The 129,410-nt window shown below is 40.6% G+C and overlaps 1 protein-coding gene across 1 annotated transcript; it reads left to right on the top strand.

The window, feature by feature from the left end:
- The first annotated feature begins 55,167 nt into the window (after positions 1-55,167).
- LOC135706581 (uncharacterized) lies at positions 55,168-121,087 on the top strand. The gene is made up of 4 exons (XM_065228234.1): positions 55,168-55,421; positions 109,371-109,471; positions 119,810-120,210; positions 120,279-121,087. Exons 2-4 carry the CDS (start codon positions 109,372-109,374, stop codon positions 120,435-120,437), a joined length of 660 nt encoding a protein of 219 aa, XP_065084306.1. The 5' UTR covers positions 55,168-55,421; position 109,371; the 3' UTR covers positions 120,438-121,087.
- Positions 121,088-129,410: the final 8,323 nt, after the last annotated feature.

Here is a 129,410-nt window from a genome sequence, read left to right on the forward strand (position 1 = left end):
CTTTCACTAACTGCATACGATGCATAGTCGGTGGCGTAATCGATTTACTCGTCATCTTTGCGTTACTTGATGATGAGTCCTGGTATATCGGAACAAATGGCGATTGGCAATTGGTTTCATAAAATTATTTTCATAGTTCAGAGTATCAATAGCTGCGTGTACAAATAATCAACCAAGGAACGGATTGAACACGTAACAGCGAAAAGCATTGCATTGTATTAGCGAGGTGCGTTTATTAACAATGTTACCATGTCACCCGTGAATGCATGCATGATGGTGTGAATAATTTTATTATGTTTGCAGTTGCAGTTATCACTTTCTGCCTTTTTTTGGTTTAAGTTTATCAAATTTTGCTGCAAGAAGTCTAGCATTCGTACCATTTCATTATTTTCAAGAAATGAAGGATAACTTTTTCGGTATAAATCGTCTATTTTGGAAATCCTAAAATGTCATTTCAAGCTGTCACATACTAATTACAGCAAACTTTTGAAAGTGACACATATGAATTTCTGTAGTCTACAATAAAAGCTGAATTTATCTACCTATGGGGAGATGTGACCCTTATTACAAAATTAAATTTTGAGCAACTTCGCTAGTGGTATCTGGAACATGTCCAGTAGACTGATTCAAAATTTGAAATTGTTGCTCCCCAGTTCTTAAACGGTTTCAAACTGTGTCCTAATTAACCTCCCAAAATTTGAAATTGTTTGGTAAGAAACTTACTGTGCAAAAACCATTTGAAGTTTGTATGGGAATTACTATGGTGAACTTGGTGAGTTCGTTCCTTTTTGTTCATTTTATCTTTTCAATGCAGTAACGCTGGTAGATCACTTTTTCATGTTGTGTTACTGGAACAAGATTTTCACCAAACTCTAGTCCTGAACAGGAGGGGAACAGAAGTTTTTAGTGAGTAGGGGAACACACTTTAGACCTTGTTATTTTTAATGTCTTGTTAATAGTAACAAGACCCGAGTATGTAGTTGTTGGTTCTGCCATGGTGATTGTATTTGGTGAGCTTGTTCCAGTTAAAAACAACCCGTTTGTTTTCTGCCGGGATAACCTCAATCGCGCGTGATCTATTTTACGAGTGCAAGAACATATTTGAGTCTGGGGGAGGATTTGGGATACATTGTTGACTGCTTTCGGGAACGTGATTAAACTTGTTTAACCAGGGCTTAAACAATCGTCACGTCGGTCATAGCTTGTGATGACAGCCTGAACAAATGATAAGACAATCTTATTCAAATGTCGTAATAATACCTCTGACCAAGGCAAAATGATTTATATGTTTTTTTTTTATAAAACTTGACTATACCAATACTAATAAGGAAAGGTATTACACATTTCCTTTTCCTCTCCTTCGCTTCCCTTCTTCTCTTTTCAGAAAGCGAGTAATGGCGCTATAACCATATGCCATATAGGGCTAGGACAACCGCTAGAAGAAAATTGAGCATCACTTAAGCTTTTTAGACTAGATGCTCCCAACGACAAATGATTTATAAATAACAATACAACGGAACGTACGGTACGAGATGTCCACGTTTCATCCATTTATTGGATGTTTCTAAATCATCTTGCCCCTCAAATGCTGCACAGTAGGCCTGGCCGTTTTGATGTATTTTGCGCATTTGAAAAAGTGATAGAGGTACACACACAGCAAAAAATTAATTTTAATATCACATCAAAGTGGATGCACTTCAATCGTGACAAAAATATGGTGTAATATTACTTGCCAAAAAGGACACAATTATCATGAATACAATGCATGAACTGACATTACGTTGCTTTTACTGCTTTTGTTTATTTGTGTGGCCATAAATATTACATTAGATTTTTGACATGATTGAAGTGCATCCTCTTGGATGTAATATTAAAATTTATTTTTTCTGTGCACTTAAAAAACATACGCAGGTCGACGAAAATTGCTTTTGATTGAATTTACTGATTCTTATGTCATTTGGGACGCTTGCATGTGTCGGTCTCAGGGCACGGAAATTTACATGACTTTTTGGTAGTGTGTATATCTATTATTTTCCGGGATTCTTTCATGAACTGGCTGTGTTGGTGATAGATTAGATTAGATTAGATTAGATTAGATTTACTTTGAATAAAAATTGCCTTTAAACATAAGGATGTTGTGAATTCGACAAATTAGCATTAATTGAAAATCAAGCTTGAATCACCCAATCCAATCCCAATGCAACAAAGGCAAAACTCCAAACTTAATATAAACATATCTCGATTAAATTTTCGAAGGGACGTATCAGCTTTTGTAAACAATGCATGAGCGTCGATTTGGCGTAACTGACCCACGCATACTAACACTACTATTAGTTAGGGGAAAATTTATTCTACCTCATAGTGGTGTTATTATGCGTGGGTGAGCTACCAGTTTCGCCATATCGACGATCAAATACATTGTTTACAAAAGCTGATACGTCCCTTCGAAAAAGTAATCGAGATATGTTATTTTATTACCCTTTCGCTCAGTTAGGTTAAAAAGGAATCGCTATGTCATCTTTATTCTCGGAACCACTTCGAAACTTTAAGTGCACAAATATCAGCTTCTACAACACGTGCAACACTCAAATTGTTACTCCACGTTTGCTGCACTGCAGCATACATGAAGTAGCCATTTCAGGTGAAATGGGACACCGATTTCCGAGATTTGAATTATAGGTCAATGTTATGTAATACGATAACGCTAAAGCATACACTGAAGATAGATTCTTTGCAGGCTGCATAAACAAAGTTCTAATAGAAACGTAGCATAGGGAACTGTACGCTTGTACTAGTTTCGCTTGAGTATAGACGCTGCGTAGGAGTCAAGTGCATCCTGGACGTAACATATCTGCATACGTAACTATTGCGGAAGATTTATGATGGTCCCAAATGCATCACATATCTTATCTTATCTCTTTAACTCTTTCGTAAACCAGTAACGCTGGTAAATCACCTATTCGTGGTGCGTTACTGGTATAAGATCTACCTTCGAACCCTAGTCCTGACAACTTCAAACTAGGGGATCAGGATTTTTCAGTAATCAAAGGAATACATTTTAGTCTAGTTCGCGTTTGACTTTCAACGTTAGCAGTTTAGCTCGTGCCGTGTTCTGTGTGTGCATTTTGCCTTCCCTTTGTTTATGCATGCTGGCGTTCCGCCTCCCGGACGAATGTTGTCATCGTCGTGTTTGTGCGTTGAGGTTGTGTATTCAGAAAAGCAATCGAAGTGTGCCGTGGCCGCTGTTAGACGCGTGGCTTTTTGGTCGCTGGAGTTTTTGGTTCTGATTTCGGCGTCGGTCGCGAGTTGATTCGGCCGGTGAGGAGCTGGCATCGCGAGTGATTGGTGATGGAAAGTTGATGCAGTCCTTTTTTTCTCTGCTGAGATCCCTCTAGGTGGAGCAGCTAGAGTGTATTCCGTGGTTGATGGGGTTTGCGCTGCTGTGTGAGAACCGAAAGGCGAGAGTGCTGTTTTTAACACCGGTTGAAGAAGTAGCGGCAGCATATCTATTGGAGCTCTTCGAAATCATCGTGATGTCATGGATTCCTTTGCAACATATCGGGTGAGATCTTTCTTTTATTTTTCTCGTAATGCCATTTTATTGTTAGTCATGTTAGTTAAACATCACACTTTACACTTTAGATTTACATCCTTACATTATTAGTAATTAGAGATAAAATATATATTTGCTTAATATAACCTTGAAATTTCAGTGTTACATCCACTTGATATTGTGAGCTGAGGAAACATAGAGCTGTTTCTTATTAAATGTAAAATAATTATTATTTTCATTGCAGAATATCAAATATTTTATCTATATAAATTTATATTCATTATTTCATATTTAATGTTTGATACATTTCATTTCTCCATTACATATTTTTTAATTTTATAAATAAATACTGGGTTGGGAGGGAGCATCAGGGTATCATTTGACCTGGAACTGGACGATGGAGTGGTATGACAACCGGAGTCTAGGAGGGAATAAACACTATCATTTTCTTTATCCTACCGATTCGATTGTGGTGGTGTGAATTCTACTTCAACAGTTTCAGTGAGATTGACGCGCCCTTCTTTACAAAGCATCCTGTAGGAAGCTTAATAAGTATTGCGAATTGGGATATTCGATTTGTCAGATCGTATCGTTGGAAGGAGATTCTTAAATTCCCGTGGATTTCGTGTAAGTGTCTCTGCTTACGGGTCCACACCTCCGTTTTTGGCCCTTCATACAGGGATATTGTGAATTCAGATCGGTAGCTCAAATTGATCTTGCTATTAAGTGGAGCTGCATACAAGACAAGATCTTTGAAGGGATGGTGGCTACCTTGCATACATAAATCAAAGGAACACATTTTAGTCCTTGTTATTTTTATGCTTTGTTAATTGTGCCAAGACTCGGAGAATCACACAAGAATTGTGAAGTTAATTGAAATTAAATTTAAAATTTGAATGGAAATTTCTTGAAAGAAGAAATACTTTTGGCTAAGCTTCACTTGGTAGATTGCTCAGCGCGGCTGAACTAGAACAAGAAATTAGTTTTTTTTACCAGAATTTTCCAAATTTTCTTCAAAAGGAGAAAGAAAACATGATTCATCGTGTTTGCAAGCATCAGAAAATTTGGCGCTATCTCAGTTGTTTGATTTTTTTCTCCTGGACCTGATATTTGTGGCATCGCGAGTGATAATTTTAATTTCAGTTTATGATGTTGGTTCGTTCGCAACTATTTAAAAAAAATAAGTGATTTCGAACAAAAGTGTTCCAAAAGTGCTTTTGAACGTGTTTCGCAGTTGGGTGTGGTGAAATTCGAGCATTCCCTGTTCATTTTCATTGGAAATTCCGTATCACAAAATTGCCCAACCGATTCCTTATTTTTTTTGCCGTTCGACGACGACGGGTGTGCTTTCGCGAGAGTGGCGTTTATTGGATCCGTTTCTTTGAACGGCTGTTTTTTTGTAATCAGCGGTTGTAAGTGTGCCTGCGAATTGCATTGCCTCCTGGTAGGCCTGTTCATCGTGTTCAGATGTCACGCTTTCATCGTGTAGTTCTATCGAGAATCTTTCAGAGACGATAGTTTTTGTTCATCTGCAGAAGGATATAAATCGTCCTCTTACGTATGACAGAATCAGGTAAATCAAGTATCGACCTGAGTGATAACGTATGAAGATTTGCAAAAGATATTTTTATGAACCTTACTTAATTTATTACGTAAATCACAACAATACACTGGTGTGAATTAACACGGAGTGAATGATAAGAAGATGCTGTGGCACCAGATAGGTTGTTCCTCCGCTGAACTATTTTGGGTGTTACTAGAGCTTTCGGTGTGTGCGTGTGTGTGTGTGTTGCGGTCCTTTTTTGGCGATTCGATGCTGGAGAGCAGTGAACATATGTATTATATGGCTTGATACGGTGCGTGGTACATCTTTACTACGGTGGAAGTGATTCGTATATTTTTTTCATTCTTTTCCGGCTTTGGATCAAATAGCTAAATCTATTGATCTAGACTGAATACTTTCAGCCCATTGATAGTGGAATAGCGTAGGATCCACATTGTTATTTTCAGATTTTCTACAGGCTGGAGTTGTTGTTTTAACCATCAATTTAATTTATCTGTATAACAATAATTCACAAGCATTCTTCCAGGTTAATTCAAGAATAGTTTGATGATGATAAATCTTCCTACGACTGAAAAACGATTTAACTATTGCCAGTAAAATACAGCTATACAAATCAATCATCTCTCCTCATCATGACTTTTGTCCTTCCATTTTATTTCTGGCCAATGCAACACAAATATCGAGATTACAGCACTTGTCAGTTATGACCCGATCCTGTCAGCCTCTCCGTGCATCAGACTGTTATTTTTCAGTAACTCCACATAGTTGTGATTTCATGTCTTCCTCCTTCAAGATGGATGTTTAAGATACACATACTTTACTAGCTGACAAAATGGGGTCATTGCTGTATAATTATTCTCTTTTTTCAGCCTTCATTCAGACTGGATCTATTGATTTAAACTATTTAAGTTTTCTTCCAGCTCTTCGATAACGGAACATCATTAGATTTATACTGTAATGATTCACTCTTACGCTTTCACCCAGGTTTGGTCTGTTGATTTGATTTGTTTGAATTGATTTTCAGCTCTTTGGTGTTGGCAGTCGCGGGCTGTCAATTTTGCTCATGCTCCTGCTCTAAGTTTATTTTAAGCTTATCGATGATGGATCGTCTTCAGATTTATATTATAATGATCCACCATTTTGTTTAGGCTTCAGGCAAATCCAAGTATAATGCATGATAACACTGATTCATTTAAAACCATGGTTGCATCACTTATAAAGGTGAATCCTGATCCAACGAACCCAACTAACTAACAAAATCTCCTTTCCTGTGTGTTTTGTTGGGGGTGCAGAGGTAAACACGGCTCACAAATAACAAAGGTCACTCTAATATTCCTTCCTTACTCCCACCTGATTGCAATGACGTGGCCGGCGCCGCTATTGATCTACAAAATATGGAGTCACTGAAACTTGTAAAATGATAATGGTTGTTTCATTGTATAATTTCACTGATTCTGAAGCTAAGCTAAGCAAAGAATTTATAAAATTTTCTTCAAAATGATGAAGAACATACAGTTTTCAAATAACTCGCAAATCCCACCCCGAACGAGATTGAATGAGTTTTAACCTCATATGAGTTCATAACAAGTTGAAATTACATTCGTTCATAGATTATCTGACCAGATCTCGTAATATTTTGTTACAGAAAAAAATTAGAGTCAACATGAACTGTTTATTTCAACTCACAGAGCGAACGACTTCAAAACGGTCTATCGCTGGAGTTCGGATTACGTTGTTTTTGCAACAGAACCAGATAAGTAAGATATTTTATGTGATTTCAAGTTTGTTTTTATCTTTTATTAACTATAATACTAAAAATTCCTTTTTGTGAATTTAAATAAAGTAATTAGAATGCTAAAACAGATGTTCCTCAAACACATGAAAATTCTGTCGATTAATTTTCTCAAATAATGTCTAACATCTGACAGTAAGACAAACAGTGGAAATTACGAAAAGATATACATTACGATCACGTCACGTGTCTCGAAGGCTCTCGCCGAGATGGAGCAAACGAAAACGGAATGCTCAAGCAGCTGAAAGGGAATCTTCCAGTGCTGGGCTCGCTTAGTTTGCAGCGTTATGTCACATTGCTTTATGCTTCAACCATGACCACTGGCAATGCAACAAGACGTGGGCATCTTGCTTGTCTGTTTTCCTCCGGAGTTTTAATTGTGCACCATTGATGGCGTGAGGATTAGCTTATCGTTTTAAATACAATTATGATGCTGGAGTTTGTCGACAAGGAAACTCTTTGTCGGCTTCAAACTGGCTCTAGTGTACGATTTTAAGCTTGATAAAACAAAAATTGCGTAATTTCTTTGAACGTTGGTTGAAAATTAGTTTGTGTAAGTGTTGTAAATCAAATGAAACCAAATATTGAATTCATGTTAGTAAGCTGATGAATGACTTCCAGAGCTAACTGATAAATTATGTAACGAACGAACAAGTATGTCCAACGATAGATCACTGACTTGGTATTAAAACTGTTTGCCACACTGCAGTTATGAGCCATCTTCATGGCAAACCAAACAGCCAGCAACAAGAAGATCACAGCGAAACTATCACTTTCTTTGCACCCTCGCATCTACTCATAATCCGCACGCGGTGGCATGACATTTAAAATCCGTTACTGCCTAAACAACATCGCACTTAACCGTGCCTCCTCCTTCTAAACAGCCTATTAGCGGAGTCGTGCTCGGCAATTCCGGCTTTAAAACTTAGGTCAATGAAATGGCCACCCGGATAATGGTTTTTATAGGTTAGCGGGATACATGGAACTGTTTTCCCATCAGCCATCGCATCGTCTGCGACCAGTTTGCAGATCTTGCCTATTCACTTGACGAAAGCGAGGGATGAGAGAAATGTAAGAGTTGCATAATCCACGGCTCGCAAAGACGACAGCCTGCAAAATGCAAGCCTGGTGTCTAATCGTTCAATATGTAAATTGCCTTATTAGCATAGCAAAACTGTTCCAAAATTTGTGTCATCCATAAATACATTCACTTTTGCTATCCGACCGATGAGGGTTGTGCTGGAGGAATAGCAAAAACATGATTGTGTCTTTTTTTGTATTTCTTTTAAATTTAAATTGTGTTTGTTTTGGATAAATAGGGGAAATGGATGCAATGTCGGCGTAAATGCTCCTTATTTGGGCCCATACATAAATTCAGCAATCGACTAAATTTTCAATAGCGACGAGAAATATCCATTAGTACCGTCCCAATGACGCGTTCATCTAGATAAAATTGACCAATAGGAGATTTTTAGCGATGGGCCCAATCTTAGATCCATGGGCCAACATTGGAGCCATTTCTCCTATATTATGAAACTGCTGCATTGTGGTATAACTGTATTACTCGGAAAAGCTAAAAACATGAGTTTTTGTCTCTACTTTTAAATTCTGTGATCCTTTTATCCGTATTTTATTTCGTTTACGTTGAGCAGACGTTATCAGTAACAAATCCATTCAACGGGTTCGATGTTGATAACAGTTGCACATCGTGGTCAAATTACACTGAACCAAAAAATTCCTTCTGTTATTGAATGAAAAATGATCTACTCGCGCTCTTTAATGTTACCTACATATGATGTTATTATAATTGGCCAATGATAGAATCGAAAATAAAAATCAACCATGATTAACATTTTTGAAAGGATTAAGTGATTAAAATATAGTCTACATATTTATACACTTGTTCATTTCGCTGTTATTTGCTTACAGACGATACGGCTGATCAAGTGACTGAATCAATTATATTCAGGTGGTAGAAAACATAGGTTACATTTAACCTAAGGCTACTAACCTTAATCTCACTAAGCTTTGATTCATACTGAGCTCTGTCATCACTCCTTAGGCAAAAAATCACACTCGCTGTTACCAAATATCTCTATTGTATAGTCACCACTGTATTCAGATGAGGCTGCAGAAAAAACGCCAAATTCGCATCACAGCAAGTGGTTAAAATAAGCGAAATTTCCTCTCGAAGTTTTCCACACTCATCTGGGAACTGGCCTTCCCTTTACGAACATGATCGTGCGAAATTACATGTACCTGCAGTTGTCACTATTACCGAGATAGCAAACGTAGCCAAGATGTGAATATTACATAAACGAACCATTGCTAAAATAATTGACACCCAAAAGATGTGTGAGGTCAATTTGGAGGTCTACTCCGCTGCGCGGTTAAGAATGCAGTCAATTGTAAGGTGCAAGCAATTCCATCCAACACTTATCGATCGGTACGTAAATACATACGAAGAAATTGCGCAACCACTTTCGCTTTCAGCCCTCAAGCGAGTTTTGAAGTACAAAAGAGTTTCGGTTCCCAGCAGGTGCAAGGTTACCCTCCGGGCGTTAGTAGGTTAATAGGATTTCCCACTGGCCGCTTTCTATGCTATGTGGGATACCACGCTTCAGTGATGTAATGCTGCGCAGAGACATGACTGATGAGCCTTTTGATTGCCGCTGTTGGGGCGTGCCCAAATGGGTACTCGATATGAATGAAGTGGGCTGTTCAATGTTTTTAGTTATGAAATTATCGGCTCCGATATTATATTGCATTGAATTGTTGATGAAATGACTCTTTGTTAATGTTTTTTCATTACTAATGAATTCACAACTTTAAGCCATTAAGCTGAAAGCCACTAGGCCGAACGCCGTTAGGCTTAAATGCTAACTAGACCGAAATCCATTACGCCGAATGGGTGGGTCATTAGGCCGAATTGTGAAAAGTGAAAGTTTAAGCTCAATATTAATAATATTGTACTTCTAAACTTGAACTTGAGCTGAGAAAAATGATGTCTGCCATTCAGACATTCTGCCTGTGACGAATTTCTACGATCATCCAAAACTTAGTCCTGATTTTATGATCACCGAATCTTTACAAGAGTCATAATTTCTGATACCTTTATAAAAACATAGAAGTAGAAAAAATAATTAAGAACTACAAAATTGATAAATCTTCTAGGCCTCGCATATAGATATATTATTATATATTATATAGAAGAGAAATTTTCAGAGCAGGTTTCTCCTTCCTTAAAAAAATGTGCAGTTCTTTCGAGTATCAAAATTTTACATCTGAAGGCATGCCAAAATATTGATTTATCTCCACCTCGCTCAATACATTATGAATCAGGTCCTGATCATTCTCCCAAAATTTGAGCTCATTTGGTTGCCAGCTCATACTGCACTGGCCCTTTGAAGTTTATATGGGACCAGGCCCGTAGATAGGATTTGATTTGGGGGGTGTTGTCTAATTTTATGACCTAAAAGCTCCGATGCTTTGTAAAATGTGCGTATTACTGAACATCGAATGATACAGACTCAGGATACATATGTTAATTTGTTGTTTTTTTTTTCACCTTCACCAAAATCGTTCAAAATCATGTGTCATCAATTTGTTTTGTTAATTCGTTTTAATTTTTGATCGGAATTTTCAATGAACTATGAGAATGTAAAATAATAATTTTTCAAACCATGTAATAAGCAATTATTAGAAAAGTTAAACAAATGTATGAATTTTTAGAAAACAATTGTAATTTTATTACAACAGCGGCTACTGTTGCCTTCATCATTTTGAATGCTTTTTATGTTTTTGTTTTGTAATCGTTATTCTGTGATATTTGGTATTGTTCCAGTTAGCTATATAAGTGCAAATATTTAATGAAATTAGATTAAGTTTGAATCCGATCAGGGTGCTGCCTGACGTGAATGTGAAATGTATTCTTTTATTTCATTTGAATCAATTGCCGATCTCCAAACTGCTGTCCAGAAATCTGAGCAACACATTGAACACAACATCCTGGACATTACAACCGTTTATTACAGAAGTAATCTTCTAGTTTTACTCTTTGCTAGTATATCAAACAAGTGGTTCGGGTCAATGGCATAATCCCAGTTAATTGATATTATAGCCAAGCCAGAAAGTCGCTGGTTTCCCGTTAGTTTTAATTCCTTTCAGTGTGGAGAAAGATCTCTCCACACTGGCTGTAGTGACCGGAAGTGTCACCAAAATCGTCACAAATGATTGATTGTTAGAAAATACGTCGAGTCACATTAATCAAGCACCCCGAATACCATTGGCGTAGCTAGACAATTTATCTGGAGGGGGCCTAGATAGTTCTGGAGGGGGCCTAGATAATTCTGGAGGGGCCTGGCCCCCTGGCACCCCCATCAGCTACGCCAATGCCGAATACCTTGGTTTGCGCGTATTGTTAGCTTGGGTGCACGTGGAGTCGTAATTGCGCTATCGAAAATAAACATATGCAGCATTGAGGCTCAGTCCACTGCGTCCTAGCAAGAAGTACGGTCGACTTAGTTCGCGCTCCGCTATTTTGGAAGTTTTCTCGCTATTCGCTTGATTTAAATTATCAGTTTTTTCTCGCATAGAGTTCCCAGCTAAATAATTAACTAAAAGTGAGTTTTTTTCTGAAAAGAAAGTGTGTTTCCGGCATCATCGGAAGGAAAATAATTTTTGCGATTGCCAATTCGCCAACCATTTTCCGCACCATCGGTGCGTGGTAACGCATACCTGCACACGGATCATCGTCATCGAGTGTCAGCATCTGCCTCCGCATTTACACCGCTCATCTATCATCGTGTGTTCAGCTGAGTGCCGACCCTCACATAAGCACACACCAACGAAGACCGCCCGCACACGCTGACCGAAGATCATCCACGCTGCGCGTCGCTCCGCTGCTGCTGTGTAAACGATCGGTAGTAGTAGTATAGGATTATCAGATAAGTTTTTGTTCTTGTTTCTCTCTTTCGCCAACAGTTAAATTTTAAGTTTGTGTTCTGTGTTTGTAGTTTTTTTTTTGTGTATTGTGTCCGAGTGATTATCGTTTCAGTGGTAGAGCGTTTTTCGCTCCCACTAGTACGGCAAAATGGACATTTTGTCGGAAGATTACACCACTTTGCCACGCGATGGCAAGAAGGGTCGAAAACATACGTCTTCTCAGAAGACAGATGATGCCTTCCCTGGTTCGTCGTCTCAGTCTGACAGAGGTCAGGCTCAGAAAAATCCCCGATCGCGAGCCTATCCAGATGACTCGACTGGCCCATGGGTTGCCTACTTTCAGCCCAAAAACAAACCCTTGAATGTTGTTCAGATATCTGATGATCTGACAAAGCGATTCTCTGCCGTGCCCGAAATAACGAAGGTTAGGCACAACAAACTTCGTGTGACCGTCACTAACCTGAAACAGGCCAATGAAATTGCTGTTTCCCAGTTTTTCACACTGGAATATAGGGTGTACAATCCAGCCTCTGATGTGGAGATCGAAGGCGTGGTCACCGAAGCGAGTCTGACCCCCGAGATCTTGGAGAAGCAGGCGGTTGGCTGTTTCAAGAACCGTTTGCTTCCCCCGGTGAAGATACTGGATGTCCAAAAACTGGGCTCAGTATCTTTTTTTTTTAATCTTTATTTTAGAGATTTTTAGCCTGAGGCTAGTTCATCTCTTCGGGCTCAGTATCTGTCAGCGAGGGTAAAAAGAGTTTTACCCCCACAGACTCGTTCCGTGTGACCTTTTCTGGTTCAGCCCTTCCTCACTACATCGAGCTGGGAAAACTTCGACTACCTGTGCGCTTGTTCGTTCCCCGGGTCATGAACTGCCAAAACTGTAAGCAGTTGGGACATACGGCGTCCCACTGTGGCAGCAAGGCACGCTGTTCCAAATGCGGGGAGAAGCACGAGGATGGTGCCTGCACAGTCACTGCACCAAAATGCGTGTACTGTAAGGGAACTCCTTATGGTCTCTCGTCATGCCCGGTGTACAAACAACGCGGGGAGAAATTACAACGCTCACTCAAGGAACGTTCCCGGCAGTCTTTTGCGGAAATGCTTAAGACGGCCACGCCATCGACCAACGACAAAAATCCATTCTCTCTTTTGTCAGATGACGAGACTGACTCTGACTTGACTGATGAGGGAACTTCTTTCCGTTTTTCTGCACGGAAACGAAAACGCATCCGTTCGCGGAAAGTTGACAATGAAGAACCCCAAATCAGCTTGCCCAAATCAAGAAGTGGTGGAAAAAAAGAGACTTCTACTCCTCCTGGGTTCCGCAGAACTGACTATACCCAGGATTTTCCACCACTCCCGGGGACATCCAAAACCCCTGATGTCCCATTTTTAAGAACAGAAGCCCCTTCTTCATCTGGGTTGTTCTCATTTGATAAAATTGTGGACGATATCCTCAAGCACCTCAAAATTTCTGATCCTCTCAAAAGCATTGTTCTGGCAATGCTTCCTTCTGTGAAGACCCTCTTGCGGCAAATGACATTGAAGAGGCCCTTCCTTGCAGCAATCATTTTCTTCGATGGATAATTTTCCAAACGAGGTCGGGGATTTGATCACTGTTCTACAGTGGAATTGCCGAAGCCTTATTCCAAAATTAGACTCTTTTAAGTTTTTAGTTCACAATAATGACTGTGATGCATTTGCTCTGTGTGCTACTTGGCTCTCTTCAGATATCGATCTTCCTGTTCATGATTTTAACATTATTCGACTGGATCGTGAGGATTCGCGTGGAGGAGGGGTACTTTTGGGTACCAAAAGTGCTCACCCGTAATATCGATTGGACAACGTTCAAGACCGCGATAGAGGAAGCCGTGTCATCGGTAGAAGGGCTTCCACCGTTGGAGGAATATAACTTCCTCTCCAATCTGATCTTGGACAGCACGCTTCGAGCTCAAACTCGGCCGGTTCCTGGAACGTCTTTCCGTAGGAAACCTCCTTCCCCTTGGTGGGATCAGCAATGCACTGAGGTTTATCGTAAAAAGTCCGACGCGTTTAAGCTTTTCCGGAAACGTGGAACACACGTGAATTTTGAAGCTTACTCTTCTCTTGAACGCGAACTCAAGAGCCTCATCAAAGCCAAGAAACGCGGATACTGGCGGCAATTCGTGGACGGATTATTGCGCGAAACATCGATGAATACGCTTTGGAACGCGGCGCGAAAGATGCGTAACCGGTACTCGAACAACGAGAGCGAGGAGTACTCAGATCGTTGGATTCTCAAGTTCGCGCGAAAAGTATGTCCTGATTCCGTGCCGGCACAGATGATTCCTCGCGAAACGACGAATTCGGTAGACGAGATCAGCCAGCCTTTTTCAATGCTGGAACTCTCACTCGCGCTCCTTTCGTGTGGCAATTCGGCTCCGGGGGCTGATAGAATCAAGTTCAACTTGTTGAAGAACCTCCCAGACGTCTCTAAGAGGCGCATGTTGAACTTGTTTTGTCAGTTCCTGGAGCTCAATATTGTTCCGGATGATTGGAGGCAAGTGAGAGTTATAGCCATTAAAACACCTGGAAAACCCGCTTCAGATCATAACTCGTATCGTCCCATCGCGATGTTATCGTGCATTCGAAAATTGTTGGAGAAAATGATCCTTTTTCGCTTGGACAAATGGGTTGAGACGAACCATCTACTCTCAGATACTCAATTTGGATTCAAGGGAACGAACGACTGTCTCGCGTTGCTTTCCACAGAAATTCAGTTGGCTTTTGCTAAGAAAGAGCAAATGGCTTCTGTATTCTTGGATATTAAGGGGGCTTTTGATTCAGTATCGGTTGAAGTCCTTTCAGACAAACTCCACGCTTGTGGCCTTTCTCCATTAATTAATAACTTTTTGTACAATGTGCTGTACGAGCTTTTCTCATGGAAACTCTACAGCTTCTCGAATTAGTTACATGGGTCTCCCCCAGGGCTCATGTTCAAGCCCCCTTTTGTATAATTTCTACGTCAGAGAAATTGACAATTGTCTAAGTGACAACTTGCAGATGACGGCGTAGTGTCTATGACAGGGGTCGACCTGCAAGGACGCTTACAGGATACCTTAGACAATTTGTCTACTTGGGCTATTCAGCTAGGTATCGAATTCTCCACGGAGAAAACTGAGTTGGTCGTTTTTTCTAGGAAGCATAGCCCAGCACAACCAAAGCTTCAACTTTTGGGTAAACCGATCTTTCATTCTATGTCTTTCAAATATCTTGGGGTCTGGTTCGATTCAAAATGCACCTGGAGATCCCACATTGAGTATCTGAGACGAAAATGCCAACAAAGGATAAATTTTCTCCGAACAATTACCGGAACGTGGTGGGGAGCTCATCCGCAAGATCTTCTAACGTTGTACCGGACAACGATTTTATCGGTTTTAGAATACGGTAGTTTTTGTTTCCAGTCGGCGGCTAAAACTCACATCATCAAACTGGAACGTATCCAGTATCGTTGTCTTCGTATCGCGTTAGGATGCATGCACTCGACTCATACGATGAGTCTAGAAGTGTTGGCGGGCATGTTGCCACTCACCCGTTGTGAAGCTATGAACCCACTGGTTCATAAAAATAATTACATTGTGGATACCAAATTGTATAAGAATAAGTTCAGGTTTTAGGAATAATGAAATATTTGTACGTAAATTATAACTCAATCCTCCTCCTCCCTCTCCCCATCCATAAAACTGTAAATCTCTACTAACCTCGAGATGACCGCGAGTAATCGGTTTAGTTCCTTTAAATCTAGATTTAAGACATCAATTATGTATAACGCAAATGATAACTTGGCTCTGTTAAGTTTATTCGATTGAGCCTGTACAAATAAATTAATTAATAAAAAAAAGCAGTGAGGCTGCATTGTAAATTTCAGCAAATTTTGCTTCAAAGTCAGCTCGTCTCTCCTTAAAAACCTGTATTATACAGCTCGCATGATTAAGAGCCGATATGAGGTCCACAGATTTAGATTGTAATCCTATTGAAAGTGGTAGTGTTTAAAGATCAAATTGAGGGCATTCAAGAAAACAATGTGTGACTCTTTATTAAACCCAATTGCAGACATGGAAAGGTAAATAAATTAGAAGCCATTTGTTGTAGAAACATTCTTTTTGTGTGGAATCATGCTTGAAAAAGAGGGGTAAAGTGCGAATTATGTTTAGTAGGCTACAAATTGGGTCTACCCCCTAGTTCCTACGGAAGTGAGGCGAGACTGATCTTTCATAAAAATTATATGGTCGCATGACCTCTAACAGAATTGCTGCAAACATAAATTGTTCATGCACATATAGACACAACCTGATTCCTATAGCCAGAGGGAAGTGGGGGTATAGGGTTAAAGCATCCTACAGAAATTATTTTAATATAATGTAAAAAAATAAAAAAAATCTTACCCAGGTAATGGATATCTATTAACAGATATCCATTATCTTGGGTCAATTTTTTTTTTCACATGATGATAATGATTTTAGGGGCTATGGGGCTGATGCTACGTGCCTGTATGAGACAAGTGAACGTATTGTTCTCATCGTACTAGCCTTCCGCCATAATGATTTACGGGTAAGCTTGCTATCCGTTCTTATGTGACATTTTATCAACTAAAGGGTGTCCACAGTTAAATTGCATTACTTAGAAGTACTTGCCAAAAATAAGTCTCTCAACCGATTGTCATGGAATTGTCAGTGAATGTAATACTATATATAAGCTTGGTTTACGTATCTATATTTCACTCTATTTCTTCACCAAATCCAAATGCTCGATCTTTCTTCTTAACTTCACCCATACGGACAGAAAATTGTTTGCATTGAACCAAAAAAAACTTTATTTGTATTTACACAAACAATTCCGGTTGAAATTATATTGCATTTTATTGTTTCGATAATATTTATTCAAATAAATTCAAAATAAGATTCTTTTTGTTTTCATAAGCCACTCTTTAACTGCAACTATTGTAAAAATAACAATATTCTTTTATCAAGCCAACAATAGTTAATTTTAATTTAACATTTATTTGTTGTGTCAATTCCCCGGGCCATGAATGCAAAAATAACTACCAACCATTCCCTCGTGAAAACCCGGACAAAAATGTAAACAATAAAAAACAATTTCTCGTTTGATTCAGCTCTAGAGGTAAGTAAGTATGCTGCTGTTGCAAAATATAAACAGTTTTTCTTTTTTTCCGTCGATCTTATTTTCAGTACTGAGTACCAATGCTCCCAACGCCAGGAAGGTCGCTCCCACACCTGGACCCTACCTATCGACCCATCAACTCATGAACCTCATGCCTCAGAAAGTTTTTTTTTATTTAATTGTAATTATGTTGGTAACAAATAGAAAACAAAACATAAAAATAATCGCAAATTATTAAAAATTTAATCAATAAACATATTTTTATTTCCACTGCGTATATTTTTAGGCTTAATAAAATAAATATGATTGAATCAACAAGAAATCTCTTTTAAAAGCAAATATATTTTTTTGTTAACCCAGCTGCCAAATTTGACAGCTTACGTCAAAACCATAAAAGCTCTGGTAAATTCGAAAAGATGTTCTTTTTGATTTAACAATCCATGGGTTTTTTTATAAACAAAGATACTGGATTGTTGAAATAATAATGATTTCATTTTGCAGCCAAAACAAAATGAAATTCTTATTAAATTTACGTCAAATATTATTACGTTTAAAATATTTTTTAAGGTTTTGTACATTGACATTTTTATCAGCTTTCAACCATGATTTCAACATTTCTCGCTTCGTAATAACAACTTTAAGATGCTTACGCAGTTCGTGCTTCATTGTAGCCGAGTGTTTTTCGATCGGCTGCAACTCCGTTGTGTTTGGGGGATTGAGATCCTTCGGCATGAAATTGACCCCATTCGTCTTGTACCACTCCAGAACGTCCTTGTCATCCTAGTGACAAGAGACTAGATCCGGTAAAAAAGTTGCAGGAAAGTTGTGTGATTTGAGCAACGGAAGCAGTCGTTTCTTCAGGCACTCATTCATGTAGACCTGGCCATTTTCGGTTGTAGTTGTTACGAAAGGCGTGCTCCATTTTCCGCACGTACAAATCGCCTGCCAAATCATGAATTTCTTGGGAAACTTCGACACGTGCTGTTTTCTGAAGGACTCTGAAACATCGATCTTGGCTTTCACAGTCACATACTGGTTTCCCGGAATTTGTTTACGTTTGATTTATCGTCCATGATACAACAGTCTGATTTGTCAACATTTGTGTCTACAGCTTACGTGGCCACGTTCTTATAGCTGTCTTATTCTGTCGTTCATTGCGGTTTTGTGCTTTCTGAACCTTGAACGAACGTAGTCCTGCTCGTTTTTGTTTTGCTTTCTGCACGAAACATTTCGCCAGGTGCAGTTTTTTTTTGTGACATCCCGAATAGAATAGTTGGGTTTGCGTTTGAAGGCAGCAGCCACTCGCTTGTGATCTTTAACGCACTACTTTTTCTTGCACTTACTTGCTTCCGATCGGCATCCGAAACGTTTTATGACACGAAAAACCATATATTGTTGGATTCCCAAACTTTTTCCGATGGCACGGTGCGAAATATGTGAATTTTTGAGGTAAGTGTTCAAAATTTTCTAGTGCACCTGTTCCTTCGACTCCATTTTCAAAACTACTACACAATGAAACTCACGCAGTGCAAACAATACACGCTGAGGATACAGATTTTTGAAAGTGATGCAATTTAACTGTAGGCACCCTTTATGCGTGGCGCACTAGTCCTTAAATAAAACAATATAAACATTTTGTACAGAAGCTGAATTGAATTTAAGTATTCGACATCGTTGTTTTGCATTGTTTTCTCAATCTTTTTCTCAGGTTTGATAAAAAATTATCATTTATTTTAATTTTTGACAAGCAAATGAATAGTTTTGCTCTTTCACCATCTATTTTCCTAAACAAATTTTAAAGTTCTCTCGCAGTTCCAAATCCTAGCCAAATTCGTCCAAATTTGGCACAGTTGTTAGTAACCTCAATACACATCGAAATAACAGTGAGGATCAGGGGGTTATGATCCACCATATAAGCTTGAACCACCCTAACTTCTAACCTATCCTGAAACCTACCTTTTCGAAGTTTTTTTTTGTACGCAATATTCAGTTCCTCTTTTTACGAAGTATCCCAAATAACGATGTTTTTTTTACCGATTCGATTGTGGTGGTGTGAATTCTACTCCAACAGTTTCAGTGAGATTGACGCACCCTTCTTACCAAACCATCCTGTTCTTCGTCTCCTTCTTCTTCTTCGCATTTCAAGCTTATTGCATATCGCATATTAGCTTATTGCGTGCTCTCAACTTAGTGTTCTAGATGCACTTCCACAGTTATTAATTGAGAGCTTTCGATGCCTGTACCATTTTTGCATTGACATGATTGTGTGGTAAGTCCAATAAAACTTCTATGTCCAGGGAAGTTGAGAAATTTTCCAACCCGAAAAATTCCTAGACCGAACCGGGAATCGAACCCAGCAACCTCCAGCATGGTCTTGCTTTGTAGCTGCGCCTTTACCGACTGAGCTAAGGGAGGCCCCTACAATTTTTATATTGTGAATTCAGATCGGTAGCTCAAATTGATCTTGCCTTTAAGTGCATACAAGGCAAGATCTTCGAACGGATGGTGGCTACACATACATACATACATACATACATACATACATACATACATACATACATACATACATACAATAAATTTTTCTGTGGTTTTGGGAAACTGAAAAATACTTTCAAAGTGTTTTTTTTTTTTTTTTTTTTTTTTTTATTTTACTTCATACGCGAAGTTAACGATTTTCAGAGTTGGTTGGAAATGCTAACATGAAGCTTTAGTGTGATGATTTATTAGCTAGAGGATGATCTTTAGAAGAGGGTAGGTGGATAGTTCCGTTAGAGTACGGCAGTATGAAAATTGAATAGAAGTTGAAAATCAGCGAAGGGCCATTAAACTGTCGCTTTAATGGCCCTTCGCTCATTTTCAACTTCTATTCAATTTTCATACTGCCGTACTCTTACGGAACTATCCACCTACCCTCTTCTAAAGATCATTCTCTAGCTAATAAATCATCACACTAAAGCTTCATGTTAGAATTTCCAACCAACTCTGAAAAATACTGCCAAATACCCCACAATATGTGTATTTTTGGAATCGGTGTGACGTGAGGAACCGGAAATCCATGTCTGACGCACTTTTGAAATCCAAGATTGTGGTTTCTGGTTCAGGAAAAACCGGGAAAAACCCACACAATAAGGGTATATTAAAAATCAGGGTAACGTGTAGGAACCGGAATTTGATGTCTGACGCCATGTTGAAATCCAATATAGTTGCTTCCGGTTACAGAAAAATTGGAAAATACTGTCAAATACCCCACAGTATGGGTATTTTTGGCCTCAGGGTGATGTGTAGGGACTGCAAATACATGTATGACGCCATTTTAAAGCTCAAGATGGCAGCTTCCGGTTCGGGATATACTATCAAATGCCTCACAATATGGGTATTTTTGGCATCGGAGTGTTATGTAGGAACCGGACTTCAATGTCAGAAGCTATTTTAAAATCCAACATGGTGGCTTCCGGTTAGAGAAAATTTGGGAAATACCCTCAAATACTCCACAATATGGGTATTTTGGAACCGTCGTGACATGTAGGCACTAGAAATCGATGTCTGACGCCATTTTGAAATCCAAGACGGTTTCTTCCAGTTAGAGAAAATTTGAAAATTTTGTCAAATACCCCACAAAACGCCCCGGTTTCAAAAATACCCATATTGTGGGGTATTTGACAGTATCTTCCAGTTTTTCTGAAGCCGCCATCTGTGATTTTCAAATGATGTCAGACATGGACTTCCTATCTCTAACCGTAAACCCTATTTAAAATAATACCCATATTGTAGAGTTTTTGACAGTATTTCCCAGTTTTCATCCAACCGGAAGTTGCCATCTTGGACTTTAAAATAGCTTCAGACATTGATTTTTGGTTCCTACACGTCACTCCGATCTAAAAAAATACCCTTATTGTGGGGTATTTGATAGTATTTCCAAGGGGTAAGTCAATCAGCACATTGTACCGACACTAGATTCGGCACAACTTGGGCACATCGATCGGCACAATCTCGTAGGCATTGGATTGTTGTAAATTAAATGGAAGCACTACTGGACAACTGACATTGAAGTTATTCGCAACATTAAGTGCTGTTTTATTGAATATACCAGAGGAACTCAGACCAGCAGTTCACTTATAGATCTAAATACGAAATATATATTCTAGTGTGGGCTCAAGAGAAAGAAGCAGTTAATCAGAACTCATTAGTACCCTTAATTCAAATAATGCTACAACTCACACCAAACAAGCTACGACAAATTCCGTGTTTTCCGCGTGTTTTTTTGACTTGTACCAAGGCAAAAAGTAATTCGTTTTCATTATTATCATGTGAATATAGATTCATCATGATTAATTTATCGGTGTTTTAATATTGTAAATTATTGTGAAAATTCCTGGGTTATAATTTGAATAGTTGTGTTGCTGTAGCGTCGTGCTAGTGTGTTTCGGTGCTACGCCTCCACTTCCGGAAGCATTGGCGTTCTGCCCCCTGGACAAAAACCGGGAAAGATGAATTTGCAGATTAGACTACGATGCTTCCACGTCGATGACACAATACATAAGCGGTGAGATCTAACTGATTACAACTAGATATAAAAATATGAAATGCATCCTACTAAATACGTGCCATCTACAAAGCAGGAATTGCTTTGATGATGGAAGTGTACACGCAGTACCAATATACATTTTATATCGGTACTACGTGTATGCGGGGCTTGTTGTAAGTGAAAGTAACCTCGGAATGGACGTGAGTGACCAGGCATTCTGAAATGGGTTACTGAATCTCAACAGAGCTGTCACCTTTCAACTTCCGGGCTAAAATTGTTCGCAATGAGATCAGTATAAGATAATAATAGATTATATTGCAAACATTTTTCTTCCATAAAAACACTGCCGGACAGTGGAAGTTGGATTGTATATACATACATACATACATACAACTCACACCAAACAAGCTACATAAGTCTATTCATCATCATCTATAGTCAGTCTCCAATAATTATTATTATTATTTAGCTTTATTAGGGAGGCTTTCAGCCTTGGGCTGGTTCGCCTCCATCTCCAATAATGCTCCACACCGGTTCCAACTCTTTTCGGCCACTGATAGACCGTTGCTTTCACATCACGAAAGGCTAGGTTTCTGGTCTACCTTTGAGGGCATTATAAAGCCCTAAAACACAGGACTTTTACTATCCTATGAACACAAAAAACCAAAATTTCTCACACACGCCACATCCCGTGTTATCCTCAATCCGATTTATCCTTGCGATTTTAAACCAAAGCATTGGTTATTTTACAAATAATCGCAGCTTGCTCTATGTCCGGCAAATCCGGCACACCTGCGGCACACCTGCGGCACACCTGCGGCACACCTGCGGCACACCTGCGGCACACTGACAATAAGATGACCCAAGATTAGTGTGTGGAGTGACCTAACTTCCCAGTTTTCATCCAACCGGAAACCGCTATCTTGGATTTCCGGTCTCAATATGTAACTCCGATTTAAAAAATATTAAATCCTGTGCAACACTTGCGTCATCTTTCTTATACACTTTCATCCACTCTTTCTTCAAATCCTTATCGTTTTTGAAGACCTTCCCTGTTCTCCAGAGCTTGCTCTTCATAATCGCCCAGAATTTTCCTATTGGGCGAAGTTCTGGCGAGTTTGGCAGATTTGCCTCTTTTGGCACAAAAACAACATCGTTGGCTTCGTACCACTCCATCACCGGTTTCGCGTAATGGCACGATCCCCGATCCGGCCAAAACAGAGTGTCACCTTCGTGGGACCGGAGGAAGGACAGCAGGCGCTTCTGGAGGCATTCTTCTTTATATATTTGGCCGTTTATTAGGCCGGTCGTTATGTATGGCTTGCTGAATTTGCCGCACTCACAGATCACCTGCCACACTAAGTACTTCTTGGCAAATTTGTCGACCATCCAGGCGGGACTTGCCGACGAAAAACTCCAGGCCGGGGATCTGCTTGGCGTCCGCTTACGATGCATTTCGGCTGCACCAACCAATCGCGATACAGCTTCCTGGCGCGGGATTTGACCACCGCATTCTGTTAATCGGATCGGTTAGGCGCCTTCCTTATCTTGAACACATGAAGTCCAGCCCGCTTCATTGTCTGCTGGACGAACCAGACGGAAGAATTGACCTACTTGGCCACGTCCCAAATCGAAAGGTTCGGATTGCGCTTGAAGTAATCCCTCACCTTCCTTACGTTCACGGGGTCGGTCGTCTTCGCTTTTCTTCCGCTGCTAGCTCGCCGCTGCGTCGTCTGGGTCTCCTTGAACGATTTTACCACACGAGACACCCCAAGTAGCAATTGGGGTTTTATGAGGGTCCTGCAGACTATGATTTAGACTAGTAGCATGATTCAAAACCTTGCTAAAACTTGCAATGTTAATTGGGACTTCTTGCTTGGAAGCTATCTCGATAACCACTGGGTAGATTGTGCCGAGATTTTGCACATGTACACACTCTAAACTAGTTTTACTCAAAAATTCATGTAACAATCTGCTATTTATCCAGTTTATCTAGATTGATGCGTCATTGGGACGGTACTAATGGATATTTCTGGTCGCTATTGAAAATTTAATCGACTGCTGAATTTGGCCCATATTAGGGACATTGAGGCCGACACTACATCCATTTCCCCTATTTTTTTAAATTTACATCACTGTTTCTTGATTCTAAACTTGGCCTACGAGTTTCAGTTTCATATAAACGCCATGAAACGTTGTTGGATTCACTTCGTCATACGGATGATGGCAAAAATGGCACGGAGTTTGTTTATAAGTTCGCAGTATAACTTGTTTTTTATGTTATGAACTCAAGTATCCAATGATTGATTGGTTGGTTTACGGGAAAATCATAGCTATATTTGATGTTTTCTGCTCGCTAGGGCAAAAATAGGCCCTTTGGTCGAACCAGCTCTCTCCCCTATTCAACCACTTAAATATTAAAAAACGGCAGCGCCGGTGGTAAGCGTGATTACCTCTCACCTAAGAAGCCCTGGTTTCAATCCCAGTCGGCGCCGGCGGGATGTTCTGGAACATAACTCTGATCACGTCTTCTCATTAGGTTAGGTGCTCATCACGGAAAACATGATCGACGAAAAATAAAACCAGGAGTAAAGAAATATATAAAAAAAATCATCACCGTTCATTGATGTCATGTTATACTTTGGGGCATCAATTTGCCTGTCCACATTACATCGCAATTGTTGATTTTGCACAACTACCTTATTTATTTATATTGAATGGCTCTCTCAACAATTGCATAAACTACTCATAAAACTGATTCAACGAATGTTCCTATGCCCCAGAGAGACATTCGTAATTGATTCAATCAGATGGCAAAAAAGTAAACCGTCTGTCTATCATACATTTGATCCGTACAGAACCCACATCGAACGATGCAGGCATGATGGAACGCCAGCTCGAATAGTCTGATACAGTCTATTGTTTGGAATGCAGTTTTCGATGATTTTTGTCTGAAATGCTGAAATGTTGGGTTCCATTGACCAAGTGCGGATTTTTCTCACGACATTGTTGCCAATTGCCGACCTTCATGGGCTGGTTATTTACTATACAACGAACCATTAGTGCAGAACTGCGACTGACTCAATTATTTGGAGATCGTACTGATAAATTTAAAGTAATTCTCTCGTATAACCGATAAAAACCGATACCAGAAGCTGCCCACAAAGTTAGTTGAAAACAAATTATCCGCCAACATCCGTTTCGCAGAGCACTCGCGTAGGATTTCCCAAACGGTTTTCCATTCTAGTCACGAAGTGCACTCAAGACTCGAACCGCGTTTGAAACGGAAAGTAGATTCAAGAGCGGGCCCCATCGAACCTACACAGGCAGGTAGGTATCTACTCCGTACCCTAGCCGCATCGAGATGACATCACGAAGATGATAAATGATGGATTCCGCATCACACCACATGTGTACGGAGTTGATTGGAGTGTTCTGCCGTCACTGTTACTGCTGCTGGGTCACATTTCAAGATGAGCTAGATGCAATTAATTTAATGAATATGAAACAATCTTCCACACTGGGAGAGTGTGCCACAGCGCATCATATTTTGCAGTTGTGCCTGCTCACTGAGAGCTTCATCTCGAAATCAAGCAGCGCACATTTGTAGCATAATTATGCATCGGTTCCATTCCTTCGACATTGCACCACACTTAACGTGTGCACAGCGCACAGTGCGCACATTCGGGATTGTTTATGTGCAGCTAAATCATTGAAATGTAATCATTTTCAATAACCAACGATGTGATGCAGGCTTCCCTTCACTCGATTAAATCCAAGAATCTTTTTTCTTCTTCTGCTATTACAAGTGCATCAGCAGCAGCAGCAGAGCTTGAAGATGGCACTGTGGGTTGCCGTTGGTCATCAGAACACACTGAGAAGTCTCGCATGCGCTTCACTGTTGCTACTAGCTCACATGGTGAAATAGTACCCGTTGATGAGCTTTAGCAAAAATCATTCACCGACTGTGGTGGCAAAACTGCATCAAACGAGGAAATTAGACTGTCCATATAACCGTCGCTGACCTTACGCGGCGAGTGACTTCTAGTCGACCTCTTATGGGAATTAGTATGCACGCTGTCAGGCACTCCGTGAGTTTGTTTAGTGTATGAAACCGATGTGGGAACGACTTTTTGATCGAGATGCTTCTAATTTGTTAACGAATGGTTTGTTGCTGGAGATATTCTCACGATTATCTGAACTGCTAATGACGATTGTATTTGATTTCGCAGTATATAAGTACTTCAATGCAGACATATTACACCAATAAGCATGCCTAAAACTTAAATTGTCAACAGCAATACTTGCTGACCGAAATAATGGCGTCAAGTTGAACAACCGAAAACAAGCGAAATCCACTATGGAACTGCAATCGCAACGCGATTTTCGACACTTAAAATCATCGCCTACACTGCGCCCCTGGCAGAAGCGTTAGTATGTGTCAAGTGTCGCGACAACAGGTGAGCGCGGTGTTGGAGCAATTTTGCCAAATCAACTGAAGTGATGTTAATCCGCGCAAGATAGTTGCTACGGGCCATAAAACAAGCAGGTTAACTTGTTGTGGGAGATTGTCCAACAGAAAAATGCGCAATAATGCATCTTAAGTGGCCCGTTAATAACTTTGAACTTTTGATTCAGCAAGCTAACTAGAAAATCCAGAGCCAATAGATTTGCACAACCATAATCGATTCTCTTGAGTTTCTCAACCAGCAGAAGCTGTTAAAATGTTCGTGATGTACGTTCACTAACTAGTTAAAATGAAGATAAAACAAGCTAAAAAATGAAGCCCTATCATAACCTTGACTGTTTAAGCGATGATTGGCAAACCTTCAGCGGTCGGATTCCATTCGGACATTTGACAAATCGTCTTCAGGAGAGGATTTTTTTGTCTCCTCCATTTATGGTGGTTGAAAATCACCTAAAAGATTTCTGCTCACTTTTTAAACCTTTCAATGTTAAGTTCAAGATCACGCGGCCACTTCAAGCTAAAGATGATCGCTCAAGCGAAAGGCACAAGTTCAACCGCACCAGATGCAATGACACATCCTACCTACTCGTCGTGTTTTACGATCACTCACTCAGCCGAAGATGATGGGTATATTTGCTCGTCGTGTTCAGTGGTATTATGATCATCATTTGGTGATAAATTTAGAAGGCTTTGCAGATGCTGTGTTCATATGTTGGCCGTATTTTAAATTAGGCATCCAGGACTAAGTTTCCCTTTTTATGATGCTAATATGCAATGATCCATTGCTATTGCTCATTTCCGGAATTACATATCAAGGCATTCTAAAATCGTGGGCCACCCGATAGCCTAGCAGTGGTAAATTTGGTGCTGGTTAATCACTGCACCTATAATTTTAATTTAGCAATTTACACACAATTTAGTTCGCTCTAATTAAAACTGGGGTACGGGTAAACTTGTGTGTGTGTGTGTGTGTGTGTGTGTTTTTTTTTTTTTTTTTGCAAGGAGGAAACCTTCAAAAAGGCCATCGTGCCACCGCTTGACGACTGGGCGCACACTCGCGGTGACACGGTGTGTGGGATTCTTACCGCACTAAAACCTCCTTAGACGCCTTGCCCTTTTCCCCCGGAACCACTTGTCGTATTACTTCGGAGGGGGCCGTGCATTACGCACCTCACTTTACCTCAGGTAATTGGCGCTTCCCGTTCGCTGATCGTCTCTCCAATTTGTGAGCCATTTAGCTCCCAGCGTCACATTCTACTCGGTTATCCCTGGTGGTGGATACAGCCTACTCTGACGGAGAGTTCTCCCGGCTTCGGCTTTCAGTTCGCACTTGTGTGAGCACATTACTACTTTCTAGTTGGTCTTCCCGCCATTTTCGCTGCAGCGCTGACATGATCTGCGTTACTGCTCTGCTGACGGCGTTAAAGGTGCCCTCCTCTCGACACATTTCTTCGACGACATTCTCCGTGCTAAGGGCGAGCATATCCTCTCGCACATCATCAAATCTAGGACATTCGAAGACCACGTGCTCTGGTGATTCTTCCACATTCCCACACTCCGGACAAAAGGGTGACGTTGTGTGTCCGAACCGATGCAGGTACTTCCTGAAGCAGCCATGAACAGACAGGAACTCCGTCAAGTGGAAGTTGACTTCTCCATGCTTCCTGTTCACCCAGGTCGAAATGTGTGTGTGTGTGTTTTTTTTTTTTTTTTTTTTTTTTTTTTTTTTTTTTTTTTTTTTTTTTTATAGTAAGGTTTAGGAAAGCTTCAAGAAGCCTGGCCTGTAGTGAAGGTGGCACGGTGTGGTATCCACTAGTTGCCTAGTGCAGCTCCACTAAAACCCATTCCTTACTCTCTCCTTTGCCTGGATCCCCCCGGGACCACTGTGAAGCGACTACTTCGGGGGGTGGCTGTGCTCATGCACTTGTCGTTCTCTCAGCGCTAGCTGGCGTTGCTAGATCGCTGCTCTTCTCTCCATTTACGCTGCAGCTCTGACATAATCTGCGTGACTGCCCTGCTGACGGCATTCCAAGAGTCCTCCTCTCGACACATTTCATCGACGACATTCTCCACGTTAAGGACGGGCATCTCCGTTCGCACTGCATCGAACCTTGGACAGTCAAAGACCACATGCTCCGGCGTTTCATCGACGTTGCCACACTCCGGACAGAGGGGTGACGCTGCGTGTCCGAACCGATGCAGGTATTTCCTGAAGCAGCCGTGGCCAGACAGGAACTGCGTTAGGTGGAAATTGACTTCTCCGTGTTTTCTGTTCACCCAGGTCGAAAGAATCGGTATTAGTCTATGTGTCCATCTACCGTTCTCCGTCGTGTTCCACTCATGTTGCCACTTAGCCAATGACTCAACTCTCACAACTTTCCGTACTCTTCCGGCTTCTCTCTGCCTGTAGCACTCGCTGTCCTCCGCCAGGGTGATGCCGATAGGGATCATACCGGCGATAACGCATACTGCTTCCGACGAGATGGTTCTGTACGCACTCACGACTCGCATGGCCATGAGCCGGAACGTACTGCTCAGTTTCCTGTGGTTCTGCTTCGTTTCCAGCGCTGGAACCCAGGCTGGACCTCCATATCTCAGTATCGATGATGACACGCTGGCCAGAAGACGCCTCTTGCTACTGCTGGGACCAGCGTTGTTCGGCATGATTCTAGCTATCGCGTTGATGGCCTTCGAAGCCTTCTCACAGGCATATTCGACGTGGCTGTTGAAGTTTAGCCGGTCATCGATCATCACTCCCAGGTATTTTAACACACGCTTCGAGGCTATGGTGTGCTCCCCGACGGTGATTTCTGCCCGCTGTACCGCTTTACAGTTACTGACCAATAACACTTCCGTTTTGTGGTGGGCTATTTGCAGCTTCGCTCCTTTCATCCAGTTACCAATCATGTCGATTGCCTCGGTTGACAACACTTCCACCTCTTCCAGCGTCTCGCCTGTTACCGTCAGGACGACGTCGTCCGCAAAGCCAACGATCTCAACTCCTTTGGGCAGTTTCAGCGTTAGCACGCCGTTGTACATCCCGTTCCAGAGCGTTGGACCAAGGATGGAGCCTTGTGGAACTCCCGCTGTGATCCTAATCGATCTCTGTCCCATGTCTGTCTCGTAGACCAGAACCCGGTTCTGGAAATAACTCCTCAGGATCCTGCACAGGTAGTCAGGGACCCTCATTCTATGCAGTGATTCGGTGATGGCCTCCCAGCTGGCGCTGTTGAACGCATTCTTGACGTCGATCGTTATCACGGCGCAATATCGATCTCCTCTCCGCTTCTGTTTGGACGCCTTTTCAGCTCTCTCGACCACTGTCCGAATTGCATCCACCGTCGATCTCCCTTTCCGGAATCCGAACTGCCTCTCCGACAATCCGTGCTCACTCTCCGTGTATTTCGTCAGCCTGTTTAGGATGATCCTCTCCAAGAGTTTTCCAAGTGTATCCAGCAGGCATATAGGCCTGTATGATGCTGGATCCCCCGGCGGTTTTCCTGGTTTCGGCAACAACACTAGCTTCTGTATCTTCCACCTGTCAGGGAAGTGACCCTCGTTCAGGCATTTCTGCAGCACCATCCTGAACATGTCCGGGGATGACTGGATCGCCGCTTTCAACGCTACGTTGGGGATTCCATCCGGACCGGGAGCTTTCTTCACCTTCAATCCTTTCGCCACTACTACGAGCTCCTCGTTGGTGATTTCGACGTTATCTCCCTCTCCTTCTCCGTACGGTGTAGGTGGCCAGGTTGTTGGGTCGTGCTTCGGGAAAAGTCCTTCCGCGATGACTTTCAGCTTCTCTGGGCACATTTCAGCGGGCATCGTTGAACCTCTGATCTTCGCCATCACGACTCGGTATGCGTCACCCCAAGGGTTGGCATCAGCGTCTCGACACAGCTCCTTAAAACAGTTCGACTTGCTCTGCTTAATCACTCGTTTAAAAGCGGCCCTGGCCGCTCGAAACACTTCTCTTCGTTCCTCTCTGTCTGCTTCCGTTCTTGCTCTCTGAACACGTCTTCTGGCTCTGAGACAACTAGCGCGGAGAGTACTAAGTGCCTCGTTCCACCAGTAGACTGGACGCCGTCTGTTATTTGGCTCCAGTTTCCTCGGCATGGTCGTGTCACATGCTCTCACTAACGTTTCTGTCAGCTCGTCCGCATTTAGATCTACGGGACTCCCGTCCACACGAAGTGCCTCAACGAACAAATCCTTGTCGAAAGCTTTCGTCTTCCACTTTCGGTCACAAGTTCTCGTCCTCCGTACTGCCACAGTATTCCGTTGACCGATGCCATATCGTATCGCCTGATGGTCGCTATGGGTATATCCTTCGCACACTCTCCAATCCATGTTTTCCATCAGCGACGGACTGCAGAAAGTAACGTCGATAATGGATTCTCGGCCATCTCTGCGAAAAGTGCTGCTGGTGCCTTTATTGGCCAGCATAACTTCCAGTTTTGCCAGAGCTTCCAACAGACTGTGCCCTCTTGCATTGGAACACCTGCTTCCCCACTCCACTGCCCAAGCATGGAAGTCTCCTCCGATGACTACCGGTCGTCGTCCGACCAGCTCTTCGGTAAGTCCATCAAGCATCTCGTGGAACTTCTCCTTCGTCCATCTGGGGGGTGCGTAACAACTACACATGAAGATTCCGTTGATTTTGGCGATGACGAAGCCTTCGTATGAGCTCGCAACCACTTCTTGAATGGGGTATCTGCCCATAACTTGTATAGCTGCCATCCCAGCTCTATCCGCAACCCAGTTACCGTTATCGGGAGGGACTCGATACGGTTCCGCAATGATTGCAACGTCGCACTTTGTTTCTGTTGTCGACTGCCACAACAGTTGCTGAGCAATGTCGCAATGATTGAGGTTTATTTGGGTTACCTCCATTACTGTTGGCCTGCCATCGCCTTTTTGTATGCTAGGCATTTGAAGCCTCCCGTCGTATGATCGTTACCGTCCTCTTTTTTGCAGAGCATACACCTCGGATGCTTCGTGCAGCCTCTTGCAATATGGCCTTCCTCTCCGCATTTCCTGCACAGATCAGATCTGTCAGGGCCATTGCAGTTCCTCGCCTGGTGACCGAATCCCATGCACTTGAAGCATCGCTCCAATTGCTTGGTAACCCGAGGAGTGGCTTTCAGCGAGCACAATGACCAGCCAACCTTGACCTTGCCCGTCTCCAACAGCTTATTCGCTGCAGCTGTCGAAAGCCGTATAACCGCCGTTTGCATGCCGCCGTACGCCTTCCTCATGCGGATTGACATCGGGACATCTCCCAGATCGCAGTACACTCTCAACGCACTTCTTAGCTCCTCTTCTGTGGTGATCTCGTCCAGGTCCCTGCACTCGACCACTGTCTCCTGGGATAGAGCTCTTACGCTCGCCCCTTCGCCAAGAGACTTTTCAACGAGCTCCTTGTAGGCTGAGCTCTTGATAGCAGGATCCTTCTTCAGCTCAAAGAGGATCTCGCCTTTCTGGGTTCGCCTGGTTTTCACCACGTTCTCTCCTAGTTGCTTCAACTCCGGATCCTCTCGTACCTTCCGGAGGAGTGCTGCATACGACGTTTTGTCCTTAGCTTCGACGATCAGAGCATCGCCCTTACTTCGCTCCCGACGAGTCCTGGGTATCTCCTTCTTCTGTTCAGCTTTCTTCTTCACGTCTTTTTCCTTCCGTTTTTTCCACTTCTCCTTTGGCTTCTCGACGGTACGCCAGCCTTCCTCCTTGTTGTCTTCTTTGTCGTTCTTGACTTTTTTCAACTCCTCTTCCTCTCCTGGAGTTTCCCTTTTCCTCTTCTCCGAGCGTGGATTTCGAGGTCCCTTTGGCGTCTCCTGTATTTCAGCTGCTGCTCTCTCCTTGGCCTCGATCAGTGCCCTTTCGGCAGTTACGGACCTCGTCCGCAGCGCATCCTGTTCACGTTCGGCAGCAATAATGGCGGATTTGATGCCCGTCACCATTTCCTTTATTGCCTTGTGGACGTTGCTCTTATCCTTGATGAAGTCATGGAGTTCATTGATCCTCCTCCTGACCTCCATCAATTTGGTCTTCCCAAGCTGCAATCCTTCTTGGGGTGTGCTACTGCTGGATTTCGGTGTGAACACCTGGCTTAGCATAAGACCTAGCTCTCCTTGGTGTCCTTGCTGCTCACCTTGGGGCTTACTGCTGCTGTTGGAACTCGCTGTTGCCTCCAGGTTCAACACTGGTGATCTCTGCAATATCCCGCTCCTTGCGAACACGTTCGCTCCTCCGTTTTCAATTTCTGGCGTCTTGCCGTCGTCCTTCATATTTTTTTGGGTTTTCTCATTTTCTTCTTTTTTGTTTTTTTCTCCGTTTTTCTCCATTCTGTTGGGTCCCCCCTCCGGGCCGCTATCTCCACTCGTTGTATGTAGTCGCCTATCGTGATCCCATGGTTATCTATACAAGCAGGGAGGCTATGCTAGGGTTGACACGGTCCTTCATGGGACCGTGTGTGTGTGTGTGTGTGTGTGTGTGTGTATGTGTGTGTGTATGTATGTGTGTGCGTGTGTGTGTGCGTGTGTGTGTGCGTGTGTGTGTGTGTGTGTGTGTGTGTGTGTGTGTGTGTGTGTGTGTGCGTGTGTGTGTGTGTGTGTGGGTGTGTGTGTGTGTGTGTGGGTGTGTGTGTGTGTGTGTGTGTGTGTGTGTGTGTGTGTGTGTGTGTGTGTGTGTGTGTGTGTGTGTGTTCCTTCTAACCCCCACTGACCGGCAGTGTTATTATGGAAGAACACTCTCTACAATGTCGCATTTATGGTCAATGTAGACAGCTTTAGTCCGGGAGTTAGAAGGTGATAGCTCTATTGCAGATCCAGCAACTAATTTCATAATGTCTGGAGAGTCACGCCCATTCCGAGGTTACTTTCACTCACAATAAGCCCCGCATGTATGCATCACCGTTATCAAATGGATATTGGTGATACATACACACTTCCAGGTTCGAAAATATTCTTTTCAACCCTGGCATGTATCTAGTTTAATTTTGATATTTAATTTGTAAACAAAAATTTGGACAGCTCTCACCATATTCTGCTCTTCCGCCGCCCTTTGACTTTTTTTCTCTAACGCTTCGTATTTCATTCCGTGCTTCACCGGCAATTTCCTTCCGTTGATCGTCCTTGGTTGGTTGGTTCTAATATGATTCCGCCTTTTTTGGTCGGTTTGATGTCCACCATATGTTATTGAATTGCCATGGTGATCTGGGACGAGGCTCACGTCCAAAGCCGCTGGTCCACCGAGCGCTCCGTGTGCGAAAAGAGAATGAATGAAATACGAAAGGGGTCAGTTTCAAGAAGTGACAGTTTCATCAGATTCCCCAACTAACCATACTGAAGCAAAGTAAGAATATACAAGCTATATTGCGAATATATGATTACTTGGGTACTCATATGGCCGACAGAATGGTTCATCGGTTGCGAAGTGAAGTATTTCTGAAAGTGATGCGTAATATTTCTCAATGTTTTGATTTTATCCTAACGTTACCTCAATGTTATATAACAGACAAGCAGACACAACACATTGAACATTTATCATTGTAAACCCTATCGCCATCTGTCGTATACACTATGATGGGAAATACACTCAACAGATGGTTGTAGTGTGTAAACTTCAAATGCTAGGGAATTGATTATGTGCACCACAAGTGGCAGTACTACCAACTAAGAAACATTTAAATTGACCGTTAAAAACGATTTAATGAACGTTTTAACAGTGTTATGTCTGCTTGTCTGTGATCATACCTTCACTATCGCAACTTCGGGTAATCTGCGAAAGTACTTGCATTTTTCTCAGTCACTTTTGATCTAACTGCAATTACTCTCTCATACTCGAAATGTGCCACGACCAAGTTGGCACAACGACGCATTATACGCTCTCTGACCGAAGCGCAAGGACTGGGGTAGGGTAAACTTGTATGCTCAAATTATTCGGATATTGGCTTCTCAGTTTAGCGGTGGATCAAAACGCTAGGATGTTTTATGTCCATCGTTTCGGTCTTTTTATTTTGCCTTCTTCAGAGTATATAAAGTTGTACTGTCTTTCGTTCAGCTAAAAAATCATTACGACATTAAACTAAAACAAGCCCTGATGAAAATCCCAACCCAAGGGTAAAACAGTAATTAAAAGTATTTCTTTTAAGTATTTAGGTGTCTGGTTCGATTTCAAATGCACATGGGGAAAACATATTGCGAAACAAAAATGCCAGCAAAGGATTAATTTTCTTCGTACAATTGCCGGAACTTGGTGGGGTGCCCACCCGGAATATCTGATCAGGTTGTACCGAGCAACCATCCTTTCGGTTTTAGAGTACGGCAGCTTCTGCACACACATCCTGAAGCTGCAACGGATTCAATACCGTTGCCTTCGTATTGCGCTAGGCTGTATGCACTCGACTCATACGATGAGCCTCGAAGTACTCGCGGGTGTCCTCCCACTGACAGATCGTTTCGCTGAGCTATCTCTCCGGTTTCTCATCCGTTGTGAAGTAATGAATCCTTTAGTAATACCTATATATAGGTAGGTATATAGGTACCTAGTCAGATTCAACCACAATGAACCTTTTAGCGTTCATGTGATTCATGTTTCTTCTTTATGCTACTTCAAAGTGCAGTGTACAGAGTAAACATAAAACGACCCTGATAGTTTTCCTTTATTTGTTTGAATCGAGGGACGGTTATCGCTGTATCAGAATTTAATGGAACTGCTCTAAAGTACTCAAAATTCACCTGACGTTCTCTGAATTTCCCTGAAACTTTTAGAATTTTTCTTAAGTTCTACGCTACTTTCCTCATATCTTTAAACTCATCTCAAATTTTTGCAGCGGAAGATCCTGAAATTCCTGTAGTTTTTCTGAATAATAGATCCACGCTTAAGCCCTTAAAAACGTCAATATTCAGGAAGTCAAAAGTTGGTAAAGTGGGCCAAAGTAGTTTTTATTTAGGGTAAATGATGGCTTCGACACCCATTGACAACACCAATTTGAACGTTAATTTCGTTGTGTTTTCTCATCAAAATACTTCACTGAATGCATAAAAATGATTCCTTAGTCTTTCAGCTTGAATCTGATTACATTTTTACGACGGAGCAAATCTGTTTTGCCAGGTTTTTCTTCAAATGAAACACATGCACTACAAAATACGGCTGATTTCGAGTTGCCAATTATAGAACAGAACAGCTGAACGTACTTCAAATGGAAACCGGAGCAAAGTCTGAGATCAAATTGAAAACTAAATTTGATTATTTTGCGATTTCGCTGATAATGATTACTCGGGCTGTTGTCGTTTTGGTCGCTTTAACGGTTAAATTATAAAAATTGAGAGCAAAAAATATTCCTTTGACATCACTTTGAAAACTATTTTTGCTATCAGTGAGAGTAAACTGAAATCTCAATTTGATGTACATTTTTCCTGTTGATAACAAAACATGTATTCATCAAATTTTTAAAACTTATCTATATTTTAAATTTATCTAAATTGATTGATGAGCGTTTTAGCAAAACAACTGTATACTTTTTACATAGATTTTTTCCTTTTAATTCTACTAGTTTTGTATCACTTTTACTTTCACTCATTCACTTTCACTTTCAAGAGAATTAATGAAAGTGAAAGTGATACAAAAGAAGTAGAATTGAAAGGAAAAATCATCGACGTAAAAAGTATATTTCAGTTTGATGTTGCTATCAAAACTTGATTTCGATTTGCTGTCATTTTGATGCTGGACTTTGCTCGGGAAGGTTGCCGAAGAAAAAGAAGCTAGTCACACTCACCTGAGGAGTTTGGAGCGTTGTAAAAACGTTATCAAACCGTTTCGGATAATTATGTCGATTGGAATGAATAGAATAGCAAACATCAGATAAATGTAAACAAACAAACACGTCATATGTGTGTGTGTGATGCTGAGCAATAGTTTATAGAAGAGCGAATGCTGCTTGGATTGACGATAATACGTTCAGTACCCCTGAGATGAACTAGCCTATGGCTAAAATCTCATAAATAAAGAAAATATAATAAACTTTCAGTACTAGTGAAGGGATTAATGAGAAAGTGGGAAAAGTCATGTTTTGATGTGGAAGAAAATAAACTATCGTCAAATGTATGCTTTGCTTGTATTTTTTTTATAGTCACTTTAACACTCTTGGGTCATTTGTGACTTGTCCGGGGGTGAGATTTGAACTCGTGACTTTAGCGTGATAGGTATGGATGTTAACCACTACGCCGGGGTCACCCCCTTGCTTGTATTGGTGTGTCTATTTATAAGTGTTTGCATTCGACATTCGCTTTCGGTAGATTGCCCTACCGGTACCGGAAATTCTGCAGCAACACTTTGAACGTTGCTAAATCAGCTGATTTTGATGATTTGTATGTTCAAAAACCAACAATTTAAAGTTCACCTGTTACACATTCACATTGACCCAAATTGATTACAACAGGTTTTGTTTGGAAGGAGTGTAAAAAATCTATTATTACCATATTAGTAAACTTGTCTAGGTTGCTCTAAACTGTAAACTCTAAACCAATCTTCTTTTTGTAAATGCAAACTGCACAACATACTGAAACAGTTAGAAAATGGCACATGCTATAAATTCTATGGAAAATGATCTCTAATTTTTGAATTTATGGGCCCTTGGTTCCTCAAGGGGCATCATGTTTTAATACTGCCTAAGCTACGGTACCTAAGCTATTCCGTCAAAAAATAAGATATTATTCCCATTAAATCATTTGTAAACCACTTTTTATAAAACCGCTTCCAGTATATCTGGAATTGATTCTTGTTTTAAATTGTGTGAGGTCAATTTTCGCTTATATAAAACATATTTTAAAATTGCTTGTATTTCTAAACAATAGTTTCAATCCCACGTAATTTTTACATAGGTCAGCAAGAAATAGGCTCAACAAAATCAACAAATATAAAAACTTGAACAAATTCCTGATCGATTGAAAAATATTTTATCTAAATTGGTCACAAACTGATGAAGTGGGAGTATAATCTATTTTTTAACAGAAAAGCTTAGCTACATAAATGACCGATATGGAGGAACATGGTGATAATTATATCAAACATAAACCGTTATTATGTTCATAGGATTGGAAGGGGTTACATTAATTTAGTAGCTAAATAGAGTAAAAGTTTTTTGGTGGATTGTTTTAAATATAGCATTTTTTTATGGAGGGTACCTTTTTGGATTTTCTTAAGGGGTTCGCCTACCTGCAAGACCGAAAAAAGCGAAAGTTTGGATTTTGTTTTTCTCGAAAACGACGCAACATATTGAAAATCGGTTTTCTGCCATTTATTGAACACACATTAAATGGTACATTTATTAGTCGATGCTGTAAAAACGAGGTCCTGGTGCCCCGCACGGCTGCTCCCAGTGGACGATTTTCTAAAAAACGCTTTTTGCGGTGCCAACTGCGGTTTGTGATGTAATCATATGAAATAAAAAAAACCATGCCAAATCGTTAAGCATGTGTTAAACTAGTCTTTGATCGCTCGGTTTTTTTTTTTTTGACAAAATGGCGGCCTTGCAAAGTTGAAGTGCCAATTTTTGATCCTTAAAATTTGTCTTTGATCGGCTGTAAAAAATCGAAATTAAATGATAGACAGACAGACTGCAACAAAATAGTACTGAACAGAAATCAAAACGAATCGGACCAATCGAATGTATACATTTCGAGAAATTTTTGGCACCGGTTTTGAAAATATGATTCCGAGATAATCGCGTTTAAAGTTTCAAGTTGGGTTTAGTCCACTATAAGTGAATATTTTTGTACGTCGCATAACAATTTTCATCGGATCAACTTGATCTTTAGAGGAAATATTCTTGACTTTATATACTTTCGATTAGGACAATAAAAAAAATCGATTTTTTGAAAGTTTGCAGGTAGGCGTAACCCCTTAAGGTGATTTAATGGAAATAATTTTAATTCAATTACCAAAAATGGTACTTTTTATATGGTGGAACACAGAATCATCATCCATTCAATATAATCATCATGAAATAATGAAATTGAGTTGTTAGTGGAATGCTTAAATAAAGCAAAAAAGGTTATCTTCCATTTAATTCCCCTTAATTAATTTTGGTATCCAGACAGATACGTATTTCAACTACAATGTGCAGTCTTCATCCGTGTCATTCCCACTAAAAAACTTATCAAAATCCAACCCCCTTAAGTACTCATCCCCTAGGTAGGTATTTTGCTGTTTTATTTAAGCATTCCGCTAACAGCCCAATTTCATTATTTCATTATGATGGCTACCAAGCCTGTGGGATTTTCCTTATTAGAGAGTTGTATAGATTTTTCTCCTTTAGTTTACTTAAATCTTTGGTTTTTATTAGTTAGGTAGGTTCCGATTCAACACATTGTAGTTTCGTTTTTATACCTATGATCTTGACTTTTTTACCTAGGGGATGAGTACTTAAGGGGGTTAGATTTTGATAAGTTCTTTAGTGGGAATGACACTGATGAAGATTGCACATTGTAGTCGAAATACGTATCTGTCATGGATACCAAAATTAATTAAGTGGAATTAAATGGAAGATAACCTTTTTTGCTGTTTTATATAATCATCATCTTCAATATACACTAAACGATCCTGAACTTTTCGAATAGGGACTGTTCACAAACTATGTTTAAATTTGTTTAAATATGCAATAAATGTTTACCCTTTTTACAGATGCATGGATAATCATCAAGTAAAGGGCCATACAAACATCAAAAGAATAGCTTTCATCTATACGGTCGACTTGTTTCGCGCTCCGTTGTTTTGGAAGTTTTCTCGGTATTCGCTTGATATAAATTATCAGTTTTTTTCTCACTAAGTGACTCCTGGCATAGTTCCCGGTAAATTGATCGAAAAGTGAGTTTTTTTTGTAGTAGAAAGTGTCATTTTCGGAACGATTAATCCGTGCTATTGGTAATTCGCAAAACAATTTGGGCATCATCGTTGCGTGGTCACGCATACGCGCTCACGCATACCCGCTTACGTATCATCATCATCGAGTGTGAGCACCCGTTTCTACATCTACATCGTTCATCAATCATCGTGCGCCTGTGTGCGCTGAGTACCGCACTTCGATCAAGTGCACCACAGCGAAGGTTATCCACGCAGCGCGTCTCTTCCAGCCATCTGTGTAAACGCCTACACATATAACGCTCGGTGGTAGTAGTATAGGATTATCAGATAAGTTTTTGTTTTTTTCTTGTTTCTTTGCCTCCCCCATTAGTTAAATTTTCATTTTGTATTTCTGTGTTTGTAGTGTTTTCTGTGTATTGTGTATGTGCGTTCAGTGGGAGAGCGTTTTGCGCTCCCACTAGTTGAACAAAATGGATGTTTTGTCAGAAGACGACATGGATGACCATTCATCTCAGAATAATGATGATGTCATCCCTGGTTCCTCGTCTCAGTCTGTCAATGGGCAGGATGAGAAAAGCACCAGATTGCGGGCCTACCCGAATGACTCGACTGGCCCATGGGTTGTCTATTTTCAGCCCAAAAACAAACCCTTGAATGTTGTTCAGATATCTGATGATCTGACAAAGCGATTCTCTGCCGTGACCGAAATAACGAAGGTTAGGCACAACAAACTTCGTGTGACCGTCGCTAACCTGAAACAGGCCAATGAAATTGCTGTTTCCCAGTTTTTCACACTGGAATATAGGGTGTACATTCCAGCCTCTGATGTGGAGATCGAAGGCGTGGTCACTGAGGCGAGCCTGAACCCCGAGATACTGGAGAAGCAAGCGGTTGGCCGATTCAAGAACCCCTTGCTTCCTCCGGTAAAGATACTGGCCGTTCATAGAATGAAGTCAGTATCGCTCAGCGAGGGTAAAAAGAGTTTTACCCCCACAGACTCGTTTCGGGTGACCTTTTCTGGATCTGCCCTTCCTCAATACATCGAGCTGGGAAAACTTCGTCTTCCTGTGCGGTTGTTTGTACCTCGGGTCATGAACTGCCAGAATTGTAAGCGGTTGGGACATACGGCCTCCCACTGCCGCAACAAGGCACGCTGCTCCACATGCGGGGAGAAGCATGAGGATGGCGCCTGCGCAGCTACTGCACCAAAATGCGTGTACTGCAATGGAACTCCTCCTCATGCTCTCTCGTCGTGCCCGGCGTACAAACAGCTCGGGGACAAAATGAAACGCTCCCTTAAGGAACGTTCCAGGCGGTCTTTTGCAGAAATGCTTAAGACAGCCAAGCCATCGACCAACGAAACAAATCCCTTCGCTCTTTTGTCAGATGACGAGTCTGGCTCTGACTTGGCTGAGGAGGGAGTTTCTTTCAGTTTTCCGGAAGGTTCTGCCCGGAAACGAAAACGCATCCGTTCGCGGAAAGTTGCAGATCAAGAACCCCAAATCAGCTTGCCCAAATCAAGGAGTGGTGGAAAAAAGGAGACTTCTACTCCTCCTGGATCCCGCAGAACTGACTATACGCAGGATTTTCCACCTCTTCCGGGGACATCCAAAACCCCTGATGCCCCAATTTTAAGAACAGAAACCCCTTCTTCATCTGGGTTGTTCTCATTTGATGACATTGTGGACGGTATTCTCAAATACCTCAACATTTCTGATACTCTGAAAAGCATTGTCCTCACATTGCTTCCCACTGTGAAATCCTTCTTGAAGCAATTGACTTCAAAATGGCCCCTTCTTGCAGCTATCATCTCCTTCGATGGATAATTTTCCAAACGAGGTCGGGGATTTGATCACTGTTCTACAGTGGAATTGTCGAAGTCTTATTCCGAAATTAGATTCGTTCAAGTATTTAGTCCATAACAATAATTGCGATGCATTTGCCCTCTGTGAAACATGGCTCTCTTCAGAAATTGATATCCCTTTTTACGATTTTAACATTATTCGATTGGATCGTGAGGATTCACGTGGAGGAGGGGTACTTTTGGGGATCAAAAAGTGCCATTCCTTCTATAGAGTGAATCTTCCCGAATTCCCCGGTATTGAAGTTGTCGCATGTCAGGCTACCATTAAAGGTAAGAGCCTTTGTATTGCTTCTGTATATATTGCTCCTAGAGTCTCTGTTAATCGCAAACAACTTTTCGACATATGTGCGGTACTTCCCGCTCCATGGTTGATCATGGGAGATTTTAACTCCCACGGTACAGGCTGGGGGGAGCTGTACGATGATAACCGTTCTACTTTGATTTATGATCTCTGCGACAACTTCAACATGACAATTCTTAACAATGGAGAAGTAACACGTTTGGCTGGTCCATCCTCGAATGGTAGCAGATTAGACCACACCTTTTGATCCAATTCACTATCGTTGGATTGCACTTGGCATGTAATCCAGGATCCGCACGGTAGTGATCATCTGCCGATCAAAATTTCGATTGCCAGTGGGTTCAACTCGTCAGAATCCGTTAACGTCGCGTATGATCTAACCCGTAACATTGATTGGACTAAGTTCCAATCCGCGATAGACGATACTGTATCGTCAGTGGAAGAGCTTCCGCCGTTGGAGGAATATAATTTCCTCTCTAATCTCATCGTCGACAGCGCACTTCAAGCTCAAACACGACCGGTGCCGCGATCGTCTATTCGTAAGAAAACACCATCGCTCTGGTGGGATCAACAATGCACGGAGGTTTACCGTAAAAAGTCCGACGCGTTTAAACTTTTTCGGAAACGCGGAACACGCGAGCATTTCGACGCATACACATCTGTTGAACGCGAACTCAAGAGCCTCATCAAGGCCAAAAAACGGGGTTACTGGCGGCAGTTTGTACACGGATTGTCGCGCGAAACGTCTATGAATACGCTTTGGAGTACGGCGCGAAGAATGCGTAACCGGTCTACTAACAACGAAAGCGAGGAATGCTCGGATCAATGGATTCTTAAATTCGCGCGAAAAGTGTGTCCGGATTCCGTGCCGTCGCAGTTGATTCCTCGCGAAAACGCGAATTCGGTAGACGAAATCGGTCAGCCTTTTTCAATGGTGGAACTTTCACTCGCTCTCCTTTCGTGTGGCATTTCTGCCCCGGGATCTGATAGAATCAAGTTCAACTTGCTGAAAAACCTCCCAGACGTCGCTAAGAGGCGCATGTTGAACTTGTACAATCAGTTCTTGGAGCTCAATATTGTTCCCGACGATTGGAGACGAGTAAGGGTGATAGCCATTAAAAAGCCTGATAAACCCGCGTCGGATCACAATTCGTATCGACCCATCGCGATGCTGTCGTGTATTCGGAAATTGATGGAGAAAATGATCCTTTTTCGCCTCGACAAATGGGTTGAGACGAACCACCTTCTTTCAGATACTCAATTTGGTTTCCGTAGGGGTAAGGGAACGAACGACTGTCTCGCGTTGCTTTCCTCGGAAATTCAGTTAGCTTTTGCTAAGAAAGAGCAAATGGCTTCTGTGTTCTTGGATATCAAGGGGGCTTTTGATTCAGTATCCGTTGAAGTTCTTTCAGAGAAACTCCGCATTTGTGGATTGTCTCCATTAATTAATAATTTTTTGTACAATTTGCTGTCAGAAAAACATATGAGCTTTTCTCATGGAAACTCTACAGCTTTTCGATTTAGCTACATGGGTCTCCCCCAAGGCTCATGTTTAAGCCCCCTTTTGTACAATTTCTACGTTAGAGAAATTGACAATTGTCTTAGTGACAATTGCACGTTGAGACAACTTGCAGATGATGGCGTAGTGTCTATCACAGGGCCAAAAGAGGTTGACCTGCAAGGACCCTTACAGGATACCTTGGACAATTTCTTGGGCTATTCAGCTAGGTATCGAATTCTCCACGTAGAAAACTGAGTTGGTCGTTTTTTCTAGGAAGCATAGCCCAGCACAACCAAAGCTTCAACTTTTGGGTAAACCGATCACTCATTCCATGTCTTTTAAATATCTCGGGGTCTGGTTCGATTCCAAATGCACCTGGAGATCCCACATTGAGTATCTGAGACGAAAATGCCAACTAAGGATCAATTTCCTTCGATCAATTACCGGAACGTGGTGGGGAGCCCATCCACAAGATCTTCTGACGTTGTACCGGACAACGATTTTATCGGTTCTAGAGTACGGTAGTTGTTGCTTCCAGTCGGCAGCTAAAACGCACATCATCAAGCTGGAACGGATCCAGTATCGTTGTCTTCGTATCGCGTTAGGATGCATGCACTCGACTCATACTATGAGTCTCGAAGTGCTGGCGGGCATGTTGCCACTATCCGTCCGTTTTTCAGAGTTATCTCTGAGGCTCCTCACCCGTTGCGAAGTAATGAACCCACTGGTGATCGAAAATTTTGAGAAGCTTCTGGAGCTAAATCCTCAAACATGTTTTATGACTTTATACTACCTATATTTAACACAGGATGTCAGCCCTTCAAGAAATATTCCCAATCGTGTAATCTTCTCCGATTTCGGCAATTCAGTGAATTTTGATTTATCTATGACACAGGAAATCCGCGGAATTCCAGAGCATCATCGTCCTATGATTGCTCCGTCATTATACGCTGCAAAGTTTGGCCATATTGATTCTGCAAGAACGTTTTTCACAGATGGATCTCTAATAGAGGAGTCCGCTGGTTTTGGTGTATTTAATGAATTTCATAGCGCCTCTCGAAAACTTGAAGCTCCTTGTTCTGTGTATGTGGCTGAACTGGCAGCAATTCACTACACTTTGGAAACTATTGCTTCACTTCTTCCAGCCCACTACTTTATTTTTACGGATAGTCTCAGTTCTGTCGAGGCTATCCGTTCCATTAGGCCGGTAAAGCACTTCTCGTATTTTCTCTTGAAAATACGAGAACTGCTTAGTACTTTATCCGTGCGCTCTTTCATCATCACCTTCGCGTGGGTCCCTTCGCATTGCTTAATTTTGGGCAATGAGAAGGCGGATTCACTTGCGAAGGTGGGCGCTATGGAAGGCGACATTTATGATCGACAGATCGCCTATAGTGAATTTTTCTCTATTTATCGTCAGCAGTCGCTCGTTAGCTGGCAACATCAATGGAGTGAAGGGAGCTTGGGACGATGGCTACATTCAATTATCCCTAAGGTGTCGAAGTTTGCATGGTTCAAAGGGTTGGACTTGAGTCGAGACTTCATACGCGTGATGTCTCGTCTCATGTCCAATCACTATTGTCTAAACGCTCACTTGTTCCGTGTGGGGTTGGGAGACAGCAATCTCTGTGAATGTGGACAAGGTTACCAGGACGCTGATCACATCCTTTGGTCTTGTGCGGAGTATCGTGGAGTCAGATCACATTTTTATGATTCCCTTCGGGCTCGAGGTAGACAACCTAATGTTCCAGTTCTTTTCTTTGTCTTTTCTTTTTAAATAAGTTCTGACTGTTTTTTTTATCAATACCTGAGTAAAACATCTCGGAAATGGTTAGTATGAGTTTTAATAAAACAAAATTGATTATTTATTATTTTTAGTAACGTTAATAATGTCATGGATAATGAATAAACAGAAAAATATTATGAATTTATATAGCTTGACAAATAATTAATCAATGGGTTTATAGGTATCAGAGATCACACTTTCAGGAGATTCTTTCACATTTTTTATGACTTCCTACGTCAAAAATGAAATCAGCATCCCAAAATTTACTAACTATGTGATTTTCAGCCAGATTCTGAAACATTTTTGGTTTTGTCCGACTTTTGTACGGAGGCCCGCCACTGTGCGTGAGTAGTCAAAAATCAAAATCCTTTGAATTCTCTAATTGAATTGCTACCAGATTTTCTTTAAAAATATTCTTACAAACCGGTTCTTTTGGAATTATCCTCAGAATAATTTCGAAACCAAGAATTTGATTTCCATGCTATCTTTCTCAGAATTCTGTGGGGAGTCTCTCAGGAATTCAAACCATCTTAAATTGAACTACAAAAACTCTTCACTATAACTAATGAAACTTATTGAAATCACCTGATGAACCAAACTCATCAAAACATATTCTCCAATTGAGGCAAAACAACAACATTTTCCAACTTGACTACACACACTTACACATACACGTGCTACAAATAAGTAGACGAAACTGACGATTCGTGTATCGGATGTGAATGCATTGCAGTATGGATATGTTTCTGAGGCTATGGCCCTTCCCAACAATCAACTTTAGCTTCAGACTGGCTTATACAGGTAAACATTAGCTGCATAAAGCCAATTTTCGCCTCTATAAGGTAATCTGCAGCTAAAATTGTTAGCTGGGTTCTCCATCCAAGCGGAGGAGGCTAGTGCTGTTGTACTGGTAGGTAGTACATCTTGGTTAGCTGCTCGTTCGTACATTAATTATTTAACATTAGAAGGAAGACCCACGCGAGGTGCCATGGTAGCAGTCTGCGTATGGGAGAAGAAGCAATCGGTTAACAAAGGTGTAAAACATTCGAAAAGAATTTTATTTTTCACACAAAGACCCTCTTGCACGAAATAGAAAAACGTAGTCATGGTCATACAAAGCATGTCCGATTAATTAATCTAAATCATGGAATAGACTTTATCGAAAACAACCTCACTGGTGAAACACAGTTTATTATTGCTTCCTGACTTGTTACGTTCCTTTAGAAACGTTAGTCTGCCCTGGACATATTCATTAATTAGAACACGTGTTCGAACTGTAATTTGAGTCCGTTAACTTTATGGTAATCAAAATTCCTGAGAGCAATTAGTTTAAATATGAAATCCACAAAATGACGCATTTAATTCAGCATAAACATTCCTAATTACCGCATGAATCATCTAATTAAGTCCACTGACAATCAACATAGCTAAGGCTTTCCATGGCTGCTGATTTTGAAATCATGATTATAAATACATTAACTGAATTATTCATTCACTGGTCCAAAAACAAAAGTCACCGATGGAATCTGACTGAGTCGGATTTGATAAGGAAGTTGTTCATATTCCATAAACAAAAATCACATCACCCACAACTAAAGTGCATCGCAGAGGCAATTATGCCATGTTTAGTCTCCAGTTGATTCGCAAAATAATCGTAGCACTTGCAAGTGGGCTTCAAAGGTAAGCACAATAAGTATGACAGTAGACCGAAGCTGCGAGCCAAAACCTTCCACTACTGCGCTTTAAATGCCAACAATAGGTAATCACATGGTTGGGTCTTCTGGGTAAGATCATTGATGTAACAGTTTTCACTCTCTTGGACGCATAAATTTATTCGAAATAGGTGAATAGGCAGATGGGTGGATGTTTCAGCGGTCAGCAAGGGGCTAAATGGTAGTAAAATGGTGCCACTTTTAGGTGATGCGAAGATTTTTCAGATTTGCTGTCCAAATTAGCCGGATGATTATGGGTTCGTGAGATGAAATGCTCAACTGCATCACCATAGATTCGATCGAAGGTAGTAGGTAGAGCTGTTGCGTTCATAGCTTGAAGCTGTTTAATTAACCACACGTTTGTTTATGGTCATGACAATTCTTAAAACATTGAGAGGTTTCTAAGATGCCTGTGCTAGTTTAAGCATACACAGCATCATTTTTGTAAATTTACATTTGGCACATTGATGTGTTTTCCCATACTAATTACCATACAAATTTCATAAGCAATGCGGAGATCCGGGCTATAACCAATCGTCCCCAATCTTTGCACAGTTGTTTGGGACCCAAATGGAACCAAAAAAAGGTTGTTCTCGCTTGATGAGGTCAAGTATGCTTTTTCAATATAACGGTGACCCACTTTAGTACTCATCCCCTAGGTAAAAATGTCAAGATCACAGGTATAAAAATGTGCTGCATTTTATTTTTTTCCAATAAGGATTTTGATCTAAATTCCGTCCTACTTAGCACAACCCGTGGTTTACCTCTCTTTTCTGAACGAGTTTAAACAAAAATGGAATATTTCTGTCAAAGATGGCTTCTAAATTTATTCACCTTTTCATGGATTTGATAAAGAGTCAAAAATTGTTGAGATGTTGTTTAAAATCTAATACTTCTTCTTGATTCTACATTTCCCAAGCAACAATTTTTTGTTTTATTTAAGTTTTATAGCAGTTGATATAACCAAATTATACAACCTTCACTGACGACCACATTGCTTTAACAATCTCCTGAGAACCGCAATACAGCCATGTCATGGCCAATTGGCCCATTTTTAATGCAGTCATTAAAACTTGATATGCGAACTATTTTAGGAGCATAGGATTTATGTCAGTTTTATCACACTCTAGACGTGATTGTTAAAAATGAAAACATAAAACCTCCTCCAGGTCAGAAAGTTTTAACAGCCTTCTAATGACTACCATAAAACTATATTACAACCGCATAAATCGCTCCTGAAGAAGTTGATAAAACATGATACGCAAAACATTTTGACAACTTTGAAGGTTTTAAGTTGGGGTTTTTGGATGATAGTTAATATTGAGAAATATTTTATTGTGATTTTATTCTTTCGATGTTTGATGTGAAATCATGATCCTTGTCAGTTGGTAATAATGGCTGATATTATTGTACATTGAAAATAAGACGACTTTATTATAATTTTAAACCAATCTGTATATGCTTCACAGCATGCCGTGCAATATTTATGGTGATTATTATACCAAATAGGAGCATCAATTTAGTGCGCCATATGAATACTAAAATATAGGGATATTTTTAATTTGTCTGCATTAGCACCATGCATTAAAGAGTCATTCAAAGATTATCTATTTAGTACAAAACTGTTACTACTGTTGAGCAATAACCAGTCACATATTATTTAATTATACATAGATGTATGAAAGTGTTTTATTGCCTATCAATTAAAGCGTAATTATTCATACTGTGTGAAATTTGTTCATACGGTGACATTTTTTTTCGTTATAACTTGCTACTCCTTAAAAATACCTCAATATAACATATTATCCTAGATTGGAATTCTATAGCATAACATAAACCTAATGGTTGTATCTTAGCATTTTGTAGTCCAAATTGAGAGCGTTAAGTTATATTTAAGCTATATAACTAGCTTGCTGGTTTTATTCGGTACAGCGAATCAAAACAAAACAAAAACCACGACCACCTGTCAAAAAGTCAACATTCCAAGCGATCCTCCTATTTTCGCTTGTAATCAAGATGTAAGAAATGCTTATTGGATCCACTAAAAGCTTTTTCAATACAAGGTTTAAAGCCGTGATGTCAATACTGGCCATCTCCAAACGGATTTAGTGAAACTGTCGGCGTTGCTTTAAGAAGGGTTTGTGGATCTTTCGAAAGTGTATCGGAAAGCCGCTTGTTCAATATTTTTAAGAGCTCCTTCACCGCACTGTGCCTTATGTAGGGATCGTAAAACTGTAGTTCCTCCAGGAGTTTCATATTGTCGATCGTCTCATCTTCATCGTGTTCAGAAGCACTGAAGGGGTTTTCATTTCATATATCTGAATAGATTTGTTTTTTATAATGACAAAAAATTTCAGAGTATTTTTTGTTGTAGCAGTATATTTCTTATCTGTGAATCTTAGGCCTCTGATAAAGATGATAGTTGTAATGAAGCTTTAATGAAGGTCTAAGACTGCTTCAAGTTTTATATCGGTCATAAAAAGTGTACCATAAAACATAATTGTATGTTTTGTTTTGGTTTTATTCTTCAGTTATAAGTAGTGATGCAGAACCACCTTACAGCTACCGTTAAAACTATGAAGTCTGAGTTTTAATTTAGTAGTCATAAAACAGTTTTATAGATGACTTGACGGCCTGATTTTATGACAAGCACACAAAACCGTAATACAACCACAGGCTGGAAGGGATGCTATGATAAAACAATGATAAAATAAGAATAAATCTTCCAAGCATTTAGATTGTTACTTGGGTTGTTCTACGAGTTTCAATTCCATCCTAACGCATTGAAACGCCATTAGATTTTCTTCGTTCTACGGATAAACGTAGAAAAGGGGATTCGCTAAAAGCGCTTCTTTTTTTTTAAACAATGAGCGTAAATATTCATACAATGCGCACTAACAGGGTTTATGTTGTAGCTATTGAACTAACGCGTTATTGATTTCAGCACGGTGAAATCATTGATATTATTGATCTTTTCTGATTGATAGAACGGAAATGGGCAATAACGCCGAAGAAGCGCTCTACTCTATGACAAATACAAAATATTTCGTTATCCAGTTATGATTGCCGTCACGACGCGTTGGCAAGGTATTCAGCCGCAATAGATCAAATCACGGTTGTTCACGATGTTGACCAGCATAGCATCCTCCATAAAATTTTCCATGTTGTTATTTGCATTCGGCAAAAGAACTTCGTAGCTTTTTCAATCGAATCCTTCTGCTCCAATTCACGTTATTTTCCTGGAGATATCATTAGCGCGTCCGGATGGTCTATAATCGTTTCCGTGGATTCAGATGCTTAACTTCGGATTCTCGTCCTGGTGTTTCAAAGAAGTTGCATCTTATAATTTTCGCTTCTTTCAGAGATGTTGCTAACAGTCTTAGTTCATCGCCAGATACGGTTTCTGTCTGGCCATCTCTGATAACTGATAGACTGAATCTTGGAAGCTCATCCGTAACAGTGAAGCTGGGTTTAGACTAGGCTTTGTTTGCTTTGTTGTTTCTCTATAGGTTTTATCAATCTAAATTAAAACAATATTTTTTAAACTTAGTAAATACGCATCAATCAAGTATTGTCCTTCTGCTTGATTGAAAGTTTTGGAGGATTTTGATTAAAAGTACCAGTGGATTATTAGCATCGCGTTGGAGATACGGTAGTGCTGTCACGGATTAAAGCTTCTTGCATCCATATGAAATGGTTGTTGGCATATTTTATCCATAATGCCACTGCCAGACAGTAGGAGTTAGAATGTAAACACACACATGCACAAACTATATAAAGACTGCTTTCCCGATTGGGACACCCCTATTTGATAACCTTTTACATTTATATTAAAACAAAATACTTTTCCAATTGCAGTAAAGTTTGTAAAAACATCCATCTGGATGTGGAGAGGGGCTGAAAATAGTGAGGAGCATTGTATTCACTAAGGCAAAAATAAATTTCACTTGGTTGGTCATATCTTTATCAGGTTTAGGAGATGACATTTTATATGAACTTATAAGTTTTCAGAAAAAAAAAATCAAATAAGGATTTTGTAAATAGATGAAATTTCATGGAATTCCGCCACATTCCGCTAACATTGAAACACCAAACTCGAAACTTACTGCTCTTAGCGAAACGAAACGAAACAAAAAACAAGAGAAACAAATTTCGTTTCAAAGCGAAATAAATGGAACAACCCGATACTGTAATGCACCAAATACTGGACAGTCTCTTAATCCGGACGTTTCTTTTTTAATTAAATATGACACCTACTTGGCCACAAAATAATTTTGTTAGATGAATCTGAACGACACTATAGGATCTAAATAAAATGTTCGTGGCATTTGAATCGTACTTGGGCTTATTAATCAACTTTTTAATGTGGCCGGATTTCGGTGCATTACGGTATCCCGCATACCCTTAATTCTGTATGTGTATACATATGACCAGAAACCGCAAACAGTTTGACATTATATCGGCTTGGAAAAGACAAAATTCCCACGGTGGGTCACTACCCATAGATTGAGAAACGTTGATCCAGGAAGTTGCTGATTTCGAGCAAATCATTATTCTGATCACAGTCTTCTGGATGGTAATCAAAGTAGTTCATTAGTAATCTCACTAGGCGGTGCTTGTATGCAAGTAAGTTTTCAGTATAAGCTACATCTTGATCACCATTTAGGAAGCTGCTGCCAATGGGACATTAATGCAGGCAACCACCCGGATGCTGGAAAATAAGATCAAAATTATATCACAAGATGACGTCAAAATACATTCAGGACCCCAAGACATATTGAGGACATTCACATGTACAACAGTGAAGCGTAGTGCTGTCTACCAACCAAAAGGCCTTGACCCACTGAACCACTTTGCCGAAGACCAGACTTCTATATGAACAGGATCCCAAGATATAGTATAATCAGGAAATTTACTTGAACACTGCCGCGTAGTGAGAACATTCTGAACTGCTGTTCACCAACCAGAAGGTCTTAATACACTGAATAACTTTGTAACGTCAGAAACGTTTTATATGGCCACTGGCCAAGATACCAAGTTATTTGGAACATTCACTTGCTGACTAGCACCCCGTTGTGTTACAATTGAATTGTATGCGTTCTCCAATGATCCACTGAATAACTTTGTCGAAGATAGAAACCATCTAAATGATAAGGGTTCCAAGGTATAGCATATTCAGGATATTCACTTGTACAGTAGCGCCACATGGTGGGAAAACAATGGTGACGTAGGACTACGTAGTATTATATAATAAATATTATTTGTTAACTGCAGCAGGAGCTTGTGTTTTGTGTAGGAATAGGAATTTGAGTGGGGCTCTCTCTGTTTATACACTTTAGTATTACCATGATTGCCCTGAAAAGAACTTTTTATATGAATTTTGGTTTTGGTGGGACATGTTCAGAAATGTATATCTTTTGTAAAATCTTGGTGGCGCTGAAAAGGTCGATGGTAGTACAGGCTTAAAGCCTTTGGAAGATGATGATGAAGTATAGGCAACTGGATCAGCAAATCAGACCGGACAATCCCATATTCTTCGGTTCAATGATTGGGCACTTGCAAGAGTCTCGGCCGGTCTGCTGCTGGACAGGGGTTGAACTGGTGTCTGCGACAGGTTGGGAGGCCACAGCGAGGGAAACCTCAACCTTGCTACGACGAATGGGTACTAAGAAGAGTCTAGACCTGGCATGGGGCATGAAGTAGTTCGCCTCCTCGTGGTGTGCCCTGGAAACGCTAACTATCGAACCCAAGGGAGGGATATTGCGGCTAAACGAACTACCGCAGAGTAGGGACGCTGGAACCCCATCCAGCTCGTCCCAGGAGGTTGAGAAGCCCTGCACAAACCCTCGTTGTGCAAAGGCAGGAGTGACACCGGGTTCTTAGAGTGCTTAGCACACGCAGCTGGTAAGCGGTCACATCTGTCCTAAGCTGCTCTGTTGGACAGTTGGCTGGCTATAACGTCTGCTCTAGAACTCAGGCGAACAACGAACAGCGAACAACAAGAGGAAGGCCCTGCACAGCTGCTCACTGTGCAGTAGCGAGTGTCACGTCGGACACAACACCTAGTGATGCGCCATAGTGCAACCGGCCCCCTCCCATGACGTAATGCTTTCGGGCGGTTCCGGGGAGGGCAAGGGCCTAGAGCACAGGGTAAGGTTTAGTGGGTCGGGAGAGCTATTTCTCCCATCCCCACACCCTGAGTTATCTTCTCAGGAGTCTGGGAGCAGATTCCCCTGTATATATAAAAAAACCCGGCTACTGCTGGACACGGATTGACCCGGTGGTTGGAAAGGCGCAGCGAAGAATACCTCAACTTTGCTACGAGGAATGAGCACTCAGAAGTAAATGTGTTTTACCTGAGAGATGAAAAGATTCAATTCAATCAATAATACGACACTGGACATCGAACTATGCTAACGACACCACCCAATGGGAGGAGCTTCGGTCAACTACTGTATGGGCGAAAGCAACAATTAAGGGTATATCAGCTGACGTTCCTCCTCTTTTTACGATTTTGTCGCTTATAAATCGGACATGAAAAAATATGAAATGCCCCATTCATTTTGGGTATTTTATCATACACTTCATCTGCTGTGCCTTCCTACAATAAATTATGTGTTGTATAGAAACAGCCGGTAGAATATCAGTGTCCACCCAGCTAAAGCTCATCCTCTTTTTAGATTTTCTCGTTAAACTCCTTCTCTCAACAAGTTGGTAAATGTTAGCCTTTAGCAGAAAGACGCTTAACACTTTTTTCGGCGAATTTATGATCCTATTTCACGTCATGGTTCGTCTCTTTACCTGTTCAGATAAATTAGTACTTTAATTTATTTTCTCTACTGATCTACTGAAAAATCTTTACGATTAAAAGTTAATCGAATATGTGAACTTTTAGGCTGCCCTAGAAAATAGTGTAATTTCATGTTTTTTCGTGGTCCTTTGAAAATGTCGAACAGCAGAATTGCGACCAGCAAGTGTAACCCAAGAACCAAACGCGGTGCGATGCTAGTTTTCATTGCTATGACGACGACTGAGCTAAGGGGCTTATAAGCAGAGGGGTGAAAGTCAATTCTCTTCATCGATTTCCTGTTTTGATGACCATGACGTCACTAACCTATTTCGCACTATTTCTGCCATGCTATTCTATCATCCAGAACAACAAACGTATCAATGAATGTGTTTACCATCAAATAATTAACGAAACAGAAAGTCAATGCAGAGAATCGATCAAAATCACATGCACCCCTGTTTCCAAATTTGGTTACAAGATTACAACTCTGGAGAGCATTTTGTGTGGTCGTTGGGGACGTGTGGTTCTGAAAATGGCGATGAATGTGCAAAATGTTACGCAATTGCATCCTCCTCATTCGCACACGCCCGAAGATCGGAGGCGAATGCCACTTCGACTTGTTTCGTCTACTAACGACTCTTTGATGACTGTGTTGGGGAAGCAGCATATACAGGTAAGTAATTGGTGGATTTGTTAGTTATTTTGATGCTTTTGGACAATGCTTGACAGTTTCCACATTTTCAATAGTGTCTTGTTAAAAATCAACAGTAAGAAGTTGCTTCCGATGCGTAGAAATATTTCTGATCGATTGGTGATAAAATTATTGAAATTGGTCCAGGGGCTGCTGACTTATTAACGTTCAAATCTTTCTTAATTTCGTTACATGTTCCATTTTCGGTTTTCACAAAGTGTACCCCAATACACACTAATCAAAAGGCCTTGATACACTGAACAACTTTGCTGAAGACAGTAGTCTTCTATGAGATAACCATCCTGGGATATTCCTGGGGGTACGAAACATCTAAATCTCAATTTTAGATTGTCGGAAAAAATCAAATTAGCGTATCAATCTACGAAAAAACTTTTTACATCTCTTGCATCTAAAACCATCTATTCACATGTCACTTAAAATTTTTGCATGAAATTTTCAAATCTTCATCAATTTTCTTCAAGCGAACGTGCATCTCACAACAGCATTTTGATTTTTTTTTTCCTGATGCTTAGATAAAGTTGTCCCCCTCGGGATATTCCTAGGATGAACGGAAAACTCATAAGTGCTTTTTTTATACAGGGGGGAATCTGCTCCCAGGCACCTGAGAAGATAACTCAGGGTGTGGGGATGGGAGATGTAGCGCTCCCGAGCCACTAAACCTTACCATGTGTTCTAGGCCCTTGCCCTCCCTGGAACCGCCCGAAGGCATTACGTCATGGGAGGGGGCCGGTTGCGCTATGGCGCATCACTAAGTGTTGTGTCAGATGTGACACTCGCTACTGCACAGTGAGCAGCTGTGCAGGGCCTTCCTCTTGTTAATCGCTGTTAGTTGTTCGCCTGAGTTCTAGAGCAGACGTGATAGCCAGCCAACTGTCCAGGGCCAAACAGGACAGATGTGACCGCTTACCAGCTGCGTGTGCTAAGCACTCTAAGAACCCGGTGTCACTCCTGCCTTTGCACAACGAGGGTTTGTGCAGGACTTATCAACCTCCTGGGACGAGCTGGATGGGGTTCCAGCGTCCTTACTCTGCGGTAGTTCGTTTAGCCGCAATATCTCTCCCTTGGGTTCGATAATTAACGTTTCCAGGGCACACCACGAGGAGGCGAACTACTTCATGCCCCAAAACAAAGCACAACGCTCGAGTGCTCAAAATTTACACAACTTGGCGCTTGTTTGTTGCGTTTGTTGTGACATTGCTGTATTTTTACACCATAGGTGGGTAGACTCGTTTTTTAATGAGGTCGCAATCACCATCGGTTTTTCACCATATGTTTCGGTCTCAAATTTTTCAACCATCAGTGTACATCGCTCAAGCTCTCGCGAAAAGCTTCCAGGTGCGGCAAATCTCTCACTCTCGCAAAAATACTCCGATCGTTTTCTCTCCATGTATACTCATTCTCTCTCCTTGCACCGATCTTCCATGCATCGACCCACACCGGGGTCTAAACCCATCATATGTACCTATGCTCCATTCACCCAACCACCCATCGCTACGACACTTCATTGTGGCATCGACCAAGTCCGGCTCGCATATTATTGTGTTGTTTGCTGTCGTCGCTCGTTTCGATCGTCGTCGTCGTTTCAAAGGGGGTCCCACAATCGCCACCGCGATCGTCGTTGTCGTCGTCGCCGTCGCGAGTCTCGTTCGGGGCCACATTTAGGCCAGCTATAAACCGATACCAGAACGTTTTTCCATTCAGTCATCTCTCCAACTGCCGAAGCGTACTGATCTCTCCTGGCCACAAACGTCAAGAGGATATCAGCGAGTGCTGAAAATTTGTGTGTGATCTATATTCGCTTGAACTTAGCTGAACGGAGTTGGTCCCGAACCTTCGTGGTTTCAAATTCAGAATATTTTGGAGATCGAGTGTTAATTTTAAGGTAAGTTCCCGGAGCTTGGCTCCGGATTTCCCGTAAGATTGGAATTGGGAGTGTGAAACCAAAAAAGATCAGTGTCACACTTCCGTGTGCTGCGTGTCATATTTCGCTGCCCTGCCGATCGCAGACTGAACTGGACTGTTGTGTTTCTTTTCGCTCAGTGGACTTGTTATTGTATCCCCGGAGACATCGAGTGACCAAGTGAAATCGAATCAAAACAAACCGTTATAATCGGGGTCCACCTGAATGGGAGATGCTGGACAGTAGTGGAACGAGAAGAGCAAAAAGTGGAACTTTTCCTTCCCTCAAGTGATGTAAAGCGAGAAAAAGGCGAGAAAAAAAAGTCAAGATTACTACGTTCACAGCTGAAGCGAGGAAGTGATGAAAACATTAAATTCCCCACACTTCAGGCGGGGGAGAAAGTGGAGGTGGGCAGCACAGAAGAAAGCTGGCGGTTTGTGCTCGTAACAGTTCTTGCATTGCACGCTCGGTTCCGAGCCAATCTGCTTCTGGCCGCGTTGCTACTGGCCGTGAATGCCATTTAATTAAAAATTCAAAACTGGTAGCGGTTTTCTTCGAAATTCCGGTCCTCCCCTTTCAGACCCACCGGGAATTGCGGGGGAATACAGGCATGAAGTTGAATGAGCGCGCGTACTTACAAGTGCTGCTGCTGGTGAGGAGTGCGCCCGCGCTCAAAAGAGAAACCCGCGCAGACGGCAAAGTGCAAAGTGGCCAATGATAAAAGGAGAAAAACAACCGAGTGGAATCGATCCGCTCGCGAAATTTTCACCAAAAGTGGGATGTGCGGTTCCTGGTGTGCCACTGATGTGTCATTTGTGAATCTTAATGGGAATAAATTGTGTGTACTGTGGTGCCAATCGTTTCTATGGATTATGCAGAAGAAACGGTTCTGCATTCGTTGTATACATTTTATGGTCTTGTGCAACTTTATGGCGGTGGATTGGTCACAAAAAGAGAAATTATTCCCAAAATGGTCCTCAGAAAGTGGTATGGACAGTTAATTGGCGTTGACATAACACCAGGCTGTGAAGCAATGCAATTTATGATTTGTTTTTTTCTTTCTATTTGAACTGACGGTTGTGAACTCTCACACAAAATCTTTTTGGCTAAGCTCGCTGCTTCACACTCAGTTTCTAGAGTCAATAAGAGATAGCTTTCTAATGAGTAGTTCTTATAGAAGGTGAGTCTTTTCAAAATTAGGCCCACTTTTCAATCCAATGGGTTAAATATCTTATATCAGGATACCACAATTTCATAATTTGACTAGATGATACTAAACTAACTAGGTTGCCGGCCAAGAATCTTTGCAGGGCAAAACCCTTTTTTTCTTGAAACATAAATGTACACCATTACAAATCTTCTTTCCTGCACCATCTTCAAAATGCATTTAATAAATTTTCCGGTATGTAACACACTATGGTGCCTCATTTTTTATTGAATATTGGCAATCTTATATGCCACAATCCAGTTTGATGCAAAAAATCGTAAATAAATATGAAGGTTTAGATGGTTTGAGGTTTATATGGAAAACATGGCAAAATGCTATGGGGAATCTTTAAATTTTCCAAACAACGCTCTAACTTGGCCCAAGTAACAATTTGGGTTTTATGAAGGTACTGTAGACCATGATTTAGACTTGTAGAGTGCTTTAAATCCTCAATAAAATTTGCAATGTTACTTGGGTGGTTCTAGTTGCCCAAACGATGAAAATTTTCCAAGACAACGATTAACAAAGATGCTGTTGTTGTGTTGAAATTGGTGTTGTTGTATCGCACATATTCAACAAACAATTTATCTCATTGTTCGGATTTTTGCTGCTAACTGACCGCAACAACAATACGTCCACGTCCAACCACGTATTAATTTTGTTCAGCATTTGAACAACGAGAACCAAAGTTATAACTATACAAGTAAAATTTAAAATGCTTCCATAGTAACTCCCACTCAAATTTCAAACTATTTGGATGAACTCTAAACCTTAATCAATCTTTACAATTTGTTGCACAGATACATATTTTGGGGTTATGAATCAAACTAGATGATGATCTATTAGATTAATAATACTGTTTTCAAAGTGAAGCTCCCTAGTAGCACAGACATACTAGTTGACACTATATTAAAAATATTGCTAGATTGCAATAAATGGCAATACTGTATGTCTTTGGGTTCCTACATCCTGACACTTAAGTTTCATCTTCCTATACGAGATTTCGCCTGCGCTCAACTATGTTATCTTTGAAGGACTTACAGTTATTACTTGAGAGCTTTATATGCCAACCGTGAATTTGTATATTGCTTATATAGGGGAAATGTCGACCTAAATGCCCCTTATTTGGGCCCGTACATAAATTCTGCAATCGAATAAATTTTCAATAGCGACCAAAAATATCCATAAGTACCGCCCAATGACGCGTTCATCTAGATAAAATTAATAAATAGCAGATTTTTAGCGATGGGCCCAATCTTAGATCCATAGACCAACATTAGAGCCATTTCCCCTACATAATTCTTACATCATCTGTATATTTTTCTTTCGAGAACTGTAATGACAGTACTCACAACGGACTTTAGTCCACATTTTTAAGGGCATTTTGTGGGCATTAAAACCAACGTTTCAGCTTACAATTTGAATATGCTTTGTTTATTTGAATATACTTATTTATAGCTGAATAAGCTATTATTCAGCATTTAATGTTTTTTGGTTATGGCCATATATGGATATTACCTGCAATATATCTATATGGAACATTTTCCATTTAAAATGCGTGTCAGACCTAATCTATCAGAAACTCAACGTAAATTAAATTTTTTTTGCATATGTGTCATTTCAAGAAAAAAAAACCTCTGAAAATGCCAGGTGTTGGGTATTTAGGCCGGAAGCCGCTTGACCAAATTCCATTAGACCCAATGCCATTAGACTGAATGGGTCATTGAGCTGAAAGCTATTAGGTTGAATGGTTCAATTTCGAAAAGAAATAAATTGGTCTCAGAATGTTCTTTTTTTTTTCCTTGCCGGGTATTTTCATCACTGCGCCCATTTTTCTGATCTATTGTGATATATTCCCCATTTTTTTTCTTTAGCTATATCAAGATGCCGTATCACTATTATGAGGAGTGATCGCCATCGTTTAAATAATAGCATTATCCCAGCACGGCATTATACTTCGAATAAAGTACACTGCCGTACTGGGAGTTGTTCTCCAAATGTCAAAGGGTCCAACAGCCCCTTGTCGAAGAACTTACGCCTTTTATAGAAAATTGCCTGACAATGACATAGCAAATGTTCCGAGTCTTCCTTTTCTATGCCACAGAAGCGACATACATCATCTTGAAGTTTTCCAATCAGCTTCAAGTGATAACGGCTCGGAAAATGACCTGTTATAAGACCTGCATATATATTAAGATCTTTCTTAGAAAGTTCCAGGATTTTGTGGATCACAGAAATGTTTGGATTCACGAATCACTTCGACTGCCTAGCAATAGAAGTGTTCTTCCAGTTTTCCTCCTGTTTTGAAGATTCCCACGCGTTTAGCTCCATTCTAAGAGATGCAGCCGATAAGCCACAAAAGGGCTCTGGCCCGATGAACTTATGAGAAGATCCGAGTCTTGCTAGTGCATCAGCTCTTTCATTTCCCTCAATCCCGCAATGACCAGGAACCCAATATAAGTTGACTTGATTATGACAAGACAATTTTTGAAGTGATTGAACACACTCCCAGACAAGTTTTGAAGTCAATGTCGCCGACTTTAAAGCATTCAGAGCAACTTGACTGTCGGACATGACGCATATATTTGAAATCTTAATCTTGGATTTCAACTTGGAACGCAGTTGGCCATCTGCCCATAGGAACCGATATTTATATCCCTGGGCCGGTTACTCCTACTCCCACTTGATTGTTCAATCTTGAACCATCTGTATAAAAAACAATCGATCCTGGACGAAGAACCGGGCCACCAAATTGCCATGAATTACGTCCAGGGTCAACTACTTGAAAAAGTCGATTGAAATTGTATCTTTTCTCCATCCAGTCTTCGTTGTTCCTTGCTAGAGAGCTGATACCAACAGTTTTTAGAATCCTAAGATGTCCTCTAAGGTCTCCTTCAAGAGTTTCACTGACCTTGTAATCCTTAGAGCACACTTTTCGGCTTCTAATTGTACAAATTGATGCAATTGTAGCATATAATGCAAAGCATACAACGCCCTCGATGGTGTACTTCTCATTGCACCTGTTTTTGAGAGAGTTGCTGTTCTTTTAAAACAATCTTCTATACTCTGGAAAATTTCTGAATTGTTAAAGATCTTTGTCTGAGATGGGACAATGAAGATATTAAATCATCTTGAAGTTTTAAACATTAATCAAGATTCTGAATTCTCATCTTTCGTTTTATTAAAAAACAATTCTTTGATTTTTTAACCTACGATTTTTCATAACTAATTTCACCTTCTTTAAAACATCAGCAGTTCTTTTGCAGTTTAAATGTTTTTATCTGACGCCATGTCTAGTTGATGATTTTTCATGTGCGATTTTTCCTTCTTTTATTCTTGGGCGTTTCTTTGGAGGAATGGTAGATGAGCAAGTTTTGGCTCTAGTTATTAAGCATATTTATGCTTCACATTTTATAAAACTAAAACCGACTGTTTTGTAGCAAATGATACCATTGACTTGAAGTTAAAAGCATTCTAGAAACGGTGTGCAATCTGTTAAACTTGTGTCACAATAATCTGATTAATCGATTTAAAACTCATATCTCATGTGCCAGTTTTGACATCAATTCCTCCTTTATGCTCCAGTTTTCAACCGTAGTCATTATTTCAACGGAGCATTCTTCAATTACTAATAGGTGCAATGAAATCACGCTGGTTTTGATACAAATCCAACATTTTACACATAAATTTACAGAATTAAAAACAAAATAGTTGCAATAATGAGCCCAGTATCTTTCAAAGTACAAGTGGTATGTATTACGGGCGACGAATAACGGGCTGAGCCACTAAGAGTGGACTGAGCAGTTAGTCTTGGTGTGGTTAGTGGTTACCACCGGTCTTCGTCAACATGTCTGAAACCGTTTCATTTGTTGGAAGGTAGTGTGGACCAGTGCTGATAAAAATCCTTTCTTCTACACTCTACTGTGCGGTAAATGAAGTCAACCTTAACAGATAGACCAACTACCTGAATGAATTTGACATAACAGCATTCTCTTGATCAAGGCAACCTCTGAGTATCGAAGTCAACATCTCGATTACTTTTCAAAGGGACGTATCAGCTTATGTAAACAATGCATTTGATCGTCTCGAGCAGTCGAGAATTTGTTTTTATTCATTCATGGCTGGATGTTCATTATTGCCTCTGTTGGCTTGGTGAGGAGGATTCTGAGGATAAAATGCAAAATGATTATTCCATTTTACACAAATATAGCGCTGAAGTGGCGTGCTGGTTTTTACCAACCCCTGAGTATCTAGACAGAAAACCTTAGTTTCACGTACCCACTTACAAATTGTAGATGTCTCCACCGTACGTAAACAATGGGGTCAGCCATCGTTGGTGGCACAACTTTTTTCACATCTTTAAAAGGACAAGTGGTATGTATTACGGTCGACAACCTCCCTTCCGGTGGTAACGTCCTCAATGCTACCAATCTTCAACGAATAACGGGCTGAGCCACTAAGAGCGGACTGAGCATTTAGTCTTGGTGTGGTCAGTGGTTACCACCGGTCTTTGTCATCATGTCTGAAACCGTTTCATTTGTTGGAAGGTAGCGTGGACCAGTGCGGATAAAAATCCTTTCTTCTAAACTCAACTCAGCGGAAAATGATGTCAACCTAAACAGATAGACCAACTACCTGCATGAATTTGAATTTTGACATAACAGCATTGTCTTGATCAAGGCAACCTCTGAGTATCGAAGTCAACATCTCGATTACTTTTCAAAGGGACGTATCAGCTTTTGTAAACAATGCATTTGATCGTCGATTTGGCGTAGCTGGTAGCTCGCACACGATTACTAACACCACTAGCAGGTAGGGAAAAAAAGCATGCGTGGGCTAGCTACCAGTTACGGCAAATCGACGATCAAATACATTGTTTACAGCAGGGTTACTTCCACTCACTTGCTATAAAAAAAATGTTATTCGGAATTTTGAAATCATGAGATGGTATAATGATAATTAGTACTTGTAAGCTACAAGAAGAGGTCGTGATGTATATGTTCGACACATAAAATCTGTCAATATTGCTTTCAGTGTGTCACAATCAGAGATTTTACGACTCGTGAGCGCTCACTCTGAGTGAACGCTCACGAACCATAAGATCGCTGATTGTGACGCTCTGAAAGCGAAATTGCCAGGTTTTATGAGTCAAACATATGCTTTACATTCTCTTCTTGTTACTTATAAGTACAACACATCATTATATCATCTAATGATTGTATAATTCCGAAAAACATTTTTTTAAAGCAAGTGAGTGGAAGCAACCCTGGTTTACAAAAGCTGATACGTCCCTTTGATTATTACATTTTACACAAATATAGCGCTGAAGAGTCGTGTTGGTTTTTACACACAGGTCGACAGCACATTATTGCGTTAGACTGAAATGTTTATAATGTCGATGATTTAGGCGTGGTCGATAATATTAAAAATAATAATTTTGCCCAAAATGAAGTTGATTTTTTTGCTTTTGAGGATCGCTTCTGATTTTGACAATTTTGGGTTTGATAATCAAGCACTGGTGAATATTAACTAACACGTATTCGTTGATGTTTAATTAACTCATTTATAGATAGAGCTGGAATTAGGGCATAACAACTTTTGTAAACAATGACTTCTCTCGATGATTTCTAGGAACTCGGGGCTTGCTAATTTAAATCAACATCACCATTGGGTAGGAGAACATCTCTCCTATCCCTTGGTCATGTTGGTTTACGTCGGCGTGCATTGAATTCCGGGAAATCATCGAGATAAGTCATTGTTTACAAAATCTGTTACGCCCTAATTCCAGCTCTATCAAGTTTTGTTCATTTCGCTCGTACGTAACAGCATAGATTTTCAATACAAACACATTTCAACTACGCTGGGTTAAAGCGCTATTCCTTGCATGTGATAGTAAATGATAAAAACAGACACTGCTGTGGACTGATGATTCCTTGCTGTTTCGGATGATCAGCATAGTGGTATTCCGTGTCAACATGTTTTGAACGTCGCTCACGGGATTTGGAGCTTTCGTTGTCCTCATTCACAGTAACTGGAACCTGGATGTGGATTCCCAGATCGTCGAATAAGCGTAATATCCAGCATAACTCTTTGCAGCTCTCCTTTATAGCAACATTTTCGGCTTCCGAACTACTCAATGTTACGCATTCTTGTTTCCTGGAACACCTTCCAATCATACCACTTGCATACCGGATCAAGTAGTCTGTAGTTGACTTGATGTCACCGGCTTAGTCAGCATCTATTTACTAACACCTCCAATTACGTTGAATCAGATCATACACCGTTTGAAAAATTCATGTAAATTTCTGCGATACATAGCGCACATAAAGTTAACGCTAGATTTGGGGTAAATTTACACGATATTTCGTTTAAATTTATGCGCAATATCGCATAAATTAGCAATATTGTATGCAAGCTTGTAAACGATTCCGTTGTTTATGTCTCGCGGTATGTTAGCTCGCGGTTGATGGTACCTTTGAGGTACTGCAGGATTCACTTCGTCTCTACCCAAGGGGTAAGTCACTCAGCACATTATGCCGAAATTATATTCGGTACAACTTGGGCACATCCATCGGCACAATCTCGTAGGCATTGGATTGTTGCAAATAAAATGGGAGCACTGCTGGACAACTGTCATTGAAGTTGTTCACAACATTACGTGCTGTTTGACTGTATGTTCAGGAACATCCTTTAGTTGAATATACCAGAGGAACTCAGACCAGCAGTTCACTGATAGATCTAAATACGAAATGTAAATTCTAGAGCGAGCTCAAGAGGACTTAAACAGACCCCATTAGTACCCTTAATTCAAATAATGCTGCAACTCACACTAAACAAACTATAGATGTCATATTCATCATCCTCTATAGTCAGTCGCCAACAATGTTCCCCACCGGTTTCGGCAACTGATAGACCGTTGTTTTTCTCATCACAAAAGGCCAGGCTTCTGGTCTACCTTTGAGGGCATTATAAAACCCTAAAACACAGGACTTTTACTATCCTATGAACACAAAACACCAAAATTACGCACACCCGCCACTTCCCGCGTCATCCTCAATCCGATTTATGCTTGCGATTTCAAACCAAAACATTCATGGTGTCAAAAATACCGGGTTGCCGGGATGGGTGTTTTACAAACAATCGCAGCTTGCTCTATGACCGGCAACATCGGCACACTTGCGGCACACATGCGGTACACTGACAAAATGATGACGAAAGATTGGTGTGCGGAGTGACCTACCCCTTGTCTCTACCCAATTTTTCCCCAGAATTTAAACAGCTGCTACAACAAAAGGTCGCGTCAAGGGGTGCCGCTGTGCTGAACGTGTCGAAGTAGGCGGAAGTCTACCAATCAAGGTGTCAGTATCCCATGAGTTTGGCAACCCTAAAGTTATAATGACTTTTGTGATTGTGTTTACATTTTCAATTTGAACGTTAGCGAAATGGACAATGGAAGATGAACTGGAAGCAATCTAACTAATACAGTATTCTTGTACTGAAACGAAGGTGTAACACGGACATGGATGTTGGACTAAATTTTCGTCACCTATCTGTGAAATGCTCCCCGAAAAAATCAAAACCAGAACTCAAATGGGTGAAAGTTCAATCCCACCCTAGAAAAAAAAAACTACGACTCAGAACTACGTGACCGAAGACAACACCCAAGCCTACGTGTCACTGATTATGATGTCTCCTGCCACCACCCCATTACACACGTTCAAGCCTACCAAGTTCACGATCTTATGTAGTTGTGGTGCCTTCCGAAATGTACTACCAATGAAAACCAATGGTCAATGTATCCCACCAAATATCGGCCCACTCCAGATCAGTCATGCTTCGTAATGGGCTCTTGCCGAATAGCAAGTTGCTTAGTGTCGTCGTGTGGGAAGGTTGACCCAACCGAAACCCATTCTACCGCCAATATAATTTTAGAGATTGAGCACTGGCCTTACAAGAACTGATCGGTAGACCACTATTCGCATCGGGGCCTCTTGGGACAAACTAGTTCAACCGAAGTGTGACTTCAGATATGCTTCTGCTAAATGACCGGATCGTTGATGATGGGTATGTGCAAGATGTGGGACTCACTAAATGGAATGTAATTGCATTGATCTGTTCCTATATATCCTATACTATTGCTTTAAGGCAATCGTACATAGGTCCAGATATGATAGAATATTTGAGGTTAAGAATCGACAGCCCTATAAAATCCTGTGGATTTCCCATTGAAGACCATAACCAATGAAGCACGCCACTATTATGAGCTTCTTTTTCTTTATTGTTTATTCTGCATAACAAACTTGTTTAAGAAATATCCTCAGCCGCCACAATGTTGTCGATTTACGTCCATACAGTTCGCCGATCGCATTCCATACCGTACCGGCGTATTGGACGACCACATCTTCTCTTAATTTGACACGACCTTCTCTATTCACCGATTAATGAGATTAATGAGATGGTGGATTCAATTAGAAGAATATGACTTTAAAGTCATGTATATACCCGGGAAAGGCAACGTTGTAGCAGACACGTTAAGCCGAATAGATTTATGTAATCTAGATACTGCAGGTCTGATAACGGAACAAATTAGAGACGATATCAAATCACATAAAAAGAAGATTTCAAAGCGCATAAATGTGATTACAAGAAATCAGGCGAAAAATGCCAATCAAGATCCAGACAATAATAATGAAAATGGAATAGCCGAGGATTATTCATGATTTCTATTGTTAAAGGATCAAGGAGAAAAAAAAACAAAAATGTTTATAATAAAATAGATGCATCTAAAAACTCTGCAAATGTTTATATTGCAAGACCAACAATTGAAATGGCCTTAACTCCATTTTGTAAACAAACCTTGTAAGGCCATTTTCTCACGAACCGAAACCTTCATTCGCAAACCTAAACCACAATCGTGAAGAGGAGAATTTCCCCTTCCTGTTCATTATGTTGGTTTCCTTTGGCGGACTTCGGTTCGCGAGAAAATGGCCCTACAATATTTAAATAAAACGGTCATTATGAGTTTGATAAATATGTATTTGATTCAAAAGATATTCAAAATCACGAATATATTTCGGATCTTAAAGAATAGAAGCTGTTCTGAAAGAAACCACGAGCTGCTGGGAGTTTCACTACGAATCGGATGAAATTTGTTGATTTTGACAAGATTCATGGTGTAGAAAATAGGGGAAATGTTGGCTTCGGCAATACCTTAACCTATTATCGTCAGGGGGGTAAACAAAGTCCTGGAAAACTCAAATTTAGCCAATAGATGCTCCCAAACACAATGTATCCACATACCAAAATTGAGCTCTCAAGGACTTGGTTTACCCCCCTGACGATAATAGGTTAAGGTATTGCCGAAGCCAACATTTCCCCTACTTACAGATTCTTCTTTGGAATTTTTTGAAAAAGTGGCAAGGTACGATGCTTGAACCTATTGTGATGTTGCGCGAGCACCAAAATAGCCATCCTCACCTACAAACAGATTGCCGAACGGGTGTAAATTCTTCCAACCAAGTGACTCTACAGGCCGACTCAGAACTGACAGCAGTAGAAGGAAAGAAGGATAAACTGAAAGGCAGCCGAACAATTTTCTCTACCGATGGAGAACCTAGGCCAGTGACAAGGCTTATACCAACAGCAGCGTTTGACAGTAGGCAGGATGTCCCGGGCTCAAAACGTTCATTTTGCTGTGCTGGGCCCGCTGTCATGGTATAACATGTTGCCTACGCGCCTGCCACTGGGCTAGGAGAACCAGATTGAATGCGTGAAATCCGAATGCTGACGATTTAAATAGCCGAGTCAGATATATTTTGGTTCACCGATCTAAATCAGTTGAATTGGCCACAGCAGTTTTACGGTATTTGTGTGACGTTTATGTTTATGTGTTACAGTTTAACAGTTTTCTCCATATTTACAGCAATTTAAATGTGTCAATACAAGATCAACAATTGAAAAGGCCTCAACTCCATTTTGTAAACAAACCTTGTAAGGCCATTTTCTCGCGAACCGAAGTCCGCCAACGCAAACCAACTAAACGAACAGGTTGGGGAAATTCTCCTCTACCCGATTGTATTTAAGGTTAGCGAATGTAGATTTCGGTTCGCGAGAAAATGGCCTTCAAGGGTTTGTTCCCAAAATGGAGTTGAGGCCTTTTCAATTGTTGAACTTGAATATATGTTTAAAGCTAGAAAATAAAAAAAGTGATTCTTTCTGAAACATTCTCATTCAGCTCACTCAGGAGAATGCAATCGTCAAAGGCTCAGCATGGAAAAAATAATAAAAGAGGAATCTTCCACACTACTACACTTAGAATCATTCATGTTACGCTCAGCTGTCTGTTTTGCTCAATTCTGCTTCATCGAAGAGAATAGAAGCAATGCGAATACGAACGAAATCAGTGCTGAAGCTGCTGATTGTTTCTGATGTTGTATGCGTGTGAGTGAGTAGTAAATGCAAAATGAAACGATTTGTCCCATGCTTGTTTGCCCTAACATAACATAAGGACTAGATAGAAGGTTTCCATCTTTGCTAAAACTGTTCAGATGGACAAGACCTATCTTATGATAAAGAGTTTAGTTCAGAGCTCACTCACCAGGCAGCGCTAGTGTGACATTCTTTTTGAATGGTTTGTGTTTACTTAATAAATGGGCTAGATACAAGATTTCTGTGTTCATATCAACTACAACTTTTTTTATTACGTCGCTGTTTGGACTTTACACTGGCTCTCAGCTGTTCTATGTACCTCTAAAGTTGTTAATTCAGAACTTCCAAAGTTGTTAATTTAGTGTATACTCTATGCCAGAAAAGTCGAGTAATTTTACATCCTGAAAAATGCCTAGACCACACCGGGAACTAAACCAAGCCGCCTCCAGCATGATCTTGCTTTAAAGCTGCGCCTTAATCGACTGAGCTAAGATAAGCTTCCACGAATAAGGCCTATTTTTTGGTAAAGACTTCAGCTCTGATTTCACTAAGCAGTGAGAAATTAATTTTTAATTGTTTTCCCTAACCAGTGCTTGCATCACTACAGGTTTACTGCAGCACATTTGAAAATTTAACATTTTTTATCGGCACCTACTCCAATCAAAAAAAAAAAAACTACTCGACTGCATGGTGCACATAAACGAATTTTTGGAAATTTGCTGTTTCCTGGAAAATTACCGCATGTAGGTATGTGATGTTTATTGTATGGAATAAATAAAAGCAGAAAATATAAAAAAAAAGTGACGCTCTAGCGATCTCTGAGGAGTGAATTCTTAACTATGATGATTGCCATATAATTGTTTTAGATGATCTTAAAACTTGGCCAAAAACAGAAACCTTCTACCCAAGCATGGGAAAATTCATTCACTCGCGTGAGCACCACAGAAATAAAATAGCCATCCTCACCTACAAACAGATTGCCGAACGAGTGTACATTTTTCGAACCAAGTGACTCTGCAGGTAGACTCGGAACTGACATCAGTAGAATAAATGAAGGATAAACTGAAAGGCAGAAGGCAGCCAACATTTTTTTCTACCGAGGAAGAACCCGATTGAATGCCTAAAAACCGATCGCTAACGATTTAAATGCCCAATTGAGATATTTGTTCGTTCAGTGATTTAAATTTAAATCCATTCTACAAAATGCTCACTCATGACTCACTCAAACATGATTAGTACAAGTGCAGAAATTTTCATTTATATTTTCCAGATAACGCCTTGTTCTACAACAACTGAAGAACAGGAGATTTTTATCGATGGGCACAATCTTTAGATCCATTGGCCAAGATTAGAGGCATATAAATGTAAGCAAAATAAGGTATAAAGATAAAACCGTGAAAGTTGCTTCGAAAGTTGCAAGTGACCCCAAGTAACCAACAAGTTCGCTAGTTCGCATTTTTAAAATACTGCTTAATGGCTAAGATAGGGCTTCCAAGCGCGTAGCGTACTTAAAGCAGTACACCACAACAGGCGTGGATCTGTTATAATGAGAAAATCGCTGCTTGCCGATCGCAACCCCGAACAGTAAACATTTAGAATAAGCGAGTGACTGAACATTTTTCAAATCAATATGATCCGTCAACAATCATTATCTATGTATACACTCATGCCTATCCTACTCATCAAGGGCCTCCCTTAGCTCAGTCGGCAAAGGTTCAGCTACAAGGCAAGATCATGCTGGAGGTGGCTGGGTTCGATTCCTTGTTCGGTTTAGGAATTTTTCGGATTGGGCATAAGAGTATGCCAAACAATTATACTAATGCAAAGATGATGCAGGCATCGAAAGCTCTCAAATAACACCTGTGGAAGAGCATGATGTTTTCAGATTATATACTCATTCAAAGTTTCATATTCAAAAAAACCAAATTGTTTGAGTTTCAACCATATTTTTCTACATTCATCGAGCATTATCAAAGTAACCCCAAATCAAAAAGCTGAAGTTCGGTTAGAACTCTAAGTTGAGAGCACGCAATAAGCTGATTTGCGATAAGCAATAAACTTGAAATGCGAAGAAGATCCTACTCATCAGTCACGTCCCAAACTTTCGTACACAAACAGTAAACGTCAAGTAAACAGCATGACTTTCAATTATTTTCCCGGCGGATTTCTCTGGAGCCTAATTTCTAAACATACAAACCAGTGCTGTAGACAGCGGACAGGTATGGACTGAGTTTGGGCACGGAAGCCATAAGATGAGGATGGTATATGATTTCCGTAAACAAACAGCAAAGATTCCGGTAATTGATTCGGCATTGAGAGCATGTTTTGTGGTTGATGGGTCAATACCGGAGCAAATGGATTGGCTCTTTGAGGGGGTCAGTCTGAGTCATCGGTTTAAAAGTGTTGGCATGTCCGATTTTTGCTTTCCATGTGAACGATCCTGGTAATTTATGATTGCGGCATCAGATGATTGAATTTAAAGGTGCTCTAGCAATATAAGTCGAAAGGATCAATTAGCCGATTAGCCTAAAGTGGTTTCGCAAACCGCCATTACCCCCTTAAATGGTAGCATGGCATTTATTCCACTTCCCAAAAAATAAAGCAAATTACGTTTCAGGTTTTACTGTCCGTCGCCACAGGCGAATCCGCTATTTCCTATTCCCATAAAAGCTACCACCCGGGTTGGTCCCTTCTCAATAGGTATTATGTAAAACGGAACTGCATACTAGCGCATAATACCACTGCCAGAAGGCACGTCGCTCGACCCACTATTATCGTGATACTCGGTTTGGTCATAGCACCCGTCCGTTGTGTTTGGTTGAATGGCCTTCTTTTTGGGGTCTGAAATTAGTATTCAAAGGCAACTCCGCGCACGCGTGAGCCAAATTTTGTGTACCGCCCCCTGCCTCAGGTTGGTGTGAAAGGGGGACACAGACAGCCGCACATTTCGCATCTTCACGAAACGCGCGGCCACTAATCACTTTCAATTTTGTTTTGATTCAAGCTTCCTTCCATTCTGTGGTAAGTTCCACGAGGCTCAAAACTCTAACCGTTTTCTTGAATGCGGTTGAAAATATATGTCAAGCCATTCCAACTGTTGGATAATGGTTTGCATATCTGCCTATCTATTGTCTCTTTTGTCACCTCTCGGTATAGATTTGATCTTTTTATTAAGTTGACGCGATCTCGCAGCAATATTAGTGTGGTATGTGGTGAACTTTCTCCGAAAAGGTTACTCAACATCTATACGATACCCGGAACGGATGATCGATGCACACGTAATCGAAACGGTCCACAACAGCATTGTCAAACAACCGGCATTACGCAGAGAGCTCCGGTTGTCAGTCGGCGGTTTGCAACGGTTCTTACGACAGTCTCCCAAGAGGAGGACAGTGAAAAGATCTACTGGATGAATGATTGATCCAAAAGAGCTACCGAGGAATCGTGAGACCCAACGAAGGATGGCCCTTCAGAAGGGTCGTAAAGCATTCGATTAAATTATCACCTGGTGAAAGCCTAAGCATCGTAAAGTGTTTATCTTTACTCGATCTTACACTCGAATGAGGAAGTTGGAGAGAGGGCGAGGGTGGTTTTCCTTGGTTTCCATCTGTATGGATGGACAGCCGAAGGGGTCACAGCAAGTTCATTAGCGGGGCATCAAGCTGCGGTCGTTAATAATGGCCCTAATTAATTGGAGACACTGATGATATGAAGTTATTAGACAGAGTGGTTATGTAAATGGACTGACGACACCTGGCGTGAAGTGTGAGATAATTTGTGATGGTATGTTGCTTTTATGGATGAGTAATTGACATTTGAAGATTTTCCGCGTCGTACATTTTCTGGGCAGATTGGATTACGTAAGGAGTTATCGTGGACAATGACTGGTCGTATAGTGGCTGAAGATCTTATTAAGTAATGTTATGTTACCGAATCAATTACCAGGTGTAATTTTTGGTGCACTTGATCATGTTAATTAAAGAAAGAACATGAAATTTACTTTGCAAAATATTTGAAATGACATTGAAATTTCATTAAGATACGGCAATGTGAATTTGAAGTCAAATCTAGATCAACAATTGAAATAGGCGGAACAACCAAACGTAAACAATGGCTTTAAACGCAAATCCCTCGAGAATCAAAACACTCCCACGCAAACCAACCATGCTATTCAATAAAGGAAGTTTGCTCTATCAGATGGTGGTGTTAGATTTCTTCGATGTTTGTAGTAGCCTTACAACTCAATCGTGTTGGCTTTACGGTGCCGATAATTCATGGTGCATTGTTTGAACCAAAATTCACTTAATTCTATGTCTAGTAGGAGTTGGACCGAATACTCGCTGCTTATTTGAGGTTAGAGGGGTACATTGTCGAAGGATAGGATAAGGGAAGGAGCTTGAGGGAAGTCGCCAGTATGAACGGTAAAGCAGATGTTGATTTGTCTGGAATTCGACCGGCTATGGTGACCAGTGGGTGACGATGAGACTCATCAAGACGAAGGGACTAGACACACAAAAACTATTAAAGGGAGACAAAAGACAAAGGAATTAAATTCTTATACAAGACATCCCAAGGAACAATTCAGCAGCTACTTGGCATCCACTCTGATTTATGATGGTTTTACAACGGATATAAACAATCAATTTAGTTTAAATACAGCATTTCAAAGTGTAAAACATTTCTGGTTAGTAATTCAGCTTATTACTGTTTTAAAATCCATAGTCTGCAGAGAAAGTTGTTTAAAAAATAAATTTAAAGCAGCTCTCAATACCTCCATAAAACTGTTCTGTAAATCAATCATAAACTTCATTAGCTATTATACTCTATAAAGTTGTTCTGTCATTATAAAAGCAACCATAACACATTTAGGTTTTAAATGAGAGCTAAAAGCATATATTGTTGTTGTTTAGACTTGTTACAGTGTACCATAAAATCCCCAATTACTATGTTTCCAAATTGAACTCAAAACTTGGATCCTCATAGTGAATAACAGCAATATTTATGACAAGGAAATCTCGAAGAGTAGACGAAGTAGGATGAAAAATTCAAGCGATGTTAACGACCGAAGGGATGTCAATTTCAGCAACGACTGAGCATCTGGCGTTTGCATCACGTTCTGACCGTCTCCTTAATGAAACAGTCTAAAAACAAACCAACTTTCTCCAGATCGGACGAACGAAATAATTTGCATTTGTACCTACAGAAAACCGTTAAAACTGTCAGTTAGTGGAGATTAGCTGGTTTCCGATTCATAGCAGTAGTTTTATTCAGCGAAAGGTTCGAAATTTCATTCAAACGTACTTAATTTCAACTGCATCGTTTGATGATGCACTTCGGGAATCATCCGGAAGAAGGGGATATTTTACGGGAACGATTGAGCTTCCAGCTGTTGTTGTTGCGATATATGCGAAATGTTGCAAAACAGTTCCACACACTTCCTTAGTGACTGCTTCCAATTCAGCGGGAGAAAATCCCTTGGAAGAACGCTGAAGAAAAACCTCGTTGCAATGATCGAACAACGCAACTATCGAAAGATAAACAAACTTTGACGTTTAACTTTTTGCTGACAACTTTGCCTCCATAAATGCTGCCATAAATCTGAACGGGATAGGATCAAGCAAAATGGCTTTAGATAAATACAATCCAGTCTGGAAGTTTTCTTCATAAAAGCTGTTTTAAAACCTTATGAATTTGTTAGGGATTTCATAAGAGCAAAACAACTTTTTCACAAATGGCCCATGCGAACAAACTTTTAAGATCAAGTTTTCAAGTACATTTCACATAAGATTTAATATGGCACCTTTAACTTGGCCACTTTACGAGAATAATTAGAATAATTTTGGAAATTGAATAGGCTTTTTATATGATCAGCTTATATGGGGCCTCCCTTAGCTCACTCGGTAAAGGCGCAGCTACAAAGCAAGACCATGCTGGAGGTGGCAGGGTTTGATTCCCGGTCCGGTCTAGGAATTTTTCGGGTTGGAAAATTTCTCGACTTCCCTGGGCATAGAAGTATGATTGGACTTGCCACACAATTATACCAATGCAAAAATGGTACAGGCATCGAAAGCTCTCAATTAATAACTGTGGAAGTTCATCTGGAACACTAAGTTGAGAGCACGCAATAAGCTAATATGCGATATGCAATAAGCTTGAAATGCGAAGAAGAAGAAGAAGTTATATTTTAATTATATGGGTGAGATCGGATGGTATTTTTGAATCCTTTTCTATCTTGATTGATGATTTTTCCAGTGGATTCAGCAAGCGGTTAGCGAAAATGGCTTGAAAAAGGTTTTTATTGTTGCCAAATAGCTTTTATTGTAGCTTAAATACGGGTTTCAAATGGTTGTCCTGATGCATTGTCTAACATGCTAAATTTTTGATGAGATTTTATATATGACGCTGGTTAAAAATATATATTTTTAGTAAATACAAAAAAAGAAAACCCATTTCTTATGCGAATCATATGCCAAAAACTAAAATCGGCCTATACTCAACCGATTTTTTAGCGAAATACGGCCATTTTCCTGGAATCGGTTCTGGTGGAGGGTTCTGAATGCGGGCAGATCATTTAATCACTCAAAACATGCCATGCGGCAGCTCTTTCTTCATGCTTCTCGTCAATAGACTTTCGATAAACTTTAAATGCATCATTGACCACACTGGCCACTCTCGGAACTTCCAGTGTGTCCCCGGGGCAACCTGGAGCAGGAAACAATTGCGTTTTTACACCATAACATGCCGTGCGACAGCTCATTCTTCATGGTTTTTCATGAATAGGCTTTCCATAAACTTCAAATGAATCATCGACCACATTGGTCGCTCTTGGAACCACGGGATACCCCCGCGGGATCCTGTAGCAGGGGTCAATTGCATTTTTACACCAATACAAGTCGTTCGACAGCTTTTTCTGCAAGCTTTCTCATTAATAGGCTTTTGATAGACTTTAAATGGATTAGTGACCACATTGGCCGCTCTTTGGACTTCCGGTATGCCCCCGGGGGAACCTGTGGCAGGGGACAATTGGATTGTTACACCAAACATGCAGTGCGACAGCTCATTCTTCATGGTTTTTCATGAATAGGCATTCATTAAACTTCAAATGGATCAGTGACCCCATTGGCAGCTCTTGGAATCACGGGATACCCCCGAGGGAACTTGTGGCAGGGGTCAATTGAATTTTAACTCAAACACATGCCGGGCGACAGCTTTTTCTTCATGGATGTCATCAATATGCTTTCCATATACTTAAAGTGAATCATTTGCCGCATTGGCCACGCTCGAAACCATTGGATACCCCAGGGGGAACCTGTAGCAGGCGACAATTGTGTTTTTACTCAAAAACGTGCCATGCGACAGCTCATTGACCTCATTGGCCGCTCTAGGAACCACTGGGATGCACCCGGGAGAACCTGTAGCAGAGGACAATTGCGTTTTTACTCAAAAACGTACCGTGCGACAGCTCTTTCTTCATGGATTTTTATGAATATTCTTTCTTTAGACTTAAAGTGAAACATTGACCACATTGGCCTTTCCGGAGTCTCTGGAATCCCCCGGGGGGAACCTGTACTAGGCTGCAATCACATTTTTGCACAATACAATGCCATTGGGGAGCTCATTCTGGAACCAGCGGATGCCCCAGGATAACATTCAAAAGGAAAATTGTATTTTCACTTCACAATGCCGTTCGACAGCTCAAACTATCTGAAGTCTTGAAATGGACCATTGACTACTAGCAGTGGATGGGGAGGCTATGTCTTTACACACTGGTGGTAGACCAATAAAAGTCTCTCTCTTGTATTAATGTAAGGTGTAACAAGAGCATAACAACAATTCCTTAATGAACAAAATGACTGTCGACGTCAGCTCTGGAGATGTTCGCCAGTTTTGTGCTCGCTAGCGATTGAGCATGGAGGAGGCACTCAGTTGGACCAATCATTGCCATAAAGTGAAGAATATGACCAAGTTTTGGGCGGAAGTCCTTCCCTTGGAAGATTTAAAATCGGATCATATTTGACGAAGTTACAACACTCCAAAGTTGACCAAAAATTTGCCTATCCTAGTTATTTTGAGTAACACCTGTACATGATGAGAATAGAGTAAATTACTATTTTGATTCCATTTGACACAAAACGATTAGATGATCGGAGTGTAAAAGCAGGTAAGTACGGAAAGTACTTAATTCAGATTTCCCCTAAACTCATCCGAGAGGGATCTCAAGAAAGCTAATTGAGCCATGCGTTTTGCATGAGCCGATATCGATTCTGTATGGTTTCACCAGACTTAGAGAATTGCCTTTCTGACGGAACACTTGTTACCATTCTTGATAAACTGTCTCGAGCAATGGGAAATACACACATGGGGATATTCACGACGGATTTTCTCCCATGCTTGAAAAGGATCGACTGAACGTTGTTTTCCCACGGTTTTCCATTTCGGCTGATGCAAGTTTTAATTCTGCCGATATGTTCCCCTGGCGATTCAGTTCTGACATAGCAGAGGACTGACGAACCTGAAATATGCCATAAGAAGTGAATGTTTCTACTGAATTATCACATTGGTTGTTTGCAGAATCCATGTTCAAGGCAAGTGATGTGCAAAGGTGAAGAAAAAACAACCACAGCACTAGGAAAAAGTGGGCTAGCATATATTTTTCACATCATCAATCGTCAATTAAACGAGAGTTTACCTTATCACCAAAACTGTTGGAAGTGGTATGAATTACAAAATTATGCTAGAAAGACTTCAACTCCACGCAAGTGATGAACCTGGTCAAAGTAACTCATTTTCATCATGGTGATGATTCTTGCACCACCCATATTGCCAACTAGACGCCACCGTTCTGTTCAGCCAAAGGAGTGAAACAACCGTAATCACTACTAAATTAGTACCCTTTAGTCGCACGAGTCACCAGCCCACAATAGCATTTCTAACGTGTGGCTACGGTTACCACGGTTGTAAACCTAGATTTTTCCCTTGCATTACAATTTTTGCTCATCATTTCCCGTACAGAGTACGTACCCGGCTTGGCATTGTGTGTCGCTCTTCTTTTACGATGACAACAAAAGTTTCCTTCGATAGTTGTTACCACATGTTGTTACCTGCCGCAGTGTGAATTTCCCACCACTGTCAACCTCAGCTGTTGATATCAGGTTACCCAACGCAGTCGTAAAGGCATGAGCCTGAAACAAAGGCAACTGCTGGCCTGAAATCAGATAGAACTTTTCTCAGCTGGCGTGGGAGGGAGCAAACCTACATAGCTAAAATGTTATTGAAGGTGCATTGCTGGCTCTACAGATAACTTTGAACTAGTATCCAGTCCAGGCTTTCAGCTATTCAAACCGCAACGGATTTGACCTGTCCGACCCACTTAGTGCATTCAGTATCAGTTTAGTCACCGATCGTTTGCACAAAGAAGCTGTTCAAAGCCAATTATTATGATAACGGTTCCACGGCCTTACTCTTTCAAACAGTGTATCGTTTCAATACACCATCCATCGTCTTCAGTATTTTTCTCCCCCTAATAAAAAGTGTCAAAACTTCAACCTGCTCCACAGTGGTACAATTCTGACAAAAGGCGGTCAAAAAGTTTTTCTCTGATTTTTTACGATTTAGAGGTTAGGTGTCTTCGAGGAAGTTGCTTAAAATGATATTGCAAATTTTATGAAATATACACCTAAATTACTAGTAAGTTAGTATTACACATTTAAATTCTAACTTTTTGTAGTTAATAGATAACGAGTTTATGCCTTTGACAAAGGTGTACAACAATGCATTTGGTGAAATTTTGCTCCATATACCAAGTGGCTTAATCTTAAACTTAAAGAGATGCATTGGTTTTTCTCCAGGACTACCTTAACCGTTATTTAGTATTGTATTTACATTTAATCAATCCAACATGTTCTAGAATACTTTAGACAACATTACAATAAACCACTTTTCTGAAAACACTAACAAATTTGGGTTGACACCAATGTGGTTTACAGCTTTTCAAGCATCTGTTTTATCTTCTTAAACTATTTCGTATCGATACTTAAGTAGGTACACCACACAGAGGCAAATATACTTCAGCATTTCATAAGTCTCGATTTATGAACAACACAAATGAATTTCATAAGCACGACTTATGAAAGACTTTCGTCTAACATGAGGTAGCTCTTAGGTTGAAATCCCATTTTCTCAAACGCAAACAGACGTTTGGTCCAGGCACAGGACCCATAATCTTATCGTCCATGGTTCGGTTCCAGTCTGGTTCACTTTACTATTTTTTTCGACTTAATTTTTCATAAGGCAAATCAATGAAATTCATACCGATTTCTTGTGGCTTAAATTCATAAGTGCTTCTTATAGAATTCATTTGTTCTTTTGCCTCAGTGCACAGTACCCAGCACTGAAACATGAAGGAATATTAGTTAATACTTCTAGCTTAATAGTAATGCAAGTGCATACATCTAGCCCCTAAAACGAAAAAAAAAAATAATAGAGAAAATATGTTTGACCGTCTTTCCTTCGGATTTGAGCCACTGTGCGCTCGGGGCACGCAATATAAAACTGCGTCAAACATGCACACACATATAAGCGCGGAGATAGAAAGTGACGAGACCAGATGAGGGCAGCCGCCGCCTCACGCTCTGCCAGACCACTCTTTAGAAAGCGAAATCTGCCAAGGTTCAGCAGGCGAGATCCGGAACAGGTTCTCTTTTCTCCTCCGACACAACTGTTTGCCGAGCTGTGCGTTCGTCACAAGCCTGATTGTGATCCGACACGGATAGAAAAAAAAAATTGCTGAAAATAAAAATAAACACCCCTCCCTCCCCTATCGCTTCGGTTGACCATAATCACCCACTGAGCAGTTAGCGGATCATCGGATAAACAACAAATCAAAGAAGACGGTGCAGGTGGGTGTGTGTTCACTGGTCACAAATTGATCACTCGTGATGAATGCACAGCTATAAGGTGGGAATGGACTAGTTCTGCAGGCAGTGGTGATGCGGTCGAGGTTTAACGATTAATTAGGGATGGATGGCATCATTTATAGAAAAATACTTTTAAAACAAGCCTTCTGTGTACACTTTTGATTTAAATCTGATTGGTGTATGCACATACATCTGTTGCAATCCATAAAACTTGTTTTAAACGTTTCTTTTTTCTCTAAATGATGCAATAGGTTCCATTCGGCACCATCCATGTATATAATTCGATCTCAATTATCTTGAAAAAAAAAATGCCAGTCTAATATTTGTTGAGTATGAGTCTTTCAATGCATGTATCCACCATTGCACAGTGTTTCTTTTGGCCGTTTTCGTGTCCTTTTTCAATAGCATCTCAACCATTGATTATAGAGGTACAGTTTTAGATCATAGCTGTCTATAGTACAGCTGTTTTTCTAGATTTTTTTTAACATTTTTTGTATCTTTTACAAAGTTGTTTGCGATTCAAAAAGACATATTTTGCTGATTATTGCAACGTGTTATCTCTTGAAATAACATATACATTAAAAAAAAAAATTAGGTGTTAGTGTGTCATTGTCATTGTAAAATGTATATCATTTTTGGACAAAAAATGATTACAGTTTCAGAATTCTGTCTAGTTATCTGCACCATTTTGCGCCAAAAATTGTTGTTTGAGGTTAAAATACCCCTTAATAATTCGATTATCTTAAAATTACTTTTTCATTTCACGAAATGTTCTGCAAAAACATGTGTCAACATACTTTTGTAGGAGATACAAATATTGTATAAAATCTTGGAAAAAGGTTATACTAATATTTAGATTTTAAGGGTCTTTCACAACCAACTGTATATAATATGAGCATGAGCATGAGCCCACGGTTCCTACTCTGTTATTGCCAGACCAGCTGTAATGACACAGAAAACCAGTAGACGATCAGAGTTGGTTGGAAATGCTAACATGAAGCTTTAGTGCGATAATTTATTAGCTAGAGAACGATCTTTAGAAGAGGGTAGGTGGATAGTTCCATTAGAGTACGGCAGTATGAAAATTGAATAGAAGTGGAAAATGAGCGAAGGGCCATTAATGCGACAGTTTTTGAAGTCAAATGCACATCTTTTGCCAAACCCGTACGATGTACGCGGAAGTATGTCTTCAAGTCTACAGGCAAAAGATGTGCGTCCTCCTTTTGCTCATAACTGACTGCGGCTGTGGAATAGTTCTAGCGACGTTTCATCACTACCTAAAGCGCCACGTTGCGAGAGCATTTCTAGTCGATGGTGTGTTATAATGCAATTCTTCTTTAGCCAACTATTGTGTTGCTCCTCTCGTCATGACCAACGTGGTCATCTCAGAGATAAAGCAGTAGGTTGGTTGTTGCGTGCTGTACCATCATCAGCATTGTTGACGGCTACTCCCGCCTTGAGTTGTTACATTCAAAGTGTTCTTTATGATACTTCATACGGGAAGTTAGCGGGACTAAGATAATAGACGATGCTTGGGACTAGCAATCAACCTCGATGTGTAAAAACTGGTGATCTCAAACTAAGCAATACCAGCGCCGGCCGCGCCCAAGCACAGGTCAAGAAAGGAAGGGGTAGGAATGTGTTGACGTGACACTCGCTTTGATGGAAGCCGAGAACACCTCTGCACTTCCACGAGGATCCACTGGGGTATTGGGTAATAGGGTTGGGTTTGCAGCAGGGTTCGTTTTGGTAAACGATAAGCTGAAATGATGTCCTAACGACCATATAACGCGAAGGAGCTTGGGATTGAACTCATGGTCTTCTGCTCAGTAAGCAAAAACGTTGCCTAATGACGAGCTCATTTTTAATCATCGAGTTGCTGTTATTACCATGTAGTCATGTTAACAAATAAAATGATTGACGAATCTTCAATGTGAATGGACTTGGGATTAGACTTATGATGTTCTGCTCAGTAAGCAAAAACGGTTGCTCTAAGACCACCGATCCCCTCATATCACATTATACCGTTACTCAAGTTGTTATAACTATTCAAACCCGGCAACGGCAACCCGACAACGAAAAGTTTTACAAAATACATGATAAACAATCGATCTAACCATACATTTTTAATATGAAAGGACCTGGGACCACGTTTTACTGCTCAGTAAGCAAGCCACTGCAACCGACGATCTTCAAATTCTAAAAAAAAATCCTCTTTCACAATCAATGGTATATATGGTATCATATATGGTAAAGCATAAAAGGTAGGAATTGAGTGGCTTCAGAAAATTTCCTTGAAATATAATTCTCTATAACTTTTCCCAAGACACTAAGAATCAAATAAAAAACAACATTATATCTCACTTTTAGGTGATTCTGTCACCAAACCGTCTACACCATAAGAAGTGATTTTTGTCGGCATCGTGCTCTATTGCCGTGCGGATCCATTTGATTTTTGCTGAAGATAGTGTTACTGCTACCTAAAGTTTCAACAAATTTAAACATCACTTCTCAGTGCTAAATATTACTTGCAAAATTTTCTACCTTATTTTGCCTCTATTCCTTTTCGATCCTTGTTTGGACCCTACCCAAAGTAATCCTGCTTGGATATCGATTTGGAAAATTCCTCCTCGATCCCTCGGATTCTTATAGTAATCTGCTTGGAAGTTGATTTCGATAAACTTGGTTCTGCCACCATGGTGCCTAAGCACAAAAGAAAAGGGCAATCGCTTGATCCCTCCGTTGATGAAATTCAATTAAGCAATCACCCGAATGGCATAGTTAAAGTGGGGCCAAAACGAGAAACTGCACCCAAGTCCTGCTAGCCGGTTCATTTTGAATTTCCCGCAACTACCGCAAAACTGGAGTGGTCAACATACGATACCGAACATCGTGATAATTGTGCCTATGATGTGGGCTCTTAACACTAAAACGGAATTTAGCTAATTATTTGAAAAGGCACAATACATGTGATCGAAACATCAGATGAAAACTTAAAACCCCGTTTTTGCCACATAACCTCCAACAATCAATTTGATATATGCTTGTGCAACGCACTTGATCCGTCTGAAAAATGTGTGTACGAGGCAATATCAAAGAACACGTGATCACGGCGGGATATGTAAAAACAAATTAAAATCATTTGAATCAACTTTACAGAGCAGAGCATTCTTGTTCACTATACAATACATCTTAAAACTATGATCAAAAGGTACAACACAATAAACACTTTATGTTCCGTTATCCAATAAGCCTCCTCCATCAGAACGGGATCCGCATCCAGTGGTTTCATTGTATGGTAGTTTCGCCAACGAGGGGCAGAGCGCTTCCATTGCTGCAATGAACGCAAAACGTGGTCATCACTCACACACTTCTTCATCTTCTTATCCGCATTTCAAGCTTATTGTTTAGTGCATATTAGCTTATTGCGTGCTCTCAACTTAGTGTTTTAAATGCACTTCCTCAGTTATTAATTGAGAGCGTTCGATTCCAATTACCAATGCATGAATTTGTATATTGCGTGGCAAGCACAATTATACTCTATGCCCAGGGAAGTCGAGAAAATTTCCAAACCGAAAGATTCCTTCGACCAGACCGGGAATCGAACCCGCCGCCTCCGGCTTGGTAATACCGTGTCTTTACTGACTAGGCTATGAGGCCCCTTTTAATCACTCACACACAAACGGTTGACGTTTTTTACTACACTCGCTTCGTTGTCGTGCGCGACAGTCTGTTTGTATTCGTACACTCATACTCTACCGTCGTCTCTCGCACACAACACAAAAGGTAGAATAACGTTCGAGCAAAAAGAAAGTTATCAAATAACTATCATATGACATGTGTGATTTCGTTCTAATTCCTCAATTTGGTGTAAATTAAAGCTTTTCTGATCAGAAATGTTATTACTAGGACATCATTGCTTACTGTTTTCAGAATTCACACAAGTACAACATCAGCAGCTTAAAACTAAAACATATACATTCGTGACGGTCTTCGGCGATAGTGTCGTATGACAGAGCCTGTCATATGACATTTTACTTTGGTACTGTACTATGATAGCTTGTTTTGCAAGTGTCGGATTCAGAGGCAGTCGCTTATCACAGAAAATGTGTCAACTACCGTGACCATTTACAAGACTGCTCACACACTCATCACGAAACGATTGCTTTCCAAAATCCTTAAGGGGAAGTTTACTGCTCCGAAAAAAAAAATTAGTTCCGATTTTTCTAAAATTATTGGAAAAAGTTATCAAAAATCTAAAAAATCGCATTTTTTTTTCTATGAGTTCCGGAAATGACAGGATATTTCTCCTCGATGAGGGGAACAGACTCCTCCGCATGATTGCCAATTCGAAGCCCCCCAGTGGCCAAAATCTACTGGTACGGAGACAAAAGTTGGCGCATACCTCCACCAAAACTCGAGAGTCGGATAAAGATCAGGTTCAAGGCTGGAGATAACTCTGCAGTGCTAAGGAGAACAGTAGCCGAACTACTAGGCTCGGACTACCCAACCCATGTCCACATATACACGTACTGATCGCTTTCCCGAGCCGGGGTCGGAATTGGAGTAGCCGGAATTTCAGCACCGATGAGTAGCAGCCTACCGCCACAATGCTCGGTTTTCTCCACCGAAGCTGCGGCCAGCTTTATTGCCGCTACAACACCCTCGGACCGGCCCATACTGGTGCTGCCCGATACGTACAGCGTGATAAAAGCCCTTACATCTGTTTTCCTGGATCCTTGGGCACTGCGGTATCCCAGGAAACAGCGAAGCCGACAGCTTGGCAGGGTCTGTACCAGCTGGTTCCCATTACACCGACGAAGTGCCACTACTGGACATAAAGCGATGGATAGTCAGCAAAATGTGTTAAGCCTTGGAAGCCGAGTGGTGCCAATCGCAATCCCTCTTCATCCGAAGAATCAAAGGAACGATGAGCAAGTGGACGGATATGTCGAAACTACGGGACCAGAAGGTGGTTTCTCGTCTTAGGACAGGTCATATAAGGATCTCACATAGTTTTGGTGGGACGCAGTTCCACAGAATGTGCTAGGTTTGTGGAACCACTGCATCGGTGGAACACATTCTATGCCTGTGTCCGCAATACTAACATTTACGGGAGCAGTACGCACTTCCCAACAGCATGAGGGTCATACTGGGCGACGAACCTTCCACTTTAGCGACAGTTATTTATTTCCTCAAGGACGCTGGGCTATATCACAACATTTAGGTCCTTTTAACTTTCTTTTGGCTGACGGGACATCTCTGCCGGACGGGGGATTACCCCTCCTACGGTGGAGCTCCGATCTCTTTCAAAACCCTACATAACTTTGATGTACCAGATTGCCTTTTTTTTTTTCTTTTCGTTGCCTGTATTGTTAGTCTTTTTATTGGAATCTGTTTTAATTGCTGTGAATTGTAAGTAATCTCCGTTACAAAATTTGCAGGAAGGACCCCCTTCTGGGGCCTCCTATTTTATAGAGATAAACTAACCAACGGCTAAAAATCTCCCTAATAAAGTAAAAAAAAAAACATTTTTTCGTATTTGTTTTAGAGTAAATTTACGAGCAAAAATATGCTTTGTAATTTGTCATGGCATAAAGTTGGACTCAAAAAACCACTAAACATCAACTCTTCGGTTTTGCTGAAAGTCCAATATTTTTTCATGATGGGGCAGAAAAAAATATTTTTACATTTAATTTTTTTTTCAAGAATCTGTGGAAAAAAACTGGTTTTCTTGGATTTTTGATAATTTTTTCCGATGTTTTTAGAGAAATAAAAACGAGCCGAAAATATTTTTTTTAAATCTTAGAAACTTGCTAAGCTTTTCGTGAGTTTTAATAATTTCAATCTGGGCCTTCCTAGTCCTATTGAGAATCAGGATGCTTGGGATTGTTTGAATATTTTCTCTCTTGAAAATATTTTTGATAATTCCTGGATGCTTAATTGGGACGAAGAAGATCGATAACTAAAAAGTTTCATAATATGAGAGCTCCAGGTCATCTTTTTTTCTTTCCTTTATTTAACGTCGGTCTCTGTTCCGCAATCTAGTGCCAATCACCGACGGACATCGATTGCCATCCATTGACGACAATCGAATGTGCAGGAAGGCAGCTTCCAAACCTGCGTAGGATATCGCACCCATTCACAACACACATGGGCCGGGACCAATGGCTTTACTTCCCTTCCGAAGGAAGACGTGACCAGAGATTTTCATGCCTCAGAAAAATCCCACCGACCTCGGCTGGGATTGAACCCAGACCCATTGGGGTGTGAGAAAGCAGTCACGCTTACCACTACACCACCGGTGCCGGCGAGAGCTCCAGGTGATGATGGAGTTTTCTATATCCTCACCAACAAACTCCCAGTACTCTTATATTTCTTGGTTAAATTATTTAACGGATGTTTTCATTTGGCATACTTTCCTGTTGAATGGAAAAATGCAAAAGTTTTTTCCAATTTTGAATATTTAAACAAGTTTTTAGACCGGCCATGCTTTACGCTGTTCCAATATGGTCTAGTTGAAGCACTACTAGGAAAAAAAGCACTTCAAAGAATTCCGAACAAAGTTCTGTAGATAATTTTGAAGATGCCTCCCTGGTACAGTACTACCGAGGTACATAGCAATTAGAATGTTAAGACTATAGAACAAATGTCCAACACAATTATTAAAAATTTAAGGCAGTAATCGTTGCAATTCTCAATTGCAACGAATAATTCCCTTTATACTTAGATAATATTTAGTTTTAGCAGAGGCAACCTGTAACATCTCTGAATTAATACTTATGATGTTGATTTATATGGCCTCCAGAGTTAACATGTAAGACCTTCAAAGTTAATCTATAAGTCATTCTAAGTACATCCATAAGATATCTGAGATTTGATGTTATTTTCCTCTGTTAGGGACATACATCCACTGCAACCAGTATTTTAATTTTAACGCTTCAAAACCTCAACAAACTTTCAATGTTGCTTGGGTTGCAGTATATCCCATTTCCTTAGTTTAGTGTATGTCGTATTACTCCATAACAATTGAGAAATTATGAAGCATTCGGATTGGATACTCATACACCCAACCGGGAAATGTAATATTCTATTACAGATTTGCTTGAAAAGTATGCAGAATTTGCAATGTTTCACGACATGAGCAGATTTTGTAATGTGGTTGCCGGAAGGGTTTTAATGGAATTTTGTAATTTTTATGTTCGATAATTTTTCGAACAAAATTTGTTTCACCAAATGCTTTGGAAAATCATCTCGCGAACGTTTTATACTAAAATATGGATTCTGAAAAAACTAGCTTGTACGATACCCCTTCACATCAAAGCACATGACCTTCTTGAACAATATAATTGGTGGTTATATTTAGCACCGAGGACCACATTGGTTACAACTGGATGTGTTCAGACTGCCTGACATGATTTAAACCCCATCATGCTACAAATGAAATCACATTAGCGTTTAAGAATACTAAAAATGGTGGTCATATTGAGTATCAAAAACCTCATTGGTTACACCCAAAAATGCTCTGACTGCTCGCGAGTAAAAGGCCAAAATTCATCACGGGACACATGAAATCACTTTTTAATCTTGCGTCACCAGATCCACACTGACATCATTCAGAAATTGACTAATACCGGTGATGGGTCATTAAGCCGAATGCCACTAGGTTGAAAGCCATTAGGCCAAATTCCATTAAGCCGATTGAGTCGCAAGGTCGAATGGGTCATTAGGCTGAAATTTTAATAGTTATTCACGTTTAAATGGCGCTTATTTTTTTCCGGTATAAGGGTTGATGCATATATTATGTCACGCTCTGAGGGGGGAGGGGGGTGCTAATATTTTGTGACATGCAATGCATTAGGTATAAGAAAAACTTCATGATAGGGGGGAGGGGTAATTTTTTGCTCGTTTTAGCGTGACATAATTAATGCATCTGCCCTAAGACAGGAGCAAATCAAGAATGCAAATTCATGTTGATGATATCCAGACCCGTTGTTGCAATGCTGCAAAGAATAGCTCTTGTTCAAAAGAAGGACAAATCTCTCATTATGTACACCCCAAAATCATAAAATTGATCAAAGTCTTATATAATCTTTGCATACTTTCTGAGTTCGAGATCTCAAAATTAGGCATAAGGTATCGATTTATTTTTAAATGTAGAATCTTCAAAATAAATTTAAAAGTTGATGATTTTTAAAAGGTAACACCGACTGAGATCTTGAAAAAAAAAACTTAGGAGCTTAATTCAAAATGTATAAAATTGATTCAACTTATAGATTTTAAGTTCCTGATTTCAGTCTACAAAATCGAGAAACAATGAAGTAAGGCGGAATCTCAACTTAAAGATGTGACATAAACCGAAAAAGAAGATGCTATCCCGATTCTCTGAGTTGATTATCTTCATAATTCCTTTGAAATCATAAAAAGCATCAGCCAGTGCTGACTAACAGCTTACAAATGCACTTCTCCTAGCCGGACTTCGGCCAATTTGATGCAAAACACCCCTAATTGAAGAAAAAAACAGCCAATTCTCACATCAATTTTCCACCTATCAAGTTCATCAATCACTTGGTTTACATTTTGATTTCACTTTTATTCTCGCAATTCGCACACCTAATCACCTAGCTGAGCGTTGAGAGACAAAAACACCACAGCCAGCCTCAGCAGCAGCTTGTTCGTCCCCAATTTCCCAACTGCCTTAACAAGGCGTGCACGTCGTCGTCGTCGTTGTTGCTTTTGTTGTTGGAAGATATACAAATACATTGAACAAAATATGGCATGCAACGATTGCGATCGCGATCTCGATCTTCTGCCAGCCACCAGCTAATTACCGAACAATGGTGCAATTTGCAAGCGCGTCAAAATTAATAGGAGTTCACAGAAATACTCGTTGATAAATCGCACAAAGCAGCGAGCTGTGTTTGCACCCGTGCGTGCAGAATTCAGATTCAGTCCCTGCGAGTCAGCGAGCAACCTTTGAGCTAACATTTGTATACCTAGTAGCAATTTTTTGAGTAATCACAACAGACCACCTCCTCACAGGCAACATAAAACTAATTGAGTGTCTTTTTTTCTCTGTTTCGTTTCAGGTGAGTTCTAGGCTCGAGATTAAGATGTACCTTCCGTGAAGGTTAATTGCATGCTGCGCTGGGGGTTCTGTGTAACAATCATCGCCACCAGCTGGCAGAGCATTGACCATGTTGTAACATGTATTTTGCAAGATTTTGCAACATTGCCGTGGCATCTGCGAGATGCTGTCGGAGGGTCGGTTGGCGTTTATGGTAGTAAAATCTGGAAAGTTTCGCAACCAACGTATCTAATGGTTGAACAATTTCAACCCTCCAACCGGACAAGTCAAGTTCATTAATCGTGTGCCCGACTAGTCAATTTGAGTGGTTTACAGGATCTAACTATAGACCGGTGCAACGAGTACTCACTCGGTAGGATGCTTGGACACGCGCCAAGATTTCGTGACAAGTGATAAACTTGGGTCTAATCGTAAGAAAAGCCATGTTCGGATTTGCAACTGCCATTTGCGCGAGAAGTCGTCCCTATTTGGAATGGAGAGGAAGCCGCGGAGGAAAGTACCAACTACTTTCAGCACTGGTTTCCGAACCGCGTGCCGTTTCCGAAACCGGTCACCTGAACCTTACCCAAAGGAACGCAAGCGAGCGAGTGCATCCAAAGGCTCATTTGAAGAATGTGGCAGGTTGTGGCTTGTAAAAGTTGTTTCATGGACAGGGATTTTCCTTTCACTGAGCCTGTACCTATGTATCGCGAGCGGGGTGATCAATCGATATAGGGGTAGGCCTACATGAATGAAAATGGTTTCACTTTCTTCGCAGCGATTTGCGTCCCTTTCGGTCGATCCGAACTGCAGCGGCGCAGAGGTACGTATGCGAGCAACTGTGCGATGACAACGACGGGAACAACTTTTACATTTGCAATCCGTGAATTATTATGTAGTTAACGAACTGCTGCAACAAACATGATTAGATCCGTCTTGGCGGGGACGACTATTATTTAACCTTCTACCGGGCAAACTTGACTCGGGAGCGATGCGTCTATATTTACAGAGGTTTGATGATTTCGTGTGCAGACCAAATTCCGTTTGACTTGTCTCAAGAGACATTGTGGACAATATAGTGTCGTTAATTAAATCAAGCAACAAGCAGTGTGTTGATAAAAAACAATGTAGGCATTAATATTTTCAAAGACACTCACAATTTCTTCTTTTTCCTCGTATTTCAAGCTTATTGCTTATTGCATATTAGCTTATTGCGTGCTCTCAACTTAGTGTTCTTGATGCACTTCCACAGTTATTAATTGAGAGCTTCCGATGCCTGTACCATTTTTGCATTAGTGTGTGCGGCCCTGGTGAAGGGGTCTTCCAACCACTCGTTTACGGGAAGTATGAATTCGTCCATGTGAATTCAACTGTTGATCCGCCGCTTGGTTTCAGTTCATCTTCGCTTTTGGCCACCACTTCGAGCCTTTCTACGCCATGTGTTCTTTCGCTGCCTGATAGTTCACCGTTCTCTCATTCGGATCCTGGACAAGTTACCATTGACACGGCTCGCACCGAACCCTCTAGCGGTTTACGAGTCTACTATCAGAACACCAAGGGGCTCATGACTAAATTGGACGATGTTTATCTGGCTGCGCTTGACGGGGAATATGACGTTTATGTATTCACGGAAACTTGGCTCAATGGGAGGATCAATTCAGTGCAACTGTTTGGTGACTCTTTTACTGTCTACAGATTAGACCGTAATTCATCCAACAGCATTCGTACTTGCGGTGATGGTGTCCTCATTGCTGTTTCCAACGCATTCGCCTCCTGCGTAATCGCCGACGAACTATTTACTACAATTGAAGCGGTTTGGGTTAAGTTCAGCCTCACTTCGCGGAACATCCTCATTGGAGCGGTGTATATTCCCCCTGAACGTAGACATGACTGCAGCACAATGCAGCTTCATGTGGATGCTACAGAATTTGCATCGTTCATGGCTGATATAACGGATGTGCTTCTTCTGCTTGGTGATTTTAAGCAGCCTGAGCTTATCTGGTCGCCCTCAGGCCAGGGTTATGCGTTTCCTATCTGTTATCGGTTATTCGATATTGTCTTAAGTTGGACGCAATTGCTTTCCTCGACATTTGGAAAATCAAGACCAATAATTGAAAAGGCCTCAACTCCCTTGTAAGGCCATTTTCTCGCGAACTGAAATCTACATTTGCAAACCTAAAACACAATCGGGTAGTGGAGAATTTCCCCTACCTGTTCATTTTGCTGATTTGCGTTGGCGGACCTCGGTTCGCGAAAAAATGGCCTTACTAGGTTTATTTTAGAAAATGGAGTTCAAGCCTTTTCAATTCTTGGTCTTGAAATAGTCTCAAAAGATGCACTTATGAAGAACTGTCATAATATTGCTCAATGAAGGTCGTGAACATGAACCCATGAAACATGAAACATGAAATCGGTGTTTCCAAATGGGAGAATTAACCTCAGGATATTTAATGCAAAGATGACCTTAAACTTCTCAGTAGCAGTCAGTTTCAAAATTAAAATTAGTGCAACATTATTTGAGGGATTCAAAGAACCAGAGTTAATTTATTATCAACTACAAAATATTGTTGAAAATTGGTTTCATCACTTTTATTAACAAATTCGCAAGTATGAAAAGGCGGTTACGAATTTAGTTAAATGTTAGTTTAATGAATGTTAGAAAAAATATCAGGTTGGTATGAATGACCTGGAATTCAAATGAAGCTAGAATTACCCCAGTGTTGAAAATAAGAACTCCGCAAACTACAAGTATGTTCTGTAACGGAACGTCTTGAATGTATTTAATTAATGGGATATTCTTTTAAGCAGCTGAATTCCTCCCTGTGCTGCATACATATTTCTGAATCTTGTGGGATCAGGGTAGGGACATCAAAGTTACAGCGGCCTTTAGAAGCTTTAAGTAAGTCCCTAAGAAATTCCGAAAAAACTGCTAAGGCCGAAGGAAATGCTGGGAATTTCAATTTTGGAAAGGGAAAGAGACTACAAATTCATCTAACTTCTCTTTGAATGTCCGACAAGTTCCCGTTGAACAACGGACAAGTTTCCCTGGAACTTCCAACAAGTTTCCCAGGATATTCCAACAAGTTCCCCTGGAACTTCCAACAAGTTCCCCTGGAACTTCCAACAAGTTCCCCTGGAACTTACAACAAGTCTCCCTGGAACTTCCAACAAGTTTCCCTGGATATAACGACAAGTTCCCCTGGAACTTCCTACAAGTTCCCCACGAACTTCCGACAAGTTCCCCTGGAACTTCCGACAAGGTCCTCAGGAAATTCCGACAAGTTCCTCTGGATATTCCGACAAGTTCCCCTGAATCTTTCAACAAGTTCCCCTGGAACTTCCAACAAGTTTCCCTGGAACTTCCAACAAGTTCCCCTGGAACTTCCGACAAGTTATCCTGAAACTTCCGACAAGTTCCCTTGGAACATCCAACTTGATGTTTCCTCGGAATTAACTTGAAGTTCCCTAGGATCATACTTGAAGTTCTTTCGGAACATGCCTGAAACTCTCTTGAAATATGCCGCAAGTTCTTTAGAAACTTCCTATAAGCTTCTTTGAAGTTAGGCACAAATTTTCATGGAACTTCCAACATATTTTCTTGGAGCTTCCTACAAGTTGCCTTCGATTTTCCAAGACGTTCACAGAATTTTCACAGTAGTTCCCTCGGGACATGCCCGAAGTTCCCTCGGGACTTGTCTGCACCCAGCCGGGAAGTGTAAGATTCCATCACAGATTTGCATAAAAAGTACACGGAACTTTTTCTTTCACCGGATGTATAGATTCTGTAATGGGGTAACCGGATTGTTTTCAGTTTAAATTTCTAACAAAGTTTGTTTCCCCAGATGCATTGTGCCAAGAAAATCATCACGTGAAGGCTTTATACCAAAATATTACTACTAGAAAACCTAGCTAGCACGCAGCAGTCCATTGTAACAACTGCCATTACACTTGTTGTAAGACAAAATGCAGATGATGTGAGAAATCCTCGCTTGTTTTGCGTTTGAAGTTTATTTATTTATTATTATAGTCACTTTAAAACTCTTGGGTCATCCGCGATGAGGTTCGAACTCGTGATTTTAGTGTGTGAGACATCGATGTTAACATCGAAGCTTGCCTGATGTTCCCTCACAACTTGTCTGAAAAGTTCACTAGGATTTGCCTGATTTTTGGTCAGATCTTACCTAAAGTTCCCTAAGCCCAACATAACTTGTTTGAAGTTCCCTAGGAACATCTCAGAGGTTCGCTTCGAACCTTTTTAAAGTTCACTTGGAACGTCTCTAAAGTTCATTTAGAACGTCGCTAAAGTTCCTTTGGAACATGTCTGAAGTTCTTTTTTAACGTTCCCTTAGATCTTATCTCAAGTTCCCTTGAGTATTTTCTCAAGTTTCCTTCGAGCTTCCTTTTACATCCCTTGAAACAACCTTTAAGATTTTTTAACTTTCCTTGGAACCTTCCTCTCTCAAAACTTTCCTTGATTTTTTATTCTGAGCACCTCCGAGAAGCTATCAGAGCTTCCTTAAGGTGTTCAGAATTATCCCGACGTTGTCTTCGACTCTGTACAGTTATGACGGTGAATCTACTCACTTAGAATTTACAAAATTTACTCGTAATTTGCATGACATGCACGCTATTTCAAAACTACCCAAATTTGGGTAGAATCCACCCAATCGGTCAAAACTGAACCTACCGAAAAATGGGTAAACTGTGTTGGGAGTGGCAAGTTGGCAAATGAACAACGTCGATCATATTCATTCGTATCGTATTGTTCATTTGTCAACTTGTCACTCCCAAAACAGTTTACCTATTTTTTACACCCAATGTGGACGATGGATGGTTCTCCCAGCAGCTGGTGCAATTCGTGGTTCATTCGCCTCCTTCACGTTCCGTCATCCATCTGCACTCCACCGTAGATGGTACACAACACCTTCCGTTCGAAAACACCAGGCATAGTCCAGGTCTCGTGTCCGTAGAGGACCACCGGTCTAATCAGCGTCTTGTAGACAGTCAACTTCGTGCGGCGGCGAATTTTATTCGACCGGAGCGTCCTCCGGAGTCCAAAGTAGGCACGATTCCCTGCCATAATGCGTCTTTGAATTTCTCTGCTGGTATCATTTTCGGCGGTCACCAGTGAGCCCAAACACACGAACTCATCGACCACCTCGATTTTGTCGCCGTCAATCTGAGGGAGGCTAACATTGTCTTCCCTAGAACCTTTTCCTTTCATGTATTTTGTCTTTGATGCGTTGATGGCAAGTCCAATCCGTCTAGCTTCAGCCTTCAGTCTGATGTACGTTTCCGCCATCATCTCAAAGTTCTGTGTCATAATGTCAGTGTCATCGGCGAAGCCAAGGAGCTGGATGGACTTCCTGAATATCGTGCCACTCGCTCTTCTGATCACATCTTCTACCGCGATGTTGAACAGCAGACACGAAAGTCCATCACCTTGCCGTAACCCTCTTCGAGATTCAAAGGGACTCGAGAGTGTCCCCGATACTCGAACAACGCACATCACTCGATCCATCGTCGCCTTGACCAATCGCGTCAGTTTGTCCGGAAATCCTTTTACTGGAGCCAGTAATATGTTTTTTGAATAGCGTAAAAAAATCGGATGTCTTTCAAGAAGCCGTTGATCGCTGAGACATCAACAAAATTCACATGTCATAAAATGGAGTCTATAGAACCCACCTGTGCAAGTTTTTTTTTCAATTAAGGTTTTCAAAATACTAACACCAGTATGCTTCAAGATCGCAGACATTCATTTCGGATCTAAAAGACCCACACATGCACTTTGCATTACTCTAGTATAGACTTTTCAAATTTCTTGGTATATAACTATGATAATTTCCCAAAGCAACTCTGAGAATTTCTGCCCAATTCCTTCAACATATTTTAAAAAAACATATCCAGAATCTTTTTTCGATGAATTCCTAGATTCCATCTGAATATCCTCAAGATGTTTTGTGTCAAACAGGCTATCTACACTAATTGGAGCCAAACAATCATTCGACCACTGCCAACATAATTTGTTATCGATGATGAGTACATCCCTACCTCAAAATCCCCCATAACAAACTGCAATTCGCTGCGAATCGTTTTAGAAATTGGAAATCGTATGCACCTTTCCTTTCGCTTGCCAATCATGGTTATCACAACTGAAACTTCAATTTGGCAACCTTCAATTTGATCCGTGGCGTGTAGGCAACCCCTGATGAATTGTAAGTCAGCAATTTGCAAATGTGCAATTTCCTTACATCACCGCTTTCTTAATGAACCTAACCGACGTCGGCGTCGTTGTCGTCGGTTGACCCACAAAGCGTCCAACGACTTGCGGTTGGCGAGTGGAAAATCTTTTTTTTCGGGTTATTGGCAGCCAATGCGGACTCCAATTGCAGCAACGCCGCTGGAATATCAACATGCCGAACAGCAAGTGAACGCTCCCAAAATGGCACTTATCAATGATTTCATTGAGCCATCACGGGCAAACCCGCAGCGCACCAGTTTATTCGAATAGCCCGCATCATGATTAGAGGAAAACGACTAACCATCGAAATGTGTACGTTGATGTTGAGAGTTCCGCCCATATTAGCATTGCATGACATGCGTCGTCGTGGTCAAATGATAAGGTTTCAACCTCCTCAACTGGGTCAACACAAAGAGAAGGTAATGAACTGACAGCTTAGCCTTTTCCTATATTACGTTATGGCGTTGCACCTAACTGCTAAGTTGAAGTTGAAAAGCAATAGCGACGTGATTCCAGCTAATTTTCAAATAACTGTTGAAATTAGCCGCCAGCAAGCGGCATAAATTATGCGATCATGCAAGATGCTGCAATGTTGAGAAGTACCAGCTCAATAGACGTCAATCCATATTGAGGTGAGCTGCTCTTCAAGTTGATTGAAGAGTTCGTGTCTTGAAGGCGGTGACAACATGTTTTTTTTTATTGAAAGAGGGATCAATTGCACTCAAGTGATTCGAGGTATTGAGTAATGAGTCCATGGATGAAATTGAAACTGGCCACGGTGGACGCTACCAATTGAAAATTAGTCCCAACGATTATCTTTCGGAATGAGTCTGTTGTTACTATAATGAAGTCTCTTAAATGAGCAATGGTTAGAGAAAAACTTCCCACGCCTTTTTCAAGACTCTCCTGCTTTTCTGTTTGCCGTAATAGAGAAATTTTTTCTGATGCAGTAATAGAGAAATGCGAATTAGTAGGGTGCTTTTCCTTAAAAAAAAATATTTAAAAGTTTGATTCATAACCCAAAAATATGAGTCTGTGCAAAAAATGTTAAAGATTGATAAAAGTGTATAGGCCGCACAAATGATCTGAAGTTTGGAAGCGGTTTTAATTTCTCTCTAGCGGCGCCGGTGGTGTAGTGGTAAGCGTGATTACCTCTAACCCCAGCAGGCCTGGGTTCCCAGTCGACGTCGCCGGGATGTTCATCTCTGACCACGCCTTCCTTCGAAAGGGAAGTAAAGCCGTTGGTCCCCGGTTCATGAGTTTATGGGTCGATAGGTAGGGTCAAGGTGTGATAGTTGCCTCCCTAGTGTCGGTAGCATTGGTGCTCAGCACGGAAAACAAGATCGACGAAAAACAAATCCAGGGATAAAAAATCTCTCACGGATTGCGATTGGAATGGCGGATATTAGATCTGAACCCTATGCAAAATTGTATTCAATTGCAATAGCACTATTCGAAAATGTCATAATGTTTGATATATTTGTTCTGATAACTATTTAAGCAGTGCTGTCCTAGTATATTTAGATCTGGTTACTCACTGATGTTAGAAGTGCATGCCCCCCTCACCTCAAATCTATGCGACCCTTTCAAGAGTGTCCATAATTTAAATAAAGTAACTTGCAACTACATGTAAACGCAAATCAGTTCCCTGTAATTGTCACTGCAGTATGGTTAAAACATGTCTGCAATGAATTTGCCAGAAATCTTAAAAATACTAACAGGGAAGGGCGCCATTCATTAAAAGCCATAAGTTCGTTTTGTTAGCTAAAGTCTGTTCCATTTAGAATTTGGCCGCACAAAATAGGTTATTTAACTTTAAGGGAAAAATACAACAAATTATTCGTCAGCTTTTCGGACGAATTTTCGAACTTTTCGCGGAATACCTCTCATCATGTCTTGCACATTAGTACTGTCAACCTCATCTACCATCCTTTCCCACCACTTCTCCAAATCAGAAGGCGTTTTGAATGTTTTGCCAGATTTCTTCAATTTGCGCTTGATAATTGTCCAAAAATTTTCAATGGGACGGAAACCTGGACAATTGGACTGGTGGATTGATACTTTTCTCAATAAAATCAACATTATTCTCCTTATACCATTCTATGACATCGCGGCTGTTATGGCAGCTGGCGAAGTCAGACCAGAACTTTACGGGACCTTCGTGTGATTGAATGAACGGCAAAATTATGTTCTGGAGACACTCCTCCTTGAAAAGTTGTCCATTCATAGTCGCTCCAGAGATGAAAACCTTTGTTTTCTTTCCACAACTACAGATGCCTTGCCAAATCATCAACTTGCGAGCGAATTTATCTGCAAAGACAAATTTGAATTTATCCGGAGCATCCCCGTTACGATTACTAAAGTAATAATTTTGGCCCGGGAGTTGTTCAAAATTCATTTTTACGTAAGTTTCATCGTCCAAAAAATGTGAGTGCGCAGATTTTTTCACGTCTGTCACGTTCCATCTTCGATAACTTTTGAACGATATATGAATCTTGATGAAATTTTCAATACTAAATAAACAATTCTCCCGGGTCAAAATGCTGTCAGTAGTTTCTTGCTACAGTAATTAAAAAGAAGCGGCCAAATACTAACTGGAACAGACTTTATCAATGAAATACTTTCTCCAACGATTGTTGAACCCAGACCCTCACGTTGATATGCCAAACCCCTAGTAACTATTCTATCCCACCATGATATTTTCACTGTCATCGTTCACCAATAAGAATTGGGAAGCAAACGTAACAAAACCCTACGCCGCTTTACAGAGGACGCCATTAATTTAAGCGAGAATAAGAATCTCCAACAGATACCGGCAGACAGGGTATTTGCTACAATCAGATATCAAATGTAAGGCAAAATCCACAGTGCAATTTCCCAGATATTCATAGCACATCTCTGAAAATCCTGGAATTTTCCTAAAGTTCTCGGAATATTTCGAGGATTTCTCTGGTCTTCCCGCAAGCTCTCTGGACTTCCTCGAGATTCTCTTGACTTCCCGAAAGTTCACTTTACTTTTCTGAAATCTGAAGAACGGCAGTGTGAAAATTGAATAGACGTTGAAATTGAGCGAAGGCTGCAACAAACTAATCAAATACCTTCTCTCTTCTTCGAAATTCTTTTGATTTCCCTGAAGTTCTCTGGATATCTCTGAAGTTTTTAGAACTTTTCAAAAGACCCTGCAGTTTCCCTGAAGCTAATGGAACTTTATGCTTCCCTGAAATCCTCAAAAATTTGAATCAGTTTTAGAAACTTCCCTTACATATTATCCCTGCAGTTTCTATATGAAACTTCCGTGAAATTCTCGACATATTCTGTCATCTCTCAGAACGTTTTTGTTGAGATAATGGGACTGCTTTGAAGATCTCTTATCTTTCCTGAAGTTTACGCAACTTCCCTGTTGTTCTCGCATTCGATCTGATCATGCTTCTGGAATTGCTCCGACATTAATGGAACTGTCTTAAAGATCTTTAAACTTCTCTGAAGTTCTCTGTAATTCCGTGAATACCTTGGATCTTGTGAGAAGTTCCATAATTTTTTCTTAAGTTCACTAACTTCCCTGAAGTTCTTTGCACTATCCTTCGATTATCTGAACTATTTTCTTAAAATCATGTAACTGCCTTGAAGTTTTCAGAACTTTTATTAAGTTAACTGACATTTTTTTTGCAGTTACCCTGAAGTTAATGGAACTGCACGCTGCAAACAATGTAGAAAATTACCCATTGAGTATTTTCTCTTGAAAATTTAAGTAGAAGTAGTTTGGAGTGTATTGTTTGCACTGTATTTTCATCGCTTGCAGTTTTTCGAAAGTTGATAAAAATGGCGTCACCCGAAAAGCAACGTCGCGAATTAATTTTGCGCAAGCACCTGGAAAATCCTCAACTCTCTCATCGGGACATCGGAAAACAACTCGGAATCGTGCAGTCAACGGTGAGTCGTATGATTAAACGTTACTACGAAACTGTGAGCATTCGTTCAAAGTACAGAAGGCTCCAAATCGTGACAAACGGAAAAATACGGTGGGAAAGTCACGGGCCCGGAAACTGTACACCCAGATGCTGACGAAGCTTCATTGTCTCATCATTTATGATGAGATTTAAATCAAGCCGAACTTCCGGCATCTTCCGGGGCTACTGTTCTTCACCGCCCAGCACAAGTTTGATGTTCCGGTGGAAGTATGGAAGCAGAAACTTTCAAAGTTTGCTCAGAAATACATGATTTGGCAAGCGATCTGCTCGTGTGGCAAACGGAGTGTGCCGTTCGTGACTACCGGGACTGTAAACAGGGAGATCTGCCTCAAGGAGTGTCTACAGAAGCGTCTGCTTCCTCTGTTGAAGCAACACGAGGGCCCTACGATCTTCTGCCCGGATCTAGCTTTGTGCCACTATTCAAATGTTGTCCTGGAGTGGTACGATACCAACGGGGTCACTTTCGTACCCAAGGACATGAACCTCTCCCAACGCACCGGGGCTAAGGGCCACCCGAAAATACTGGGCTATTATGAAACAGGCACTACGGAAGCATCCCAAGGAGGTCAAATCTGAGGAAGACATGAAGAGAAAGTGGGTTTCCGAACAGAAGAAGCTAAAGCCAGATGTTGTACAGAACCTAATGAGAGGAGTTAATGTAAGGCGCGTTCATACGGTTATGGCATTGAAGTTGAATGAAATAAATATGCCAAAAGCCTACTAATGAGTTATATTTTATTGTCTAAAAGTTTGAAAAGGATCGGTCAACTAGGTAATTTTCTACAGCGTTTTTTTCTGTGACGCAATTTGATGTGGGACACCCTTTTTTGTGGAATCTGGAGTATATCAGAAAATTTCTTATTTGCTCATATGAGTGCATTCTGGTGCGCACCTCAAACGAGCACGTATAGATCGATATTTCTGCACCCGTTAATATTGGCTAATAAGTTAAAATTAATTAAAACTTGGTGAAGCCATAAGTGCTTTTTCGTAGCTTCATGTCTCCGACAGTCGCCGTGGTTTGTTCCGGTGTAGGATGCACCACTGTCGGGTTTGAACGGTTTTAGCATTAACTTCATCCGTTGGAATATGAAGGGCTCGGCTGCCACAGACAGTTTTTTTTTTTGCTTGCTAAACAGACAATCGTGGGATTATACCCAGGCCCCATCATATTAAAAAGTTTTATAGTCACACTGCCTGTTCACCGTGTTCGTTGGTGCCAGGTTGAATGACTACAACAACTCGCTCATAAGTGGTGTGATGTGATATGAGTGGTGGCTCGGTGGCCTTAGAGCGACCGTTTTTATCTTACTGAGTGGCACACCATAAATTTAATCTCATGCCCCATCACATTCAAGATTCGCCAGTTATCGTTTGCCAAATCGACCCATGCTGCATACCCAACCCTTTTATTTGACATCCCAGTGCTCGAAATTTTCTTTGTACACAGTCCATGATCTTTTGCACGAGCCCTGTTTGTTTGGCTTCCACATTCCATTTCCGCTTGAAATCCTTCAGGTCAATTGCAGTTCCACCCTTCTTTTTCAGTATGTACTTCACAATTGACAAGTAATGCTGTAATGTGGTCTTAGTTCCGGAGTATTGGCCGGATTAATCTTCTTGGGAACCACTGTGACGCCACTGTTGGGAGTAATTTGAATAGTGGCAGCTTTCCAAGGCCGGCCATAATAGGCAACCAACCACATGCTGCTTCTGAAAAGGCAGTAGTATCTTCCGTAGGCACTCCTCCTGGTAAATTAGCTGGTTCATGGTTCTAGAAGTAACTGCAGATTGCTTGCCAGACATGGAACTTTTTGGGAAATTTCGACTTCTTTTTCATTTTACATTCTTCCAGGGCTCTTTTCTGGTCAACCAATGTATACAATTCTTACCCAAGAATTCGACTGAACACTGCCAGAAGTCTATTTTCGTTTCGAACGTGCATGATCGAATCGCGACGTGCTTGCTCCAGTGAAGCCAAGATGTAAACAAATGAACTTATCCTGACAACCAATGCCTACTTTGATTTTATACACTTTTAGCTTGATTCAATTAAATGTTGAAAATTTTAACTCAAACAATGCCTCAATGGCAGCGTTTTTAATGTGTCCGAATTTTTTCGTGTTCAACCTTTAAGTTACTGTATGTTAACATATTTTTGTTACTTACAATATTACTTTAATCAATATTCTGACAGCTCTCCAATTCCTTCAGAAGATTAGATTAGATTTATTTATTAAAGAGCTAAGGGCAGTCTGATTTACAGTCTGTCCACACAAGGTACACAAAATCCAAACCAGATTAAAGGATCACAAATTTGCTTGACAATAGAAGTTAAATACTTTCAAATTTAAGTTTAAAGTTTCGCTATCGACGTGCTTTTTCGATTCCCATTTAATCCGTCATTGGCATCTGTACACGTAATATGACTCCCTTTATGACATGGATTAACATAGTACGATTTTTTTTCGACATAAATCCCCCAAACTCAAACTTCATCCCTGACAGCCAAAAACACGACACCAACCATCTAAGCTTGTAGCTAATAGGAATCATCTTGACGTCGCCTCCGGCCGTCCTCGTATTTGCATCCATTTACGAATAAATAAATTGAAATCAAACGAAACTGAAAGTGCCTGTCGTTGTCGTCAACGTCACCGTCACGATCTTGCATAATATCCCATCCCCATAACATCAACTAGGCCCCGTTGCTGCTGGCTGACTGGCAGAGTGGACCCCATTGCATGGGTGCCTCGTAATTGAACAGCACGTTGCCTTTTAGCAGCAATACACGTTCCGTCCGAATGATGGTGTCTTCCTGTTGTAATGTTTGGATGTTAATCATCCTCTCTCAAGGTGCCGCACTTTTTTCGATTTTTTTTTCTTCTGTGGTTGAGCGGAGAAGGAAGAAGCGACTAATGACGGTACCTACGTGGGTCAACCTAGAAGCATATTTCTGTTTTATAGGTGATGATGAAGAGGAACCTTGCGTGTAGTCATATGGGGACGACGGTGTGGATACTTGTTCTCTTCCTCAACCGTGTGCTGTGCAATGGAACATGACAAACCGAAATCGAGAAGTGATGCTGCTGCTGTGGCGGTTTTCGGTGTCTCTACCTCTACCAGTATGGCGAAAACTTGTTGGTCTCGGTACTTTAGCCTAGGGTATGGATAATGGGATGTTATGAAATATGAGTCGCGAGTTATGGCGGAGAGGACGATCGGAAACCTGAAGAAACTGCATGGTTTTCAGCGACAACGATGCATGGCACGGGATGTGATTTTGATTTATGATGAAGAAGCGACATAAATTACCCATAGATTGTGGAGGATTGTCACTTCTGGGGGTTGTGCAATAAAGGTGTTTGGCGTGTTTTGTGCATCTTTATTCAGCATGCAGGACCTGCAGAACTAGTTTACTTTTAAGTGACTGGGTAAAGATTAATTTGATAAAATGAACACTGAGTGTAAAAATATTAAATTCACGTACCTCGTATGTAAGCCAAATGCAATTGTTTAAGATAGTGAAATTTATAAAAATGTTTTTCGACCACTCGCGGTTGCAAGCAATCATCCTCAATGTGTAAGAACTGGTGATCTCAAACTTTATAATAGGAAGCGCCAGCTGCGTTCAGATGCAAGCCAATTAGGGAATAGGAACAAATGTCATGATACTCGTTGTGGTGAAAGCCAAGATATTCTTTTCACTTCCACGAGAAATTACTGTGATGTTGGATAAAAGGGTTGGGCTAACGGTTCACTGAATTGAAGTGATGCGTTCATGGTAAGAAAAAAAGCGACTAACGACTCTTAAATAACAAGGAGCTAGAGATTAAACCCACGATCTTCTGCATAGTAAGCAAAAACGGTTGCTCTAAGGCCACCGATCCCTGCACATCACAACAGAGCACTTATGAACGAGGCAATTAAAAACACGATAAGTCAGATCAAGCAAAACCAGACATAGCACCAAATAAGATTGGCAATTCAGTCTCAATGTGCAATCTCCGGTGAGTCAGTACTTTCAAGTAGTGAAATAGTGCTCCCTTTACTTATTTACAAATTCAAGTGCCAGGTGGGTTGAGCAAGGGAGGGAGGTGGCTGTCAAATACGAACAATCGACGCCTACCTCGCATAACTGGTTCCAAACGTAAACAAGCCATAAGAAACCTACAGCGTTTGTTTACGTTTGGAACCAGTTTCATACAAGATGATCAGTAGGCTGATTTGACAGCACATCCCTCCCCAGGGGTTGAGTGATATGCGTGACTGAATTCTCACGCCAGTGGGTCTGGGTTCCATCGCAGCTGAGGTCGTTGGGAGTTTCTGAGGAAAAATCTCTGGTCATTGGTTCAGGGTGAGTCGCCTACCTGGTACTACAGGGATTCGATTTGCGATCTTTGTCAAAGTTCTTCTGCAAATTTTGCTCAATCTTAGTCTCAGGATCAAGGGTTGAAATGGTGAATGTACTTTTTTACTGCATTCGTTTCGTTGCGTGCACTACCATTTGTTTGTACTCGTACACTCAATGTCACCAAATAACAAGATCACGCTTGGTTTTTTTAGACTAAAATCAACAAGCAAACAACTGCGGTTGATTTTGCAAGCTATGATATCGCAGCTCGGAATGTCAAACCAGCTGAAAATCTCAACAAATTGTGGTGATATTGAGTTTTACGATTTTTGATTTACACCCGAACGCCACGAAACTTCCATAACGGCTGACAGCAGTCACTTCGTGTCTGCCATCGGTGAACAGTCCTGCCCGAGTTTTTCTTTAGTCAGAGCAACGAAACGACAGGCAAGCACCTAGAATAAGCTTCCAAAAGAAGCGTCTTTAAGAATCTTCTTAATATGCTTCTTTATGAAGCACTTCTATTAGAAACTTATTCAAGACGCTTGTCCGTCTATCCGCTCCTCTTGACTAAGAAAAAAAAAACACGGGCAGGACAGTAAATGTGAGTAGCTATGCAGTAAAACAGCATTGTACCAAGGTTTAAGGAGCATTTCATCGTTTTATTTAAGAGTTCCTCTGGAAGTGCTTTTTAGAATCAAATTTTCTAGGAATTATTATCGCAATTCTCACGTCAGGAGCTCTTTGGATCTCTTGTCGGAATTTTCATAGAATTGTGATCAGAAATCGCTTGGAATTGTCATTTGAATTTTCTCCATAATTTCCGTTGGAATACCGCCGTTTTAAATCACGTTCCAGAGCGTTAGACCAAGAATGGAGCCTTGTGGAATTCCCACCGTGATCCTAATCGATCACGGTCCCATATTTGGCTCGTAGATCAGAACCCGGTTCTGGAAGTAGCGTCGGCCTCCCAGCTGGAGCTGTTGAACGCATTATTGACGTCGATCGTTATCACGTCGTAATATCGATCTCCTCTCCACTTCTGTTTCGACGCCTTCTCGGGTCTCTCGACAGCTGTTCGAATTGCATCCACTTTTGCTCTTTCTTTTCGAAATCCGAACTGCCTCTCCGATAATCCTTGCTCAGCCTCCGTGCATTTCGTCAGCCTGTTTAGGATGATCCTCTCCAAGAGTTTTCCGAGTGTATCCCGCAGGCACTGCTACGTGTTGCTCGTTGGTGACTTCGTTGCTATCTCCCTCTCCGTCTCCGTACGATGTACCGTATGCGTGATAATGTTTGCACCATCGACAAATAAGGTTCCCGTTTCACCTGTGCAAACAATGTTTTCTTTGCATGCATGTAACCTATAGCTCATACCGTAGTAGGCTGTGTATAAAAGAAAATGATTTACTTAGTTTGACAGTTGCACCAACAATCAATACGAAACTAACGATTTTAAATTGGCTCACTACTTGACTAGCCTATTGGTCCCAAACAAATCGACTAACGTACCCCATTCTAGTATAAATTCCAGTACTACACTATGTTTGTTTTGATTCGCTGACAGATAAAATGAGGGGTTAGTGGATTTTCCTATGTTTCGAGGGGTGAATTGATTAGCTTGGGACCGAAGATAGTACCAGAGCTGAACCAAAAAGTTGAGCTCGTTTCTTCGGGACCTTCTCGTCTTAGAGTTACCTCTATGGTTGCACCATGACGAAGTGGCAGCGTATTCATGATTTGTCCCACGCGCAAATGTCGCAAAAATACATTTCAAGCGCCGTGGGAGTGACCCGGTGGACCGTCAAAAGGGTTTTAGACCGAGAAAAGAAAGGACACCGAAGGTGGCCACAGGTCATCCGAGGTCAGCCACAGGGTTCCGAGGGTTATCGCTGCTATCAAAAGGAAGATTCGGGTGAATCCAGTGCGTTCAATAAGGAAAATGGCAAAGGAACACGGGATCAGTGACTTTACGGCACGGAAGATCATAAAGGAAGATTGCGGGGTGAAGTCGAAGGCACGGAAAAAAAACTCACATGATTACCAACCACATCCGGGAGCTACGAGTCGAACGATGCAAGACAATCTTGAACTTCCTTAGGCGAAAAACTCCGGTAATCCTGTTCACCGACGAGAGCATGTTTACCGTCGATCCCGTATCAAATTCCAGAACCGACCGGTATATTTGTTCTCTTCCGGTAGGGGACGTGGCCGACGAGCACAAGAACGTGTATCTGACCAAGCATCCTGCTAGCATTATGATGTTGGGATTGGTGGCTTCCGATGGCAAAAAAAATGGACCCGGTGTTCATTCCAGAAGCCGACAAGGTCAACACGGAGGTCTACATCGGGATTTTAAGCAAGTATGTTCTTCCTTGGATCAAAGAACAGTACGGTCCGAAGCCAACAAGATGGGGCTCGGTGCCACACCTCGAACCGCACTCAGAAGTGGTTGCAGAAACATATTCCGTTATGGGCGAAGGATATGTGGCCGCCATCCAGCCCCGATCTTAATCCGCAGGATTACTCAATATGGCGCGGCCAAGGCCTGTTCTAAACGCCACCCGAGTACAGCAAACCTCAGACAAACATTGACCCGTACCTGGAGAGAAATGAATCCAGACTACATTATTAAAGGGTGATACGGTCAAAATTTGGTCAAGGGAAAACGCGTGTAAATCGGTGAAATCATTTATTTAAAAAATCAAATTAAATTTCTTTTTCAAGTTCAATTAGTATAAAATTCAGGAAAAATATTCAGTTAGGCTTCCGCTTTTCCAAATCCGAATTGCCGGGCCTTACGCTTGACCCCTGCCATCAGATTTTGTACAGCCACCTTGTCCACCTTCTTCGCCGCAGAAAGCCAGTTTGCCTTGAACTGCTGCTCGCCCTTAGCAGTTTTTTTGGTCTTCTTTAGGTTCCGCTTGACAATAGCCCAGTATTTCTCAATTGGGCGGAGCTCTGGCGTGTTGGGAGGGTTCTTGTCCTTGGGAACCACCTGCACGTTGTTGGCGGCGTACCACTCCATGACCTTTTTACCGTAATGGCAAGATGCCAAATCCGGCCAAAACAGTACGGAACAACCGTGTTTCTTCAGGAAAGGCAGCAGACGTTTATTCAAACACTCTTTCACGTAAATTTCTTGGTTGACAGTCCCGGAAGCTATGAAAATGCTGCTTTTCAAGCCACAGGTACAGATGGCGTGCCAAACCAGATATTTCTTTGCGAACTTTGACAGTTTCATGTGCTTGAAAACATCTGCTACCTTTCTCCTTCCTTTTGCCGTATAAAACTCCTGTCCCGGAAGCTGCTTGTAGTCGGCTTTGACGTCCATTACCACGCACTCAAACTTCGTCAGCATCGTCGTGTACAGCCTCCGGGATCGCGCTTTGGCCGTCGTATTTTGTTTATCATCGCGATTTGGAGTCACTACCTTCTTGTAAGTCGATAGCCCGGCTCATTTTTTGGCTCGATGCATGGTTGTAGACGATACACCCAGCTTATTTGCGGCATCTCGGAGATAGAGGTTAGGGTTTCGCTTGAAACTACCGGCAACTCTCTTTGTCGTCTCAGCGGCTTCCGGTTTTCGATTTCCCCCCGATCCAGACTTCCTGGCTGTCGACAAACGTTCGCCAAACACTTTAATTACATTTGTAACGGTTGATTTGGCAACTTTTAGCGATTTTGCCAACTTTGCGTGCGAGTAGCTCGGATTTTCGCGATGCGCGAGCAAAATTTTGATACGCTGCTCTTCTTGCTTGGACGGCATTTTGACAACTGAAGAGTGAATTCCAAAATCAAAATAGGAGCAACATTCTACACACACACACCTTCAAAATGAGGGGTGTTCAGGTCTTTTAAATGCAAAATTGAAAGAAATACGTCAAGTTGATATTGACCAAATTTTGACCGTATCACCCTTTAGAACCTGTCGTGCATTCCGAAAGCGTGTGGAGGCCGTAATTGCAGCAAGTGGAAACTCGATCGATATGTAACATAGTTTAAGACACTGAGAAACATCTACTTTTTGAGATTTTTTTTTAAATTTTGTCGTTCCTCAATGGTGCAAACATTATCACGCATACGGTAGGTTGGATCGTGCTTCGAAAAAAGTCCTTTCACGATGACTTTCAGGTTCCCTAAGCACATATCAGCGGGCATGACTTGACATCTGATCTTCGTCATTACGACACGGTGTGCGGTCTTTGGCAGCAGCGTCTCGACCCAGCTCCAGTTGACAGTTTGACTTGCTCTGCTTTATCTCTCGTTTATTAGCTGGGAACATTTATCTACGTCCCTCTCTGTCTGCTTCTGTTCTTGCTTTCTGAACACGTCTTCTGGCTCTGAGACAACTAGCGCGGAGGGTGCTAATTGCCTAGTTGCAGCAGTAAGCTAGAGGCCGTCTGTTATTTAGCTCCAGTTTCCTCGGCATGGTCGTGTCACATGCTCTCCCTAACGATTCTGACAACTCGTCTTCCACTTCAAGTTGCAAGTTCTCGTCCTCTGTACTGCCACAGGATTCCGTTGGCCGATGCCATATCGGATTGCCTGATGTTCACTATGGGTATATCTTTCACACAGTCTCCAATTCATATATTCCACAAGTTCCATAAAGTGACGTCGATAATGGATTCCCGGCGATCTCTGCGAAAAGTGCTGGTGGTGCCTTTATTGAACAGCCAGCTTCGCCAGAGCTTCCAGCAGAATGTGCCTCTTGCGTTGGTAAATCTGTTTCCCCACTCCACTGCCTAAGCATTGAAGTCACCTCCGATGACTACCGGTCTTCGTCCGATCAGCTCTTCGGTAAGTCCAACCAGCGTCTCGTGGAACTGCTTCATCGTCCATCGGGTGCGTAGCAACTGCATATGAATATACCGGTTATTTTGGCGATCACGAAACCTTCTTCTTGAATGGGGTATCTGCCCATAACTTGTATTGCAGTCATTCCAGCACTATCCGCCACCTTGCTACCTTTATCGGAAGGGACTCGATACAGCCGTGCAGTGTCGTAATAATTGAGGTTTATTTGAGTTACCTCTGTTATTGTTGCGACAAAACAATTAAGTGTCATTTGGAGCAAAATGCTTGAGAATTCATGTTTTAAACCCAAAAAGTTCAGCAAATCTTCAGGCTGACAAAATCGGGAAAAATAGCTGACAAAATCAGGGGTAGACAAAATCGGGAAAGCACTGTACTCATGGGCTTCACCTTAAAATCCCAATGGAATTCTCCTCAAAATAACTCAATTTAGTGTTCTAGATGCGCTTCGATTGAGAGTTTTAAATTCCAACTAATGGCTAGCGTTTGGAACCCTTGGCGCGACTGAAACCCGGATTCCCAGGAAACGAAATCTGTCCACCCCATTCGAACAATGTAGCTCACATTTTTTTCACATCATTTAAAATTTTTGCGTGGTTGGCACCAATTTCCACCTTCCTACTTTGTTGAGGGCACCAAACCTCCAGCATCCATGGGCAGGCATGGAAAATCATTTGCATTCATTTCGTGCATTCAATTACATTCATTTGCCGCCAAATTTTTTCATCAACAGCATTCTGCAAAATAATGTATAGAGCTTTAGTAGGTTTTGTTATCAGCTACAACTTTTGTTGACAAGTCAAATCCGTGTCTCTGATGCATGACGAACCAGAGCGAACAGAAGCCACTACTGTTTTTCAGTGAATGTATTTTACATTCACTGAAAAACAGTAACAAGTTCTGGCCGCTCTAGTTCGTGATGCATAAGAGATACAGATTTGAGTTATGAGAAAAAGTTGTAGCTAATAACAAAACCTACAAAAGCGGAATGCTGTTGATGAAAAAAGTTAGAGGCAAATAAATGTAAATGAATGTATGAAATGAATGTAAATGATTTTCCATGCCTGTCCATGGGTACAGCGCTACGATTTTTTTGGTCACCAAAAGTGACATTCTTTTCCAGTGTGCACGACAACGTGCGGAAAAACCTAGGAGAATATTCATGAGCATGATACTACTGCTCAGAATTTGAAGAATACTATATTGAAACGCCATCCTTGCAAATTTAACAAGCAGTGTTGAATACCAAAAATTCAAATCTCACCAGAGAACAAGATCACGCGTCATTTTCTTAGACAAAAATCAAAAAGCAAACAACTGCAGTTGATACAGCAAGCTGTGATATCGCAGCTCGAATGATCAAGCAAACAAAACTCACCAGCTCCAAAATGTAGTGAGATTGAGTTTCATGATTTTTGCTTTACACCCGAACGCAACCGAAACTTCCATAACGGCCCACAGTAGTCGCTTCATGTCTGCCATCGGTAAAGACAAAAACGAGATGGCATTATTATACCTTCTCTTTCTAAGATAACGAGGTGCAGCGGAATAATTTTTCCGCTGAATCAACGGTCAGCTTCAACTTTACACGTTGTGTCACAACGTTGTGAATAGTGTCGCAATATCAAAGCATGCTGATGATATTTTGCTCCAATAACACGCGTGATATTGAGAGCGTATGATAACGGGAAAATATCAATTTGCTTATATACACACCATCACAGTTAACAAGTAATCTGTCAAACTTTTAAAACTGGCGAGATAATCAATAATCTATGAGGAAAAAATAGCGAATTTTTTATATTGGTTATTTCTTTAAGATTATAATCAACCGTGTGCAGCCACATTAAACATATTTATTAAAGCTAAAAAAAATCTCACGATCCAAATGTATACATTTACATAATTACATTTCGTAGACATCAAGTAAATCACATCGTGAACCTCTTAACAAGCGCTCACTTGCAACTTATCTCCAGGTGGGCCTCTATGCTCGCACACACTCTATCAATCACTGGATGACATTATGGTTTCTTACTGTCGTAGGTAAGTGCACAGCTGTCGTCCCCTGAGTTGCCCTTATATGGACCAAGCCCAGTGCCATATCGTAATCACTTTCGGCCACCTCCGAGAGCTCTCGGAGGGAGAAAGTTTTTCGCGTGTAATCATGAGTGAATTATCTCAGGAACGTGATCCAGTGCTTGACTGCAGACGGATGGAGCAGTGAGTGGTGATGTCTTTTAGGTCTTTACTGCGGCTCCCGTCCCTTTCAATCCAATCCATCCACCCATCTGATCTGCCAGACGTAGAATGAATTTTGATCAGCTCGTTGTTGTTACTGTTATGTAATCCGTCCTTTTGGCCAGTTGCACGTTTTGCAATGTTGAGCGGAATTTTAAATACTTTTTCCTCTTTTAAAACACTCTCCTTCACATCACTGACATTGACTCATCCAGTTTGGATGGGATGGTTTACCATAATCGATCCACAGATTAACATGTTAACATCGATCGGATTGGTTTACAACCGTTTAATCAATTTCATCTCGATAGAAAAATACGCTCAGTAACAACAATACAGCAACAGTACCAACAACAACAGCAACAATTTGCTACTTACGCTGGGTTAGTGTGTCTGAATCGTGAAATTGAAATTTAATGCACACAAAAGAAAAATCGACAACAATGGCATTCACAACCTGCCATACCTACTGACGATGAACAGTTTCAGGAAATAGGTTTGGCTTTATGGTTAATGGCCATAGTTGACCGACACAAAGGGCGCTCGACCACCGATTCGTTTGCTGGCGCGATCTAGTTGTGCCCGTCAACGTTCGGCTTGGGAATTTTCCAACATCATAAAAAATGCATTCAATAGTCTAAGGAATTTCGGAACTGTCATTAATGGGGATTTGTTTGTTTTTTATTTTCAGAATGTCCGTGCTGCGAACACTAGCGCTACTGGCCATCGGTGCCACCGTGGTACTGGCTCAACGACGACTTGCCCTGCCCGATCCTAGGAGTTGTGCCAACCGTAAGTGACCCGTTGACTTGTTTGTGTATTTTGATTTTTCAAAACTGTGAACATGTTACATGGCAGCCCGTACGACTTAAGGAATTACATTTTTTGTTTTCAATTAGTTTGTGAATATGATTGATCGGGTTATATATTGATTCATTTCTCACCTCGAATAGAATTAAAATCTCAATATTCTGCTTATACCATTCTATGACATCGCGACTGTAATGGCAGCTGGCTAAGTCAGGCCAGATCTTTACAGGACCTTCGTGTGATTGAATAAACGGCAAAATTATGTTCTGGAGACAATCCTCCTTGTAAAGTTGTCCATTCATAGTCGCTCCAGTGATGAAAACCTTTGTTTTCTTTCCGCAACTACACATGCTCTGCCAAATCATCAACTGGCAAACGAATTTATCTGCAAAGACCAATTTGAATTTATCCGGAGCATCTTTCTTACGTTTAGCAAAGTAAAATGTTTGGCCCAGGATTTGTCCAAAGTCCATTTTTACGTAAGTTTCATCGTCCATCAAAATACATCCGTTATACTTGATCAGAACTTGCTCGTACAGCTTCCTTGCACGGTTTTTGGCAACCAGGTTTTGTTTCAGCGTCCTGTTAGGATGTTTGCTGACCTGGTACGACCGGAAACCTTCTCGCATACAGATTCGCCGAACTGTACTGTGTGCTGTACTGAACCTTTTCGCCAAATCACGACCGGAATCCCAAGATTCTTTTGGACTGCCTTTATGACCTTCGCTCGTAGTTGTGGGTCATATGTTCCACTTCTACGTTTGTTTTGTTTTGCACGATCCAACGTTAGTGTTTCCCGGTAACGTTGAAGCACGGTATTTACAGTCGATTTAGGAAATTTGAGAGCCTTTGCAATAATTCCTCCTGAACCACGTTGGATTTTGCACGTGAGTGTGCAGATTTTTTTCACGTCTATCGATAACTTTTGAACAAGTATATGAATCCTGATGAAATTTTCACTACTAAATAAAAAATCCTTCCGGATCAAAACACTGTCAATAGTTTCGTGCTGCGACAACTAGAGGCACTACAGTAATTAAAAAGAAGCGGCCCAATTCTAACTGGAACAGACTTTAAAACTGCATCTTTACAAAAGTTCATTTAGAGCTGCCAGATATAAAATCAATCGGAAAATGTAAGGTTCTATCACATACAAACAGACAAAAGCTTTCTTCTCAATCGTCGTACACGCATTTAACTTTCAATTTAGATATGATTAGCTTTGAGAATCCCCCTGCATAGCACTGGCATCTCATTACTTTGACGTTTCTATACATTATATCCAACGTGTATGCAACATTGTATGAAACTTGGCTAGCAAGTTTTTTTTCCCACGAATAGCTCGCGAGATGTCGTTAGTGAGGTCCGTGGCGATATTTTTAATGAAGATTTATTTAAAGAGATACGTCTGTTTGTCTGTGGTTCTATTGACACAGACAATAGATTTTTTACAGATTTAGTTCTGTAACCGATAAAAAGTTAAAAGTATCACGTAAATATTATTGCAGATTTGGAAAGTATTATAAATTTCCTACAAGAATTGATCTAGAGTTTATGATTTGAGTAGTACAAAATGATTTAACGAGCGACTATGTTATGTGAGTTTTTCCATTACCGAATCATTTTTGGTTTCCCTGGAAACGGGAAACAGCTGATGGTTCATCGTGGGAATTCCCGGGAATCGGAAAGTATTCTAGTTCAGAGACTATAATGTTGTATTCATGACATTTTGTATTTTTCTTACTTTGTAGAACGATTAATGAAGTATGGAATATTGTTTCCACTTAATTTTAATATCTCTGCTTCCATTCCGAGCTGCATTAGATTTTTCTTCCGACTTCATCCGTATGTTTTAGTTACGACTACCATTAGGAATTTTTTTTTTTGGCCCAAAAGATATATCCGAACAGCGGCGCCGACTTTCTTAGTTAGTCTTTTTGGCTTCGCATTTCCTCGAAAGTTTGCCTGGCCTACCCCGGAACTTTCTTATGGCTTCTTCTGGAACATTCTTCCGATTTACCGTAGAAAATCTTCAAATTTCTCTGGAAAATAATACAAACTTCTGGCAAACTGGCTCCTCCGAGAAACTTATTGTAGCGTTCACTCAACAATCCTTCTATATTTGTTTCCCGGGAAATGTCTCCCGTTTTGTTTTGTTCATGTTGATGTTCCGGGTAAAAAGCAGTACTGAGTAGTCTAAAGCCAATTACAGTGAAAACCAGGTTGACATTCAGTAAAGAAAACCAATAGAAAAAAAAAACAATAGAAAAAACCAACAAGGGAAACTTGCAAGATACTTCCAGTGGAATTTTTTTATTTGTTTTTCCGTCGATCTTGTTTTTCGTACTGAGTATCAATGCTACCGATGCCAGGGAGGTAGCTCCCACACCTGGACCCTACCTATCGACCCATAAACTCATGGACCAGGGAACAACGGCTTTGCTGGCGTGGTCAGAGATTTTATAGCTTCCCCGAATTTTGTTTACTTATTTTGCTCAGAAATTTCATCTGAAATCGACCGGAAAACTCATCCGAATCCTCCACGAAGTTTCTTTCGACTTCCTCAAAAGTTCATCTGACTTCCGCTGGAAGTGTCTTGTTTTCCCGGAAATTGATTTCGACTCTTCCAGCAAATTTCATCAACGTATAGATTCTTCTCATTTTCCCAAGTAAATTTCCCGGGTGCTGTGGTCTATGAAGTGAAAATGTATAGGTTAGATGTACCAGTTATGGCTATACGTTCCTATTATGGTGTGTTCCAATTATGGTCTATGGAAATTCCATAGACCATAATTGGAGCACACCATAATAGGAACGTATGGCCATAACTGGTACATCTACCCTATGTGGCATGAATTCTGTACTGCTTTTTTTTTCCCTGGAAGTCAATCCAGTTTTACAGGAAACTGTAACTGCTTCAAAACGTGTCCAAATCTGCGGGGGGAAGTGCTGTCAAATCAGCCTACTGATCATTCTTGTATGAAATTGGTTCCAAACGTGCCATTTAGGTTTATGATCGCGCACGTTGTGTTGATTTTTGTGATAATTACGAAGACGGATAGAATTAAAACGCACCGATTGCTTCGCCGTCCTGCCATGGCGGAGGCATACAAGGCACTGTTTTATTGTATTGTATATTGTTTTCTAGAATCGTACAGTGGGTAAGGTAGTGGCACAAATAATCGACGATGCACAAACAGTTTCTTATGGCTTGTTTACGTTTGGAACCAGTTATACGTAAAGCCCTCTAGTTAAAATATGGACGACTGCCTCTACAAAACTGAAAAAAGCAGTTCCAATAGAGCAAAGCGGCTCATTTTGACGATTAGAACAGAACAAATTTTGACTGACGTACATACTTTTACTGTAGGGCTTTAGTTAAAGGGCGAACACGAAATTATTGCGACACATTCAACAGGGCATAACTTTTTTACCATTGGGTAGAAATCAACCAAATTTTGCACACTTTCTCATTGCTGTCAAACTCGAAGTCGTGTTTTCCGATTCAACGAAAATGGAGGTGAACCAACGCGAGTTGAGAGCACAAATTCTTTCCAAACACCTGGAATTTCCTGACCTGTCGCACCGGCAGTTGGGAAAAATGTTGAACATTCACCATTCAACCGTCTCCAGAGTGTTGAAGCGGTTCCAGGAGCGGTTGACGTTGGACCACGGCAAAGGAGCTGGAAGAAAACCGGGACCGGAGAACAAAAAGACGGAGGGAAAGGTGAAGCGGATGATTAAAGCAAATCCCAACGTCTCAAGCCGTGATTTGGCTAAAAAGATCGGCATGTCGCAGAGCTACGTCCAGAATGCAAAGAAGAGAGCTGGACTACATACATACAAGGTACAGAACTTCCCAAACCGCAATGAGCGGCAACAATCGACGGCTAAAACTCGGGCACGGAAGCTCTACGAGAAGATGCTGACAAAATATGGCTGCTGTGTGATGGACGACGAAACGTATATAAAAGCCGATTTTAAGCAGATTCCGGGGTTGGAGTTTTTCACCGGCAAGAGCAAGTTCGATGTGGACGACAAATTTAAGAAGAAGAAAATGTCGAAGTTCGCCTCCACATATATCATTTGGCAGGCCATCTGCTCTTGCGGACTGAGGAGTGAGCCTTTCGTGACAAAGGGCACAGTAAATGGCGAGATCTACAAATCTGAGTGCCTCGAGAAGCGCCTTTTGCCGTTCTTGCAGCAGCACGATGAAGCTCCGCTATTTTGGCCAGATTTGGCATGATGCCACTATTCTAAAAGTGTCCTGGAGTGGTATGAGGGCAATTCTGTCCATTTTGTTCCAAAGGACATGCATCCGCCAAACTGTCCGGAGCTGCGCCCGGTGGAGCAGTACTGGGCAATAATGAAGCGGGAACTTCGGAAGAGCAAGAAGACAGTCAAAGACGAGAAGGACATGTTAAGAAAATGGAAAAAAAAACTGAGAAACTGGTACCGGATGACACTGTAAAGACTTTGATGGAGGGCATCAAGCGAAAATGCGTTCAATTTTACACTCAAGGCTCCATCGATTAACTTTTCTTTTGATTTTTGAAGTAAATATATGTATAAAACTACCCTAAAATTTTGGTTTGATTCTAAACATTATAAGAAAATTGGCATGACATTTTCGGTGTCGCAATAATTTCGTGTTCGCCCTTTATACGCGGTAGGCGACGATTGTTGTATTTGACAGTCACATCCCACCTCTGGTTCCAAATATCAAAACATAAACAATCGAGGGGTTTTCCGACGGAAACTTCAAGTAAATCTTATTCCATGATTATTGTTAGGTAGAACTGTAGGAGTGTTATGCATAGCATTTCTAGAATGGTATAAGGAAAATTTCATATGAATCCCAAAGAGATTTTTTAAATTCTTTTAAAGGAAATTGTGAAATGAATAGAAAAAAGGATTTTTTTTAATCATGAGAACATTACAAAGAAATCTTGTAAAGTGCTCTTTGTGAGTTTTCGAGGAAGTTAAATATTAAATAATTTTGCTGTCTTTGCAATTATTCTTTTGAATTTTGAATTCAATGCAGAAAAGCAAATTTCATCAAACCGTATTTAAGGGTCACCCTAAGATGCTAAGACCAGTATACATCTTGAGCTTAAATATAGAGGGGACGGCCCCAGCGTATACCTCTCATGCCAGTAACTAATAATCGATTAATAATTATTGAACAAATCGGGCATCATTAGATACCATTACCTGTTAATTCCTGGCATACATTTGATGTATTATCTTTATTCGGCGATTTAAAGCAATGGCAACAACAACAGTAAACAAACACTACGAAAAATTCAAAGATTGTTTTTATGTGCCCCACAAATGATTTTTTGCAATGTGACCAACAAATCATATCGATGTGTCTGACACATACTTAATATATATATATTTATTTATTCGTCTTCAATCAAATGTAGACCAGTTTAATTTACAAAAACACTTAACATCTATTTTAATTTTCAATCTCTGACTAACCTCGAAAATAACCGTTTTTTAAGAGCATTTTTGTTCATTGTCAAATCAATTGTTTCATAATGTTGATTATAACAAGACATCATTTTATTTAAAGGCGCGTTCCTGGCATAGTTTGTTCTTTGGTTGTTAATATAAAACATATATCTGTTTCTTAAGGAACGAGTGGGAGCATAAAAATTTAGATTTTCTATAATCTCTGTGGCATTCACTCTTTGTGCTCCAAGATCGTTTATAAAAGCTATCATTGCAAACTGCCTTCGCTTTTCAAGTGCATCCAAATTGATCAACATATATCGAGACTCATAAGATGGTAAGGGATAACTCGTCCAGCCTAACTTTCTTAGAGCAAATAATACTGTTTGAACTGATTCAATGCGGTTTATACGAGTATCTTGATATGGAGCCCAGACTATACTACAGTACTCAAGGAGCAACGTATAATGTTTTGATTGTGTATGGATCATTGAAATGAAAACTAAACCTTTTAATAAACCCTAGCATGTTGCTTGCCTTGTAAATAATGTTATTATAATGTTCAACAAAGCTTAATTTTGAATCAAGTATAACTCCTAAATCTTTAACTTGATTGCACCTTTCAACTCTGCTTTGTCCTATTGTTACATGTTCTTGTCTAATAATTTTATAATACTAAATCTTCTTCCACTACACCAATTTGTGCAATTAGATACTGAAAAGAGCGCACTAAGACTTAAGCGAACTAAAACCTTGTTTGAAGGGAATATTAAGGGACACCTACATATATTAAAACAAATACGAATCAATCCATTAGTTACAGTCAGTATTGATTGGATGGAGACAACCAGACGCTCTCTCTGGAGTGCGGGAGGACCACAAATCCACCATCCAGTTATATTCTTCACTGATGGATCAAAACAAAATGATAAAGTGGGAGCTGGTGTGACAGGTCCTGGTGTTCATATTTCAGTTTCTATGGGTGGATGGCCAACCGTTTTTCAGGCTGAAATTCAAGTCATACTAGAGTGCACTATTGTGTGTTTAAAGCGAAAATATAAACGTGCAAATCTATGCATTTTTTCTGATAGCCAAGCAGCTTTGAATGCTTTAAAATCATTTACATGTACTTCCAAGTTAGTATGGGAATGCATTCAGTTACTTAAACAGTTGTCTAATAACAATACAGTAAATCTCTACTGGGTGCCAGGACACTGTGGAGTAGAAGGTAATGAAAAGGCTGATGAACTAGCCAGGCAAGAATCATCTAAACCATTTCAGGGACCTGAACCATTCTGTGGGGTCTCTCCAAGCTCCATCAAGATGGAATTAAGGAACTGGAAAAAGATGATGATAGATTGTAATTGGAATAATACTATCACAGCCCGACAATCAAGAAAGTTTGTGATGCCAAATGCATCAAACACACAAAAACTCCTTAGCCTCTCAAAGAAAGACCTATGTACTTACATAGGACTAATTACAGGGCACTGTCCAGCCAAATATCATCTAAGACTAATTAAAAAAGTTGATGATGATATTTGTCGGTTTTGTAACGAGGAAACAGAAACCTCCGAACATTTATTGTGCAACTGTGCAGCACTTCTTAACAGAAGGGTAAAATTCTTTGATAAGGGACTACTACAGCCCTTTGAAATATGGTGTTCATCTCCTAGTAAGGTAGTACGCACAGGAGTGGAACTTTGGATCAGAAAGTGGCTCCACTTGTCATTTGCGAACACTAGCGCACCTAGCGGTAGAAGGCATCTTCTGCCTGCAGTTAAGATAGGCAGCATGCTATGATAGTGTGAGTGCACATAGAAAGCCCGTGTGGAACGCTACCACAACACATCGCTTGTTGAGCAGAAAAACGAACACTTTTTGATTCACCGATTTGTTTGCACTTCTCCTTCTGTTCTGTGTAGTACGTTTCATACGACACATAATTCCTTGCTGGGAATATACCTAAAGTTAGGCGTTGATGGTTACTTCTAATAGTAGTTTTTCACCCTAATAAGGTTAACAAAAAACCGGGGAATATACTAAAGGGTGATACGGTCAAAATTTGGTCAATATCAACTTGACGTATTTCTTTCAATTTTGCATTGAAAAAACCTGAACACCCCTCATTTTGAAGGTGTGTGTGTGTAGAATGTTGCTCCTATTTTGATTTTGGAATTCACTCTTCAGTTGTCAAAATGCCGTCCAAGCAAGAAGAGCAGCGTATCAAAATTTTGCTCGCGCATCGCGAAAATCCGAGCTACTCGCACGCAAAGTTGGCAAAATCGCTAAAAGTTGCCAAATCAACCGTTACAAATGTAATTAAAGTGTTTGGGGAACGTTTGTCGACAGCCAGGAAGTCTGGATCGGGGGGAAATCGAAAACCGGAAGCCGCTGAGACGACAAAGAGAGTTGCCGGTAGTTTCAAGCGAAACCCTAACCTCTCTCTCCGAGATGCCGCAAATAAGCTGGGTGTATCGTCTACAACCGTGCATCGAGCCAAAAAACGAGCCGGACTATCGACTTACAAGAAGGTAGTGACTCCAAATCGCGATGATAAACAAAATACGACGGCCAAAGCGCGATCCCGGAGGCTGTACACGACGATGCTGACGAAGTTTGACTGCGTGGTAATGGACGACAAAACCTACGTCAAAGCCGACTACAAGCAGCTTCCGGGACAGGAGTTTTATACGGCAAAAGGAAGGGGAAAGGTAGCAGATGTTTTCAAGCACATGAAACTGTCAAAGTTCGCAAAGAAATATCTGGTTTGGCAAGCCATCTGTACCTGTGGCTTGAAAAGCAGCATTTTCATAGCTTCCGGGACTGTCAACCAAGAAATTTACGTGAAAGAGTGTTTGAATAAACGTCTGCTGCCTTTCCTGAAGAAACACGGTTGTTCCGTACTGTTTTGGCCGGATTTGGCATCTTGCCATTACGGTAAAAAGGCCATGGAGTGGTACGCCGCCAACAACGTGCAGGTGGTTCCCAAGGACAAGAACCCTCCCAACACGCCAGAGCTCCGCCCAATTGAGAAATACTGGGCTATTGTCAAGCGGAACCTAAAGAAGACGAAAAAAACTGCTAAGGGCGAGCAGCAGTTCAAGGCAAACTGGCTTTCTGCGGCGAAGAAGGTGGACAAGGTGGCTGTACAAAATCTGATGGCAGGGGTCAAGCGTAAGGCCCGGCAATTCGGATTTGGAAAAGCGGAAGCCTAACTGAATATTTTTCCTGAATTTTATACTAATTGAACTTGAAAAAGAAATTTAATTTGATTTTTTAAATAAACGATTTCACCGATTTACACGCGTTTTCCCTTGACCAAATTTTGACCGTATCACCCTTTACAATAGATCAAATAAATGGTCGCACGACACGAATTTTTCACGAATTTCCAGGAAAAGTTTCATGTCGTCTGCATATGTATATTGAGACATTCAGAATATTCAATATGTGCTCTACATCATTAACAAATAGAATAAACAGTAATGGTCCAAGATGGGAAGCTTGTGGCACACCAGATGTTACATTGACTACTGACGACAAATCTCGTTCAAATCTAACTCTTTGTGTCCTACCGGTCAAGTATGACTGAATCCACTTTAATAAATGTTGACTAAAACCTAACTTAGATAATTTGAATAGCAAAAGAGGGATATCAACTCTATCAAACGCTTTACTGAAGTCAGTAATATATGTATAATAGCCATGTGTGACCACACATACTATTAATTTCACACATACATTTCATGTGTATTTCTGAGTGGATTCTGTTCTGGTCACATGAAAATCTTGCGGAATTTCACATGAAAATTCGACAGTAGAAATTAGTGTAATTTTTTTTAATGTAGCATATTTCTGACAAACCACAACCGTAAAATCTAGAAGCTTCAGTCTTTCACTCTTGTTGATTTCAGTTTTGAGTAAGTCTACACTTAAAGCTTCACATATGGCGACTTGAGAGTGAAACAATCAATAGAACTCCCGAGCAAAGTCTGAGATCAAATTTAAATCTAAATTTGATGTTGTGATTGCGCTGATAATGATTACTCAGGTTGCTATCGTTTTGGTCGTTTTAACGGTTAAAATATCAAAATTGCGAGCAAACAAATCTTCATGTGACATCACATTGAAATGAAATCAAATTATGATTCTAGTTTGATGTTGATATCAAAACTCGATTTCAATTTGCTGTCATTTTGATGCTTGACTTTGCTCGGGCTGTGTGCACACATCGGTGGCACATGAGCAAATCGGCGACCATCTTTTGTGGTGGCGAAGGGAGGTGGGAAAACCCTCTCCATCCCTCATCAACGGATGAGCATGGTAAAGAGGATGCTCTACCCGATTCGTGCCTTCCTCAAAAATGTCCTTTGTTCGCTTTCTACTTTCTATATTAAATGTTCACACCGCCGTACTTAACGGAACAATCAACTCTATACTTTCATCTCCTCATCTATCGTATAAAATGTTCACTTTAAGTCTGATATTTGGCGTTAAGCGTCTCCAACTATATTCACTTTGGATAAACTTTTATCAGACTACAACTCGAAAGACACTCAAAAATGCGTTTAACACTAGTAGAATGTCCTATCAGGTTGGGAAATCGTGTCGGGTATTTTGCGATAAATTTAATGCTATACAACGCATTATTTAACAACTAACATTAAAACAACTATAAACGACCGGAACTCATGACAGGCATAGATAACGATTATGTCAGACTCAGCTTCCGAAGTGCTAATCAGATCTTTAAATTCATCAGTTTGACTTCCACCGGTTGACTAGTTCAATCGTCTGTGTAAATCTGCGTTCGATGTACAATTCTAACCTTTCAACCATTTTAAATTCCCATTCCAGGCGTGCGGCACGCCACGTACCGAGATGCCCGTGGAGTAGCCCATTCGTACTTCTTCAGTTGGGAACACCAGCCAACTCGCAACCTGGAAGTGGACTGGCTCGATGCCCGTAACATCTGCCGTCGCCATTGTATGGACGCCGTTTCGATGGAAACGCCTCAGGAGAACGAATTCATCAAGCAGCGCATTTCCCGTGGAAACATACGGTACATCTGGACGTCCGGCCGCAAGTGCAACTTTGCCGGATGCGATCGCCCCGACCTGCAGCCACCAAATGAGAACGGATGGTTCTGGTCCGGATCGGGAGTCAAGATTGGACCAACCACCACGCGCAACACCGGAGACTGGAGCTACACTGGAGGGTACGGACAGCAACAGCCCGACAACCGCGAGGCAGCTCAGGTATGAACCATTCTCTAGCTTGTGACGATCGAAGATCATGTATCGGAGTTTTTGGATTCAATTCACAGGGTAACGACGAATCTTGCCTGTCGATTCTGAACAACTTCTACAACGACGGTCTGAAATGGCACGACGTCGCTTGCCATCATCTGAAGCCGTTCGTATGCGAAGATTCCGATGAGCTGCTGAACTTTGTCCGCTCCCGCAACCCAGGAGTCCGTCTATAAACCCAAAACCCACCTTCAATAAAATACCCCTCCCCTTCCCCACTCATCCCCAATTCCAATGTCCTAATGAGTCCAACTCATCCAACCAGTGAGGATGACGTAGATCAAACTGAAGTCATCACCAGAAGAAGAAGAAAAGATCAACCAATCTGAAGTCAGGTGTCGTGATGATGCTTTCAGGCGTGACCTGCGACAATTTGAACTTAAAGCTCGGTAAAAAAGTTTTCGCGGAAAATTACAAAAAAAAATGAACAGCAACCGAAAGCTTCAAAAAACTGTACGTTGTATTCTTATTGTGTTTTATTATTTATTGTAATGTAATTATGTTTTAACATAAAGGATGAAAATAACTCATGAACATTTGTGCAAATTTTCTCTGTACAAAACAGCTGCGAAGAGGAGCAAAAAAGAAGCAGAACTAACATGAAGAAGATATTAGGCGAAGAAGAAGTGATGCAAGATTAGATCATGTGAGGGCCATTTTTCTATTTGGAAAATTTTAAATCAAAGCTGTTTTCTTTAATTCGAATTAAATACAAGAAGTCATCCAAATTTTATCGCATTGTCCAGTTTAGCATCAGTGATTCAAGTGTTTGTACATTTGTAAGTTTTTGTTTTCTATCCTGGAAAATAAAAAGTACTAAATCTTAGTAAGTTTTTCTTTGTTTGTGTTAAACATATCCGATACCTTGCTGAAAAAATCACAGATCTCTCTTCACCATTACATTATCACACAAATAACAATTAAAATGGAAAAAAATTGTCTTGTTTTGTCATTGTTATCATAGTTATCATGTTATGTCTCTTACAGTCTGTGGTCTACATGTATTCTATAAGTCTATTTAATCTCTACCAAATTTAAACACAGGCTTAATAGCTTAAAGGTGTTCTGTTTCCCTTCATGAAACTAGAGAATGAAAGCAGAATAAAACGTACAATCAAGGAGTAATAGTAATATCCCCAGATGAGCGTTTAACCATCGACAAGCTGGTGCAACACACAACACATTAACCTACCACCCTTTACGAGACAGCAAGGTTGCTATGACGAGGGAGCAAACAATAGTTAGACAGGGCTTAGATTTAATGTTGGGCCTACTAAGCACAACCCGCACTTTGCCTCTCTATTTCGAAAGGAATACTACACAAAGTGGAATTTTTATGCTACATATGTCTTCCAAATCTATTCACCTTACTATACATACCGTTAGATTTGGTAAAGAGTAACACACCGTAGAGATATTGTCAACAATCTTTGACTATATGTTTAGGATTACTTCTGCGTGAAGTCAACGATTTACACTAAAAATTGGTAGAACTGTTTCAAACACATCGTCGGTACTTGAGCGTGTCGGTGATCATCTCCTTTTGCCAGTGGTGGCGGTAGGGAATACCCATCACCAACCCTCTCCAACGGGGGAGTTTGGTAAAGAGAGATGATCAAACCGATTTGTACCTTCCTAAAGTTGTCCTTGCTCGCTTTCTACTCTCTATATGCAATTTTCACTCTACCGTACTCTAACGAAACTATCAATTCTATACTTTCATCTCCTCATCTATCGTATAAAAATTACCGCTTCAGTCTGTTATTTGAAATTAGCATCTTCAACTATGCCAATCTAAGACCCTTTCTTGACTCCAAACTCGACTTAAGAATTCTGATTCCATGCTAAGGCCATTCGTAATGCTATTGTATTTTATATGGAATGTTTCAATTTGAAACTAGAACCGAACACGCACTCCTCGCAATGCTGAGTTGCAGTTTTAACATAGAGGTAACTCTAAGACTAGAAGGTCCCGAAGAAACGTGCTCAACTTTTTGGCTGAGCTCTGGTACTATCTTCGGTCCCAAGCTAATCGATGCACCCCTCGAAACATAGGAAAATCCGAGGGGGACGACTCTATCTACGATGCAGAGAAGATTGTGTATTGCTGTGGCTAACTGCGCGCACGCTGAATAGATAGAAAGAAGATTGATGACGATACTGAAGATTTCCTGCAAAAAGATGATGCGCGATGCAAGTAGATGCGAGAAATGAAAGAAGATTTTTCGAAGATTGATTCGCTAGTGTGAGATTTGTTGAGCATCTAGACTTGAGATTTAGATGTGTCGCCCCCCTCGGGAAAATCCACGAACCCCTCATTTTATCTGTCAAACTTTCATAGCGAATCAAAACAAACATAGTGTAGTACTGGAATTTATACTAGAATGGGATACGTTATTCGATTTGATTGGGACCAATAGGCTAGTCAAGTAGTGAGCCAATTTAAAATCGTTAATTTCGAATTGATTGTTGGTAGATCTGTCAAGGTTTAGAGTATTGCTCACCTATCTGGATACTGGCACGTGTTGTTCCCTGGCCAGGGATATCGCTTCCTCGATGGAATGCAGACACCGGTCAACGTCTTCGGGCGTCTCCGGAAGGACACCGTAGTCGACACAGTGTTGGAACTGATCCCAGCTGACGCGATGGTAGTTGCGTCGGGAGGCTTGGAATCGGTTAACGGGTGAGCTTACATCGGCCACCACCGGATATGAGCAATCTATGTTTTAATTATCTGTTGTGTCAATTTTTTCACTAGATGAACATAAGTTCACCCGTGCACTCGTCTATAAGGTTTTGCACCGCAGGGGTTAACCTCAATCTGATGACAGTTCAGTGGTACTATTTACGTGGACTTAGTCAATTTTTTCTTGGGTAGATTTTCTCGATAAATTTTCGGGTTGCAGTAGCATGTAGACCACACTTTTGAAATGTCCGCGAGCAACATCCTTTCACCGTGCATTTCCTCGACAATCTGCAAATTAAAATTCGGAAATCTTAAAATTATTTTTTTTTTCGAAAAAACTTCTAAGTGCTTGTAAACAGTACCACTGAACTGTCAAAAAGGTTCAGCCGATGTACACTGAGTTCATTTGTGACGTCACGCTGCAGTACCTAATTAGGTTCTGCAGCGTGACGTCACGAACGAACTCAGTGTTAATCGGCTGAACCTTTTTGACAGTTCAGTGGTACTGTTTACAAGCACTTAGTCATTTTTTTGAAAACAATATATTTTAAAATTTCCGAATTTTAACTTGAAAATTGTCGAGGAAATACGCGGTGAAAGGATGTTGCTCGCGAACATTTCAAAAGTGTGGTGTACATGCTACTGCAATCTGAAAAATTATCGAAAAATCTATCTTAGAAAAACTCGACTAAGTCCACGTAAACAGTACCACTGAACTGTCATCCGATTGAGGTTAACCCGGGCGGTGCAAAACCTTATTAGGTTCTGCAGCATGACGTCACGAATGAACTCAGTTTTAATCGGCTGAACCTTTTTGACAGTTCAGTGGTACTGTTTACAAGCACTTAGTCGTTTTTCGAAGAAAAAAAAAATATTCTAAAATTCCCGAATTTTAACTTGAAAATTGTCGAGGAACAGCGCGGTGAAAGGATTTTGCTCGTGGACAATGCAGAAGTGGGGTTTACATCTCACTGCAGTCTGAAAAATTATCGAGAAAATCTACCCATGAAAAAATGGACTAAATCCACGTACCACTGAACTGTCATCAGATTGAGGTTAACCCCGACGGTGAAAGACCTAATAGTAGACTATCATTTCTCCTTGGGAGATGGGCTCCTACTGCTCGTCGAAACGCTTTTTGGCTGGACGATCGCACGTCGCATAAGACGACGAACCGCTTCAAACCAATCAGCCTGTTTCGTTTCAGCATCTACACACTAAAAAAAATCTGAATTTTACTGGTGATGTAAACATCCATGCATGCAAACATTCATGCATGTAAACTTCCTTTTCACGTAAACTAGCAGCTTGCAAGAAACGTTGCAAACAAAGGTGGAAAGTTGCATACAATGTATGGAATATTGCATGACATGTCTCATAAATTTACACGATTTATAATTATCAGATTCGCAGAAATTCAGGGAGACCGTTTCCGTCGAGTCCGCTCCCACTCACTCAACATTCGATTCGTTTCATTCCGTCATCACCGCGCGCCTTCCGTCGTTGCACCAGTCGATGTCAGGAGAGTCCCGCTCATCGCTATTCAAATTCGCCACTTACCAATCCGCTAAGTCCGATACCGCACGTATACCACCAATAGTCGATGATATTGAAACACTTGCAACTGCTACAAACGATAAACTCGCTTCCAAATCGCACCAATTCGCACAGCCATCACTCGCCAGATAAAAAGTAAAGCTGCTTCAGTTGCCGCTCGGCCGAAAACATCCGTCGAGATTCCACAGCCGATTACAACCCACAGCACGACCTCAGTTCGTTAACCTCATTGGTAGTATGCAACACAACACACTGCACACTTAGAAAAATTCATGTAAATTTAGGTGCCCTGAGACTGACATATACGAACGTCAATTTTGACAAAAAATTGAGTCATAATAGACGTGGAATAAAGCTCAATCAAACGTACTTTTCATCGAGTAACGAACTTTTCAGTCTCAGAGCACTTAATTTTACATGAAATGTTTGTTTACGTCTCATCCTTTATGTCAAAGATGGATTCCGTCACGTGTAAAATTAGGTATTTCTAAGTGTGCACACTTAAAAATAACTATTTTTACACGAGATGTAATCCATCTTTGACGTAAATTATGGAACGTAAACAAACATGTCATGTAAAATTAAGTGTTCCCTAACCGAAACACACGCAACTCGACGAAAAGTACGATTGATTGAATTTATTTTCTCGTTTCTTTCAACTGATTCTTATGTCATTTGAGCCGCTTGTATGTGTCGGTCTCAGAGCACGGAAATTTACATGAATTTTTGGTAGCGTGTACTCAGGGGGTAGAAGGTCAAGAATAGCCACCGCCGCCAACTAAAGCTTGAACCGGGTACCTGGGACTTCCACGATATACCCGCGGCAATGGTCAGCAGACGATGCCCTGTGCGTATTTAGTATGTAATATGTTTTATTTGGATACACAAAATGTTTGAAGGCATGCGTCATCTAAATCATAATTTGCACCACCACAAATACACTTTTCAACAATCTTCAGCTGGAACGTACTCACTGTGGTATACATAGTTGGCGATGAATAATAATAATAATAATAATAATAATGATAATGAAAGAGTACAATTAATATTTGTATACATAATACAATAAAGAGTAAAGTTTGGCCCCTCAAGTTTTGATATGCTCAGTTTGAGTTGGATTCAGTTAGCGTGTACCGTTGATTCGATGGTCTAAATAAACCCACACATATGCATGCGTGAACGAATTGAGCCCAGTGATGCCACATATACAGATTTATCTGTAATGATACAGATTTTCTCCAATATTTTGATACAGATATCTGTATATGCAGATTACAGATTTTTGAAAAATATACAGATTTTTCAAACAAATGCATAAATAAATTTCATATTTTTTCATATATTTTATTTACGATAAATAATCTTTTTTTTCCCTTCTAAGCAACTTGAATTCAATCTGATCATCAAATCCAAATCTATTTTTCACTAAATGAATATTATTATTTTAGCTGCGAATGGACTTAGAATCTTTCGAATGGACTTCTGATGTTCAGATGGTCTGATTTCTCGATATAAGGGATTTTAGTTTCCCTTTTTATTTCTATTTTATCACATGGTTACAGATATGAAGGTTAATTAAATATATTTTTCGTCAAATCGATAAACAAGCCATTTTAGAAAACCAACAAAGGGTTTATGGTTAAGGTTTTCGTAATCTCAGACATAAAAAAAATCAAATTCTAGGGATTTTTGATTGGGGAAATGTTTGCTTCAGCAATACCTTAACCTCGTCACGGGGGTAAACAAGGTCCTTGAGAGCTTAATTTTGGCATGTGGATACATTGTGTTTCAGAGCATCTATTGGCCAAATTTGAGAGCTCTAGGACTTTGTTTACCCCGCTGACGATATTACGTTAAGGTATTGCCGAAGCCGACATTTCCCTTGGTTAATTCATTACGGAAATTTTCAGCCGGAAACAGATTTATCTCTCATAACTGGTACTTGATGTTTTGTATTTTCAGACTGTAGAAGAGATACAAAACACATCAAGATTGTAGGATTTCAAGATTCCTACGTGACCTGGCCGAGGCTTGAAACCTCGGCCAGGTCACGACAATGGCGCAGTCGGTAGGATACGAACCTACGCTCCCAGAGGAAAATGGGCAGTGGGGTAGGCCGAGGGGGAGCAAAAAAAAGTAAATAGAAAAGAAAAAAAAAGCTTCTCCCGCGGAAGGGCGGAGGACGTGAAAATACTCTCGGTAGGCTCCCTGACAGAAATGGGCAGCGGAGTAGGCCGAGGGGGCAAAAAAAAGGAAATAGAAAAAAAAATAAAGACTCCAACGAAAGGCCGGTGGAGGAGGCAAAAAAAATCTTAAAATTGAATTTGATTATATAATGGAATTATTTTAAATAAATCAAATGGTGATTGGAGCAATTAAAATTCAGGGTTACTTTGAGGGAAAATGAGTTTAAAATAACGCGAAGTGAAAGCTTGAAAATCGGAGATGCTTCAATGAAAATGATTTAGTAATTTGAAGTTGATTTAATTCTGAGTTATGAGAAATTAATGCTTTGAAGCCTGAGTTACTTCAATGGAAGATAAATTAGTAATTTGATATGTAGATTAAGCGTTTTGAGAAATGATAAATAAGTTATAAGATATTATAGTTTTTGCTTCAATGGAAGATGAATTAATAATTCGATGATGTTTATTTAGTTCCGGAACTATTCTTTGTACTAAGAGCCTGGTAAGCTCGTACAATTAGTCGCTGAGTGTAGTTTAGGAATTATTTTAAATAAAACAAATGGAGACTGGAGACGTTAAAATATTTAAGTCGGAGATACTTTAAAAGAAAATTAATTAGAAAGTACGTGAAATGAAAGCTTGAAAATCAGATATACTTCATTGGAAAAATATCTAGTAATTTGTTGTTGATTTGATCTTGAATTATTAGATATTAATGATTTGAAGTCTGAGCTACTTCAATGGAAGACGAATTAGACTCTTGATGCTGACTTAACGTTTTTGATTAATGATAATTTTGAATTACTTTAAAGAGAAATGAGTTGAAATTACGTGAAAGGAAAATTTGAAAATCGGCGATACTTCAACGGAACATGAATTAGCAATTTAATGCTGAATTGATTTTATATTATGAGAAATGAGGCTCAGACTTCAAGAGTTACTTCAATCGAGAGGAGCGACTCTATCTAAGATGCAGGAATGTTTTTGCTTTACTGTTGTGAGATCCACTCGCGCTTAATAGATAGAAACACGATTGATTATGATTTTGAAGATTTCCTGCAAAAAGGTGGAGAGCGATGCGAGAAGATGAGCTTAGATGCAAAAGATGAAAAAAGATTTTTCGTAGATTGATTTGCTAGTGTAAGATTTTTCGACCATTCAAAATCGAGATTTAGATGTGTCGCACCCCTCGACTTCAATGGAAGATGAATGAGTAATTTGAGATAATTGAGGGTTTTGAGAAATGAGGAATGATAGTTTTGAAGTCGGAAATGCTCCAATGGAAGATGATTTATAAATTCGATGATTTTTATTTAATTCTGGAACTATTCTTTAAACTTAAATCCTGGTACGCTCTTACAATTAGTGACTGTGTGTAGTTTGAGAATTATTTAAAATGAAAATGACAATTTTGAAGTCGGAGTTACTTTGAAGTAAAATGAGTTGCGTGAAATGAAAGCTTGAAACTCAGAGATATTTCAATGGAAAATGAATCAGTCAATTGATGCTGATTTGATTCTGAACGTATGAGATGATCAAGTCGGAGTTATTTAAAAAGAAAATTAATTAGTTATTCGATATTGATTTGATGATGTATATTTAGTTCTAGAACTTTTCTTTGCACTAAGAGCCTGGTAAGCTCATACAAATATTCGTGGAGTGTTGTTTGGACACAAGTTTAAATAATTCAAATTACTGGATAAATTCGAATTTTAAAGTCGGAGTTACTTTAAAGGAAAATGAGTACCAAATAACAAGAAAGAAAATTTTGAAAATCTAAGATACTTCAATGAAAGATGATTTAGTAATTTGATACAGTTTTGATTCTAAACTATGCGAAGTGATTGCTTTGTAGCCGGACTGAATGGATAATGGAAGATGAATTAGTAATTTGAGATCTTGATTAAGGGTTTTGAGAAATGTCTCATAATGAGTAATAAGATATAAGAGTTTTGAAGTCGGAGATGCTTCAATCGAAGATGAATTAGTGATTTTATGATGTTCTAAAAAAGAACTAAATCTGGATATTTTTTTGCACTAAGAGCCTATTAAGCTCATACAATTAGTCGCTAAGAGTATTTTGAGAATTATTTTAAATATGGTCACGTCACGACACTCACCAAATCACTTCACCCGGGAGCGCATTCCCGATGCTTTCACGCATATTTTTCTCTAGTCATCCCTAAACAATTCCTCCTCCAGCGACTCTAACCACACAACAACCAAACCTCATTTTTCTTCGCTTTTCTTTTTCAAGTCACTCCGTGAACAAAAGCAATACACATCGCAAAACCCTAACAATAGATCAGCGCCGTTCTCAGCACCGCGTAAATAAACTGAAATTTAAATTTTCACTCGCGATGCCACAAATTTCTAGTCCGGGAAAAAAATCAAACCACGCAGATAGCACCAAATCTTCTCAGACGCGCAATGTTTGAGGTGCAAAACTCGAACGCTGCGCGCTTGACAGGAACCGCCTTCCTACTGCTGCTACTGCGGTTGCTGCTGCTGCTACCTGCTTACCCGCCGTCTGAAGCGAAAAAAAAATCCCGAAGGCTCGGATTAATGCTGCTCCAGAATTATAATGGGTTGGTATCGACTCTGTTCCGGTTTTACACTCGATACTGCTCAGAAACTACATCAAGCTTTTCCCGAGGTGTACGACAATGTAGTCCACATCTGCATAACCTGCTCAAAGTCAACCCTGCACACTGACGATA

The sequence above is a fragment of the Ochlerotatus camptorhynchus genome, unplaced genomic scaffold (genome assembly GCF_037179485.1).
Source record: "Ochlerotatus camptorhynchus isolate MF236.1 unplaced genomic scaffold, CSIRO-AGI_Acam_v1.1 ptg000284l, whole genome shotgun sequence".
In the NCBI taxonomy this organism is placed as follows: Eukaryota; Metazoa; Arthropoda; class Insecta; order Diptera; family Culicidae; genus Ochlerotatus; species Ochlerotatus camptorhynchus.

Bases quoted from the DNA above. Each gene is read 5' to 3' on its own strand.
- LOC135706581 (XM_065228234.1), top strand. From the start codon at position 109,372: ATGTCCGTGCTGCGAACACTAGCGCTACTGGCCATCGGTGCCACCGTG. The intron at 109,472-119,809 runs GTAAGTGACCCG...TTCCCATTCCAG, and splicing joins TCCTAGGAGTTGTGCCAACC to GCGTGCGGCACGCCACGTAC. The intron at 120,211-120,278 runs GTATGAACCATT...TTCAATTCACAG, and splicing joins ACAACCGCGAGGCAGCTCAG to GGTAACGACGAATCTTGCCT.